At 37.3% G+C, this 125,630-nt stretch overlaps 7 protein-coding genes across 8 annotated transcripts; 3 read left to right on the top strand and 4 right to left on the bottom strand.

Annotated features, from left to right (window-relative positions):
* Positions 1-2,474: 2,474 nt before the first annotated feature.
* LOC121740573 lies at positions 2,475-3,832 on the top strand. Its single transcript, XM_042133309.1, has 2 exons — positions 2,475-2,611; positions 3,095-3,832. The coding sequence occupies exons 1-2, from the start codon at positions 2,585-2,587 to the stop codon at positions 3,830-3,832; spliced, it is 765 nt and encodes a 254-aa protein (XP_041989243.1). The 5' UTR covers positions 2,475-2,584.
* Positions 3,833-11,185: 7,353 nt separating this feature from the next.
* Positions 11,186-12,648, top strand: LOC121740260. The gene is made up of 2 exons (XM_042132913.1): positions 11,186-12,584; positions 12,622-12,648. Exon 1 carries the CDS (start codon positions 11,244-11,246, stop codon positions 12,567-12,569), a length of 1,326 nt encoding a protein of 441 aa, XP_041988847.1. The 5' UTR covers positions 11,186-11,243; the 3' UTR covers positions 12,570-12,584; positions 12,622-12,648.
* Positions 12,649-21,101: 8,453 nt separating this feature from the next.
* LOC121740268 (phenoloxidase-activating factor 2-like) lies at positions 21,102-25,645 on the bottom strand. Its single transcript, XM_042132921.1, has 6 exons — positions 25,506-25,645; positions 24,047-24,161; positions 23,682-23,787; positions 22,635-22,810; positions 22,130-22,294; positions 21,102-21,363 (listed from the first exon to the last, which is right to left on the bottom strand). The coding sequence occupies exons 1-6, from the start codon at positions 25,634-25,636 to the stop codon at positions 21,196-21,198; spliced, it is 861 nt and encodes a 286-aa protein (XP_041988855.1). The 5' UTR covers positions 25,637-25,645; the 3' UTR covers positions 21,102-21,195.
* An 11,008-nt stretch (positions 25,646-36,653) lies between these two features.
* LOC121740265 (phenoloxidase-activating factor 2-like) lies at positions 36,654-72,149 on the bottom strand. 2 transcript variants are annotated; one of them, XM_042132918.1, is made up of 6 exons: positions 72,010-72,149; positions 70,551-70,665; positions 70,186-70,291; positions 39,523-39,698; positions 37,175-37,339; positions 36,654-36,862 (listed from the first exon to the last, which is right to left on the bottom strand). In XM_042132918.1, the coding sequence occupies exons 1-6, from the start codon at positions 72,138-72,140 to the stop codon at positions 36,692-36,694; spliced, it is 864 nt and encodes a 287-aa protein (XP_041988852.1). In that variant the 5' UTR covers positions 72,141-72,149; the 3' UTR covers positions 36,654-36,691. The 2 variants fall into 2 exon arrangements, with proteins under 2 accessions (XP_041988852.1, XP_041988853.1); XM_042132919.1 differs by lacking the exons at positions 36,654-36,862; positions 37,175-37,339; positions 39,523-39,698 and adding exons at positions 67,606-67,867; positions 68,634-68,798; positions 69,139-69,314.
* Positions 72,150-83,011: 10,862 nt separating this feature from the next.
* On the bottom strand, positions 83,012-92,359 carry LOC121740572 (phenoloxidase-activating factor 2-like). The gene is made up of 9 exons (XM_042133308.1): positions 92,339-92,359; positions 90,254-90,375; positions 88,458-88,560; positions 87,824-88,012; positions 87,074-87,185; positions 86,379-86,484; positions 85,881-86,056; positions 83,533-83,697; positions 83,012-83,220 (listed from the first exon to the last, which is right to left on the bottom strand). The coding sequence occupies exons 1-9, from the start codon at positions 92,350-92,352 to the stop codon at positions 83,050-83,052; spliced, it is 1,158 nt and encodes a 385-aa protein (XP_041989242.1). The 5' UTR covers positions 92,353-92,359; the 3' UTR covers positions 83,012-83,049.
* A 6,315-nt stretch (positions 92,360-98,674) lies between these two features.
* Positions 98,675-100,137, top strand: LOC121740262. The gene is made up of 2 exons (XM_042132915.1): positions 98,675-100,073; positions 100,111-100,137. Exon 1 carries the CDS (start codon positions 98,733-98,735, stop codon positions 100,056-100,058), a length of 1,326 nt encoding a protein of 441 aa, XP_041988849.1. The 5' UTR covers positions 98,675-98,732; the 3' UTR covers positions 100,059-100,073; positions 100,111-100,137.
* An 11,527-nt stretch (positions 100,138-111,664) lies between these two features.
* Positions 111,665-116,098, bottom strand: LOC121740571 (phenoloxidase-activating factor 2-like). The gene is made up of 6 exons (XM_042133307.1): positions 115,944-116,098; positions 114,468-114,582; positions 114,162-114,267; positions 113,120-113,295; positions 112,614-112,778; positions 111,665-111,832 (listed from the first exon to the last, which is right to left on the bottom strand). Exons 1-6 carry the CDS (start codon positions 116,072-116,074, stop codon positions 111,665-111,667), a joined length of 861 nt encoding a protein of 286 aa, XP_041989241.1. The 5' UTR covers positions 116,075-116,098.
* Between the last annotated feature and the right edge of the window lie 9,532 nt (positions 116,099-125,630).

Here is a 125,630-nt window from a genome sequence, read left to right as displayed (position 1 = left end):
ATATTTCATGCAAAATAATTATTATGCTAGTAAAACAATACTTATAATTACTTAAAATTAGAAAAAAAAAACTAGAAATATCGATTCCCCATATGACCCTCAATTCTTTCGACCTGAAGAATCTACATAACCTGGAAGAACAATTAATTCTACAGAACCCTGTCCAACTAAATCAAATATCTTCTTCACTGTACCATACAACGTTGCCCCTATACACGTTAGTATTTGGTATAGTTACAATTTCCCTTATTCTTATCATCCGACGTCGCCGCTTGCGTCGACAAAAGGACAGTGGTCTAAACGAGGGTGTCACTCCAACCAGCCAAGCTGATCAACCAGTCTACGCAGTTCCTGTAAAGAATCAAGAATCTCTGCCAGCAACTTTCTCGCTCAAAGTCCTCAAATAGTTGCTTCTCTGGGGGTGGAGGAATAACGCACGGACCCCTAAAGGAGAATGCTGATGCAGCCGCACGTGCCCGGTCAACGCCATCGCCTTCGAGGTAACACATCAGCAGTTTCAGCATAACCGCGTTTTCGTAATTATTCATGTTCTATCAAAAATTGTCATTCCATTCCGGTCTAGGATCGATCGCGGAACAATTATTGTAAATGAAATATAAGTTAGTTTAATAAATTTCTTAGATAATTTCTGGTTTTTTTTGGAAGCCCGGGCTGCCGAATTCGTAATTAATTTGAATTGTGTATTTTCTAACAATCGCTTACCTAATGATAATGAATCGAACAACATTCAAAATAAAGAGCTTAAGTAATTGCATAAGGGCTTATACCCTCATTAGCCAATCATTAATAGTTATAATTATCTTTGTTAGGTGTGGAAAATTATAAAAGGATCGTAATTGATATTTCAAAATTAGTTATTGTTTAAACGTGCTACTACATACATCGTATTTTCACAGTGTTTAATTTTCTTTATTTTGGTATAATGGACGGTCTTGTGAATAGTATAGATTTATTTATGGTATTAAGAGACCAATTGAAAAGTTTGTCAGATAGTAAAAAACTATTTGATTTTCTACAATCGAAAATAAATGTGACTGAAGAGAATAGTGCCGTGCTTAGAAAGTTCTGTACGCGTTTTTGTTCTAATATATGTGCCAGATGGGAAAAATGCAACCGAACATTAGCTAAATTTATTAAAAAAAATGGCGATTGGTTAGAATCGTCAATAAATTGGCCCCAAGAAATCAATTTTGATGTTATCAATACTGAACCAATAGAACTCGAGGTTTATGATAATACTGAGAATCTACCACCAGCACTTTCTACTTCAGACGCTTCCACATCTACGTTTACTCCGAGGAAACCTTTTGAAGATTTATGTGATCGACAAAAACGGAGACGTTTAGATGAAATAAATAATATTCTTTCATTTTCTCCGGAAGAAATGTCTGCCATATCAACAAGGAGTTTAAAAAATAGTGGAAACGAAGATATTTCAAAAATAATGAACCATTTACTCAATCATCCAGAAGATTTAAATAAAGTCAAGGCATGCTTAAACAACGATAAGGTTAAGAGTGATACGTATTCACCTGATAAGGCACTAGCTTTATTAGTTTCGCTAAAGTTATCAAAGTGGCAATATATAAACTTAAGAGAGTCTGCGAGTGAAAATGGTTCAGAGTTATATCCATCGTACTACAAATTGCAACAAGCTAAATTGAATTGTTATCCAGATAAAAAAGATTTATGTATTACTGAGGACGGGGCTTCAATTAAACTGCAAGCTTTACTCAACTTGACTGTATCAAGACTTTTGGATGCAATATCCATGGATTTGGACGCAACAATAAATTTAGAGCTTGTAAGTAAATGGGGTTTTGACGGAGCTTCTGGTCAAAGTGTGTACAAGCAAAAAGTAAACAAAGAATTTGAAGACTCCAAAGACTCCAGTATTTTTATGGCCAGTCTAGTACCAGTTAGGCTACAACAATCCGATGGAACTATTGTTTGGGAAAACGAAAGACCATCGTCCACGTTTTACTGTCGTCCATTAATGTTTCAATTTACGAAAGAAACCCAGTCCACTGTTATGTCAATTAAAAACAGAATAACAGAAGAAATAAAAGCGCTTCAGCCATCAAAACTGAATCAAATTGAAGTGTCTCACCAGTTACTTTTGACGATGATTGACGGAAAGATAACGTTATATTTATCAGAGACGTCGACAGCCGTTTGCGATATTTGCAAAGCAAAGCCATCGGAAATGAACAATATTGAACTGCTTGACCAAAAACACAAGAATGAAGAAATTCACCAGTACGGACTATCATCTTTACACTGCTGGATAAGGTGTAGAGTGCCTTCTTCACATAGGTAACAATAATTATTCTTATTTATCATACCTTAGCTATTAATTACTTTACAGCCGCAAGTCATTGTTCTTTTACGAAATATTCATTTTCAATATTAATAATGTCCCATTTTCAGTTACCTCGCGACCACCGCGCTCGGTCCACGCGTTATCGCACACCGACGTACGCAAGGCTCGCCTACTAGTTATCGTAACTACCTAACTAACATTATCGCGGGTGCTCCTGCCTGCAGGAGCACCTTATTTGTGATGGAGAAGATGTCGAGTACCCCCACTGTAAGTTATGCCAACGTTACCTCCAGAATAATGTACCCCAAGAAAGACCAAGCCATCGTAATAGATTCGATTGACGGATTGATGCTAAGAGATTATTTAATGGCACTCTCAACTGTAACAAAGTCGACGAATATTCGATTTATTTCCCGGATTGCTAACTCAAGAATTTGTGTTTACATGGATTCCAAAGAAACTGTAAATGAGCTAGTTGATGTAATTAAGACAATAAAAGTTAAAGATTATTTATTAGAGATTCGCCCATTGATTTCAAGAAACAAAAGGATTGTTTTATCGAATGTTTGCCCGATCATTCCCAACGAGGTTTTGATAGAAAAATTTAACGATATTAACATTAAAATCTTAAGCCCGATTACTTTTATGAAAGTAGGTATACCGGACCCTGGCTTCTCGCATATAATGAGTTTTAGGCGACAATTGTACGTTTCCCCCGAGGACGAAAAAAGACTGCCGGAATCATTACAGATCCAGTACGAAGACACCAATTACTGGATATATGTATCAAACGAGTCGATGAAATGTTTCGTTTGTAATACTATGGGACACTTGGCTAAAAACTGTCCTCAAGGTAACCACATATTATCTACTCCTAAAAACACTAGTGATGTCACACTAGGACCTACCGAAAACCCCAACTATATTTTAGAAGAGTCTTCAAATTCAAAAGTTCTGTCGCAGGCAGACAATACTAATTTACCGTCTAAAGATTTTGAAACCAGCAAGGGTATTAAAAGAATCCGTTCTTCTACGACATCAGAACCTTCTCATTCTGATTTAAATCAAACCACTGACCTTGTTATGGAAGAAATCGTACCATCGAGTGATTATACTAATGACACCGATAGTAATTTTTCATTAGAAGAAGAAATACCTAGTAAGAAAAACCTAAAGAAGAAGAAGAAAACACTAGATAACAGATCGGAAGAACAGGTTTGGACGGATATTAAAATTGAAATCAAGGAATTAGAAAATGAAGATGCCTTACCACACTTCCCCTTAACATTAGACCGATTTAGAAAACTCCTTGACGAAACGCGCAACAAACAGAATATACAAGAAATTTTACAAGATTATACTGAAAACACCGCTGAGTTAGTTACAATGTGCCTATTCATTCATCCGAAACTTAGTAGGAATTTAAAAAACCGATGTTCGAGACTAACGAGAAAACTACAAGAGCTTAGTTTAATGAAAGATAAGTGATTTCCTTTTGGTATATATTATTTATATAAGTTGTAATATTAAAATACATAATTCCATATACATATATTGGTAAGCTTATAAACATAATGCGAATTTTGCAGTGGAATGTAAATGGTTTTCATGTAAGATTTGAAAGCATAAAACTACTTTTGAATGATGTCGATCCTTTATGCTTTTGCATACAAGAAACTAATTTTAAAAATAATTATTTTGCTAAATTAAAAAATTATGAATGTTTCTATAAAAACCGAAATAACAGCAGTATTGCTAGTGGTGGTGTAGCCACATATGTTAAGCCCCATTTGTTACCTGAAGTTATTTGTATTAATAGCTGCCTCGAAGTTGTAGTGATAAGAATAAAATTCCCTTTAGAGATTACTATTTGTAACGTGTACATACCTAATAGCTGTTCTATTAACCATCTAGTATTGGACAATTTACTTAATCAGCTTCCAACACCTTTTCTTCTATTAGGTGACTTCAATGGACACCATTTTTATTGGGGCTCTAATCGTTGCGATCAAAGAGGAAAAATAATAGCAGAATGGTTAGATTTAAGTGATACTTTGATCCTTTTAAATAAAAACCAACCCACACATTTTAATTCTAGTAATGGCCACACAAGTAATATTGATTTATCTTTTGCTTCTCAAAATATATCAACTTATTTTGATTGGAATGCATTGGACTACCTTTATGACAGTGACCATTATCCTATTGTTATATCTGCAGAAGTTGAATTAAATCCTGATCGTGCATTAGGTTCTAAGCATTGGAAATATTCAAACGCTAATTGGTTAAAATTCCATGATGACATCGAAAACCATATAAAACAATTAGAAAAATTAAATATTACGTCATGTGTTTGCATCAATAAAACTTTAAAGGAATTCAACGACATCATTTTTAACTCCGCTGAATTAAACATACCTAGGACAAGTGGTAAGCTAAGAAATAATCAGGTACCATGGTGGAACGATGAGTGTTCTAAGTTACTGAAAGATACAAAAAGAGCTTACAGAAAATATATAAAAATAAAAAAAGTTAATTTAAATAAACAAATTTTGGAAGAATATAATGAAGAGGATAAACGTAGGGAAGAAATATTGAAGATAGAATATCGTAAAGTAAGATCTAAGACTAGAAGAATTTTCAAAGAAAGTATAAAAGTTAATTGGCAAAAATTTTTTTCATCAATAAATAGTCAAACACAGATAGGAACTGTGTGGCAGAGAATTAATTCTATAAATGGTAAAAAGAAGAATAAAACAGAAATAATTTTAAAAAATAACGAAGGAAAGCTTTGTGGTAATCCTAAACTTAATTCAGAGTTATTGGTTAGAGCTTTTGCTGCAAATTCAAGCTCAAACAATTATAGACAAGAGTTTTTATGTTATAAAAAAGAAAAAGAAGATAGCTGTTCAGGTTTTGATAAGCTAAATAATGAAAATACTATTAACAATAAAATTACCTTAGAGGAACTTAAGCTCGTTATTCAAAAATTAGGAAATTCCAGCCCTGGTCCTGATAAAATATCAAATGTTATGATTAAAAAACTTCCATTATTGGCTCTTGAAAGACTTTTAGACATTTACAATTACATTTGGGTTAACCAGGTTTTTCCTGATTTATGGAGAGAAGCTATTGTAATACCCATCTTAAAACCCGGTAAATTAGCTACTACTACATCGAGTTACAGACCGATTTCACTCACATGTAACCTTTGTAAAATTTTGGAAAAAATTGTTAGTAATAGGATCAGATGGTACTTAGAACGTAATCAATTTTTGTCATCTTTTCAGTTTGGTTTCAGACAACTTAAATCAACCCTAGATCATCTGAGCCTTTTAGAAGAAGATATCCTTAGGTCGTTTGCAAATAAGAATAAAGTAGTACTAATTGCCCTAGATTTGGAGAAGGCTTACGAAATGGTTTGGAAACACAGAGTAATATTGCTTTTACAACAGTTAAATTTAAAAGGTAACGTTTTAGCTTTTGTTATAAATTTTTTGTCAGATAGGTTTATAAGGGTTAAAATAAATGATGTCCTTTCTGAGCCCCTCTGCACTGAAAATGGACTTCCACAGGGTTCTGTTTTGAGTGTAATTTTATTTTTGTTGTCAATTAATAATGTCTTGGAAGTTATAAAACGACCCGTTAAAGGATATTTATTTGCAGACGACTTAACAATTTTATGTACTGGAAAAAACCTAAAACTCGTTGAAAAAATACTACAAGAGACTTTAAATAATTTGAGTAAATGGAGTCTAGAAACGGGCTTTAAGTTTTCTGAAACCAAAACAGAACTAATGGTAATGTCAAAAAATAAAAATAAGGAAAATGTTAACCTATTCATTAACAACTGTAAAATTAATGAAGTAAATGAAATAAAAATTTTAGGTCTTACCTTCGATTCTCGATTAAATTGGGTATCACACATAAAAAAACTTAAGTCCGAATGTTTTAACAGAATGAATATTATAAAAATTTTATCATCAAATAATTGGGGATCTGACAGTAAGTGTATAAAAAATACGTACAAAGCTTTAATTATGCAAAAGATTGATTACGGTTCAGTTTTATATGACTCAGCATCAAATAATATTTTAAAAATTTTAGATAGTATTCATAATACGTGTTTGAGATTAAGTTTAGGAGCCTTTCGTACTAGTCCTGTTAATAGTATTCTCGTTGAGTGTAACGAAATGCCTTTATCTTATAGAAGGAAGGAACTGTGCCTAACATATGCAGCCAAGCATGTTGTCAATAATATAGATTCTCTCTTTTTAAAATCTGCTTTATTATCAGACATAGAATTTAGTTTACGGCCTTCTCTTGCTGTTCCCCTAAGACTAAGGGTCAAAAACTATTTACACGAAATTAAATTAGACTTACCTCCATTATTTACACGTCATTTTCCTTTTAAGGTACCACCTTGGGACAAAAATGTACTTAAAATAAATGTAGATCTAGCTGAAATATACCCTCGTGAATCTACTCCAGATTATATTTATAGGAACTATTATTATGAACTGACGGAGAAATATTCAGATTATACAATGTTTTATACTGATGGATCTATTTTTAATAACAGAACAGGCTGTGCAGTCGTTTCAGAAAATTGTAATTATAAATATAGACTACCTGATTATACTTCTATATTAACTTGTGAGGCCATAGCTATCCTAAAATGTTTGGAGATTATTAGAATTACTCCTACTGTTTCAAGAAATTATGTAATATTTTCTGATTCACTATCGTGTTTAACTGCATTATTAAATAATAAAAATATTGATCCCTTAATTAATACTATAAAAGAAAACCTAATAAATCTAATAAGTAATAACTTTTCTATAGAAATTATTTGGATTCCTAGTCACCAGGGCATTCCGGGGAACGAAAAAGCAGACGCTCAAGCTAAGGAGGCTACGAAATTAAATCAGTGTAGTTTGTTAACTTCTAATGTTTCTGATCTTAAAAAATTTTTTCGGTTAAATATTAAAAAACTATGGAACAGCTATTGGGTTACAAATAATAAGAGTTATTTATATGAAATAAGAAAATCAATCTTCGAAAAATGTACCTATAAATTTAACAAAAGAAGAGATGAAATGGTAATAAATAGACTAAGAATAGGACATTGTAATGCTACACACATTCACCTAATTACTAAAACCCCTAAGAGCAAATGCACAAGATGTGATTGTGAATTGACCGTAAAACATTTTCTTATTGATTGTCCTATGTTCAATCCAGAAAGAAGTAGTGTAAAACTTCAAAGTACATTAAAAGATTGTTTGTTAGATTGGGAAAACACTTTAAAATTTCTAAGGTTAACCGAATATTATTCTGTAATTTAATGTATTATTGTTATTACTTGTAGTCGCTAATGACCTTCGATGTTTAAAGCGACTTTAAATAAATAAATTAAAAAAAAAAAAAAAAAAAAAAATGTCCCATTTTTCTTATGCAGCCTATCGTATGGATTTTAAAAAATGGAGTGGCAGGGGCGAAGATCAACAAAAAATTAAGCTTAGAAAGTTCGAAATTCAGCGAGCATTTAGAGAAGATTGCGGATTACTAATAGACCAGGTGAAACAAGGAGAGGGAACAACTAATGATGGCAATACTGCCCGAAGATTTTTCAGGGACGCAGACACTGCAGCCCGTATTACTGGTATAAGCAAGGAATTAATAGAAAGGTTACATGTAATACTCCAGACTGTAGCATCTGGAGAGTGCGTCAACCTTTCTAAATTCTCCTTATTCTGTAGAGAGACTGCAGAACTCTACATAAATTTATATCCCTGGTATTATATGCCTTCTAGTTTACATAAGCTGCTTATACATGGCGCTGATATTATCCAGCATTTTGCTACCATACCTATCGGCAATCTGTCAGAAGAAGCAGCAGAAGCTCGTAACAAAGATTTCCGGAAATTCAGAGAGAGTTATTCCAGAAAATTAAGTAGAAAAGCCACAAATGAGGATATTTTACATAATCTTTTAATATCATCAGATCCAAATATCACAAGTTTTAGACCAAGACTATCAAAGCATAACAAAATAGCTCTCTCTTCACGGGCTAAAGAGCTTCTGTTAAATTTGCCGACAGAATCTGAGATAGAGTTCATTGACGTTAATGAATTACAGGATAATCATTCTGATAGTGAGCAAGCTTTTTGAGTTTTGTAAATTAAATGCAATATTTATTTAGAAATAATTTTATTACTTTTATTATAGTATGTATGGTATCGTAATTTTTATGTATACTCACTATTTTTTATTTTTCAATTTTATTATTAATAGGGAATATGTATGTACCGCTTAAATGGAGAAAATATTATTATTTGTAATCTTTATTGTTAAAAAACCATATTAATGCTATTTTTTTATGTTTTTTTCGATACTTAATAATAAAATTTAAGTATCAAAAATTGGATTTTTTTTTAATTCCTTCGCAAATTTTTAAAACACTACGCTATTAGCAAAACAAAACGAGATAGTATTATATTCCATGCCACACTAATAATAGCTAATGAGGGTATAATTAAAAGCCCTTATGCAAGGCTACTTAAGCTATTTATTTTGAATGTTGTTCTGTTCATTGTCATTAAGCGATTGTTAGAAAATACACAATACAAAAGATTATTTACTATTGTCAAACGGATTAGTTACTTGAAGTTAATGACCGATCACAATATTTACATGGAATCGATTTTTCTTTTTTTTTCTAATTTTAAGTAATTATAAGTATTGTTTTACTAGCATAATAATTATTTTGCATGAAATATGCCTAGAATAGTTTAAGGAATTTTAAGAAGTCATTAGTTACTAATTAAATCTTTTGTAATTTTCTTCGGCTATTTCTGGCAGAGTGGCAACTTTAGGCACACATTTATGGTACATAATACTAGCAATGTAGCCAAAATATATAAAAAAAAAGGTTTGAGCGCGGGATCTATCAGGACTTGACAAAAATTTGGGATTATATATTTTTTTCCATACAAGAAATTTAAAAATATGTTTTTTTCTACTTAAATAATAACCCTAAGAAAAAATTTCAAAGAACAACATTTGTTAAGATTAATTAGCTCTATCCATTGGCACAAAAAAAAATTTGAAAAACAAAAATTGGTCCCTATGTCCCCGAAATTGTCGATTCGATCCACTGTGCGTTTGTCCCGCTGTCCCCCACAAGACGCAAAATGCCCCACTTTTCGCTATCAAGCAAGAATAATCATGTAATATATTTATAGAGTCGCTTAGGCCGTTTTTGACCGACTTCCAAAAAGGAGGAGGTAATACGTTCGGCTGTATGTATCTTTTTTTTCTATGTTCAACGATTACTCAGCCGTTTATGGTCCGATTTTCAAAATTATTTTTGTGTTGTCTAGGGTTTAGCTCTTATGTGGTTTAGCTCGAATTTGGTACCATGTTCACAAAAGTGGTGATCTGATTATGAGATACGTATGAAGCCTTGTCTTGTAGATAACTAAAAATAGTAAAATTATTACTTTTTTAGAAAAAATTTAAACCGACTTCCAAGGTAAAAACAATATTCTTAAAAATATGATCTAAAAAGTATGAAATAATTCTTATTCTTCAGTAGCGCAACAGAATTAGTTGAGGTTTAGTCGAATTTCGAAAAAGGCGCTATGAAGAATAAGAATTATTTCATACTTTTTAGATCATATTTTTAAGAATATTGTTTTTACCTTGGAAGTCAGTTTAATTGTTTTGTTAAAAAGTAATAATCGATAGGTCGAGGCCGTTCAGCGAAATCTTTTGCCAGGAACACTTTTCTTTACTCGTTCCCGTGTCGGCCGTCGGGTGTCCTACGAAGTCGATGTTGTCTTAATGGCAAACTTCTAATAGATTTGCAATCTTCTAATAGATTGTAACTAAACCGTCTTTTTAGGTAGAATTCTACGTCCTTAGAGATGACATTTTGGGTTTTTTTAGTGCGACTACCTAGATTTCCCGCTTTGATAAGAATATAATAATATGGTCACTGTTTGTCGATAAGCAACATCAAAACATATTATGTCCAATGTTTTGATGTTGCTTATCGACAAACCTTGTTTTGTTTATGTATTGATAACCTTACTTATACTCGAATCCATAATAATATTATAATTTATAATTGCGAAAGTGTCTGTCTGTCTGTCTGTCCGGTACCTCATCACGCCCAAACTGCTGATACTTTGAGTCCTGGGATAGGACGTAGGATACTTTTATCAAAAATGTATGATTCAGCTGTACGATAAACGAAACTTATATAGTTTGCGGTTGCGGTTTTGCTATGACTATATTATAGGGCTTACAAAGCCGTAATTCGGCATGGATTAATGATGCCGACAAAATGGTAAGTATAAGTATATAAAACTTTTTTTATGGTAGGTACACACAAAGCGGGGATGATTTTTTTATTTCGTGTCCACCCCACCGTGTGGGGTGTCGTTGGATAGGTTTTTTTTAAATATTACGAGTATTTAAAAATCATTTCGCGATTTAGGCATCCATTTTTGAAATATGAAGCTTTAAAGTGGAAAATCCCCCCCCCCCCTCCCTCCGCGAACTCGGTACGGTTAACATCGTCTGACGTGCGCTCCGGGAATTAAAATCGTTTTCGGTGGTTAAAATCGTTAACTGCGTGCTGAGTGTGTGTAAAAAGCTAGGTAACGGTGTAATCTACGTTTACTGTAAGTTTTTGAACACATTTGCCCGTATTTTATTGGATTTAAACTCGGTAAGTAATTTCCTTTGTTCATTTTTAACAGTAAGGAATTGTAGGTAGGTAAAAATATTGTATCGTCGGTACCGCGCGCGCTGCGCCGGGCGCCCGGCCTTGCGATCAGCTAGTCATAAATAGTGTTATTGTTGTTGTTAACTTTGAAAACAAGACATAATGTCTAGCCATAATAACATGCCGCCAGATAAAAATACCAACCCATTTGAAAGAAGGGACGGCATACCTCGTTCCCCGCCAACTTCAACCGGCAAACGTTTGCTGTCCCAACTATCGCCTTCATCCGTGTCACCAGTCGAAAAACGTCACCAACCCATAAGGGACGAACCGCAGTCCCCGGTAATTTCATTATTAGACACTAGCAGCGCAGTCGATGATTCGTTTAATTACTGCGAGTTAGTCCGTGAAGCGTCCTCCTACTTGGGAAAAATTAACGAATTCGCTAACGACACTGTCTCGAGGCGCAATAACTTTGCCAATAAATCCGATATAATGAACTTAACACAAAAACTGACAACCATAGTTTCTCTTCTTGCCATTAAAAACTCGTCACTTGAAACCAAAGTCGCGAATTTGGAGCGAGATTTACTATCCGTTAAACTTAATCAGGTCGTGAAACCGGCCCCCGCGGCGACTCCGGTCTCTTATTCCGAGGCCCTCAAACTGAAACTCGCGAAATCGGTTCCCCCCGTCGAGACACGTAAACCACTCCCATGTGTTATAGCCTACCCCACGCAAGAAAAATCGGCGGAATTAAAATCGGCAACTGAGACCAAGCAGGCTTTGATGAAGGTCATAAACCCGGCCGACGGTTTTCAATTTCACGGCGTTAAGAAAACAGCTAATTCGGGCGTGCTTCTGCGCCTCACGAGCGAGTCGCAAGTTAAAAAATTAAAGTCAGTCGAAGCGCTAAAATCTGCCGGCCTCCGTCTCGAGACACCCAAGGGGCGTAGCCCGCGCATCCTCATCAAAGATGTTCCACAACACATTACAGACGATAATTTTCTATTATCCCTGTACAACCAAAACGTAAACGGCGAAATTAATGTGACACAAGATCAATTCATGAGTTCGACAAAAATAGTAAGACGTCGTATTTTAAACAAAGAATACAATAACCGCAAATGGATAGGTATCGAACTAGACCCTAAAGTGCGTCAACACCTCATCGAAACAAAAGAAAAACTTTTTATCGACTGGGCGATGTGTCGCTTTGTAGATGACGTCGAACTCGTGCGCTGCGCTAACTGTCAACAGTATGGGCACACCGCTAAATTCTGTCGTGACACAAAGCCATGCTGTAAACATTGCGCTGAAGGTCATAGCTCGGATAGCTGCCCAAAAAAAGATAAAGACGACTTTAAGCCGGTTTGCGGTAGTTGTTTGCGATATAAAAAACCGACCGACCACCCCACAGGCTCCCCAGATTGTCCTACGTATAAGTCTAAAATGGAGCAACTTATTTTAACGACTCGGTATGGATAGTTTAAATATAGGACAGTTAAACCTCCACAATAATAAGCACGCAACGATAGAATTAGAAAAGTTGGTTTCCGATTACAATTTAGACTTGGTGCTCGTACAGGAGCAATATCAACTCGCGTCGCTACGGTCGAAGATAGTACAAATTAATAACCTAGCTCGCGCGGGTATTTACACACCTCAGTCTAGATTTTCAGTCACGGCCTTAACTAACCTTTCGACGTCGCACTGTGCGGTAGCCGAGGTCTCGTCTTCTCAGTTTAGATTTTACGTTGTAAGCTGCTATTTTCAGTACTCGGACTCCGTAAGTCCACATTTACATCAACTTCGCCGCGTATTACAATCTCTCGCGGGTAATAAAATTATTATTGGCGCCGACGTCAATGCATCCTCGCCCTTATGGCACGGCCAGCTTAGGTACACTGACCGCGACCGACGTACCGCTGTAGAAGACTTTATTGCGGAGTTTAACCTCCATATTCACAACACCCCCGATGCACCACCTACCTATAGTAGCCCAACGGGCGAATCGTCGATTGACGTCACGCTATCTAGCGCGTACGTCCAGAACAGATTAGGAATTGGCGTGTCCTTCCCGATGCGTCATGTAGTGATCACCGCTTACTGGTGTACGAGTTTTCTCGTGCGGTCCCGAGTGATACCGTAGTCAATTCTAATGACTATAAATACAATGTTAAGAACGGCGATTGGAAATTATTCCGCTCCCTCATTACCGCTCATGCCGGAGACTTCACTCGGCCGGATTTAAACGTCAATGAGTGCGCGGAAATTATGTCAAACACATTTGTTTACTGTGCCGATGTAGCCTTGGGTCGTAGACCTCTTAAAAAAGATCACAACTGTAAATGGTGGAACAGTAATCTTCTTAATCTTCGTCGGGAATTTAGAAGGGCCAGGCGCAAAATTAATAATCTTCGTAAATCTGGCCACGACCGTTCGGATGATAATTACATAATTAGTTTAAATAACCTACGCATTTCAAGGTCACGTTATCGCGCTGCCGTTACATTAGCGAAAAATAATATGCTGAAGAATGCCGCGAATAGACTGGATAAAGAGGGTCCCTGGTCCTCTTTATATCACGAGCTTAAACCCAGTAGTAGTAATGAGCCAAACTTTTTCTCAAATATTAAAATTAACAACTCTTACACTTGTAGTTTAGAGGAAACGGCGAAGGCATATCTAAACGTTCTCATTCCAGACGACGAGCCCTCCTTGGATGATGAACACCATCGCGACATTAGGAGTAGAATGTTAGACCCCATTCATACACCGGTCTCAGATGTACCAACCCCGGAGGAGTTTATTAAAATAGTAAACCTTTTGCCTATAAAAAAATCTGCGGGCGAGGATAAAATATCGAATATTATGATAAAGCAAGCGTGTTTAGCGGCCAATTCATCGATTCTATATTTTTACAACAGATGTATCGCAGAAGGTATATTTCCAAAAATTTGGCGTTCCGGTTGCATAAAATTAATACCTAAAGCGGGAAACAAACCTCCTGACGACCCAAAATCTTACCGTCCGATAACGTTACTGCCTTGCTTAGGTAAATTACTAGAACGTCTCATCGTACCTCGCCTGCTACCCGGTGGCCCTAAATTCCATAGCCACCAGTTCGGTTTCACCGCCGGGAAATCGACTGTGGACGCGGCGTTAGAAGTAAGAAAAATAGTTAATTTGTCGGAAACTAAATACGTGGTCGCTATTTCATTAGATATTTCCGGGGCCTTCGACCATGCCTGGTGGCCGATGGTGCTATTAAAACTAAAAAATCGAGGGTGTTACTGCAATATTTATTCTATAATACATTCTTACTTTTCTAACGGTCAAACTAAGCTTCGTCTAGGACATTGTACACATGTCAAAGATTTAACGTGCGGCTGCCCTCAAGGATCGGTAATTTCGCCTAAATTATGGAACATCGGATTCGACGATTTGTTAAGTCTTCCACTTCCACCGCTTTGTATACTAGTTGGTTACGCCGATGACGGGTTTCTTATCGTTCAAGCAAACTCGCGTTCCGAAATTGAGTCTAAAGCCAACAGTAGTCTTAATTTAATATCTGACTGGGGTAAGCGTAATCGTCTGAAATTCGCCGCGCAAAAAACTTACCAAATTCTTTTAAAAGGTTCCCTTATATCTTCCCCTAGCATTAAACTTGACAATATTAACGTTAAACGCAAACAGTCGCTCTGTTATCTTGGTTTTTACTTAGAAAATAAATTTACATTTTTAGAACATATAATTCAAACCGGTGAGAAAGCGAAACGCAACTTTTACTCCTTTACCAAAATATCTACTTCGACATGGGGCCTTTCATTCAAAACCCTAAAATTAATTTACACTGCTACTTACCTTGGTAGCATTTGCTACGGGGCCCCCGTGTGGGCCGACAGAGCAACTATCGGCGCGGCTCGTCGCAAGTTGCTACAAAGCCAACGTCTTGCTCTTATATTCTTGTGCAAAGCTTACAGAACCACAAGCACCGAAGCCTTGCCCGTGTTAGCCGGAGTTTTACCCGTTGACCTTGAGATTCAGCGTCGTGCGACAATGTACTATCATAACAAAAACATTGACAACCCGTTCTTTTTAAGCGCTCGCGATAAAAATAAAATAGCAAGATTGTTTGAACCTTTAGAAAACTCTTTGCAAAGCCTAATCTCCGAATGGCAGACGCGTTGGGACTGTTCCACCAAAGGGCGACATCTTTATAATTTTTTCCCTAATATTCGTGAACGACTATCCAAACATTGGATGGATATTGATCACTGCGTTTCTCAATTCCTGACCGGTCATGGAAATTTTAAGGCCAAACTCTACGGATTTAATCTGGTAGCATCACCCATGTGCGAGTGCTCGACCGAAGGCAACATGTTTGAACAAACAGCTCATCATGTTCTCTGGGAGTGCAGTCTCTGGCAGGACGAAAGAACTACAATGCTAAACAACCTACTCTGCACATTTGGTGTCGCATACTACGGTGATCTCGTGGACAGCGCTAGGAACTTCCGTGCCTTCAAGCGTTTTTGTCACAATTACTATTGGCAACAGTCTAACACAATAAATTAATTTAGCTGTAGCATAGTAGTCACTATTATTATTAACGTTAAATTCCCGTGGTGCTTCTCCCCTTCAGTTCTTTGACTTTCGGTCACTGCAACTTTGTGCTGTCTCCCGCTTTATATTGGGGAGGGAATCTGGAATTCTTCCTACTCCTCCTATTTTCTTCTGATTAATTTCGTTGCGGGTCCCAAGACAGCTTTAGCATGTCCCTCGGGCTCCCTGAGATCATATCAAAGGGTTTTCGTGGTTGGATGCCGCTGTCGATCCTGGCGACACAGGAGATACAGTGGTGGGAATGTGTGGTGGGCCAAAGCCCGTTAAAAAAAAAAAAAAAAAAAAAATTAAAGTGGAAAAAATCGTTAAAGTCCAGTGTCCCCCCCTTCTACCAGCTAAACGGCTTCTTCAGGAAATGTGAAAAAATTCACGGTAGTAGGAAATATCCTGAATTTAAAAGGAAAGCTATCACGGCAGAAGACTTCATATAAGTTATTGAGTAATTATAATAATAATAATATCTATGGACGCTTCACACCACATCAGCTTGGCCCTGTCACCTGTGGTAAGTACCTGAAGGACTTGTGTTATAGGTACAATTATAGTCAATCAACTAAAAAAAGTGTATTCTGAGAAATGTAAAGGCACTTTTCGTTCAAATTCCTTTGAACGTGACTGAGATGATGTTGTTAGTAGTCAGTAGTAGAATACGTTATAAATGGGGATTGTCCATTTTTTTTTAATTTTGTTAATTACAAAAACATTTCGAGGAATAAGGTCAGTGATCGTTTTTCTGTATATAAACGAAAAAAATACCCATTAGTTACTTATATTTTTAAACAAATATGTTTAACCTTTGTTTGACCTTCAATGGCGTTAAATTAGCAATAAATTCGACCAACATTACGTTTCGAACTTTTGGTAAGCTTCTCGTATCAGCTTTCACATAATGAGAACTTGTATTTGACGAACCAGCCATTATAAATAAGATTGAAAGGAAATTTAAAACATACTACAGAGGTCAATTGCGGCCGATGATGACGTCAGAGCGAAACTTTAAAAATTTATTGAGAAAAAACTAGCCAACGAATTTCAAAATTATTTAATTTATATTCTTAAAATACCCTATTTTAATGAAAAAAAAAAATAAAAAGTACATGTGATTTTTTTTTGGACAATGCCCATTACCAATTAAGAATCCTTACCAGACGCCTAACTATGGGCACTGCAAGCTCAACAAACACCTGAACAAAATGGGTATTTGTAGCATAACGACTTGCAGATTCTGTGAGGAGGAGGATGAAACACCTATTCACCTTCTCCTCGACTGTCCTACTCTACTACAGAACAGGAACAGGCACCTTGGTCGCCACCAATACTCATCCACAGAGGAAATTCGTGGCACCAACATCAAACATATCGTTCAATTTATGAGCAGTATTGGGTTGGGGATGATACTCTAGTGCGAAGGAGTCACAATAGATCCTCATGGATCGCAGTGACGTCAGGGCTACAGCGACTTGCCTTCTTTAATAAAAAAAACACGTTATAAATCTTCGATCACTAATATACAAGATACACAGTCCGCGGCAAAAAACGACCTCACTAAAAGAGCACCAAACGCAACATTCTGGTGGACTTTCGATTTAGTAGTGCTCGAACGCTCCGCTGGGAAGCATGTCCCAGTGCTCGTTCAACAATTGTAAAAATCAAATGTTTAAAACACAAAAACAGGATAGAATTTCATATTTCCGGTAAGTATTAATTTTATCCTAATGTATTTCATACAAATTGTATCGTAAATATTGGTATTTTGTTAAGAAATCAACAAAAAACAGTTTTAAAATTAAGTCGTAAATAAATCAACATGAGTTATAAACCATCTCAATTGCGAATACTCATATAGGTACTAAAGGTATTTATCGTAGTTTATCATGCCCACTTGAAATGTTCGGGTAACACACTGTGTTTCTGTTCCATTTGGTGGTGTCGCTATTAATTATTATTATTTTTTTTTTTATTTTTTTTATGAAATAAGGGGGCAAACGAGCAAACGGGTCACCTGATGGAAAGCAACTTCCGTCGCCCATGGACACTCGCAGCATCAGAAGAGCTGCAGGTGCGTTGCCGGCCTTTTAAGAGGGAATAGGGTAATAGGGGAGGGTAGGGATGGGAAGGGAATTGGGGAGGGTAGGGAAGGGAATAGGGTAGGGGATTGGGCCTCCGGTAAACTCACTCACTCGGCGAAACACAGCGCTAGCGCTGTTTCACGCCGGTTTTCTGTGAGAACGTGGTATTTCTCCGGTCGAGCCGACCCATTCGTGCCGAAGCATGGCTCTCCCACGTTTAAAATTTATTTTATTGAGGAATATTTTTTTTCTAGGTTTCCTCGAGATCCAGTTAGATGTGGAGATTGGATATCAGTTATAGCACGGCAAATATGCGAAGAATTTTTCAAGCCGACTTTAGCGAGCGTTGTATGTTCTAAGCATTTATATTCAATGTATACACGTATATTTTAGTTAATTATAACATTAAACATATTAGAACAACATAATATTACAAGTAAAAAATAATTACTCCACACTTTATACATTAAACTTCGGAAAAAAAATGGACTATTAAAATTATTACAATCAACAAAAAAATGTTGAGCAGTTCGACTCCACTCATACTTTACTTCACCCTGTTCCAGCGGCGAAGTGTGGCCGTAAAATTGAAGTTCTTTTTGGGCACTGTAATAATTTAAACTTTAAATATATACGCGGATGGTTTTATATAGGAATTTAGTTTGAAGCGTGCGTCGTTCGTAAAAATTTATTGCTTTGTAAACACGCATACGTACATTGTTTTATAAAAAGATCTTTAATAACTATGATTAAGGTTGATTTTAGATAAATGTATACTTTTTTAAACTCTATTACTCGGCGACAGATTTTCGAGAGGTTTTCTATGGGACTGTGTATCTTGTATATTAGTGATCGAAGTTATAAATACACGTACATTCATTGACCACACAAAAATTATCAAAAACTAGCGGTACTACGGAACCCTATATTGCGCGTGGCCCGATACGAACTTGGCCGATTTGTTTTAAGTATAAAGTAATATAAACTATCATTTTTCATTATATTTCCTGCAGGCCTAGACAAGTGGCAAGCGATAATCGTAAACGCTAACAAAATGTATGCGATTTGACATCTAATCCATACTTCCATACTAATATTATAAATGTGTCTGTCTGTCTGTTACCTCTTCACGCTCGAACCGCTGAACCGATTTTGCTGAAATTTGGCATGGAGATACTTTGAGTCCCGAGAAAGGACATAGGATACTTTTTATCCCGGAAAAATGTACGGTTCTCCCGCGATAATCGAATTTTGGCGCAACGGAGTTGCGGGCGACATCTAGTTAAGACATGACAGTGGTCGACTTCTTCGTGGCGATATGATCCGTGGTAGGATTAACAATTCTTTAATCATCATCATCATCATAATATTAATACGCGAACGAAAAACTTTGTAACCCTTTTTACGAAAAATGGGGAAACGTAGGTGCATGAAATTTTGCACAGTTATAGTTTATATGGTGAAGGAGTGCATCGAACTAATATTATTTTGAAATTATGCTTTTATCATACATTTTTTTACCAAATAAAACATTACACACACTACAACACACACGCATGAGAAATGACAGATTTTTGAGTGACAAGCCTATACATACGAATTATACTCTTTTATTTATGGTTGAAGTCTGTTGACAACAAGTTGACAAATTGAAAATAGATTATATTTTTTTATTGAATCTAAGATACTATTAGACAATGCTTACACGGCCAGTCTGAGATCAGCTGAGTCCCAAAGACAAGTCAACAAGTCAAAGTCAATATTTTTTACAAAATTTAGGTAGTAGTCCTAATGTCGTTGAAACTAAGGTCGAATCTCGACCATTGGGCGATATCTAGTATTTATTAACCGACATCTAAAAAGGAGGAGGTTTCTCAAATCGACCATATATTATGTTTCACAAAATAACAACATTTTACATTGATGTATAGAAACTATGTATCACCAGCTACTTCGGGTGCACCACAAACCGCAGTTTATCAGGCCATTGAAGTTTGCACAAACATGTACGATTTCCTTATTTTCTAAGGAAAATACATCAAAATCATTTAACACAAGCTGTTGTGCCCTGAACTTTGCTAAGCGGGGAGTGGAGCACCACGGTCCATGGGGTGTTAGCAGAAAAAAGGTGGTCAATGGTGCACAGAGTGCGAGTGAGCTGGAACAGGGTTCTGACTTCTGAAGCTGATAGGGTAGAGATTTGAGATGAGCTGCTATTATACGGGTGTAACAAAACTAAGCGATAATACTTCAGGGTGTGTAACTGTGTACTGTGTATATTATGTGTGATGTGTCCCTACACCCTTGTGTGGAGTTCACTGTAAAAGTAGCAGCGCTGAAAGAGAAAATTATTTTTGTGATTTGTGGGCAAATTCCTGAGGCTGGGGCGTATACGAAAGTTAAAAAAAAGTTACTCTTTCAGAGCTGCTACTTTCACAATAAACTTTATACACGAGGCACGTACACTCCCTAAACTCTAAAGTATTATCACTTATTTTCGTTACACCCTGTATTCTTCACGGTAAGTGGCGGAATCTCGTCTTGCAGTACCGGACATTTTTGACAATTGCCAGATACCCTTTAACTTTCTTAGGACCTGTTTCACCACTTCCTGATAAAGTGCCGGATAGGCTATCCACAACTTTTATGACAGATTCTCCATACTCTATCTGTCAAGTTAAGTGGTGGATAGCCTATCCGGCACTTATCAGGAAGTGGTGAAACAGGCCCTTAAAGACTTTAAACTCTGAGGGTGTCTAGCAGTGGAAAGCAACTGACAAAAATGTCCAGCACTGGAAGACGAGATTCCTCCACATACTGCGAACAATATAAGCTATGAAATTGAGCTTCCTGGAAGGTCAAGTAGACCTTCAGAACTGGAATCTGGGTACCTCATAAAGTAACCCGACCGAAATTCCATAGTTGCTGGTCGTTCTTACTCTCTGAGGTCACATACAGGTAAACTTTTAGTTTTCCGAAACTGAGGAATGTGTGGCTCTTGGTCCATACGAAAAAACAGAAAAATTCTTAAAGCGGCCGGTACGCTTGGAAGCAGTCTCTTCCAGGCAACCAATAGTTTCATAAGCTTATACAACCATCTAGAACTGTATTTGGTATAACTGATTACAATTACATATTTGAATATGTTTTATTTCAATAATATACAGTTTATTACAATCAAATAAAAACAAATTACTCACAAAGGAGCCTCTTCACAATGGTCTATGCTGGCCCACTACAAGCCATCGCCATTGGGTAGACGGGGTAGTAGTGTATGATGGCGGACGATGGCCAGTGTATTGCCAGGCAGTAAAGAGCCATTGTGTTTTACACCAAGTGATCATAGTCTACAGTTCACGATGGCCTGCAGTAGGCCATTGTGGGCCATTGTGTACTGGAGGCTTAATTTATTAAACTTAAACATCGAAGCTATAATCCTTGTTGCCCTCGGCGTCCATCTGCTCCTTGACCCAGGGGTGCATGCGGGGGATGTTCACGTACACCCCGGGGATGTCCTGCTCCCCGCACCCCATGCCGTAAGCCACTAGGCCGTATATGGCGTACCTGTGGCCCTCGCCGCATCCCTGAAAACAATCAAATTCTTTATTCAAACACAATTTAAACAAGCGAACAGAAACAAAAAGAAAATAAACGTGTGATACACTTTATAATAATTATGTCTTCTGATGCCGTGCTAAGTATGTGTAACGTCACAAATACGTTAATAGCAGTCAGACAAAGGGTGAAAATTAAACAAAAAACAATTTCAAATTCAAAAGTGAAGTCAGAAATCAAAATGGGCTATGGTATGAAGCTTCGCAATTGAAGTCGACGCCGCCGGTCACCGTCCACCGACCCATTGTCAAGTCCTTTATGATTTTGCTGACATAGGATTATTATCAAATACAAATTGCCTAAATACGCAATGGATACCCCAGATTGCCAGTGACATTTTAAAGCAACTCCTTGACTCTTGATTTAGCCTAAAGGGGGGGACAGACGTGCGAGTAAGTACGCGGACTTATGGCTCGACGATCTTAATCGCCTGTGTGTCAGCAAAGATCCGCAAGCCGCGAGCCGCGAGCCGCGAGCCGCGAGCCGCGAGCCTGGGGGTATGATAATCCAGTATGAGCGATTCTCGTGTGTCACCGACGCGAGCCGAGTAAGTTCGCGAATTTAAAACCCGCGTACTTTAAGTTCGTACGTCTGTCAGGCACTTAACAAAAACGGTCCAGTAGCTTTAAAGAAATAAACTTGGACGTACATGCTTGAACTAGATTTAAAATGATTGGTCTCACCAATCATTCATGTAAGGGTAAGTATATGTTAAAAATTGATTTTTTTGCCTACCTTTACGGGACAAACTAGAGGCGATCCGCCGTCACCGACGCACGTGTCCAAGTCCCCCTTGCTGGCGGCGCACGTCAGGGAGTCATGGAGGGTGAAGTCCTCGTTCTCCAGTTCCCTCTGGTATGTCTTCTCGCACTCGCCATCCTCGACCAACTTCAGAGTAACCTGGAAGTGTTGGAAGTTAAAGTAAAGTATGAAATTTCAGCTACGGAGTCTACCAAGTCTGGTAATGTAATATGGTATGAAATAAATGAATTATGAATTAAAAAAAAACAATATCTTTAGGGAATTCTGCAAAGAGCGAGCTACATTTAAGGGTTATACTTGGAGCAAAGTCTTAAGACAGACTATCGTAATATTATTTGTTTGTGTGTGCATCCTCATGGGTTTCGTAATTAAATAAATATCGTAGTCTCGAGAGAGACTGTCACAAATGAGTTTAGGTCGAACTCTTTTGCGATAGTCTCAAGACAGACAACTTAAATGTAACAATAGATGCTCTAACCTTCTTCAGAATAGTGAAGTATTCTTGGTCTCGTTGGGTGTCGCCGCCCCAGCCCATGCTGTAGCACTCCGTGCCCGGGGCCGGCATGTCGGTGCCGAGGCACGCGACGCCCACGTGGGGCGCCAGGGTGAAGGGCTCGCTGAGGAACAACAGCGCTACGTCGTTGTATGAATCCGCTAAAACAGGAATGAAAGCTTCCGTTATACGTAGCTATCAGCCGAATTCAGAGACTGAGGGCCTGTTTCACCGCTTCCTAATAAAGTGTCGGACAGTTTCTCCATAATTTATCTGTCAAGTTAAGTGGTATATAGCCTATCCGGCACTTATCAGGAACTGATGAAACAGGCCCTTACACTACAGAGTTATTTAATAAATCACTTCCACACTGTTTCGGTGATGGTGGCCGGTATCTTTGAAAACAGGCCAGTTACACAGGACTCCAGAAGTAATTTTATAGTACCTAAATGTGTGCGCAGTACACACTACACAAGAGCACTCTCTATTCGTTTACTCTCATAACTCAGTGGGATTGAAGCCCGACACGACTGGCGAGAGATCATTTGCAGGATCGACATTTTACATGCTCGTCCGACGCATGGATCATCTTGCCAGACAATCAGGTGATCAGCCTGCATTGTCCTAACCAAACTTGGAAATAACTTGTTTCCAACGCGGGAATCGAACCCATGACCTCCGAGTCAAGAGCCGCTTTATAACCACTACTTAGACGTTATAGGTACAGTAGAAATGCAGGATCAACGAAATAGGAAAGCAAGGATAAGCAATAAGCATGATACATAGGGAATAGAATACAGATGCAGGATAATATGACGCTATCATGTGTTCTTTGCTTGGGCTTAGCTTTCTCCTTCTCTTCTGCCCTTGCCCACATTTTGCTAGTTAGTACCAATTTGTGAGTAATAAATAGTTATATATCTATCTATCTGATTGATGTATAAATTGCCGGTCCCAACTTCCAAGACAGTTTTAGCATGTCTCTCGGGCAATTCATCGCGATCATGCAATGAAAAATGTATCAAGACTTACATGTATTGTAATCTTTGTGGATAACAATTTTCTTCACAAATCTGTCTTGGTGTGGGAGGTTTTCTTTTTTGTTATCAGTGTCCCATTCGCCGGCTCTGCATTTAATCTGGAATATACAACATGTTGCTTATATTAAGGCCTGATTAACATCGGTAATCGTACGCGCCGCATTTTAGAATTCGTCGTATGTATAATGAATGATGTGAAACTTCGTCCGCACCGTACGCGCCGCATTTCGTGTACTATGCGGTGTGAATTTCAGACATCTAACTTAGCCATCGAAACAAGCGAATGCTAACAAGTAACAAGCACTGTTAGAATATAATTTCGCTTGGTTGTCTTTTCAGTACCTATTTACTATTTACCTCTTCTGGTTTCCTGTTTTCGACTTTGTGTGCAGCTGTTATGACTACGGATGGGTGGATGATGCTTCCACCCCCTATGTAATCCGTGTTCACCCATTCGGTCTCGTCAGTCCTGCTAAAAGTTGAATATAATTTCTAATTATACTTTTATGTAAGTACCCTTATAATCTTATGCAAACTTAAGAATCCTATTTTACATCTTTGAAAACACAGAAGTATCAAAAGATTTTCGAGGTAATAAAATTTAATTACGATTTGTGAGTCAAATTACATTAAATAAATAATAAATAAATAAATAATTTTTTTATTCATCAATTTCGTTACATTTTTTTACAATGAGAGGGACACAATATGTATTTATGCAAAGTATACTGATAGGGAAAACATTGGCAGCCGTACTAGTATGAACTGTGTCACAGCTGCCTTTGTTTACAGCACAAGGTATCTCAGTTTGTAGTAACCACACAAAGAGTTTTACCACATTACAACATCGCAAAGCGTCGCGTTTTTAAATGACCCCTTTCCAAAGATATAGGAAGCCAACAGCTGGCAGGCAGGAAAAATTTAAACGCCCTGCAAGGTTGCAATGTTAACTCACCCTCAGGGACCTATCAGACTGAGAGCGGTCACGCGGTCAAGCGTTCAAGCGGTCTGCAGCTTTGCGTACTCTTGTGTTGTGTTTTGTTATATTATTTAGGGTTCCGTACACAAAGGGTAAAAACGGGACCCTATTACTGAGACTTCAATATCTGTCCGTCTGTCTGTCCGTCTGTCCGTCTGTCTCCAGGGTGTAACTCAAGAACCGCTATAGCTAGACTTCTGAAATTTTCACAGATTGTGTATTTCAGATTTCTGTAACCGCTAAGTATAACAACAAATACTAAAAAGAAAATAAAGTTAATATTTAAGGGGGGCTCCCATACAATAAACGTTATTTTATTGGTCTTTTTTACTCGTAATCCGTAATGGCAACATAATATAAACACTTGAAATTTTCACAAAATCCTCAATTATAATTACTTTGATATTAAATAATAAAATTAATATAAAATAAATAATTAAGGGGGCTCCCATACAAAAAACACATTTTTTTCCCTATTTGCGCTCTAACGGTACGGAACCCTTCGTGCGCGAGTCCGACTCGCACTTGGCCGATTATAGTATAGAGATACTTAAACACGGGGCGTTCTGACCGAGTCAAAATTCCTCCTGTGTGACTGACCAGTGACCGCTCAAACGCAGAACGCTTGAAGTGCTTGAACGCGCGACCGCTGTCTGATGAAGGAGTGAGCACACTGAGACGGGGCGCAGCGGATTTCCGCTTCCATACAAATTGTATGGAGGCGGATTTTTACGATGAGCCCCGTCTCAGTGTGCTCACTCCTTAAGTGATAGGTCCCTCAGCATCTCTAGAAGTTGTTTTTCAGCAGTCACGTTCTTGCCAGCTTTATACACTTACTTGAGTAGAGCCACCATCCAGGGGAAGTCTCCGAAGCCGGCGAAGATGTCCTTATCCTTGCCGTTGTACTTCATGGCACAGTCGCCAGGGTCGCTGATGCCGCAAAACTTCGGCGGCTCATACTTTTCCATTACGTCCCTTCCACAGTGACCTTCGTTGCCTGAAACCAAGAAACAATAAGACCTTTGTATCCATTGTAGATATTTACGCACGCGGCGTTTTATGACTCTGGGCGACCGCCCAGGGCACCGGGAAAAAGGGGCGCTGAAGGCAAACAATGGCCATTTTTTTAAGCACTACCAGCACCCTGGGCGCACAAAAAATCTCGCCCAGGGCGCTGGTAGTGTTAAAACCGGCACTGTATTTACATACTTAGTATTCCCCGCTAGCACCTGTGATCTTCTGTACCCTCTCGAGTGCGAAGCATAGTTACCAATTACCATATTTACCAATAAGGTAAAGGTAATCCTGTCTGCAGTCAGGATGACTAGAGTCAATCTAATTTTGTTTACGGTGTAAGGTATTTTTATGTGAAATTAGAAGAGAATTATAGCCAGAGTATTTCTTTAGGGTGGGTTGCACCAACTAACTTTAGCTATACCTGTAACTTTAACTATAACTACAATGCAAAATGTTAAATCTTTGGTTAAAGTCAAAAATGGATGCCATATTTAACCATAACCTTGAGCTCAACAAGGCTTTAAATGAACGTGGCTGTTTAAAATACTAAAAGGTATTTCTTAAAACTTAAAGGCTGTAAAGCGTTACAAATATAATTTATTCATTTTCACAAGTTGCTGTTACAAGCCATTTTCCTAGACAACAAACACATTTCTATTGACAACAGTATTATTTTTAAATCTAAAGAGGTACGAGGGCTGCTATTTATGTATCCGGAATTAAAAAAAGAAACAAACATATATCATTTAATATTTTCCGATTCCGAGATTCCAATTATATATATATATACAGGGTGTAACAAAAATAAGTGATAATACTTTAGGGTGTGTACGTGTTCCTTGTAGAGAGTTCACTGTGAAAGTAGCAGCGCTGAAAGACCAAAATTTTTTTTCACTTTTGTATGGGGAAACTCGTGACGCTCGAACCCTTGCCCATACAAAAGTGAAAAAATTTTTTTGTCTTTCAGAGCTGCTATTTTCACAGTGAACTCTCTACAAGGAACACGTACACATCCTAAAGTATTATCACTTATTTTTGTTACACCCTGTATATGTATATATATAAATATATATATATATATATATATATATATATATATATATATATATATATATATATATATATATATATATATATATATATATATATATATATATATATATATATATATATATATATATATATATATATATATATATATATATATATATATATATATATATATATATTTATATATATAGCGTCCTATGGCGTCCTAGGGGGGCGGCAGCGTCCTAGGATGGTGACAGAGTTAAAGTGGCCTATACTCATAAAAAATAATAAATCTGGCCCTACTAGAGAGTAGAGATGCCTAGCTAGAGTCGAACTCTACGGTACATTGTCTACAACGTGCACTTTATGATGTTAATTATTATTGTTGTCTAATGGAAGAACACTGTACAGTGTACACATCTATTGTGTCCAATTATAATTATTAGAATCAATTGTTTTTCCGATGTTGATGTTATGATTATAATACGATTTGATTATTTACTCGTATTATTACTAGCGACGAGTTAATAATCAAAACAATATAATTATTTTACAAGGACAATTCGTTAGTACTTAGTAGTTAGGTAGTAGATACTTTATAAAGTACTTCACATAGGTACTTAGGACTCGATTATAGGTCATCGATCTCACAGGACCAGTGACGGATTAAGATTACTTGATGCCCTAAAAACTTAGTAATTATTTTCTAGAAACTTTTTTAGCTGAGGTTTTTGGTGAAGACTAAGTGGTGAGACGTGATGCCCTAAGGACAGATGTTTTTTGTCCTTCTTCTGGTGACGTGATGCCCTAGGCAATTGCTTAATTTGATTAAGGGTTAATCCGTCACTGCACAGGACACTTCAGAAAAGTTTCTTTATTACCTAGATTTCTGAATTCTGATATTCTTAAATCTTATGTTAACAAGAACCGAGTCCTGTTTAAATTATAATATTATTGTAATGGTTAGCACGCACTTAATGTTTTGTATTTCTCGACATTTACATGTGACTTAGAATAGTACTTAATCCTATCCTACTAATATTATAAAGGCGAAAGTTTGTTTGGATGTATAGATGTATGGATGTGTGGATGTATGGATGTTTGTTATTCTTTCACGCAAAAACTACTGAACGGATTTTAATGAAACTTTACAATAATATAGCTTATACATCAGAATAACACATAGGCTACAATTTTAACCGACCGTTTTCTTATGTTCAACGATTACTCCGCCGTTTGTTAACCGATTTTCAAAATTTTTCTTTTGGTATATAGGGTATCATCCCAATTTGGTATTATATTCACAAAAGTGGTGATCTGATGAGGGATCCATAAGTAATCGAGGGACCTCCTCAAAATTTATAGGGAAACATGTGGTGACTTCGGTTTCGTGAGAAGTATTCTAAGTATATGCTACCAACAAGTAAGATTTTGCACCGAGGTATACCTGGTATACCGTGGTTCGGAAGGTGCTGAGAGAACTCCTGATTCTTTATAGATACAAGTTTGGGAGTTTCGGCAATGTTTTAAGAACGGAAAGCTTAAGCTACTATGCAAATTACATTTATCATCATCATCACTACCATATTATACCATGCATCGTCCCATGATTATGAGCCTGTTATTGGTACTTTTCATAGTCTTTTAGATCGAGATTCGAGACTCGAGTTTGTCAAGCGATAATTAAAAAAATCTATACTTATAATATTATAAACCTGAAGAGTATGTTTGCTTGAACGCGCATATCTCAGGAGCTACAGATCCGATTTAAAATCTTATTTCTAATTTCAGTGTTACATAGCTCATTTATCGAGTAAGGCTATATTATTATCACGCTACGACTAATACGACCGAAGAAACTCAGGAAAATGTGGGAAAAACGGGGGAAATATTAGAAAGGGTTTACCTCACGAACTACTGGAGCAATTTTTATGGCAATATTTGGCACTTATATAGAGTAGACCACGTGAAGAGAGTATAGCTATTTTTCATGGGAAAATGTACGGTTTCTGTAAAATTCCCAATTTACGCGGGCGAAGCCGCGCGGGACATCTAGTACTTTAATATAGGCAGAGTAGACAGAATAATTATAGGTAAGTGCTTTATCAATTGTTATTTTACATATTGATTATTAAAACTTCATAAACTCATGTATACTTTAATAATCAACGAATATAGCATGTCGAAATTCTCAGCGTAGGTACTTATTTGTTTTCGTAACTTAAGGCTAGGTTATTCCAAATTCACGTTTCTAGAATGAGTAATTTTTAAAGAAAGCGTCATTAAAAAAACTGAAAAATATATACATGTATAGATACATCTTTTAACTAGTGACTTTTACGGTTAGAAACACAATACAGATAATTTTACTCGATAAAAAAAAAATCCGAAACAACCTCGATTTTAAAAACATTTTCAGTTTTATAGGACTTACAGGGACTCAATCAAAAAATAATTTGGATAGTTCGATTACTATTAAAATTTTACAGGGAAATGTACGGATACATGTTTAGTTATACTATTTTTTATCTAAGTAAAAAGGTTTTTTCTCCTATTTCGCCCTATCATGGACGCGGCGATCGTCGTAACCGCCACTGTACAAGGCGCGCTGATATGAATGTTATTTTAATGTCTTTTACGTCGATATTCGCACTGACAGACATCGGCCTGCTAATTTAGGAATAACCTCCCCTTAATACGATAACTTAACAAACAAGAATTCAAAGTGCATTGTAATGATACTAATTTAAAGTGACCGTGCGCGTGAGTGTTAACTATGTTAACAAGTTTGTTTATATTTTAGTCGGACTGCTCCCAGCCAGTGTATGTCATTGGTGTTTGCATGTTTTATTTTACTGTGGGTTGATGCCCGCTACAAGTCGTACGTGCAATTTTTTTGTCTGTGGTTGTTGTGGTTATTTTTACCAGTGAAGTAAACAGGTATAATTTTTATAATTATTCTAGATTCATCCATGCAATATGTATGTAGGTTTTTCTGTGCTTACTTGATATCTTGAATGTAGGTATAACTTTAGGGTTATGACTTAATATGTGTTTTATTTACTAACTTATTTACTTTCTATGGCGTTAGTGTTATTTTCAAACACAGTTAATAAATATTAAACTTAAATGAATTATTATTTATGACAACAACTTTAACTTGTTAAGTATTTCTGATGATTAAAATTTAGTCTGTTTACAATTCTCTCGATGTAGCGGTAAAATCGATAAAAAGTGAAAGTGAATCAAAAATTATGTAGTTGGTTAGTTATCCTATTGAGAATTTGCTCGATAAACATTGCGAACGTGATTTGTTTAGAAAACACTTCCATTTTAAGTGCTAAGCCAGGGCTTATTATCATAATATTACTTATATTAAACCCTGTTAATTTAGCAATCATTAAGTATAATATCGAAGATTAAAGACTGGAGTAAAAAGCAGTCACTAAGTAGGCACCAATATTTTAATTTTTAGCTTGTACAGTTACCAATTTCTCATTTATTATGTGCTTGACTATATTGACACGTAAGTGCAATGCACAAGCGTTACCGTAAAAAAACTTATTTACAACCAGACCCATTATTACTTAAGGAAAAATGATATTATTAACATATTATTTTGTGCCAACTTCTCAGTAGTAAATACGCAGTAAGAATGTCTCTACAGACTACACTAATCACTTCCAAACCTTTAAGATAAAACCCGAACAAATGTTTTTAGGGTTCCGTTCCCAAAGGGTAATAACGTAATAGACATTGTGTCATTGTGTATGTTGTCCTTGTTGAGTCTGTCCTTATAGTCTGTCTTCAGGTTCTGTCTCAAGAACCGCTATAGCTAGACTGCTGAATTTTTCACAGATTATGTATAGCAGCTGTTGCTGGCTGCTATAACAACAAAATAAATGAAATATTTAAGGGGGGCTCCATACAAGAAACTTGATTTTTTTGCTATTTTATGCTCTGTAATTAAACGTTTGATGAAATGTTTTCAAAATACTCAGTTATATATTTACATTACATTATTAATAATAATATTATAATTTTAAAAAATTAAGGGGGCTTCCATACATACAATACAATTTTTGGCCTACTTTTGCTTTAATATTTAACTGTACGGCAGTACGGACTACGGAACCATTCGTGTGCGAGTCCGACTCGCATTTGGCCAATTTTTACTATATGGACATTGGACATATCGAGTATACCAAAAAGGCCTATTCCAAGTAGAATTCTTGCTGACTACGAACGTAAAATTTATTATGCGATGGTTTAAGAGGAGTCCACACCGCCCTTTTTTCCATACAAACGTTGTCCCCTGTTTCCTCCCTGGATAATGCTAGTAGAGTTATAATTTTTTGCCTGAATATCTACGGCCACTAATACAATGTCCCTATGTTTTCTTTTTTTCATAATTTAATTATTAAATAAGATATGAACGTTCAAAAACCCAAAAGAAGGCCAGATTTTCCGCTGTGTTCAAACATCCAGAAAACAGATTTGGCTAGATTTTCCAAAAAAAAGTAAAACATAGGAACACAGTTCAAGCCTTTCTTTAATCTTTAATGAAAAAAGTATTTAAATCGGTTAAGGAATGGAGAAGGAATCAGGGGACAACGAATCATTGATTTTCTGCAGTTGTCTCTATCGCGTTCTGCGGTATAGGCTTGAGGTAAGGGAGACAGCTATATAGATAGTACACGTACTTTTTTTTTCATTTTTCTAGCCCCTGGTGTATCCTCTTAACTACTAAGTATATGCAATAATTTTTGTAACTTTAATTTTCTTTACTAAAATTAAGATGTACTTACCTTAAAATACCTTAAATGGTGCGAAAAACCCACAGACGACCTTTATTGTATTTATAAATATTTAAATCATCTGAAGACTGAAGCTAGCTTAAGACTTTATTATTTGGACCGAAACCCGACTGTACATTATAAGAAGCGGTTGCTTAGCCTGTGAAGTTACATACCTTCACTACCTTAAACATACATATACTCGAATAATTACTTCCTGTTGACTGTAGGTTCTTAACTGCATAAATATTTCCGGTACGGTTAAAGGAAATAAAATGCTGCTTTGCTCCTGTGCTCAATACTAAAATACGAGAAATGCTAAGAGAATATTATAATGCTTATCTTATATCTTTAAACGAGCAATTCTTGTATATATGTATATACTATATTATATATAATTGGAGTCTCGGAATCGGCTCCAACGATTTTCATGAAATTTAGTATATGTATAGGGGGTTTCGGGGGCGATAAATCGATCTAGCTAGGAATCGTTTTTTTAGAAAATGTAATTTTATTCGTGTCTTATCGAATACCGAGCAAAGCTCTGTCAAATAGCTAGTATTTATTTATACACTTACATTCTAATATATTAGCTATATAAATGCGAAAGTGTGTCTGTCTGTCTCTAAACCGATTTTGGTGAAATTTAGTATGGTGATACTTTGAGTCTTGCGAAAGGAAATAGGATACTTTTATCCGGGAAATTTGTACGTTTTCCGTGCGACAAACGAATTTTAACGCAACGTAGCGGCTGTCATCTAGCTATTGATAAAACTGTGACCTTTGAAAAACAATGAGTGGACTCATTACTTGCATTGTGGCCTTGTACGAATTAGGCACTGGCGCCAGCGTTTTTGTTGAGTACTTGTAGAGTTCCAATGGAACTATTTTAACAGTCTACAACTTCTACTAATATAATATGTGGCTTAAATGCTCAACGTTTAATGCTTTAACTACAGCAACGTTTAGCACAACGAAGCACTATCAAACAAACCTTTTCATTATTAATGGGTGTAGAGCAGTTGTAGTGTGTTGTAGAGTGTTGACTGTAGAGAGTTTCTACACTCATAAACTGTACTTACCTACTAGCACTAACTGCGTGGTAAGACAAACATACAAATAAATAAGTTTGATTTGATTAAATATCGACACTAATATTATAAATGCGAAAGTGTTTCACGATACAGTTAATCAATAGTACACTTCTGCTTTGTACGCCCCTGAGCGCACTATCTTTGTAAGTCTTGACTGATTAGGGACTGAAAGTCATCCTCTTTGGGACTGAATCACTGACCTCCATTATACAAGTACGCTGGACTGATGATACCCTTTGAAATGACAGCTATTTTTTGTGCCTATTTGAAGCGGAATCAGCGACAGCAACAGATTTAGTTCTCTTCCCCCGCATTGGGGGCGCTGATTCCGCTTCAAATAGGCACAAAGAGCAGGTGAGTATCATAAGTCCAACGTACTTGTATAATGGAAGTCAGTGTCTTTGGGACTGAATACTAGTCTGACAACCAAAAGTGTTGATAAAAAAAATTACCTGTCAGTTTTGAAATAGCTTCGAAACAAACTGGTACGGAATTCATAGAAAAATATTTAAAAAAACTCATAAAACAATATTACTTTTTGATCTCATTTAAAATTATTGTTAAACGTTTCAAAACCTACCTGACGCCTTTTACATGCTGTCTATTCACATTCCACCCGACTTCAAAAGCTTAACATTAAGAACCCTGCTTTTTTCAGAGCCGTAAGAAGTTTCTTCGGATCCCTCAAGATAATATTATGAGTATACTGAGGCGAAGTGTGTGCCTCTCGCAATACGTGGTGTCGACCAGGATCAAGAGTATCGGATCGCACGTAGGATGCCCGTCCTCTAGCCACCAGTACCTGCCCTCGGCGTACCCAGCTTTATCCTCCAAAACCGAGCAAGTCGAAAAAGTAGAAAAAGGTATGTATTTTTAAGAACCAGCAGGACGATTGCCGTTCGTTCGAATTCGGAAACTTTACCGTGCGGTCATTGGTCAATGCCTAGCACCGCGAGCGTTTATTGGATATCGTGTGATGAAGTTTCCGAATTCGAGATTGCGCATTGTGATTCGGCGGTATCCAATCACGAAAATCTTTTGATCTCTAAGCCCGAAGAATATGCTGAAGCTGATGGGAGAAATTAAAGGTAGTAGGAGGAGTAGAAAGTTCATTGACAGTGATAAACTGACCATTAAGCATTAACTATCCTAGTATTTGGCGAGTGTTTTTTTTATAATATAGGGGGGCAAACGAGCAAAAGGTTAACATCATGGAAAGCAACTACCGTCGCCCATGGACACTCGCAACATCAGAAGAGCTGCAGGTGCGTTGCCGGCCTTGTATTCACCAGCTTAATTTTTTTCCCAGAACCAGAATCCCGGGTGCGTTTCCCGGAGGTATGGCGCGACCGGTTCAGCGCCGCCATCCAGCTCACCTCCACGCCTGAAGCCCGCAGCCTCACCTGCCTCTAACATGTACATAATATACATACACGGTGCTCACAGCTCTGTTTTATTCGACACCAAAATCCCCGCTGTTCCTGAATTGCAGCACACGTCATAATACCTATACGTGTAAGGGCCGAAACACATAACCGCGTTGCGGCACCACAACGCCAAATTTGGCGGAATTCAGTTTTTTTACGAGTTTTGAATTTTTTTGCCGCCGATTTTTGCGGTGCGGTGCCGCAACGCGGTATTGTGTTTTGGCCTAAAGGCCAAAGGGTTGTATAGTGTTTTGGCCTAAGAGCCAAAGGGTTGTCTCTTTTACGCGCGATCCTTAGATCGATAGACAACGAAAGTGAAGTGTTCCGCGCGGAAACCGTACATATTTTCGCAACAAAAACTATACCATGTCCTTCCCCGGCTTTCAAAGTATTTCTAAACCAAATTTTATCAAATTCGAATGCAGAAGTAACTGATACAACGCTTACGGACACTTGCAAAAGGGAGGTCACAACCTTGTTCTCTAGCTTTAAATCCCCTAACCTTCTATATTCAGAGCCTCCGGCATGATTCTAGTTTCTTACGCTGGCTCCTCTCGCCGGGTTAGTTCCCGAACCGGTGGTGGGCACCAGTAGTAAGAATACATATTTTGTAAAAATTTATTCTGAATAAAGTTTAAGGGCCTGTTTCACCACTTCCTGATTAGTGCTGGATAAGCTTTCCACAACTTTTTTTTACAGATAGAATAGAATAGAATAGAATAGTATATTTATTTCCAAGAAATTTGTAACAATGGTTCTTATAATTAGTTATAGTATCAAAATTTCTGCCTCACTGGCGTGGAAATATTGTCTTATTTTAAACATTTGATTTAAATCTTATATTATTCTAATGAGCATGCAACCGTCGCTATTTAACTATTTGAAAAGATTAAATCATTAACATATTTTATCATTTTATAACATATTACTAGATTGAACTCATTTCATTATCATTGTCTTCATTAAAAACCTAATTACATTATATGTCAAAAAGAATTAGATATTACATATGTATAATAATTATTAAATTAATCAGGTCCACAAGAATCACATACATGTCGGAATCATTTCATACGACACCGATAAATTAATTCTATATAATGTCATACTACAAGTTAAATAAAAAATAAATAATATAAATGTCATAATTTCTTAAAATGTAATCTGGATCGAATAAATTATTGTCTTATATTGTCACATGCCTATTCTATATATTAAAAGTAAATTTAAATTTATTTGTTAATACTGCTATATCGTCAAAGTATTCTTGTACTGAATAAAAGCATTTTTGTAATAGCCATTCAAATAGCGCCTTCTTAAACTTAGCATAAGTATTATTGTCATTTTTTATATTGTCTGGCAGGTTATTGTATATTTTAATCGTCATACAGTAAGCGTTTTTGCTATTTAATGCTGATTTTTGTGTTGGTATATTTATTTTGTTTTTATTTCTTTTGTTTCTGGTTTCTTTATTGCCTTTATTTTCAAATAAAAAACTATGCTTCTTTACAAAAAGACAAGATTCTTGTATATACAAACACGCTAGTGGCAGAATTTTAAAATTTTGAAATAGCGGTTTGCAATGAGTGAAATTGTCTACTCCTGCCATAGCTCGTATACATTTTTTTTGTACTATAAATACCCTGTTCACATCCACTGAATTGCCCCATAGTATCAGACCGTACCTTAGAGATGAGGAGACATAACCATGGTAAGTTACCAAGGTGGCTTCCTTAGATACAATATTTTTTATTCTTTTAAGCGCAAATATGAATCTATTAAGTTTATTGCAGGTATTATCTATATGTATTTTCCAATTCAGGTTTTTATCTATATGTATCCCTAAAAAAGTGGCTGATGATACACATTTAATTGGCATTATTTTCTTTTCTAAACTTTTATTTTCGTCTATAGTTTCTTTATAAAACTTAATAATTTTTGTTTTTTCTAGATTTACCTTAAGATTGTTAGTTTGAAGCCAATTTGTAACATTTTTTATTTCATTTTGCAATTCGTCATTTAATATATTTCTTGGGCATTTTATCAACAGAGTGGTATCGTCAGCGAACATACTGCAGTCATATTTTATTATTTCTGGCAGATCATTTATATATATTAAAAACAGATTAAAGCTGAGCTGAGCAGATTGAAGCTTAGAGTATGGAGTATCTGTAAGATAAGTTGTCGATAGCCTATCCGGCACTTTATCAAGAAGTGGTGAAACAAGCCCTAAGGCTGCGTTTCCATTGAAGCGGAGCGGAGCGGTGCGGAGCTTAGCGGTGCCGAATTGACCAATCACCATGCTCGAAATCTTCGCAATCATTCCGCTGGAATAGCACGATTGGTCAATTCGGGCACCGCTAAGCTCCGCTCCGCTTCAGTGGAAACGCAGCCTTAGTTTTAAATATGATATAATATTTACGCTAGTCAGCTTAGGCTCATATTTTATTGGAGCATGGCTCTCCCATGCTGCCAGAACTCTGTTAACAAGACAATCCCAAAATTAGCTAAGAGTGTAGGTACTCAGTAGCAGGTTACCGTTGCCAATCCGAAAAAATGGCATTAACTGTATGACGGACCTTACAAATTGGCATTGAGAAATTCAGAAACAACAAAAAATATAACTAAATTCTGAGTATTTATTCATTCTGCTGACTTCAATAATCGAACTGGGTATTCGGTAGCCCTTCGGCGACCATCTGATCCTTCACCCACTGGTACACTTGGGGGATGTCCACGTACACTCCAGGCACGTCCTTCTCGCCGCAGCTCACGCCGTAAGCCACCATGCCGTACACCGCATACCTGGTTGACTTCCGAGACGGATCCTGGAAAAAACGAAAAGGTAGTCAAAATTAATAATATTTAAATAAACCGTTATGCTAAGTACTCACATACGGTTTTGCTCGATAGTTTTACTCCAAATCGAAGGAAATGACATATTTGACATATTTAATTCCATCGAGCCGGCTCGAAGCGAGCGTTCGAGCTGTCAGTTTCGGTGGTCCACACGGTGGTTATTGCTCGATTTGGAGTTAAACTATCGAGCCAAACCGTATGTCAGTACCAAGCATTACCGTTACCACGAAAGCTCATGTTATTTGCATACAAACTACTACGCAAGAAGTAGTGAAACCTACCGGCAGAGGGCAGACAAGCGGTGACCCTCCGTCACCGACACACGTGTCCACGCCCTCCTCGCCGCCGGCGCAGGTCAGCGAGTTGTGCAGGGTGTACGTGGAGCCGAGCTTCGTGTTTTTCAGGTTGATCTCGCACTGCTTGTCACGGACTAGCTTTAGGAGAATCTGAAAACAACATACGTATTGTATTGTTAATGAATTCTGATCGAAAAAGAACACATTCTTGTGTTTGTGACTTTATAATATCATGTTAAGATACAACTAGGACCACTTGCGCCAGACTGAGCCATTGCTATTCATAATTATTCAAGACGTGAGTCATGAGTGGATGAATAGGGTAAGTAACATGAAAAAACTTCCCTGTTATGAAGTAGATAAATCACAAGTTTTATTAAAATAATTAGGGCAAAATGAGTTATTGTCCGTATGTTGCGAAATGTTACTTGTTCGATTGTTCCACTCACGTCTTCAATTATTTAGTCAGAGCGCCAGGCAGGGGCGGATCTTGAATTTGTGGGGCCCTGGGCTAATACTGCTTAGGGGCCCTACCTAATTACTCAACTAATTGCTATTTTGACAAGAAACTGTTTTCTGTAGTGATGTAGGTATATTCTATGCTAATAATATTATAAAGCGGAAGAGTTTGTTATTTAGTTTGTTTGTTTGAACGCGCTAATCTCTGGAACTAATGGTCCGATTTAAAAAAATCTTTCAGTGTTAGATAGCCCATTTATCGAGGAAGGCTATAGGCTATACTTTATCACGCTATCGCTAAGACTAATAGGAGCGAAGAAATAGAGGAAAATGTGGAAAAAAAAACGGGAGGAAATATATTTGAAAGGGCTTATTTGAACGCGCTAATCTCAGGAACTACTGGTTTGATTTGAAAAATTATTTCAGTGTTAGATAGTCCATTTATCGAAAAAGGCTATGGGCTATATTTTATCACGCTACGACTAATAGGAGCGAAGAAATAGAGGAAAATGTTGAAAAAAACGGGAGGAAATTAACTAATTTTATAATAAGCCCTTTCAAATAATTTCCTCCCGTTTTTTCAACATTTTCCTTTTGAAAAGGCTTATTTGAACGCGCTAATCTCAGGAACTACTGGTCAGATTTGAAAAATTCTCAAAAAAAAAATTTCACGAACTACTGGAGGAATTTTTCTGTTATTTGGCACAGATAAGAACGGACCAGTAGTTCTTGAGATTAGCGCGTTCAAATAAGCCCTGTCAAATAATTTCTCCCCGTTTTTTCCACATTTTCCTCTATTTCTTCGCTCCTATTAGTCTTAGCGTGATAAAATATAGCCTTTACCCTTTCTCGATAAACGGCCTATCTAACACTGAAAGAATTTTTCAAATCGGACCAGTAGTTTCTGAGATTAGCGCGTTCAACTAACAAACTGTAAATTCTTTTATTTGGTCATCGCACTGTAGGTCTTTTGTTAAATCGAAATTTATCGAAAGAACTGATAATTAATGATGACATTGTGGTCCTGTATTTATTTTCTATATAGTATATATACGACAACGGAGAAAGAACGCTCTGCTCCCCGTGTATTATATTTCTCTATGGCTCTGATTCACAGCTAGTGGTCGGCATCGTTGAAAAATATTTAAGATGGTATAGCAGTTTGGGAAAACATCAACAAGTTTCTTTTCATAAATTATCCAAAAAATTTCACTGCAAGAGGTGTAAGACTCAGTCTTATACTGCAGTAAGTAGTATTTTAACTGAATGCACTCATTCCTTATATGTTCGTCTACGGCATTTGGACAATGCGCCAACCTTATGATCGGATTTTTTTTAATTCTGGATAATTTTTATTATTGACAATATCGTCTATTGGTTTCAGTTCGGTTGGGGGCCCTCTGTATTCGCGGGGCCCTGGGCTGCAGCCCAAAAAGCCTTATAGTAGATCCGCCCCTGGCGCCAGGGATTGGTCTATTCCTACAGTAGAGCTACCGAAGCGATGCCACGATGCTTCTAAATCTATCGTATCGTACCAGATATTCACAATACTGCGAAATTATGAATATTCTCAAAGCAACTGATTGCGTTGCTGACATACTCGTTAAGTTAATGTAAGTCTTAAGATAACTTAAAATTTAATCAACGATAACTTTAAGCCGGTCTGGGGAAAATCTTATGATTCTAGGAATCTCTAAGACTTTCAGCTCAGACCACCCGTAACCACGGCTGAAAATCAGGCGAAAAGTTGAGAACGAGAAAAGTGCTTCGCGATAAAATCCCTAACTCATTAAAAGCAAACTGCAGTTAACAGTTTTGACTTCTCCTAGAGATATCTCTAGGAAAAGTAAAAAAAAGTTGAAAAAGAAAAGCACCTTCTTAAGAATTCCAGAGTAGCTGGTGTTTTTTTTTATGTCGGCGCCCCAGCCCATGCTGTAGCACTCGGTGCCCGCGGGCGGCATGATGCGGCCCAGGCAGGCGACGCCCACGTGCGGGGCCAGGGTGAAGGGCTCGCTGAGGATCAGCAGCGCCACGTCGTTGTGTGCATGGACTGCAAAATCATGATGGTTATTAGAATGTTCAACAAAAATCTACTTTAAACAGTATCTCCTTATCGTAGGACCACCTTTGGAAAATCTTTCCAAGAGAAGAGTCTTCAAAATCTTTTAGTCAATGATTAAGTTTCTTTTAGTAAATGATGAAGTTATCCGCATTTAAATATAAAATCGTCGAAATGAGAAACCTCCTCATTTTTTGAGTCCATCGATACCGATTTTGATATGGGTCGAGGGTGAAACAAAATTTAATGTATGAGCTACAATGTGATATTATATTATAAAAAAGGAGCTAAGCTAAATACTTGCAAGACATACGTTTCAAGAATTCGGGATGAAGGACAATTTTCTTCACAAGTCTGTCTTGGTGAGGGAGAACCTCCTTCGTGACTTGCGTGTCCCACTCTCCAGCTCTGCATTTTATCTGAAATAACAAGATAGGATTTACATCAGTAAATTAGATGAAAGAGATGTAAATGTGAGAAAAAATTAACATAGGACGCACAATCTTGTATCGATATACTTATGACTTATCGAAGGTTCCAAAACAAGTGCGTCATAATGTTAAAAATAAAAAAGTAAAAAAATCTCAAATAAAAACAAAAAAACAAGACATGGCTGTTTGTTTTCACCGACTGCCTCCTAACGCTTAGGCATCAAGCGGCGAGGGTACATAAATGCATCAAGATTTCATAAAATATGTTTGCGTATCACCTACGTCCAGGGCGTAAGAACTTTTGTAAAACATTTTTTTTCAAAAACATGTTTGCTTTGAGAGATAGATGATCCTAAGCCGGCCCTTAGACGATCAATTATTGTAATGTGCAATATAACGCTTCAACTTTATTGAATAGTTTATTTGATAATTAGATTGAAGGCGCACGATGTTCAATACTCCTAGACGTTCAATAATATTACGCAATAAAATTGCTCGTCTAGGGCCCGCTAAAAGACTGCTAGGGATCACTCAGCGTTAGGAGACGGTTGGTGAAAACTGGCATTAGTAATGTTACCTGTCCGGGGTTGTAGTCGTCGATTTTGTGGGCTGCGGTGATGACCACAGAGGGACTGATGATGCTGCCGCCGCCGATGTAGTCCTCGTTGTCCCAATCGGTCTTACCCGTTCTGGAAATGAGGAACACACGTGACACGATCACATTTCTGATAAGCTATTAGCCATTCTCTCTGAGTTATGACGATGACATTTTAGTACTCATGTATGTCGCGCCGACTTTAGAAAATTAAATTGGGCGATTTAAGATTGGACATCGTTTGGTCCGCTACAATCTACTTCACCTACCCAGGTGAAGTATGCCTGCGTCGTCAGTGCTAGTAGAAAAACAATGAATGGATTTAGTATGCTGCCCGATATGAGGATTTTATACGTGGGAGAGCCATGCTTCGGCACGAATGGGCCGGCTCGACCGGAGAAATACCAAGTTCTCACAGAAAGCCGGCGTGAAACAGCGCTTGCACTGTGCTTCGCCGAGTGAGTGAGTTTACCGGAGGCCCAGTCCCCTACCCTATTCCTTTCCCTACCCTCCCCTATACCCTTCCCTTCTCTATCCTCCCCTATTACCCTATTCCCTCTTAAAAGGCCGGCAACGCACTTGCAGCACTTCTGATGCTGCGAGTGTCTATGGGCGACGGAAGTTGCTTTGACCCGTTTGCTCGTTTGCCCCCTTATTTCATTTAAAAAAATCGATAGAGGCAGCCCGTTGCAAACTGCCGAAATTTATGAAAGTATTTTTGACAAAACTCACTTGAGTATGGCGACCATCCAGGGGAAGTCGGCGAAATCAGAGAAGTTCTGGTCGGTTGTCTCTCTGAAGGACAGGGCTCCAGGGTTGCTAATGCCGCAGAGCGCTGGCGGCTTGTAGGGCCCTGGGGGAGTCTTCGTGATCACCTTGCTCTTCTCGCAGCATTCCTCCAGGAAGTGGCATTCTTTACCCCTGTAGATTTCATTACGAACATGTTACAAACTAAGTAAGTACCAATGAATGTAACTTACGTAGTACTAACTATTCAGTTACTGGGACATACGAATGGCGACTGCTTAAATCTCATTTATAAAGGGTTTCCAACAGTTGGGAGATAACCCTGGCTATACGTATGCACGAGGTGAAGGTGTCACGTCTATCAAAGAAACAAAACCTAAGGGAAAAAAATTGGGATCATCATATTCTATACTACCATTTTTGTTTTGGAAAAATCCCACTCTTTTTTGGGCATCAAGCCTAAATCGTTTTTTATTACTAATAATGATTATGTTTCTGATATCTATATCAGAAACATCATCAACATCATCTAGGTTACAAAATTCTAATTGCCTATGATCCCTGATAATTGGGCTACTGAATTACAATCAATCAATAATCCGCCATAAGCTGAACATACCTGTAAGTGAAGACCGTAGTTGGGTCTATGACGTTCTGTGTGGGAGTGTCGCACTGCGCCTTCTTCACGCAGAACCCGTTCTTGCCTTCAGAGGTCGTGCAATCTGTCAATTAGAAAAAAACAGAAAATCAGTATATAAACGGCGGAGTAATCGTTGGACATATACCCCCTTACTAATAAACGCTGTTTAAGCTTTGAATAGTTATACAGTGTTTTGTTTTCTTCAATCCAACTAAAAATGTCACTTGTGTGACAGGAACAAAACACTGTATAACTATTCAAAGCTTATACAACGTTTAGTTCCGGTATCTAGATCACCTGCTGACTGACCGGCTGGAGGATGATGCTGACATTGAGCGAGAGCGCAGGGCTCTTACCGTCAGAGCTAACATGATCGCTCGACGTTTTGCCAACTGCAGCAGGGACGTTAAAACCACACTTTTTAAGGCGTATTGCCTTAGCATGTACACCTGCCAGCTGTGGATAACGTTTAAACAAAAGACGATGAGCCGTATAAGAGTTCAGTATAATGATGCATACCGAACTCTTATGCGGCTCCCGCGAAGCTGCAGTGCTTCGGGTATGTGTGCGGAGGCGGGAGTCCCTGACTTTTTTGCTATCATTAGATCTCGGGTGGCTGCATTTCGGCAGAGACTGCGCAGCTCTGGCAATAGGATACTCGCGGCTATCTCTGACGACTACTACAATAATCTAATGTACGTGCGGTGGATCTCTGTTCACATGAACCAGAACAAGAAGTGATTTTATGACTGGACACCCCTTTACAGTGTCAACATTATTTTATTTTTACATAATATTTTATATATTATGTAAAAATAAAATAATGTTGACACTGTAAAGGGGTGTCCAGTCATAAAATCACTTCTTGTTCTGGTATCTGTATGGGTACATTAATTATGCCTGAAATAAAGACATTTTATTTATTTATTTATTTTTTATTAGTAAGGGGGATAATCTACAAACATGGAACCTCCTCCTTTTTAGGGTTCCGAAGTCAACAAGGAACCCTTATAGTTTCGGTCTGTCCGTCTGTCCGTAGCTTTCCTTTTAAATTCAGCATAGTTCCTACTCCCGTGAATTTTTTCACATTTCCAGAAGCAACCGTTTAGCTGGTAGAATGGGGGGGGGGGGGGACACTGGACTCTTAACGATTTTTTTCCAGTTTAAAACTTAATCGTTCACAAATGGATCCCTAAATCGGAAAAATTATCTAAGTATAAATACTTATAATATTTTAAAAAAACCTATCCAACAACACCCCATGATGATGCGAGAAAAAAAATCATCCCCCGCCTCATGTGTAGGTAGGGGAAGTACCATAAAAATATTTTTTTAAGATTTTATGTACCATTTTGTCGGCATCATTAATATACTTACATGTATTCATGCCAAATTACAGCTTTGCTATTTATAGTCTCTAAGCAAAATCGCGGACAGACAGACGGACAGATGGACAGATGGACAGACGGACAGACAGACGGACAGACGTACAGACGGACGGACAGACCGAAATTTTAAGGGTTCCTTGTAGACTACGGAACCCTAAAGCAGCCCGTTATAACGTTAGCGCTATTAATACGTCGAAAATCTGACAGTGTTTACCACAACTCATGATTTATGTATAGGCATATTAGTCATGTCCTATAGGCGGTAGCTTCCTATGGCGTCCTAGGGGGGGCGGCAGCGTCCTGGGATGGCGGCAGAGTTCGTACATAGGGGCAGCAAAATTAAAGTGGCCTATACTCATAAAAAATATAAATCCGGCCCTGATTTACCATATTTCTGGTCATCGTTGAACTTGTTCTTGGTCTCGCTCGCGACCTGCTGCATCACCCACCTGAGGGATTTAGGCTCCTGGCAGCTCACGGCAGCACACAGGAGGCCCACGAGGGCTAATCTGAAATTCATATTTGATCAAATCTTTAAAACTTTACGTAGAGTCGACGCAAATTACCTAATAATCATTTTTATGATAATTAACATTATTCATAAACATTTCCCTACACCATGTCAATATTGTAACAAATACCTTAAGGTTCTTGTATGTTATATATAATATCGACCTTTTGTATTTAAACTATTTTATTTCTTTTCCGTAACTCGATTTATGGGGGTAGGGGTTCGCGGAAGACCAGGGACAGCGGCGACTGTCGCTGTCAAAACCTGAGCGGTCCCCTTTTCCTTATTTTTTGGCATTGCACTGCCATAAATATTATGTTGTTTAAATATGCAATTTTTGTTACTTTTATTTTAGGATAGTGCTTTCTTTTTTTTTCTCATTCTCTTATGTACACTTTTTTTTTCTTTTGTATTTTTTGTTTATTGTGGTTGTGTAATGTTAAAAATTGGAATAAAGATTTTTTTTATTTTTTTATTTTTATTTAATAATAATTGAAGACCATCAATCCCCATTATTAATTCCGGCCGCTTTCGCACAACTTCTTGCTTTAATCTAATCAGTTGTTCGCAGTACAGTTCAAAATCGATGGTCCTGCTTTTTTGTGTACCCAGCTTTTTTTAAAAGCTGTATACACAAAAAAGCTCGATACTTGGATGCCTCAATAGCTCACTGAAAGAAACCTAATGAACCGTGTACTCATTGGTGATTCTTTATTACGACGTAATGAAACCGAACCATTTTTGAAGAAGCTGATAACTGGTGATGAAAAGTGGATCACGTACGACAAGAACGTATGAAAAAGAACGTGGTCAAAGGCCGGTCAGGCTTCACAGACTGTGGCGAAACCCGGGTTAACTCGTAACAAGGTGATGATGTGTGTGTGGTGGGATTGGAAGGGCATTATTCATTATGAGCTGTTACCGCCAGGCAGGACCATCGATTCTGAACTGTACTGCGAACAACTGATGAGATTAAAGCAAGAAGTTAAGAGAAAGCGGCCGGAATTAATCAACAGAAGGGGGTGTGGTTTTTCACCATGATAACGCTAGACCTCACACATATTTAGCCACTCAGTAAAAATTACGGGAGTTTGGCTGGGATGTGTTAATGCATCCGCCGTCCTGACCTTGCATCTTCAGATTTCCACCTGTTTCGGTCGCTACAGAATTCCTTAGGCAGTGTCAGGTTGACATCACAAGAGGACTGCCAAAACCACTTGTTGCAGTTTTTTCATCAGAAGCCCCAAAATTTTTATAGCAATGGGATCATGTCCCTACTCCCTACCAACAAGACGGCAAAAGTTATCGAACAAAATGGCACCTAAGTATAATAATACTTTAGTCAATTGTAAATAAACTTTAAGAATAAAAAAAACCATTTGATTTTTATATAAAATGCGAAGAAACTTTTTCCCCAACCTAATATATTTTTGACTTGTTACTCTTCGATAGTTCTCATTATTCATATTTTTTTGTATATTATTACTCCTCTACTATTTGCCCTGGCTGTGTTTGGCAAGAAACCAAGAAACACAGCGACACGAGTATTTTACACATTTAGTATAGTATTTTCAGAACAACGGAATCCTTAACCTTACAAAAAAACATGTTTTAATTATTATAATTGCAGTATCTAAAAATAACTAATTTAAACAAAAAAAAGCGCCAACAGTAGGTATCTAAATGAATCAAAAATTATTAAAAAATCTTTCGAGACAAATGTGCAATAAACATTAATAATAATCTGTAAAACAGACCTCGAATAACGTTTAAATCATAAAAATTTATTGACTCCGGTTTTATCTTTTTATAAATACGAGAAACAAATAAATAATATCAACGCTTTAGAATTTAACCTTATGCCACTGCGATGATCCATAGAATTAGCTGATAAAATTGTAATTTATAATGTTATTGATGATTATTTATGATAATATTAATATTATAGCAAAGTAGCTTACTGTAGAACGGCCATTGGGGCAGCGTGTGGTACCGGTTCCGAACCGAGACTGCGGTCAGCACCACAAGATGTCATGAGGAAAACATAACTAGTTATAAATAATGTGACCATCCGTCCCGATTTCGGTGGGACAGTCCCGCTTTCAGGCCGTTTCACAGTGGATCGAATCGACAATTTCGGGGACATAGGGACCAATTTTTGTTTTTAAATTTTTTTTTGTGCCAATGGATAGAGCTAATTAATCTTAACAAATGTTATTCTTTGCAATTTTTTCTTAGGGTTATTATTTAAGTAGAAAAAAACATATTTTTAAATTTCTTGTATGGAAAAAAATATATAATCCCAAATTTTTGTCAAGTCCTGATAGATCCCGCGCTCAAACCTTTTTTTTTATATATTTTGGCTACATTGCTAGTATTATGTACCATAAATGTGTGCCTAAAGTTGCCACTCTGCCAGAAATAGCCGAAGAAAATTACAAAAGATTTAATTAGTAACTAATGACTTCTTAAAATTCCTTAAACTATTCTAGGCATATTTCATGCAAAATAATTATTATGCTAGTAAAACAATACTTATAATTACTTAAAATTAGAAAAAAAAAACTAGAAATATCGATTCCCCATATGACCCTCAATTCTTTCGACCTGAAGAATCTACATAACCTGGAAGAACAATTAATTCTACAGAACCCTGTCCAACTAAATCAAATATCTTCTTCACTGTACCATACAACGTTGCCCCTATACACGTTAGTATTTGGTATAGTTACAATTTCCCTTATTCTTATCATCCGACGTCGCCGCTTGCGTCGACAAAAGGACAGTGGTCTAAACGAGGGTGTCACTCCAACCAGCCAAGCTGATCAACCAGTCTACGCAGTTCCTGTAAAGAATCAAGAATCTCTGCCAGCAACTTTCTCGCTCAAAGTCCTCAAATAGTTGCTTCTCTGGGGGTGGAGGAATAACGCACGGACCCCTAAAGGAGAATGCTGATGCAGCCGCACGTGCCCGGTCAACGCCATCGCCTTCGAGGTAACACATCAGCAGTTTCAGCATAACCGCGTTTTCGTAATTATTCATGTTCTATCAAAAATTGTCATTCCATTCCGGTCTAGGATCGATCGCGGAACAATTATTGTAAATGAAATATAAGTTAGTTTAATAAATTTCTTAGATAATTTCTGGTTTTTTTTGGAAGCCCGGGCTGCCGAATTCGTAATTAATTTGAATTGTGTATTTTCTAACAATCGCTTACCTAATGATAATGAATCGAACAACATTCAAAATAAAGAGCTTAAGTAATTGCATAAGGGCTTATACCCTCATTAGCCAATCATTAATAGTTATAATTATCTTTGTTAGGTGTGGAAAATTATAAAAGGATCGTAATTGATATTTCAAAATTAGTTATTGTTTAAACGTGCTACTACATACATCGTATTTTCACAGTGTTTAATTTTCTTTATTTTGGTATAATGGACGGTCTTGTGAATAGTATAGATTTATTTATGGTATTAAGAGACCAATTGAAAAGTTTGTCAGATAGTAAAAAACTATTTGATTTTCTACAATCGAAAATAAATGTGACTGAAGAGAATAGTGCCGTGCTTAGAAAGTTCTGTACGCGTTTTTGTTCTAATATATGTGCCAGATGGGAAAAATGCAACCGAACATTAGCTAAATTTATTAAAAAAAATGGCGATTGGTTAGAATCGTCAATAAATTGGCCCCAAGAAATCAATTTTGATGTTATCAATACTGAACCAATAGAACTCGAGGTTTATGATAATACTGAGAATCTACCACCAGCACTTTCTACTTCAGACGCTTCCACATCTACGTTTACTCCGAGGAAACCTTTTGAAGATTTATGTGATCGACAAAAACGGAGACGTTTAGATGAAATAAATAAAAATCTTTCATTTTCTCCGGAAGAAATGTCTGCCATATCAACAAGGAGTTTAAAAAATAGTGGAAACGAAGATATTTCAAAAATAATGAACCATTTACTCAATCATCCAGAAGATTTAAATAAAGTCAAGGCATGCTTAAACAACGATAAGGTTAAGAGTGATACGTATTCACCTGATAAGGCACTAGCTTTATTAGTTTCGCTAAAGTTATCAAAGTGGCAATATATAAACTTAAGAGAGTCTGCGAGTGAAAATGGTTCAGAGTTATATCCATCGTACTACAAATTGCAACAAGCTAAATTGAATTGTTATCCAGATAAAAAAGATTTATGTATTACTGAGGACGGGGCTTCAATTAAACTGCAAGCTTTACTCAACTTGACTGTATCAAGACTTTTGGATGCAATATCCATGGATTTGGACGCAACAATAAATTTAGAGCTTGTAAGTAAATGGGGTTTTGACGGAGCTTCTGGTCAAAGTGTGTACAAGCAAAAAGTAAACAAAGAATTTGAAGACTCCAGTATTTTTATGGCCAGTCTAGTACCAGTTAGGCTACAACAATCCGATGGAACTATTGTTTGGGAAAACGAAAGACCATCGTCCACGTTTTACTGTCGTCCATTAATGTTTCAATTTACGAAAGAAACCCAGTCCACTGTTATGTCAATTAAAAACAGAATAACAGAAGAAATAAAAGCGCTTCAGCCATCAAAACTGAATCAAATTGAAGTGTCTCACCAGTTACTTTTGACGATGATTGACGGAAAGATAACGTTATATTTATCAGAGACGTCGACAGCCGTTTGCGATATTTGCAAAGCAAAGCCATCGGAAATGAACAATATTGAACTGCTTGACCAAAAACACAAGAATGAAGAAATTCACCAGTACGGACTATCATCTTTACACTGCTGGATAAGGTGTAGAGTGCCTTCTTCACATAGGTAACAATAATTATTCTTATTTATCATACCTTAGCTATTAATTACTTTACAGCCGCAAGTCATTGTTCTTTTACGAAATATTCATTTTCAATATTAATAATGTCCCATTTTCAGTTACCTCGCGACCACCGCGCTCGGTCCACGCGTTATCGCACACCGACGTACGCAAGGCTCGCCTACTAGTTATCGTAACTACCTAACTAACATTATCGCGGGTGCTCCTGCCTGCAGGAGCACCTTATTTGTGATGGAGAAGATGTCGAGTACCCCCACTGTAAGTTATGCCAACGTTACCTCCAGAATAATGTACCCCAAGAAAGACCAAGCCATCGTAATAGATTCGATTGACGGATTGATGCTAAGAGATTATTTAATGGCACTCTCAACTGTAACAAAGTCGACGAATATTCGATTTATTTCCCGGATTGCTAACTCAAGAATTTGTGTTTACATGGATTCCAAAGAAACTGTAAATGAGCTAGTTGATGTAATTAAGACAATAAAAGTTAAAGATTATTTATTAGAGATTCGCCCATTGATTTCAAGAAACAAAAGGATTGTTTTATCGAATGTTTGCCCGATCATTCCCAACGAGGTTTTGATAGAAAAATTTAACGATATTAACATTAAAATCTTAAGCCCGATTACTTTTATGAAAGTAGGTATACCGGACCCTGGCTTCTCGCATATAATGAGTTTTAGGCGACAATTGTACGTTTCCCCCGAGGACGAAAAAAGACTGCCGGAATCATTACAGATCCAGTACGAAGACACCAATTACTGGATATATGTATCAAACGAGTCGATGAAATGTTTCGTTTGTAATACTATGGGACACTTGGCTAAAAACTGTCCTCAAGGTAACCACATATTATCTACTCCTAAAAACACTAGTGATGTCACACTAGGACCTACCGAAAACCCCAACTATATTTTAGAAGAGTCTTCAAATTCAAAAGTTCTGTCGCAGGCAGACAATACTAATTTACCGTCTAAAGATTTTGAAACCAGCAAGGGTATTAAAAGAATCCGTTCTTCTACGACATCAGAACCTTCTCATTCTGATTTAAATCAAACCACTGACCTTGTTATGGAAGAAATCGTACCATCGAGTGATTATACTAATGACACCGATAGTAATTTTTCATTAGAAGAAGAAATACCTAGTAAGAAAAACCTAAAGAAGAAGAAGAAAACACTAGATAACAGATCGGAAGAACAGGTTTGGACGGATATTAAAATTGAAATCAAGGAATTAGAAAATGAAGATGCCTTACCACACTTCCCCTTAACATTAGACCGATTTAGAAAACTCCTTGACGAAACGCGCAACAAACAGAATATACAAGAAATTTTACAAGATTATACTGAAAACACCGCTGAGTTAGTTACAATGTGCCTATTCATTCATCCGAAACTTAGTAGGAATTTAAAAAACCGATGTTCGAGACTAACGAGAAAACTACAAGAGCTTAGTTTAATGAAAGATAAGTGATTTCCTTTTGGTATATATTATTTATATAAGTTGTAATATTAAAATACATAATTCCATATACATATATTGGTAAGCTTATAAACATAATGCGAATTTTGCAGTGGAATGTAAATGGTTTTCATGTAAGATTTGAAAGCATAAAACTACTTTTGAATGATGTCGATCCTTTATGCTTTTGCATACAAGAAACTAATTTTAAAAATAATTATTTTGCTAAATTAAAAAATTATGAATGTTTCTATAAAAACCGAAATAACAGCAGTATTGCTAGTGGTGGTGTAGCCACATATGTTAAGCCCCATTTGTTACCTGAAGTTATTTGTATTAATAGCTGCCTCGAAGTTGTAGTGATAAGAATAAAATTCCCTTTAGAGATTACTATTTGTAACGTGTACATACCTAATAGCTGTTCTATTAACCATCTAGTATTGGACAATTTACTTAATCAGCTTCCAACACCTTTTCTTCTATTAGGTGACTTCAATGGACACCATTTTTATTGGGGCTCTAATCGTTGCGATCAAAGAGGAAAAATAATAGCAGAATGGTTAGATTTAAGTGATACTTTGATCCTTTTAAATAAAAACCAACCCACACATTTTAATTCTAGTAATGGCCACACAAGTAATATTGATTTATCTTTTGCTTCTCAAAATATATCAACTTATTTTGATTGGAATGCATTGGACTACCTTTATGACAGTGACCATTATCCTATTGTTATATCTGCAGAAGTTGAATTAAATCCTGATCGTGCATTAGGTTCTAAGCATTGGAAATATTCAAACGCTAATTGGTTAAAATTCCATGATGACATCGAAAACCATATAAAACAATTAGAAAAATTAAATATTACGTCATGTGTTTGCATCAATAAAACTTTAAAGGAATTCAACGACATCATTTTTAACTCCGCTGAATTAAACATACCTAGGACAAGTGGTAAGCTAAGAAATAATCAGGTACCATGGTGGAACGATGAGTGTTCTAAGTTACTGAAAGATACAAAAAGAGCTTACAGAAAATATGTAAAAATAAAAAAAGTTAATTTAAATAAACAAATTTTGGAAGAATATAATGAAGAGGATAAACGTAGGGAAGAAATATTGAAGATAGAATATCGTAAAGTAAGATCTAAGACTAGAAGAATTTTCAAAGAAAGTATAAAAGTTAATTGGCAAAAATTTTTTTCATCAATAAATAGTCAAACACAGATAGGAACTGTGTGGCAGAGAATTAATTCTATAAATGGTAAAAAGAAGAATAAAACAGAAATAATTTTAAAAAATAACGAAGGAAAGCTTTGTGGTAATCCTAAACTTAATTCAGAGTTATTGGTTAGAGCTTTTGCTGCAAATTCAAGCTCAAACAATTATAGACAAGAGTTTTTATGTTATAAAAAAGAAAAAGAAGATAGCTGTTCAGGTTTTGATAAGCTAAATAATGAAAATACTATTAACAATAAAATTACCTTAGAGGAACTTAAGCTCGTTATTCAAAAATTAGGAAATTCCAGCCCTGGTCCTGATAAAATATCAAATGTTATGATTAAAAAACTTCCATTATTGGCTCTTGAAAGACTTTTAGACATTTACAATTACATTTGGGTTAACCAGGTTTTTCCTGATTTATGGAGAGAAGCTATTGTAATACCCATCTTAAAACCCGGTAAATTAGCTACTACTACATCGAGTTACAGACCGATTTCACTCACATGTAACCTTTGTAAAATTTTGGAAAAAATTGTTAGTAATAGGATCAGATGGTACTTAGAACGTAATCAATTTTTGTCATCTTTTCAGTTTGGTTTCAGACAACTTAAATCAACCCTAGATCATCTGAGCCTTTTAGAAGAAGATATCCTTAGGTCGTTTGCAAATAAGAATAAAGTAGTACTAATTGCCCTAGATTTGGAGAAGGCTTACGAAATGGTTTGGAAACACAGAGTAATATTGCTTTTACAACAGTTAAATTTAAAAGGTAACGTTTTAGCTTTTGTTATAAATTTTTTGTCAGATAGGTTTATAAGGGTTAAAATAAATGATGTCCTTTCTGAGCCCCTCTGCACTGAAAATGGACTTCCACAGGGTTCTGTTTTGAGTGTAATTTTATTTTTGTTGTCAATTAATAATGTCTTGGAAGTTATAAAACGACCCGTTAAAGGATATTTATTTGCAGACGACTTAACAATTTTATGTACTGGAAAAAACCTAAAACTCGTTGAAAAAATACTACAAGAGACTTTAAATAATTTGAGTAAATGGAGTCTAGAAACGGGCTTTAAGTTTTCTGAAACCAAAACAGAACTAATGGTAATGTCAAAAAATAAAAATAAGGAAAATGTTAACCTATTCATTAACAACTGTAAAATTAATGAAGTAAATGAAATAAAAATTTTAGGTCTTACCTTCGATTCTCGATTAAATTGGGTATCACACATAAAAAAACTTAAGTCCGAATGTTTTAACAGAATGAATATTATAAAAATTTTATCATCAAATAATTGGGGATCTGACAGTAAGTGTATAAAAAATACGTACAAAGCTTTAATTATGCAAAAGATTGATTACGGTTCAGTTTTATATGACTCAGCATCAAATAATATTTTAAAAATTTTAGATAGTATTCATAATACGTGTTTGAGATTAAGTTTAGGAGCCTTTCGTACTAGTCCTGTTAATAGTATTCTCGTTGAGTGTAACGAAATGCCTTTATCTTATAGAAGGAAGGAACTGTGCCTAACATATGCAGCCAAGCATGTTGTCAATAATATAGATTCTCTCTTTTTAAAATCTGCTTTATTATCAGACATAGAATTTAGTTTACGGCCTTCTCTTGCTGTTCCCCTAAGACTAAGGGTCAAAAACTATTTACACGAAATTAAATTAGACTTACCTCCATTATTTACACGTCATTTTCCTTTTAAGGTACCACCTTGGGACAAAAATGTACTTAAAATAAATGTAGATCTAGCTGAAATATACCCTCGTGAATCTACTCCAGATTATATTTATAGGAACTATTATTATGAACTGACGGAGAAATATTCAGATTATACAATGTTTTATACTGATGGATCTATTTTTAATAACAGAACAGGCTGTGCAGTCGTTTCAGAAAATTGTAATTATAAATATAGACTACCTGATTATACTTCTATATTAACTTGTGAGGCCATAGCTATCCTAAAATGTTTGGAGATTATTAGAATTACTCCTACTGTTTCAAGAAATTATGTAATATTTTCTGATTCACTATCGTGTTTAACTGCATTATTAAATAATAAAAATATTGATCCCTTAATTAATACTATAAAAGAAAACCTAATAAATCTAATAAGTAATAACTTTTCTATAGAAATTATTTGGATTCCTAGTCACCAGGGCATTCCGGGGAACGAAAAAGCAGACGCTCAAGCTAAGGAGGCTACGAAATTAAATCAGTGTAGTTTGTTAACTTCTAATGTTTCTGATCTTAAAAAATTTTTTCGGTTAAATATTAAAAAACTATGGAACAGCTATTGGGTTACAAATAATAAGAGTTATTTATATGAAATAAGAAAATCAATCTTCGAAAAATGTACCTATAAATTTAACAAAAGAAGAGATGAAATGGTAATAAATAGACTAAGAATAGGACATTGTAATGCTACACACATTCACCTAATTACTAAAACCCCTAAGAGCAAATGCACAAGATGTGATTGTGAATTGACCGTAAAACATTTTCTTATTGATTGTCCTATGTTCAATCCAGAAAGAAGTAGTGTAAAACTTCAAAGTACATTAAAAGATTGTTTGTTAGATTGGGAAAACACTTTAAAATTTCTAAGGTTAACCGAATATTATTCTGTAATTTAATGTATTATTGTTATTACTTGTAGTCGCTAATGACCTTCGATGTTTAAAGCGACTTTAAATAAATAAATTAAAAAAAAAAAAAAAAAAAAAAATGTCCCATTTTTCTTATGCAGCCTATCGTATGGATTTTAAAAAATGGAGTGGCAGGGGCGAAGATCAACAAAAAATTAAGCTTAGAAAGTTCGAAATTCAGCGAGCATTTAGAGAAGATTGCGGATTACTAATAGACCAGGTGAAACAAGGAGAGGGAACAACTAATGATGGCAATACTGCCCGAAGATTTTTCAGGGACGCAGACACTGCAGCCCGTATTACTGGTATAAGCAAGGAATTAATAGAAAGGTTACATGTAATACTCCAGACTGTAGCATCTGGAGAGTGCGTCAACCTTTCTAAATTCTCCTTATTCTGTAGAGAGACTGCAGAACTCTACATAAATTTATATCCCTGGTATTATATGCCTTCTAGTTTACATAAGCTGCTTATACATGGCGCTGATATTATCCAGCATTTTGCTACCATACCTATCGGCAATCTGTCAGAAGAAGCAGCAGAAGCTCGTAACAAAGATTTCCGGAAATTCAGAGAGAGTTATTCCAGAAAATTAAGTAGAAAAGCCACAAATGAGGATATTTTACATAATCTTTTAATATCATCAGATCCAAATATCACAAGTTTTAGACCAAGACTATCAAAGCATAACAAAATAGCTCTCTCTTCACGGGCTAAAGAGCTTCTGTTAAATTTGCCGACAGAATCTGAGATAGAGTTCATTGACGTTAATGAATTACAGGATAATCATTCTGATAGTGAGCAAGCTTTTTGAGTTTTGTAAATTAAATGCAATATTTATTTAGAAATAATTTTATTACTTTTATTATAGTATGTATGGTATCGTAATTTTTATGTATACTCACTATTTTTTATTTTTCAATTTTATTATTAATAGGGAATATGTATGTACCGCTTAAATGGAGAAAATATTATTATTTGTAATCTTTATTGTTAAAAAACCATATTAATGCTATTTTTTTATGTTTTTTTCGATACTTAATAATAAAATTTAAGTATCAAAAATTGGATTTTTTTTTAATTCCTTCGCAAATTTTTAAAACACTACGCTATTAGCAAAACAAAACGAGATAGTATTATATTCCATGCCACACTAATAATAGCTAATGAGGGTATAATTAAAAGCCCTTATGCAAGGCTACTTAAGCTATTTATTTTGAATGTTGTTCTGTTCATTGTCATTAAGCGATTGTTAGAAAATACACAATACAAAAGATTATTTACTATTGTCAAACGGATTAGTTACTTGAAGTTAATGACCGATCACAATATTTACATGGAATCGATTTTTCTTTTTTTTTCTAATTTTAAGTAATTATAAGTATTGTTTTACTAGCATAATAATTATTTTGCATGAAATATGCCTAGAATAGTTTAAGGAATTTTAAGAAGTCATTAGTTACTAATTAAATCTTTTGTAATTTTCTTCGGCTATTTCTGGCAGAGTGGCAACTTTAGGCACACATTTATGGTACATAATACTAGCAATGTAGCCAAAATATATAAAAAAAAAGGTTTGAGCGCGGGATCTATCAGGACTTGACAAAAATTTGGGATTATATATTTTTTTCCATACAAGAAATTTAAAAATATGTTTTTTTCTACTTAAATAATAACCCTAAGAAAAAATTTCAAAGAACAACATTTGTTAAGATTAATTAGCTCTATCCATTGGCACAAAAAAAAATTTGAAAAACAAAAATTGGTCCCTATGTCCCCGAAATTGTCGATTCGATCCACTGTGCGTTTGTCCCGCTGTCCCCCACAAGACGCAAAATGCCCCACTTTTCGCTATCAAGCAAGAATAATCATGTAATATATTTATAGAGTCGCTTAGGCCGTTTTTGACCGACTTCCAAAAAGGAGGAGGTAATACGTTCGGCTGTATGTATCTTTTTTTTCTATGTTCAACGATTACTCAGCCGTTTATGGTCCGATTTTCAAAATTATTTTTGTGTTGTCTAGGGTTTAGCTCTTATGTGGTTTAGCTCGAATTTGGTACCATGTTCACAAAAGTGGTGATCTGATTATGAGATACGTATGAAGCCTTGTCTTGTAGATAACTAAAAATAGTAAAATTATTACTTTTTTAGAAAAAATTTAAACCGACTTCCAAGGTAAAAACAATATTCTTAAAAATATGATCTAAAAAGTATGAAATAATTCTTATTCTTCAGTAGCGCAACAGAATTAGTTGAGGTTTAGTCGAATTTCGAAAAAGGCGCTATGAAGAATAAGAATTATTTCATACTTTTTAGATCATATTTTTAAGAATATTGTTTTTACCTTGGAAGTCAGTTTAATTGTTTTGTTAAAAAGTAATAATCGATAGGTCGAGGCCGTTCAGCGAAATCTTTTGCCAGGAACACTTTTCTTTACTCGTTCCCGTGTCGGCCGTCGGGTGTCCTACGAAGTCGATGTTGTCTTAATGGCAAACTTCTAATAGATTTGCAATCTTCTAATAGATTGTAACTAAACCGTCTTTTTAGGTAGAATTCTACGTCCTTAGAGATGACATTTTGGGTTTTTTTAGTGCGACTACCTAGATTTCCCGCTTTGATAAGAATATAATAATATGGTCACTGTTTGTCGATAAGCAACATCAAAACATATTATGTCCAATGTTTTGATGTTGCTTATCGACAAACCTTGTTTTGTTTATGTATTGATAACCTTACTTATACTCGAATCCATAATAATATTATAATTTATAATTGCGAAAGTGTCTGTCTGTCTGTCTGTCCGGTACCTCATCACGCCCAAACTGCTGATACTTTGAGTCCTGGGATAGGACGTAGGATACTTTTATCAAAAATGTATGATTCAGCTGTACGATAAACGAAACTTATATAGTTTGCGGTTGCGGTTTTGCTATGACTATATTATAGGGCTTACAAAGCCGTAATTCGGCATGGATTAATGATGCCGACAAAATGGTAAGTATAAGTATATAAAACTTTTTTTATGGTAGGTACACACAAAGCGGGGATGATTTTTTTATTTCGTGTCCACCCCACCGTGTGGGGTGTCGTTGGATAGGTTTTTTTTAAATATTACGAGTATTTAAAAATCATTTCGCGATTTAGGCATCCATTTTTGAAATATGAAGCTTTAAAGTGGAAAATCCCCCCCCCCCCTCCCTCCGCGAACTCGGTACGGTTAACATCGTCTGACGTGCGCTCCGGGAATTAAAATCGTTTTCGGTGGTTAAAATCGTTAACTGCGTGCTGAGTGTGTGTAAAAAGCTAGGTAACGGTGTAATCTACGTTTACTGTAAGTTTTTGAACACATTTGCCCGTATTTTATTGGATTTAAACTCGGTAAGTAATTTCCTTTGTTCATTTTTAACAGTAAGGAATTGTAGGTAGGTAAAAATATTGTATCGTCGGTACCGCGCGCGCTGCGCCGGGCGCCCGGCCTTGCGATCAGCTAGTCATAAATAGTGTTATTGTTGTTGTTAACTTTGAAAACAAGACATAATGTCTAGCCATAATAACATGCCGCCAGATAAAAATACCAACCCATTTGAAAGAAGGGACGGCATACCTCGTTCCCCGCCAACTTCAACCGGCAAACGTTTGCTGTCCCAACTATCGCCTTCATCCGTGTCACCAGTCGAAAAACGTCACCAACCCATAAGGGACGAACCGCAGTCCCCGGTAATTTCATTATTAGACACTAGCAGCGCAGTCGATGATTCGTTTAATTACTGCGAGTTAGTCCGTGAAGCGTCCTCCTACTTGGGAAAAATTAACGAATTCGCTAACGACACTGTCTCGAGGCGCAATAACTTTGCCAATAAATCCGATATAATGAACTTAACACAAAAACTGACAACCATAGTTTCTCTTCTTGCCATTAAAAACTCGTCACTTGAAACCAAAGTCGCGAATTTGGAGCGAGATTTACTATCCGTTAAACTTAATCAGGTCGTGAAACCGGCCCCCGCGGCGACTCCGGTCTCTTATTCCGAGGCCCTCAAACTGAAACTCGCGAAATCGGTTCCCCCCGTCGAGACACGTAAACCACTCCCATGTGTTATAGCCTACCCCACGCAAGAAAAATCGGCGGAATTAAAATCGGCAACTGAGACCAAGCAGGCTTTGATGAAGGTCATAAACCCGGCCGACGGTTTTCAATTTCACGGCGTTAAGAAAACAGCTAATTCGGGCGTGCTTCTGCGCCTCACGAGCGAGTCGCAAGTTAAAAAATTAAAGTCAGTCGAAGCGCTAAAATCTGCCGGCCTCCGTCTCGAGACACCCAAGGGGCGTAGCCCGCGCATCCTCATCAAAGATGTTCCACAACACATTACAGACGATAATTTTCTATTATCCCTGTACAACCAAAACGTAAACGGCGAAATTAATGTGACACAAGATCAATTCATGAGTTCGACAAAAATAGTAAGACGTCGTATTTTAAACAAAGAATACAATAACCGCAAATGGATAGGTATCGAACTAGACCCTAAAGTGCGTCAACACCTCATCGAAACAAAAGAAAAACTTTTTATCGACTGGGCGATGTGTCGCTTTGTAGATGACGTCGAACTCGTGCGCTGCGCTAACTGTCAACAGTATGGGGACACCGCTAAATTCTGTCGTGACACAAAGCCATGCTGTAAACATTGCGCTGAAGGTCATAGCTCGGATAGCTGCCCAAAAAAAGATAAAGACGACTTTAAGCCGGTTTGCGGTAGTTGTTTGCGATATAAAAAACCGACCGACCACCCCACAGGCTCCCCAGATTGTCCTACGTATAAGTCTAAAATGGAGCAACTTATTTTAACGACTCGGTATGGATAGTTTAAATATAGGACAGTTAAACCTCCACAATAATAAGCACGCAACGATAGAATTAGAAAAGTTGGTTTCCGATTACAATTTAGACTTGGTGCTCGTACAGGAGCAATATCAACTCGCGTCGCTACGGTCGAAGATAGTACAAATTAATAACCTAGCTCGCGCGGGTATTTACACACCTCAGTCTAGATTTTCAGTCACGGCCTTAACTAACCTTTCGACGTCGCACTGTGCGGTAGCCGAGGTCTCGTCTTCTCAGTTTAGATTTTACGTTGTAAGCTGCTATTTTCAGTACTCGGACTCCGTAAGTCCACATTTACATCAACTTCGCCGCGTATTACAATCTCTCGCGGGTAATAAAATTATTATTGGCGCCGACGTCAATGCATCCTCGCCCTTATGGCACGGCCAGCTTAGGTACACTGACCGCGACCGACGTACCGCTGTAGAAGACTTTATTGCGGAGTTTAACCTCCATATTCACAACACCCCCGATGCACCACCTACCTATAGTAGCCCAACGGGCGAATCGTCGATTGACGTCACGCTATCTAGCGCGTACGTCCAGAACAGATTAGGAATTGGCGTGTCCTTCCCGATGCGTCATGTAGTGATCACCGCTTACTGGTGTACGAGTTTTCTCGTGCGGTCCCGAGTGATACCGTAGTCAATTCTAATGACTATAAATACAATGTTAAGAACGGCGATTGGAAATTATTCCGCTCCCTCATTACCGCTCATGCCGGAGACTTCACTCGGCCGGATTTAAACGTCAATGAGTGCGCGGAAATTATGTCAAACACATTTGTTTACTGTGCCGATGTAGCCTTGGGTCGTAGACCTCTTAAAAAAGATCACAACTGTAAATGGTGGAACAGTAATCTTCTTAATCTTCGTCGGGAATTTAGAAGGGCCAGGCGCAAAATTAATAATCTTCGTAAATCTGGCCACGACCGTTCGGATGATAATTACATAATTAGTTTAAATAACCTACGCATTTCAAGGTCACGTTATCGCGCTGCCGTTACATTAGCGAAAAATAATATGCTGAAGAATGCCGCGAATAGACTGGATAAAGAGGGTCCCTGGTCCTCTTTATATCACGAGCTTAAACCCAGTAGTAGTAATGAGCCAAACTTTTTCTCAAATATTAAAATTAACAACTCTTACACTTGTAGTTTAGAGGAAACGGCGAAGGCATATCTAAACGTTCTCATTCCAGACGACGAGCCCTCCTTGGATGATGAACACCATCGCGACATTAGGAGTAGAATGTTAGACCCCATTCATACACCGGTCTCAGATGTACCAACCCCGGAGGAGTTTATTAAAATAGTAAACCTTTTGCCTATAAAAAAATCTGCGGGCGAGGATAAAATATCGAATATTATGATAAAGCAAGCGTGTTTAGCGGCCAATTCATCGATTCTATATTTTTACAACAGATGTATCGCAGAAGGTATATTTCCAAAAATTTGGCGTTCCGGTTGCATAAAATTAATACCTAAAGCGGGAAACAAACCTCCTGACGACCCAAAATCTTACCGTCCGATAACGTTACTGCCTTGCTTAGGTAAATTACTAGAACGTCTCATCGTACCTCGCCTGCTACCCGGTGGCCCTAAATTCCATAGCCACCAGTTCGGTTTCACCGCCGGGAAATCGACTGTGGACGCGGCGTTAGAAGTAAGAAAAATAGTTAATTTGTCGGAAACTAAATACGTGGTCGCTATTTCATTAGATATTTCCGGGGCCTTCGACCATGCCTGGTGGCCGATGGTGCTATTAAAACTAAAAAATCGAGGGTGTTACTGCAATATTTATTCTATAATACATTCTTACTTTTCTAACGGTCAAACTAAGCTTCGTCTAGGACATTGTACACATGTCAAAGATTTAACGTGCGGCTGCCCTCAAGGATCGGTAATTTCGCCTAAATTATGGAACATCGGATTCGACGATTTGTTAAGTCTTCCACTTCCACCGCTTTGTATACTAGTTGGTTACGCCGATGACGGGTTTCTTATCGTTCAAGCAAACTCGCGTTCCGAAATTGAGTCTAAAGCCAACAGTAGTCTTAATTTAATATCTGACTGGGGTAAGCGTAATCGTCTGAAATTCGCCGCGCAAAAAACTTACCAAATTCTTTTAAAAGGTTCCCTTATATCTTCCCCTAGCATTAAACTTGACAATATTAACGTTAAACGCAAACAGTCGCTCTGTTATCTTGGTTTTTACTTAGAAAATAAATTTACATTTTTAGAACATATAATTCAAACCGGTGAGAAAGCGAAACGCAACTTTTACTCCTTTACCAAAATATCTACTTCGACATGGGGCCTTTCATTCAAAACCCTAAAATTAATTTACACTGCTACTTACCTTGGTAGCATTTGCTACGGGGCCCCCGTGTGGGCCGACAGAGCAACTATCGGCGCGGCTCGTCGCAAGTTGCTACAAAGCCAACGTCTTGCTCTTATATTCTTGTGCAAAGCTTACAGAACCACAAGCACCGAAGCCTTGCCCGTGTTAGCCGGAGTTTTACCCGTTGACCTTGAGATTCAGCGTCGTGCGACAATGTACTATCATAACAAAAACATTGACAACCCGTTCTTTTTAAGCGCTCGCGATAAAAATAAAATAGCAAGATTGTTTGAACCTTTAGAAAACTCTTTGCAAAGCCTAATCTCCGAATGGCAGACGCGTTGGGACTGTTCCACCAAAGGGCGACATCTTTATAATTTTTTCCCTAATATTCGTGAACGACTATCCAAACATTGGATGGATATTGATCACTGCGTTTCTCAATTCCTGACCGGTCATGGAAATTTTAAGGCCAAACTCTACGGATTTAATCTGGTAGCATCACCCATGTGCGAGTGCTCGACCGAAGGCAACATGTTTGAACAAACAGCTCATCATGTTCTCTGGGAGTGCAGTCTCTGGCAGGACGAAAGAACTACAATGCTAAACAACCTACTCTGCACATTTGGTGTCGCATACTACGGTGATCTCGTGGACAGCGCTAGGAACTTCCGTGCCTTCAAGCGTTTTTGTCACAATTACTATTGGCAACAGTCTAACACAATAAATTAATTTAGCTGTAGCATAGTAGTCACTATTATTATTAACGTTAAATTCCCGTGGTGCTTCTCCCCTTCAGTTCTTTGACTTTCGGTCACTGCAACTTTGTGCTGTCTCCCGCTTTATATTGGGGAGGGAATCTGGAATTCTTCCTACTCCTCCTATTTTCTTCTGATTAATTTCGTTGCGGGTCCCAAGACAGCTTTAGCATGTCCCTCGGGCTCCCTGAGATCATATCAAAGGGTTTTCGTGGTTGGATGCCGCTGTCGATCCTGGCGACACAGGAGATACAGTGGTGGGAATGTGTGGTGGGCCAAAGCCCGTAAAAAAAAAAAAAAAAAAAAAAATTAAAGTGGAAAAAATCGTTAAAGTCCAGTGTCCCCCCCTTCTACCAGCTAAACGGCTTCTTCAGGAAATGTGAAAAAATTCACGGTAGTAGGAAATATCCTGAATTTAAAAGGAAAGCTATCACGGCAGAAGACTTCATATAAGTTATTGAGTAATTATAATAATAATAATATCTATGGACGCTTCACACCACATCAGCTTGGCCCTGTCACCTGTGGTAAGTACCTGAAGGACTTGTGTTATAGGTACAATTATAGTCAATCAACTAAAAAAAGTGTATTCTGAGAAATGTAAAGGCACTTTTCGTTCAAATTCCTTTGAACGTGACTGAGATGATGTTGTTAGTAGTCAGTAGTAGAATACGTTATAAATGGGGATTGTCCATTTTTTTTTAATTTTGTTCATTACAAAAACATTTCGAGGAATAAGGTCAGTGATCGTTTTTCTGTATATAAACGAAAAAAATACCCATTAGTTACTTATATTTTTAAACAAATATGTTTAACCTTTGTTTGACCTTCAATGGCGTTAAATTAGCAATAAATTCGACCAACATTACGTTTCGAACTTTTGGTAAGCTTCTCGTATCAGCTTTCACATAATGAGAACTTGTATTTGACGAACCAGCCATTATAAATAAGATTGAAAGGAAATTTAAAACATACTACAGAGGTCAATTGCGGCCGATGATGACGTCAGAGCGAAACTTTAAAAATTTATTGAGAAAAAACTAGCCAACGAATTTCAAAATTATTTAATTTATATTCTTAAAATACCCTATTTTAATGAAAAAAAAAAATAAAAAGTACATGTGATTTTTTTTTGGACAATGCCCATTACCAATTAAGAATCCTTACCAGACGCCTAACTATGGGCACTGCAAGCTCAACAAACACCTGAACAAAATGGGTATTTGTAGCATAACGACTTGCAGATTCTGTGAGGAGGAGGATGAAACACCTATTCACCTTCTCCTCGACTGTCCTACTCTACTACAGAACAGGAACAGGCACCTTGGTCGCCACCAATACTCATCCACAGAGGAAATTCGTGGCACCAACATCAAACATATCGTTCAATTTATGAGCAGTATTGGGTTGGGGATGATACTCTAGTGCGAAGGAGTCACAATAGATCCTCATGGATCGCAGTGACGTCAGGGCTACAGCGACTTGCCTTCTTTAATAAAAAAAACACGTTATAAATCTTCGATCACTAATATACAAGATACACAGTCCGCGGCAAAAAACGACCTCACTAAAAGAGCACCAAACGCAACATTCTGGTGGACTTTCGATTTAGTAGTGCTCGAACGCTCCGCTGGGAAGCATGTCCCAGTGCTCGTTCAACAATTGTAAAAATCAAATGTTTAAAACACAAAAACAGGATAGAATTTCATATTTCCGGTAAGTATTAATTTTATCCTAATGTATTTCATACAAATTGTATCGTAAATATTGGTATTTTGTTAAGAAATCAACAAAAAACAGTTTTAAAATTAAGTCGTAAATAAATCAACATGAGTTATAAACCATCTCAATTGCGAATACTCATATAGGTACTAAAGGTATTTATCGTAGTTTATCATGCCCACTTGAAATGTTCGGGTAACACACTGTGTTTCTGTTCCATTTGGTGGTGTCGCTATTAATTATTATTATTTTTTTTTTTATTTTTTTTATGAAATAAGGGGGCAAACGAGCAAACGGGTCACCTGATGGAAAGCAACTTCCGTCGCCCATGGACACTCGCAGCATCAGAAGAGCTGCAGGTGCGTTGCCGGCCTTTTAAGAGGGAATAGGGTAATAGGGGAGGGTAGGGATGGGAAGGGAATTGGGGAGGGTAGGGAAGGGAATAGGGTAGGGGATTGGGCCTCCGGTAAACTCACTCACTCGGCGAAACACAGCGCTAGCGCTGTTTCACGCCGGTTTTCTGTGAGAACGTGGTATTTCTCCGGTCGAGCCGACCCATTCGTGCCGAAGCATGGCTCTCCCACGTTTAAAATTTATTTTATTGAGGAATATTTTTTTTCTAGGTTTCCTCGAGATCCAGTTAGATGTGGAGATTGGATATCAGTTATAGCACGGCAAATATGCGAAGAATTTTTCAAGCCGACTTTAGCGAGCGTTGTATGTTCTAAGCATTTATATTCAATGTATACACGTATATTTTAGTTAATTATAACATTAAACATATTAGAACAACATAATATTACAAGTAAAAAATAATTACTCCACACTTTATACATTAAACTTCGGAAAAAAAATGGACTATTAAAATTATTACAATCAACAAAAAAATGTTGAGCAGTTCGACTCCACTCATACTTTACTTCACCCTGTTCCAGCGGCGAAGTGTGGCCGTAAAATTGAAGTTCTTTTTGGGCACTGTAATAATTTAAACTTTAAATATATACGCGGATGGTTTTATATAGGAATTTAGTTTGAAGCGTGCGTCGTTCGTAAAAATTTATTGCTTTGTAAACACGCATACGTACATTGTTTTATAAAAAGATCTTTAATAACTATGATTAAGGTTGATTTTAGATAAATGTATACTTTTTTAAACTCTATTACTCGGCGACAGATTTTCGAGAGGTTTTCTATGGGACTGTGTATCTTGTATATTAGTGATCGAAGTTATAAATACACGTACATTCATTGACCACACAAAAATTATCAAAAACTAGCGGTACTACGGAACCCTATATTGCGCGTGGCCCGATACGAACTTGGCCGATTTGTTTTAAGTATAAAGTAATATAAACTATCATTTTTCATTATATTTCCTGCAGGCCTAGACAAGTGGCAAGCGATAATCGTAAACGCTAACAAAATGTATGCGATTTGACATCTAATCCATACTTCCATACTAATATTATAAATGTGTCTGTCTGTCTGTTACCTCTTCACGCTCGAACCGCTGAACCGATTTTGCTGAAATTTGGCATGGAGATACTTTGAGTCCCGAGAAAGGACATAGGATACTTTTTATCCCGGAAAAATGTACGGTTCTCCCGCGATAATCGAATTTTGGCGCAACGGAGTTGCGGGCGACATCTAGTTAAGACATGACAGTGGTCGACTTCTTCGTGGCGATATGATCCGTGGTAGGATTAACAATTCTTTAATCATCATCATCATCATAATATTAATACGCGAACGAAAAACTTTGTAACCCTTTTTACGAAAAATGGGGAAACGTAGGTGCATGAAATTTTGCACAGTTATAGTTTATATGGTGAAGGAGTGCATCGAACTAATATTATTTTGAAATTATGCTTTTATCATACATTTTTTTACCAAATAAAACATTACACACACTACAACACACACGCATGAGAAATGACAGATTTTTGAGTGACAAGCCTATACATACGAATTATACTCTTTTATTTATGGTTGAAGTCTGTTGACAACAAGTTGACAAATTGAAAATAGATTATATTTTTTTATTGAATCTAAGATACTATTAGACAATGCTTACACGGCCAGTCTGAGATCAGCTGAGTCCCAAAGACAAGTCAACAAGTCAAAGTCAATATTTTTTACAAAATTTAGGTAGTAGTCCTAATGTCGTTGAAACTAAGGTCGAATCTCGACCATTGGGCGATATCTAGTATTTATTAACCGACATCTAAAAAGGAGGAGGTTTCTCAAATCGACCATATATTATGTTTCACAAAATAACAACATTTTACATTGATGTATAGAAACTATGTATCACCAGCTACTTCGGGTGCACCACAAACCGCAGTTTATCAGGCCATTGAAGTTTGCACAAACATGTACGATTTCCTTATTTTCTAAGGAAAATACATCAAAATCATTTAACACAAGCTGTTGTGCCCTGAACTTTGCTAAGCGGGGAGTGGAGCACCACGGTCCATGGGGTGTTAGCAGAAAAAAGGTGGTCAATGGTGCACAGAGTGCGAGTGAGCTGGAACAGGGTTCTGACTTCTGAAGCTGATAGGGTAGAGATTTGAGATGAGCTGCTATTATACGGGTGTAACAAAACTAAGCGATAATACTTCAGGGTGTGTAACTGTGTACTGTGTATATTATGTGTGATGTGTCCCTACACCCTTGTGTGGAGTTCACTGTAAAAGTAGCAGCGCTGAAAGAGAAAATTATTTTTGTGATTTGTGGGCAAATTCCTGAGGCTGGGGCGTATACGAAAGTTAAAAAAAAGTTACTCTTTCAGAGCTGCTACTTTCACAATAAACTTTATACACGAGGCACGTACACTCCCTAAACTCTAAAGTATTATCACTTATTTTCGTTACACCCTGTATTCTTCACGGTAAGTGGCGGAATCTCGTCTTGCAGTACCGGACATTTTTGACAATTGCCAGATACCCTTTAACTTTCTTAGGACCTGTTTCACCACTTCCTGATAAAGTGCCGGATAGGCTATCCACAACTTTTATGACAGATTCTCCATACTCTATCTGTCAAGTTAAGTGGTGGATAGCCTATCCGGCACTTATCAGGAAGTGGTGAAACAGGCCCTTAAAGACTTTAAACTCTGAGGGTGTCTAGCAGTGGAAAGCAACTGACAAAAATGTCCAGCACTGGAAGACGAGATTCCTCCACATACTGCGAACAATATAAGCTATGAAATTGAGCTTCCTGGAAGGTCAAGTAGACCTTCAGAACTGGAATCTGGGTACCTCATAAAGTAACCCGACCGAAATTCCATAGTTGCTGGTCGTTCTTACTCTCTGAGGTCACATACAGGTAAACTTTTAGTTTTCCGAAACTGAGGAATGTGTGGCTCTTGGTCCATACGAAAAAACAGAAAAATTCTTAAAGCGGCCGGTACGCTTGGAAGCAGTCTCTTCCAGGCAACCAATAGTTTCATAAGCTTATACAACCATCTAGAACTGTATTTGGTATAACTGATTACAATTACATATTTGAATATGTTTTATTTCAATAATATACAGTTTATTACAATCAAATAAAAACAAATTACTCACAAAGGAGCCTCTTCACAATGGTCTATGCTGGCCCACTACAAGCCATCGCCATTGGGTAGACGGGGTAGTAGTGTATGATGGCGGACGATGGCCAGTGTATTGCCAGGCAGTAAAGAGCCATTGTGTTTTACACCAAGTGATCATAGTCTACAGTTCACGATGGCCTGCAGTAGGCCATTGTGGGCCATTGTGTACTGGAGGCTTAATTTATTAAACTTAAACATCGAAGCTATAATCCTTGTTGCCCTCGGCGTCCATCTGCTCCTTGACCCAGGGGTGCATGCGGGGGATGTTCACGTACACCCCGGGGATGTCCTGCTCCCCGCACCCCATGCCGTAAGCCACTAGGCCGTATATGGCGTACCTGTGGCCCTCGCCGCATCCCTGAAAACAATCAAATTCTTTATTCAAACACAATTTAAACAAGCGAACAGAAACAAAAAGAAAATAAACGTGTGATACACTTTATAATAATTATGTCTTCTGATGCCGTGCTAAGTATGTGTAACGTCACAAATACGTTAATAGCAGTCAGACAAAGGGTGAAAATTAAACAAAAAACAATTTCAAATTCAAAAGTGAAGTCAGAAATCAAAATGGGCTATGGTATGAAGCTTCGCAATTGAAGTCGACGCCGCCGGTCACCGTCCACCGACCCATTGTCAAGTCCTTTATGATTTTGCTGACATAGGATTATTATCAAATACAAATTGCCTAAATACGCAATGGATACCCCAGATTGCCAGTGACATTTTAAAGCAACTCCTTGACTCTTGATTTAGCCTAAAGGGGGGGACAGACGTGCGAGTAAGTACGCGGACTTATGGCTCGACGATCTTAATCGCCTGTGTGTCAGCAAAGATCCGCAAGCCGCGAGCCGCGAGCCGCGAGCCGCGAGCCGCGAGCCTGGGGGTATGATAATCCAGTATGAGCGATTCTCGTGTGTCACCGACGCGAGCCGAGTAAGTTCGCGAATTTAAAACCCGCGTACTTTAAGTTCGTACGTCTGTCAGGCACTTAACAAAAACGGTCCAGTAGCTTTAAAGAAATAAACTTGGACGTACATGCTTGAACTAGATTTAAAATGATTGGTCTCACCAATCATTCATGTAAGGGTAAGTATATGTTAAAAATTGATTTTTTTGCCTACCTTTACGGGACAAACTAGAGGCGATCCGCCGTCACCGACGCACGTGTCCAAGTCCCCCTTGCTGGCGGCGCACGTCAGGGAGTCATGGAGGGTGAAGTCCTCGTTCTCCAGTTCCCTCTGGTATGTCTTCTCGCACTCGCCATCCTCGACCAACTTCAGAGTAACCTGGAAGTGTTGGAAGTTAAAGTAAAGTATGAAATTTCAGCTACGGAGTCTACCAAGTCTGGTAATGTAATATGGTATGAAATAAATGAATTATGAATTAAAAAAAAACAATATCTTTAGGGAATTCTGCAAAGAGCGAGCTACATTTAAGGGTTATACTTGGAGCAAAGTCTTAAGACAGACTATCGTAATATTATTTGTTTGTGTGTGCATCCTCATGGGTTTCGTAATTAAATAAATATCGTAGTCTCGAGAGAGACTGTCACAAATGAGTTTAGGTCGAACTCTTTTGCGATAGTCTCAAGACAGACAACTTAAATGTAACAATAGATGCTCTAACCTTCTTCAGAATAGTGAAGTATTCTTGGTCTCGTTGGGTGTCGCCGCCCCAGCCCATGCTGTAGCACTCCGTGCCCGGGGCCGGCATGTCGGTGCCGAGGCACGCGACGCCCACGTGGGGCGCCAGGGTGAAGGGCTCGCTGAGGAACAACAGCGCTACGTCGTTGTATGAATCCGCTAAAACAGGAATGAAAGCTTCCGTTATACGTAGCTATCAGCCGAATTCAGAGACTGAGGGCCTGTTTCACCGCTTCCTAATAAAGTGTCGGACAGTTTCTCCATAATTTATCTGTCAAGTTAAGTGGTATATAGCCTATCCGGCACTTATCAGGAACTGATGAAACAGGCCCTTACACTACAGAGTTATTTAATAAATCACTTCCACACTGTTTCGGTGATGGTGGCCGGTATCTTTGAAAACAGGCCAGTTACACAGGACTCCAGAAGTAATTTTATAGTACCTAAATGTGTGCGCAGTACACACTACACAAGAGCACTCTCTATTCGTTTACTCTCATAACTCAGTGGGATTGAAGCCCGACACGACTGGCGAGAGATCATTTGCAGGATCGACATTTTACATGCTCGTCCGACGCATGGATCATCTTGCCAGACAATCAGGTGATCAGCCTGCATTGTCCTAACCAAACTTGGAAATAACTTGTTTCCAACGCGGGAATCGAACCCATGACCTCCGAGTCAAGAGCCGCTTTATAACCACTACTTAGACGTTATAGGTACAGTAGAAATGCAGGATCAACGAAATAGGAAAGCAAGGATAAGCAATAAGCATGATACATAGGGAATAGAATACAGATGCAGGATAATATGACGCTATCATGTGTTCTTTGCTTGGGCTTAGCTTTCTCCTTCTCTTCTGCCCTTGCCCACATTTTGCTAGTTAGTACCAATTTGTGAGTAATAAATAGTTATATATCTATCTATCTGATTGATGTATAAATTGCCGGTCCCAACTTCCAAGACAGTTTTAGCATGTCTCTCGGGCAATTCATCGCGATCATGCAATGAAAAATGTATCAAGACTTACATGTATTGTAATCTTTGTGGATAACAATTTTCTTCACAAATCTGTCTTGGTGTGGGAGGTTTTCTTTTTTGTTATCAGTGTCCCATTCGCCGGCTCTGCATTTAATCTGGAATATACAACATGTTGCTTATATTAAGGCCTGATTAACATCGGTAATCGTACGCGCCGCATTTTAGAATTCGTCGTATGTATAATGAATGATGTGAAACTTCGTCCGCACCGTACGCGCCGCATTTCGTGTACTATGCGGTGTGAATTTCAGACATCTAACTTAGCCATCGAAACAAGCGAATGCTAACAAGTAACAAGCACTGTTAGAATATAATTTCGCTTGGTTGTCTTTTCAGTACCTATTTACTATTTACCTCTTCTGGTTTCCTGTTTTCGACTTTGTGTGCAGCTGTTATGACTACGGATGGGTGGATGATGCTTCCACCCCCTATGTAATCCGTGTTCACCCATTCGGTCTCGTCAGTCCTGCTAAAAGTTGAATATAATTTCTAATTATACTTTTATGTAAGTACCCTTATAATCTTATGCAAACTTAAGAATCCTATTTTACATCTTTGAAAACACAGAAGTATCAAAAGATTTTCGAGGTAATAAAATTTAATTACGATTTGTGAGTCAAATTACATTAAATAAATAATAAATAAATAAATAATTTTTTTATTCATCAATTTCGTTACATTTTTTTACAATGAGAGGGACACAATATGTATTTATGCAAAGTATACTGATAGGGAAAACATTGGCAGCCGTACTAGTATGAACTGTGTCACAGCTGCCTTTGTTTACAGCACAAGGTATCTCAGTTTGTAGTAACCACACAAAGAGTTTTACCACATTACAACATCGCAAAGCGTCGCGTTTTTAAATGACCCCTTTCCAAAGATATAGGAAGCCAACAGCTGGCAGGCAGGAAAAATTTAAACGCCCTGCAAGGTTGCAATGTTAACTCACCCTCAGGGACCTATCAGACTGAGAGCGGTCACGCGGTCAAGCGTTCAAGCGGTCTGCAGCTTTGCGTACTCTTGTGTTGTGTTTTGTTATATTATTTAGGGTTCCGTACACAAAGGGTAAAAACGGGACCCTATTACTGAGACTTCAATATCTGTCCGTCTGTCTGTCCGTCTGTCCGTCTGTCTCCAGGGTGTAACTCAAGAACCGCTATAGCTAGACTTCTGAAATTTTCACAGATTGTGTATTTCAGATTTCTGTAACCGCTAAGTATAACAACAAATACTAAAAAGAAAATAAAGTTAATATTTAAGGGGGGCTCCCATACAATAAACGTTATTTTATTGGTCTTTTTTACTCGTAATCCGTAATGGCAACATAATATAAACACTTGAAATTTTCACAAAATCCTCAATTATAATTACTTTGATATTAAATAATAAAATTAATATAAAATAAATAATTAAGGGGGCTCCCATACAAAAAACACATTTTTTTCCCTATTTGCGCTCTAACGGTACGGAACCCTTCGTGCGCGAGTCCGACTCGCACTTGGCCGATTATAGTATAGAGATACTTAAACACGGGGCGTTCTGACCGAGTCAAAATTCCTCCTGTGTGACTGACCAGTGACCGCTCAAACGCAGAACGCTTGAAGTGCTTGAACGCGCGACCGCTGTCTGATGAAGGAGTGAGCACACTGAGACGGGGCGCAGCGGATTTCCGCTTCCATACAAATTGTATGGAGGCGGATTTTTACGATGAGCCCCGTCTCAGTGTGCTCACTCCTTAAGTGATAGGTCCCTCAGCATCTCTAGAAGTTGTTTTTCAGCAGTCACGTTCTTGCCAGCTTTATACACTTACTTGAGTAGAGCCACCATCCAGGGGAAGTCTCCGAAGCCGGCGAAGATGTCCTTATCCTTGCCGTTGTACTTCATGGCACAGTCGCCAGGGTCGCTGATGCCGCAAAACTTCGGCGGCTCATACTTTTCCATTACGTCCCTTCCACAGTGACCTTCGTTGCCTGAAACCAAGAAACAATAAGACCTTTGTATCCATTGTAGATATTTACGCACGCGGCGTTTTATGACTCTGGGCGACCGCCCAGGGCACCGGGAAAAAGGGGCGCTGAAGGCAAACAATGGCCATTTTTTTAAGCACTACCAGCACCCTGGGCGCACAAAAAATCTCGCCCAGGGCGCTGGTAGTGTTAAAACCGGCACTGTATTTACATACTTAGTATTCCCCGCTAGCACCTGTGATCTTCTGTACCCTCTCGAGTGCGAAGCATAGTTACCAATTACCATATTTACCAATAAGGTAAAGGTAATCCTGTCTGCAGTCAGGATGACTAGAGTCAATCTAATTTTGTTTACGGTGTAAGGTATTTTTATGTGAAATTAGAAGAGAATTATAGCCAGAGTATTTCTTTAGGGTGGGTTGCACCAACTAACTTTAGCTATACCTGTAACTTTAACTATAACTACAATGCAAAATGTTAAATCTTTGGTTAAAGTCAAAAATGGATGCCATATTTAACCATAACCTTGAGCTCAACAAGGCTTTAAATGAACGTGGCTGTTTAAAATACTAAAAGGTATTTCTTAAAACTTAAAGGCTGTAAAGCGTTACAAATATAATTTATTCATTTTCACAAGTTGCTGTTACAAGCCATTTTCCTAGACAACAAACACATTTCTATTGACAACAGTATTATTTTTAAATCTAAAGAGGTACGAGGGCTGCTATTTATGTATCCGGAATTAAAAAAAGAAACAAACATATATCATTTAATATTTTCCGATTCCGAGATTCCAATTATATATATATATACAGGGTGTAACAAAAATAAGTGATAATACTTTAGGGTGTGTACGTGTTCCTTGTAGAGAGTTCACTGTGAAAGTAGCAGCGCTGAAAGACCAAAATTTTTTTTCACTTTTGTATGGGGAAACTCGTGACGCTCGAACCCTTGCCCATACAAAAGTGAAAAAATTTTTTTGTCTTTCAGAGCTGCTATTTTCACAGTGAACTCTCTACAAGGAACACGTACACATCCTAAAGTATTATCACTTATTTTTGTTACACCCTGTATATGTATATATATAAATATATATATATATATATTTATATATATAGCGTCCTATGGCGTCCTAGGGGGGCGGCAGCGTCCTAGGATGGTGACAGAGTTAAAGTGGCCTATACTCATAAAAAATAATAAATCTGGCCCTACTAGAGAGTAGAGATGCCTAGCTAGAGTCGAACTCTACGGTACATTGTCTACAACGTGCACTTTATGATGTTAATTATTATTGTTGTCTAATGGAAGAACACTGTACAGTGTACACATCTATTGTGTCCAATTATAATTATTAGAATCAATTGTTTTTCCGATGTTGATGTTATGATTATAATACGATTTGATTATTTACTCGTATTATTACTAGCGACGAGTTAATAATCAAAACAATATAATTATTTTACAAGGACAATTCGTTAGTACTTAGTAGTTAGGTAGTAGATACTTTATAAAGTACTTCACATAGGTACTTAGGACTCGATTATAGGTCATCGATCTCACAGGACCAGTGACGGATTAAGATTACTTGATGCCCTAAAAACTTAGTAATTATTTTCTAGAAACTTTTTTAGCTGAGGTTTTTGGTGAAGACTAAGTGGTGAGACGTGATGCCCTAAGGACAGATGTTTTTTGTCCTTCTTCTGGTGACGTGATGCCCTAGGCAATTGCTTAATTTGATTAAGGGTTAATCCGTCACTGCACAGGACACTTCAGAAAAGTTTCTTTATTACCTAGATTTCTGAATTCTGATATTCTTAAATCTTATGTTAACAAGAACCGAGTCCTGTTTAAATTATAATATTATTGTAATGGTTAGCACGCACTTAATGTTTTGTATTTCTCGACATTTACATGTGACTTAGAATAGTACTTAATCCTATCCTACTAATATTATAAAGGCGAAAGTTTGTTTGGATGTATAGATGTATGGATGTGTGGATGTATGGATGTTTGTTATTCTTTCACGCAAAAACTACTGAACGGATTTTAATGAAACTTTACAATAATATAGCTTATACATCAGAATAACACATAGGCTACAATTTTAACCGACCGTTTTCTTATGTTCAACGATTACTCCGCCGTTTGTTAACCGATTTTCAAAATTTTTCTTTTGGTATATAGGGTATCATCCCAATTTGGTATTATATTCACAAAAGTGGTGATCTGATGAGGGATCCATAAGTAATCGAGGGACCTCCTCAAAATTTATAGGGAAACATGTGGTGACTTCGGTTTCGTGAGAAGTATTCTAAGTATATGCTACCAACAAGTAAGATTTTGCACCGAGGTATACCTGGTATACCGTGGTTCGGAAGGTGCTGAGAGAACTCCTGATTCTTTATAGATACAAGTTTGGGAGTTTCGGCAATGTTTTAAGAACGGAAAGCTTAAGCTACTATGCAAATTACATTTATCATCATCATCACTACCATATTATACCATGCATCGTCCCATGATTATGAGCCTGTTATTGGTACTTTTCATAGTCTTTTAGATCGAGATTCGAGACTCGAGTTTGTCAAGCGATAATTAAAAAAATCTATACTTATAATATTATAAACCTGAAGAGTATGTTTGCTTGAACGCGCATATCTCAGGAGCTACAGATCCGATTTAAAAACTTATTTCTAATTTCAGTGTTACATAGCTCATTTATCGAGTAAGGCTATATTATTATCACGCTACGACTAATACGACCGAAGAAACTCAGGAAAATGTGGGAAAAACGGGGGAAATATTAGAAAGGGTTTACCTCACGAACTACTGGAGCAATTTTTATGGCAATATTTGGCACTTATATAGAGTAGACCACGTGAAGAGAGTATAGCTATTTTTCATGGGAAAATGTACGGTTTCTGTAAAATTCCCAATTTACGCGGGCGAAGCCGCGCGGGACATCTAGTACTTTAATATAGGCAGAGTAGACAGAATAATTATAGGTAAGTGCTTTATCAATTGTTATTTTACATATTGATTATTAAAACTTCATAAACTCATGTATACTTTAATAATCAACGAATATAGCATGTCGAAATTCTCAGCGTAGGTACTTATTTGTTTTCGTAACTTAAGGCTAGGTTATTCCAAATTCACGTTTCTAGAATGAGTAATTTTTAAAGAAAGCGTCATTAAAAAAACTGAAAAATATATACATGTATAGATACATCTTTTAACTAGTGACTTTTACGGTTAGAAACACAATACAGATAATTTTACTCGATAAAAAAAAAATCCGAAACAACCTCGATTTTAAAAACATTTTCAGTTTTATAGGACTTACAGGGACTCAATCAAAAAATAATTTGGATAGTTCGATTACTATTAAAATTTTACAGGGAAATGTACGGATACATGTTTAGTTATACTATTTTTTATCTAAGTAAAAAGGTTTTTTCTCCTATTTCGCCCTATCATGGACGCGGCGATCGTCGTAACCGCCACTGTACAAGGCGCGCTGATATGAATGTTATTTTAATGTCTTTTACGTCGATATTCGCACTGACAGACATCGGCCTGCTAATTTAGGAATAACCTCCCCTTAATACGATAACTTAACAAACAAGAATTCAAAGTGCATTGTAATGATACTAATTTAAAGTGACCGTGCGCGTGAGTGTTAACTATGTTAACAAGTTTGTTTATATTTTAGTCGGACTGCTCCCAGCCAGTGTATGTCATTGGTGTTTGCATGTTTTATTTTACTGTGGGTTGATGCCCGCTACAAGTCGTACGTGCAATTTTTTTGTCTGTGGTTGTTGTGGTTATTTTTACCAGTGAAGTAAACAGGTATAATTTTTATAATTATTCTAGATTCATCCATGCAATATGTATGTAGGTTTTTCTGTGCTTACTTGATATCTTGAATGTAGGTATAACTTTAGGGTTATGACTTAATATGTGTTTTATTTACTAACTTATTTACTTTCTATGGCGTTAGTGTTATTTTCAAACACAGTTAATAAATATTAAACTTAAATGAATTATTATTTATGACAACAACTTTAACTTGTTAAGTATTTCTGATGATTAAAATTTAGTCTGTTTACAATTCTCTCGATGTAGCGGTAAAATCGATAAAAAGTGAAAGTGAATCAAAAATTATGTAGTTGGTTAGTTATCCTATTGAGAATTTGCTCGATAAACATTGCGAACGTGATTTGTTTAGAAAACACTTCCATTTTAAGTGCTAAGCCAGGGCTTATTATCATAATATTACTTATATTAAACCCTGTTAATTTAGCAATCATTAAGTATAATATCGAAGATTAAAGACTGGAGTAAAAAGCAGTCACTAAGTAGGCACCAATATTTTAATTTTTAGCTTGTACAGTTACCAATTTCTCATTTATTATGTGCTTGACTATATTGACACGTAAGTGCAATGCACAAGCGTTACCGTAAAAAAACTTATTTACAACCAGACCCATTATTACTTAAGGAAAAATGATATTATTAACATATTATTTTGTGCCAACTTCTCAGTAGTAAATACGCAGTAAGAATGTCTCTACAGACTACACTAATCACTTCCAAACCTTTAAGATAAAACCCGAACAAATGTTTTTAGGGTTCCGTTCCCAAAGGGTAATAACGTAATAGACATTGTGTCATTGTGTATGTTGTCCTTGTTGAGTCTGTCCTTATAGTCTGTCTTCAGGTTCTGTCTCAAGAACCGCTATAGCTAGACTGCTGAATTTTTCACAGATTATGTATAGCAGCTGTTGCTGGCTGCTATAACAACAAAATAAATGAAATATTTAAGGGGGGCTCCATACAAGAAACTTGATTTTTTTGCTATTTTATGCTCTGTAATTAAACGTTTGATGAAATGTTTTCAAAATACTCAGTTATATATTTACATTACATTATTAATAATAATATTATAATTTTAAAAAATTAAGGGGGCTTCCATACATACAATACAATTTTTGGCCTACTTTTGCTTTAATATTTAACTGTACGGCAGTACGGACTACGGAACCATTCGTGTGCGAGTCCGACTCGCATTTGGCCAATTTTTACTATATGGACATTGGACATATCGAGTATACCAAAAAGGCCTATTCCAAGTAGAATTCTTGCTGACTACGAACGTAAAATTTATTATGCGATGGTTTAAGAGGAGTCCACACCGCCCTTTTTTCCATACAAACGTTGTCCCCTGTTTCCTCCCTGGATAATGCTAGTAGAGTTATAATTTTTTGCCTGAATATCTACGGCCACTAATACAATGTCCCTATGTTTTCTTTTTTTCATAATTTAATTATTAAATAAGATATGAACGTTCAAAAACCCAAAAGAAGGCCAGATTTTCCGCTGTGTTCAAACATCCAGAAAACAGATTTGGCTAGATTTTCCAAAAAAAAGTAAAACATAGGAACACAGTTCAAGCCTTTCTTTAATCTTTAATGAAAAAAGTATTTAAATCGGTTAAGGAATGGAGAAGGAATCAGGGGACAACGAATCATTGATTTTCTGCAGTTGTCTCTATCGCGTTCTGCGGTATAGGCTTGAGGTAAGGGAGACAGCTATATAGATAGTACACGTACTTTTTTTTTCATTTTTCTAGCCCCTGGTGTATCCTCTTAACTACTAAGTATATGCAATAATTTTTGTAACTTTAATTTTCTTTACTAAAATTAAGATGTACTTACCTTAAAATACCTTAAATGGTGCGAAAAACCCACAGACGACCTTTATTGTATTTATAAATATTTAAATCATCTGAAGACTGAAGCTAGCTTAAGACTTTATTATTTGGACCGAAACCCGACTGTACATTATAAGAAGCGGTTGCTTAGCCTGTGAAGTTACATACCTTCACTACCTTAAACATACATATACTCGAATAATTACTTCCTGTTGACTGTAGGTTCTTAACTGCATAAATATTTCCGGTACGGTTAAAGGAAATAAAATGCTGCTTTGCTCCTGTGCTCAATACTAAAATACGAGAAATGCTAAGAGAATATTATAATGCTTATCTTATATCTTTAAACGAGCAATTCTTGTATATATGTATATACTATATTATATATAATTGGAGTCTCGGAATCGGCTCCAACGATTTTCATGAAATTTAGTATATGTATAGGGGGTTTCGGGGGCGATAAATCGATCTAGCTAGGAATCGTTTTTTTAGAAAATGTAATTTTATTCGTGTCTTATCGAATACCGAGCAAAGCTCTGTCAAATAGCTAGTATTTATTTATACACTTACATTCTAATATATTAGCTATATAAATGCGAAAGTGTGTCTGTCTGTCTCTAAACCGATTTTGGTGAAATTTAGTATGGTGATACTTTGAGTCTTGCGAAAGGAAATAGGATACTTTTATCCGGGAAATTTGTACGTTTTCCGTGCGACAAACGAATTTTAACGCAACGTAGCGGCTGTCATCTAGCTATTGATACAACTGTGACCTTTGAAAAACAATGAGTGGGCTCATTACTTGCATTGTGGCCTTGTACGAATTAGGCACTGGCGCCAGCGTTTTTGTTGAGTACTTGTAGAGTTCCAATGGAACTATTTTAACAGTCTACAACTTCTACTAATATAATATGTGGCTTAAATGCTCAACGTTTAATGCTTTAACTACAGCAACGTTTAGCACAACGAAGCACTATCAAACAAACCTTTTCATTATTAATGGGTGTAGAGCAGTTGTAGTGTGTTGTAGAGTGTTGACTGTAGAGAGTTTCTACACTCATAAACTGTACTTACCTACTAGCACTAACTGCGTGGTAAGACAAACATACAAATAAATAAGTTTGATTTGATTAAATATCGACACTAATATTATAAATGCGAAAGTGTTTCACGATACAGTTAATCAATAGTACACTTCTGCTTTGTACGCCCCTGAGCGCACTATCTTTGTAAGTCTTGACTGATTAGGGACTGAAAGTCATCCTCTTTGGGACTGAATCACTGACCTCCATTATACAAGTACGCTGGACTGATGATACCCTTTGAAATGACAGCTATTTTTTGTGCCTATTTGAAGCGGAATCAGCGACAGCAACAGATTTAGTTCTCTTCCCCCGCATTGGGGGCGCTGATTCCGCTTCAAATAGGCACAAAGAGCAGGTGAGTATCATAAGTCCAACGTACTTGTATAATGGAAGTCAGTGTCTTTGGGACTGAATACTAGTCTGACAACCAAAAGTGTTGATAAAAAAAATTACCTGTCAGTTTTGAAATAGCTTCGAAACAAACTGGTACGGAATTCATAGAAAAATATTTAAAAAAACTCATAAAACAATATTACTTTTTGATCTCATTTAAAATTATTGTTAAACGTTTCAAAACCTACCTGACGCCTTTTACATGCTGTCTATTCACATTCCACCCGACTTCAAAAGCTTAACATTAAGAACCCTGCTTTTTTCAGAGCCGTAAGAAGTTTCTTCGGATCCCTCAAGATAATATTATGAGTATACTGAGGCGAAGTGTGTGCCTCTCGCAATACGTGGTGTCGACCAGGATCAAGAGTATCGGATCGCACGTAGGATGCCCGTCCTCTAGCCACCAGTACCTGCCCTCGGCGTACCCAGCTTTATCCTCCAAAACCGAGCAAGTCGAAAAAGTAGAAAAAGGTATGTATTTTTAAGAACCAGCAGGACGATTGCCGTTCGTTCGAATTCGGAAACTTTACCGTGCGGTCATTGGTCAATGCCTAGCACCGCGAGCGTTTATTGGATATCGTGTGATGAAGTTTCCGAATTCGAGATTGCGCATTGTGATTCGGCGGTATCCAATCACGAAAATCTTTTGATCTCTAAGCCCGAAGAATATGCTGAAGCTGATGGGAGAAATTAAAGGTAGTAGGAGGAGTAGAAAGTTCATTGACAGTGATAAACTGACCATTAAGCATTAACTATCCTAGTATTTGGCGAGTGTTTTTTTTATAATATAGGGGGGCAAACGAGCAAAAGGTTAACATCATGGAAAGCAACTACCGTCGCCCATGGACACTCGCAACATCAGAAGAGCTGCAGGTGCGTTGCCGGCCTTGTATTCACCAGCTTAATTTTTTTCCCAGAACCAGAATCCCGGGTGCGTTTCCCGGAGGTATGGCGCGACCGGTTCAGCGCCGCCATCCAGCTCACCTCCACGCCTGAAGCCCGCAGCCTCACCTGCCTCTAACATGTACATAATATACATACACGGTGCTCACAGCTCTGTTTTATTCGACACCAAAATCCCCGCTGTTCCTGAATTGCAGCACACGTCATAATACCTATACGTGTAAGGGCCGAAACACATAACCGCGTTGCGGCACCACAACGCCAAATTTGGCGGAATTCAGTTTTTTTACGAGTTTTGAATTTTTTTGCCGCCGATTTTTGCGGTGCGGTGCCGCAACGCGGTATTGTGTTTTGGCCTAAAGGCCAAAGGGTTGTATAGTGTTTTGGCCTAAGAGCCAAAGGGTTGTCTCTTTTACGCGCGATCCTTAGATCGATAGACAACGAAAGTGAAGTGTTCCGCGCGGAAACCGTACATATTTTCGCAACAAAAACTATACCATGTCCTTCCCCGGCTTTCAAAGTATTTCTAAACCAAATTTTATCAAATTCGAATGCAGAAGTAACTGATACAACGCTTACGGACACTTGCAAAAGGGAGGTCACAACCTTGTTCTCTAGCTTTAAATCCCCTAACCTTCTATATTCAGAGCCTCCGGCATGATTCTAGTTTCTTACGCTGGCTCCTCTCGCCGGGTTAGTTCCCGAACCGGTGGTGGGCACCAGTAGTAAGAATACATATTTTGTAAAAATTTATTCTGAATAAAGTTTAAGGGCCTGTTTCACCACTTCCTGATTAGTGCTGGATAAGCTTTCCACAACTTTTTTTTACAGATAGAATAGAATAGAATAGAATAGTATATTTATTTCCAAGAAATTTGTAACAATGGTTCTTATAATTAGTTATAGTATCAAAATTTCTGCCTCACTGGCGTGGAAATATTGTCTTATTTTAAACATTTGATTTAAATCTTATATTATTCTAATGAGCATGCAACCGTCGCTATTTAACTATTTGAAAAGATTAAATCATTAACATATTTTATCATTTTATAACATATTACTAGATTGAACTCATTTCATTATCATTGTCTTCATTAAAAACCTAATTACATTATATGTCAAAAAGAATTAGATATTACATATGTATAATAATTATTAAATTAATCAGGTCCACAAGAATCACATACATGTCGGAATCATTTCATACGACACCGATAAATTAATTCTATATAATGTCATACTACAAGTTAAATAAAAAATAAATAATATAAATGTCATAATTTCTTAAAATGTAATCTGGATCGAATAAATTATTGTCTTATATTGTCACATGCCTATTCTATATATTAAAAGTAAATTTAAATTTATTTGTTAATACTGCTATATCGTCAAAGTATTCTTGTACTGAATAAAAGCATTTTTGTAATAGCCATTCAAATAGCGCCTTCTTAAACTTAGCATAAGTATTATTGTCATTTTTTATATTGTCTGGCAGGTTATTGTATATTTTAATCGTCATACAGTAAGCGTTTTTGCTATTTAATGCTGATTTTTGTGTTGGTATATTTATTTTGTTTTTATTTCTTTTGTTTCTGGTTTCTTTATTGCCTTTATTTTCAAATAAAAAACTATGCTTCTTTACAAAAAGACAAGATTCTTGTATATACAAACACGCTAGTGGCAGAATTTTAAAATTTTGAAATAGCGGTTTGCAATGAGTGAAATTGTCTACTCCTGCCATAGCTCGTATACATTTTTTTTGTACTATAAATACCCTGTTCACATCCACTGAATTGCCCCATAGTATCAGACCGTACCTTAGAGATGAGGAGACATAACCATGGTAAGTTACCAAGGTGGCTTCCTTAGATACAATATTTTTTATTCTTTTAAGCGCAAATATGAATCTATTAAGTTTATTGCAGGTTTTATCTATATGTATTTTCCAATTCAGGTTTTTATCTATATGTATCCCTAAAAAAGTGGCTGATGATACACATTTAATTGGCATTATTTTCTTTTCTAAACTTTTATTTTCGTCTATAGTTTCTTTATAAAACTTAATAATTTTTGTTTTTTCTAGATTTACCTTAAGATTGTTAGTTTGAAGCCAATTTGTAACATTTTTTATTTCATTTTGCAATTCGTCATTTAATATATTTCTTGGGCATTTTATCAACAGAGTGGTATCGTCAGCGAACATACTGCAGTCATATTTTATTATTTCTGGCAGATCATTTATATATATTAAAAACAGATTAAAGCTGAGCTGAGCAGATTGAAGCTTAGAGTATGGAGTATCTGTAAGATAAGTTGTCGATAGCCTATCCGGCACTTTATCAAGAAGTGGTGAAACAAGCCCTAAGGCTGCGTTTCCATTGAAGCGGAGCGGAGCGGTGCGGAGCTTAGCGGTGCCGAATTGACCAATCACCATGCTCGAAATCTTCGCAATCATTCCGCTGGAATAGCACGATTGGTCAATTCGGGCACCGCTAAGCTCCGCTCCGCTTCAGTGGAAACGCAGCCTTAGTTTTAAATATGATATAATATTTACGCTAGTCAGCTTAGGCTCATATTTTATTGGAGCATGGCTCTCCCATGCTGCCAGAACTCTGTTAACAAGACAATCCCAAAATTAGCTAAGAGTGTAGGTACTCAGTAGCAGGTTACCGTTGCCAATCCGAAAAAATGGCATTAACTGTATGACGGACCTTACAAATTGGCATTGAGAAATTCAGAAACAACAAAAAATATAACTAAATTCTGAGTATTTATTCATTCTGCTGACTTCAATAATCGAACTGGGTATTCGGTAGCCCTTCGGCGACCATCTGATCCTTCACCCACTGGTACACTTGGGGGATGTCCACGTACACTCCAGGCACGTCCTTCTCGCCGCAGCTCACGCCGTAAGCCACCATGCCGTACACCGCATACCTGGTTGACTTCCGAGACGGATCCTGGAAAAAACGAAAAGGTAGTCAAAATTAATAATATTTAAATAAACCGTTATGCTAAGTACTCACATACGGTTTTGCTCGATAGTTTTACTCCAAATCGAAGGAAATGACATATTTGACATATTTAATTCCATCGAGCCGGCTCGAAGCGAGCGTTCGAGCTGTCAGTTTCGGTGGTCCACACGGTGGTTATTGCTCGATTTGGAGTTAAACTATCGAGCCAAACCGTATGTCAGTACCAAGCATTACCGTTACCACGAAAGCTCATGTTATTTGCATACAAACTACTACGCAAGAAGTAGTGAAACCTACCGGCAGAGGGCAGACAAGCGGTGACCCTCCGTCACCGACACACGTGTCCACGCCCTCCTCGCCGCCGGCGCAGGTCAGCGAGTTGTGCAGGGTGTACGTGGAGCCGAGCTTCGTGTTTTTCAGGTTGATCTCGCACTGCTTGTCACGGACTAGCTTTAGGAGAATCTGAAAACAACATACGTATTGTATTGTTAATGAATTCTGATCGAAAAAGAACACATTCTTGTGTTTGTGACTTTATAATATCATGTTAAGATACAACTAGGACCACTTGCGCCAGACTGAGCCATTGCTATTCATAATTATTCAAGACGTGAGTCATGAGTGGATGAATAGGGTAAGTAACATGAAAAAACTTCCCTGTTATGAAGTAGATAAATCACAAGTTTTATTAAAATAATTAGGGCAAAATGAGTTATTGTCCGTATGTTGCGAAATGTTACTTGTTCGATTGTTCCACTCACGTCTTCAATTATTTAGTCAGAGCGCCAGGCAGGGGCGGATCTTGAATTTGTGGGGCCCTGGGCTAATACTGCTTAGGGGCCCTACCTAATTACTCAACTAATTGCTATTTTGACAAGAAACTGTTTTCTGTAGTGATGTAGGTATATTCTATGCTAATAATATTATAAAGCGGAAGAGTTTGTTATTTAGTTTGTTTGTTTGAACGCGCTAATCTCTGGAACTAATGGTCCGATTTAAAAAAATCTTTCAGTGTTAGATAGCCCATTTATCGAGGAAGGCTATAGGCTATACTTTATCACGCTATCGCTAAGACTAATAGGAGCGAAGAAATAGAGGAAAATGTGGAAAAAAAAACGGGAGGAAATATATTTGAAAGGGCTTATTTGAACGCGCTAATCTCAGGAACTACTGGTTTGATTTGAAAAATTATTTCAGTGTTAGATAGTCCATTTATCGAAAAAGGCTATGGGCTATATTTTATCACGCTACGACTAATAGGAGCGAAGAAATAGAGGAAAATGTTGAAAAAAACGGGAGGAAATTAACTAATTTTATAATAAGCCCTTTCAAATAATTTCCTCCCGTTTTTTCAACATTTTCCTTTTGAAAAGGCTTATTTGAACGCGCTAATCTCAGGAACTACTGGTCAGATTTGAAAAATTCTCAAAAAAAAAATTTCACGAACTACTGGAGGAATTTTTCTGTTATTTGGCACAGATAAGAACGGACCAGTAGTTCTTGAGATTAGCGCGTTCAAATAAGCCCTGTCAAATAATTTCTCCCCGTTTTTTCCACATTTTCCTCTATTTCTTCGCTCCTATTAGTCTTAGCGTGATAAAATATAGCCTTTACCCTTTCTCGATAAACGGCCTATCTAACACTGAAAGAATTTTTCAAATCGGACCAGTAGTTTCTGAGATTAGCGCGTTCAACTAACAAACTGTAAATTCTTTTATTTGGTCATCGCACTGTAGGTCTTTTGTTAAATCGAAATTTATCGAAAGAACTGATAATTAATGATGACATTGTGGTCCTGTATTTATTTTCTATATAGTATATATACGACAACGGAGAAAGAACGCTCTGCTCCCCGTGTATTATATTTCTCTATGGCTCTGATTCACAGCTAGTGGTCGGCATCGTTGAAAAATATTTAAGATGGTATAGCAGTTTGGGAAAACATCAACAAGTTTCTTTTCATAAATTATCCAAAAAATTTCACTGCAAGAGGTGTAAGACTCAGTCTTATACTGCAGTAAGTAGTATTTTAACTGAATGCACTCATTCCTTATATGTTCGTCTACGGCATTTGGACAATGCGCCAACCTTATGATCGGATTTTTTTTAATTCTGGATAATTTTTATTATTGACAATATCGTCTATTGGTTTCAGTTCGGTTGGGGGCCCTCTGTATTCGCGGGGCCCTGGGCTGCAGCCCAAAAAGCCTTATAGTAGATCCGCCCCTGGCGCCAGGGATTGGTCTATTCCTACAGTAGAGCTACCGAAGCGATGCCACGATGCTTCTAAATCTATCGTATCGTACCAGATATTCACAATACTGCGAAATTATGAATATTCTCAAAGCAACTGATTGCGTTGCTGACATACTCGTTAAGTTAATGTAAGTCTTAAGATAACTTAAAATTTAATCAACGATAACTTTAAGCCGGTCTGGGGAAAATCTTATGATTCTAGGAATCTCTAAGACTTTCAGCTCAGACCACCCGTAACCACGGCTGAAAATCAGGCGAAAAGTTGAGAACGAGAAAAGTGCTTCGCGATAAAATCCCTAACTCATTAAAAGCAAACTGCAGTTAACAGTTTTGACTTCTCCTAGAGATATCTCTAGGAAAAGTAAAAAAAAGTTGAAAAAGAAAAGCACCTTCTTAAGAATTCCAGAGTAGCTGGTGTTTTTTTTTATGTCGGCGCCCCAGCCCATGCTGTAGCACTCGGTGCCCGCGGGCGGCATGATGCGGCCCAGGCAGGCGACGCCCACGTGCGGGGCCAGGGTGAAGGGCTCGCTGAGGATCAGCAGCGCCACGTCGTTGTGTGCATGGACTGCAAAATCATGATGGTTATTAGAATGTTCAACAAAAATCTACTTTAAACAGTATCTCCTTATCGTAGGACCACCTTTGGAAAATCTTTCCAAGAGAAGAGTCTTCAAAATCTTTTAGTCAATGATTAAGTTTCTTTTAGTAAATGATGAAGTTATCCGCATTTAAATATAAAATCGTCGAAATGAGAAACCTCCTCATTTTTTGAGTCCATCGATACCGATTTTGATATGGGTCGAGGGTGAAACAAAATTTAATGTATGAGCTACAATGTGATATTATATTATAAAAAAGGAGCTAAGCTAAATACTTGCAAGACATACGTTTCAAGAATTCGGGATGAAGGACAATTTTCTTCACAAGTCTGTCTTGGTGAGGGAGAACCTCCTTCGTGACTTGCGTGTCCCACTCTCCAGCTCTGCATTTTATCTGAAATAACAAGATAGGATTTACATCAGTAAATTAGATGAAAGAGATGTAAATGTGAGAAAAAATTAACATAGGACGCACAATCTTGTATCGATATACTTATGACTTATCGAAGGTTCCAAAACAAGTGCGTCATAATGTTAAAAATAAAAAAGTAAAAAAATCTCAAATAAAAACAAAAAAACAAGACATGGCTGTTTGTTTTCACCGACTGCCTCCTAACGCTTAGGCATCAAGCGGCGAGGGTACATAAATGCATCAAGATTTCATAAAATATGTTTGCGTATCACCTACGTCCAGGGCGTAAGAACTTTTGTAAAACATTTTTTTTCAAAAACATGTTTGCTTTGAGAGATAGATGATCCTAAGCCGGCCCTTAGACGATCAATTATTGTAATGTGCAATATAACGCTTCAACTTTATTGAATAGTTTATTTGATAATTAGATTGAAGGCGCACGATGTTCAATACTCCTAGACGTTCAATAATATTACGCAATAAAATTGCTCGTCTAGGGCCCGCTAAAAGACTGCTAGGGATCACTCAGCGTTAGGAGACGGTTGGTGAAAACTGGCATTAGTAATGTTACCTGTCCGGGGTTGTAGTCGTCGATTTTGTGGGCTGCGGTGATGACCACAGAGGGACTGATGATGCTGCCGCCGCCGATGTAGTCCTCGTTGTCCCAATCGGTCTTACCCGTTCTGGAAATGAGGAACACACGTGACACGATCACATTTCTGATAAGCTATTAGCCATTCTCTCTGAGTTATGACGATGACATTTTAGTACTCATGTATGTCGCGCCGACTTTAGAAAATTAAATTGGGCGATTTAAGATTGGACATCGTTTGGTCCGCTACAATCTACTTCACCTACCCAGGTGAAGTATGCCTGCGTCGTCAGTGCTAGTAGAAAAACAATGAATGGATTTAGTATGCTGCCCGATATGAGGATTTTATACGTGGGAGAGCCATGCTTCGGCACGAATGGGCCGGCTCGACCGGAGAAATACCAAGTTCTCACAGAAAGCCGGCGTGAAACAGCGCTTGCACTGTGCTTCGCCGAGTGAGTGAGTTTACCGGAGGCCCAGTCCCCTACCCTATTCCTTTCCCTACCCTCCCCTATACCCTTCCCTTCTCTATCCTCCCCTATTACCCTATTCCCTCTTAAAAGGCCGGCAACGCACTTGCAGCACTTCTGATGCTGCGAGTGTCTATGGGCGACGGAAGTTGCTTTGACCCGTTTGCTCGTTTGCCCCCTTATTTCATTTAAAAAAATCGATAGAGGCAGCCCGTTGCAAACTGCCGAAATTTATGAAAGTATTTTTGACAAAACTCACTTGAGTATGGCGACCATCCAGGGGAAGTCGGCGAAATCAGAGAAGTTCTGGTCGGTTGTCTCTCTGAAGGACAGGGCTCCAGGGTTGCTAATGCCGCAGAGCGCTGGCGGCTTGTAGGGCCCTGGGGGAGTCTTCGTGATCACCTTGCTCTTCTCGCAGCATTCCTCCAGGAAGTGGCATTCTTTACCCCTGTAGATTTCATTACGAACATGTTACAAACTAAGTAAGTACCAATGAATGTAACTTACGTAGTACTAACTATTCAGTTACTGGGACATACGAATGGCGACTGCTTAAATCTCATTTATAAAGGGTTTCCAACAGTTGGGAGATAACCCTGGCTATACGTATGCACGAGGTGAAGGTGTCACGTCTATCAAAGAAACAAAACCTAAGGGAAAAAAATTGGGATCATCATATTCTATACTACCATTTTTGTTTTGGAAAAATCCCACTCTTTTTTGGGCATCAAGCCTAAATCGTTTTTTATTACTAATAATGATTATGTTTCTGATATCTATATCAGAAACATCATCAACATCATCTAGGTTACAAAATTCTAATTGCCTATGATCCCTGATAATTGGGCTACTGAATTACAATCAATCAATAATCCGCCATAAGCTGAACATACCTGTAAGTGAAGACCGTAGTTGGGTCTATGACGTTCTGTGTGGGAGTGTCGCACTGCGCCTTCTTCACGCAGAACCCGTTCTTGCCTTCAGAGGTCGTGCAATCTGTCAATTAGAAAAAAACAGAAAATCAGTATATAAACGGCGGAGTAATCGTTGGACATATACCCCCTTACTAATAAACGCTGTTTAAGCTTTGAATAGTTATACAGTGTTTTGTTTTCTTCAATCCAACTAAAAATGTCACTTGTGTGACAGGAACAAAACACTGTATAACTATTCAAAGCTTATACAACGTTTAGTTCCGGTATCTAGATCACCTGCTGACTGACCGGCTGGAGGATGATGCTGACATTGAGCGAGAGCGCAGGGCTCTTACCGTCAGAGCTAACATGATCGCTCGACGTTTTGCCAACTGCAGCAGGGACGTTAAAACCACACTTTTTAAGGCGTATTGCCTTAGCATGTACACCTGCCAGCTGTGGATAACGTTTAAACAAAAGACGATGAGCCGTATAAGAGTTCAGTATAATGATGCATACCGAACTCTTATGCGGCTCCCGCGAAGCTGCAGTGCTTCGGGTATGTGTGCGGAGGCGGGAGTCCCTGACTTTTTTGCTATCATTAGATCTCGGGTGGCTGCATTTCGGCAGAGACTGCGCAGCTCTGGCAATAGGATACTCGCGGCTATCTCTGACGACTACTACAATAATCTAATGTACGTGCGGTGGATCTCTGTTCACATGAACCAGAACAAGAAGTGATTTTATGACTGGACACCCCTTTACAGTGTCAACATTATTTTATTTTTACATAATATTTTATATATTATGTAAAAATAAAATAATGTTGACACTGTAAAGGGGTGTCCAGTCATAAAATCACTTCTTGTTCTGGTATCTGTATGGGTACATTAATTATGCCTGAAATAAAGACATTTTATTTATTTATTTATTTTTTATTAGTAAGGGGGATAATCTACAAACATGGAACCTCCTCCTTTTTAGGGTTCCGAAGTCAACAAGGAACCCTTATAGTTTCGGTCTGTCCGTCTGTCCGTAGCTTTCCTTTTAAATTCAGCATAGTTCCTACTCCCGTGAATTTTTTCACATTTCCAGAAGCAACCGTTTAGCTGGTAGAATGGGGGGGGGGGGGGACACTGGACTCTTAACGATTTTTTTCCAGTTTAAAACTTAATCGTTCACAAATGGATCCCTAAATCGGAAAAATTATCTAAGTATAAATACTTATAATATTTTAAAAAAACCTATCCAACAACACCCCATGATGATGCGAGAAAAAAAATCATCCCCCGCCTCATGTGTAGGTAGGGGAAGTACCATAAAAATATTTTTTTAAGATTTTATGTACCATTTTGTCGGCATCATTAATATACTTACATGTATTCATGCCAAATTACAGCTTTGCTATTTATAGTCTCTAAGCAAAATCGCGGACAGACAGACGGACAGATGGACAGATGGACAGACGGACAGACAGACGGACAGACGTACAGACGGACGGACAGACCGAAATTTTAAGGGTTCCTTGTAGACTACGGAACCCTAAAGCAGCCCGTTATAACGTTAGCGCTATTAATACGTCGAAAATCTGACAGTGTTTACCACAACTCATGATTTATGTATAGGCATATTAGTCATGTCCTATAGGCGGTAGCTTCCTATGGCGTCCTAGGGGGGGCGGCAGCGTCCTGGGATGGCGGCAGAGTTCGTACATAGGGGCAGCAAAATTAAAGTGGCCTATACTCATAAAAAATATAAATCCGGCCCTGATTTACCATATTTCTGGTCATCGTTGAACTTGTTCTTGGTCTCGCTCGCGACCTGCTGCATCACCCACCTGAGGGATTTAGGCTCCTGGCAGCTCACGGCAGCACACAGGAGGCCCACGAGGGCTAATCTGAAATTCATATTTGATCAAATCTTTAAAACTTTACGTAGAGTCGACGCAAATTACCTAATAATCATTTTTATGATAATTAACATTATTCATAAACATTTCCCTACACCATGTCAATATTGTAACAAATACCTTAAGGTTCTTGTATGTTATATATAATATCGACCTTTTGTATTTAAACTATTTTATTTCTTTTCCGTAACTCGATTTATGGGGGTAGGGGTTCGCGGAAGACCAGGGACAGCGGCGACTGTCGCTGTCAAAACCTGAGCGGTCCCCTTTTCCTTATTTTTTGGCATTGCACTGCCATAAATATTATGTTGTTTAAATATGCAATTTTTGTTACTTTTATTTTAGGATAGTGCTTTCTTTTTTTTTCTCATTCTCTTATGTACACTTTTTTTTTCTTTTGTATTTTTTGTTTATTGTGGTTGTGTAATGTTAAAAATTGGAATAAAGATTTTTTTTATTTTTTTATTTTTATTTAATAATAATTGAAGACCATCAATCCCCATTATTAATTCCGGCCGCTTTCGCACAACTTCTTGCTTTAATCTAATCAGTTGTTCGCAGTACAGTTCAAAATCGATGGTCCTGCTTTTTTGTGTACCCAGCTTTTTTTAAAAGCTGTATACACAAAAAAGCTCGATACTTGGATGCCTCAATAGCTCACTGAAAGAAACCTAATGAACCGTGTACTCATTGGTGATTCTTTATTACGACGTAATGAAACCGAACCATTTTTGAAGAAGCTGATAACTGGTGATGAAAAGTGGATCACGTACGACAAGAACGTATGAAAAAGAACGTGGTCAAAGGCCGGTCAGGCTTCACAGACTGTGGCGAAACCCGGGTTAACTCGTAACAAGGTGATGATGTGTGTGTGGTGGGATTGGAAGGGCATTATTCATTATGAGCTGTTACCGCCAGGCAGGACCATCGATTCTGAACTGTACTGCGAACAACTGATGAGATTAAAGCAAGAAGTTAAGAGAAAGCGGCCGGAATTAATCAACAGAAGGGGGTGTGGTTTTTCACCATGATAACGCTAGACCTCACACATATTTAGCCACTCAGTAAAAATTACGGGAGTTTGGCTGGGATGTGTTAATGCATCCGCCGTCCTGACCTTGCATCTTCAGATTTCCACCTGTTTCGGTCGCTACAGAATTCCTTAGGCAGTGTCAGGTTGACATCACAAGAGGACTGCCAAAACCACTTGTTGCAGTTTTTTCATCAGAAGCCCCAAAATTTTTATAGCAATGGGATCATGTCCCTACTCCCTACCAACAAGACGGCAAAAGTTATCGAACAAAATGGCACCTAAGTATAATAATACTTTAGTCAATTGTAAATAAACTTTAAGAATAAAAAAAACCATTTGATTTTTATATAAAATGCGAAGAAACTTTTTCCCCAACCTAATATATTTTTGACTTGTTACTCTTCGATAGTTCTCATTATTCATATTTTTTTGTATATTATTACTCCTCTACTATTTGCCCTGGCTGTGTTTGGCAAGAAACCAAGAAACACAGCGACACGAGTATTTTACACATTTAGTATAGTATTTTCAGAACAACGGAATCCTTAACCTTACAAAAAAACATGTTTTAATTATTATAATTGCAGTATCTAAAAATAACTAATTTAAACAAAAAAAAGCGCCAACAGTAGGTATCTAAATGAATCAAAAATTATTAAAAAATCTTTCGAGACAAATGTGCAATAAACATTAATAATAATCTGTAAAACAGACCTCGAATAACGTTTAAATCATAAAAATTTATTGACTCCGGTTTTATCTTTTTATAAATACGAGAAACAAATAAATAATATCAACGCTTTAGAATTTAACCTTATGCCACTGCGATGATCCATAGAATTAGCTGATAAAATTGTAATTTATAATGTTATTGATGATTATTTATGATAATATTAATATTATAGCAAAGTAGCTTACTGTAGAACGGCCATTGGGGCAGCGTGTGGTACCGGTTCCGAACCGAGACTGCGGTCAGCACCACAAGATGTCATGAGGAAAACATAACTAGTTATAAATAATGTGACCATCCGTCCCGATTTCGGTGGGACAGTCCCGCTTTCAGGCCGTTTCACAGTGGATCGAATCGACAATTTCGGGGACATAGGGACCAATTTTTGTTTTTAAATTTTTTTTTGTGCCAATGGATAGAGCTAATTAATCTTAACAAATGTTATTCTTTGCAATTTTTTCTTAGGGTTATTATTTAAGTAGAAAAAAACATATTTTTAAATTTCTTGTATGGAAAAAAATATATAATCCCAAATTTTTGTCAAGTCCTGATAGATCCCGCGCTCAAACCTTTTTTTTTATATATTTTGGCTACATTGCTAGTATTATGTACCATAAATGTGTGCCTAAAGTTGCCACTCTGCCAGAAATAGCCGAAGAAAATTACAAAAGATTTAATTAGTAACTAATGACTTCTTAAAATTCCTTAAACTATTCTAGGCATATTTCATGCAAAATAATTATTATGCTAGTAAAACAATACTTATAATTACTTAAAATTAGAAAAAAAAAACTAGAAATATCGATTCCCCATATGACCCTCAATTCTTTCGACCTGAAGAATCTACATAACCTGGAAGAACAATTAATTCTACAGAACCCTGTCCAACTAAATCAAATATCTTCTTCACTGTACCATACAACGTTGCCCCTATACACGTTAGTATTTGGTATAGTTACAATTTCCCTTATTCTTATCATCCGACGTCGCCGCTTGCGTCGACAAAAGGACAGTGGTCTAAACGAGGGTGTCACTCCAACCAGCCAAGCTGATCAACCAGTCTACGCAGTTCCTGTAAAGAATCAAGAATCTCTGCCAGCAACTTTCTCGCTCAAAGTCCTCAAATAGTTGCTTCTCTGGGGGTGGAGGAATAACGCACGGACCCCTAAAGGAGAATGCTGATGCAGCCGCACGTGCCCGGTCAACGCCATCGCCTTCGAGGTAACACATCAGCAGTTTCAGCATAACCGCGTTTTCGTAATTATTCATGTTCTATCAAAAATTGTCATTCCATTCCGGTCTAGGATCGATCGCGGAACAATTATTGTAAATGAAATATAAGTTAGTTTAATAAATTTCTTAGATAATTTCTGGTTTTTTTTGGAAGCCCGGGCTGCCGAATTCGTAATTAATTTGAATTGTGTATTTTCTAACAATCGCTTACCTAATGATAATGAATCGAACAACATTCAAAATAAAGAGCTTAAGTAATTGCATAAGGGCTTATACCCTCATTAGCCAATCATTAATAGTTATAATTATCTTTGTTAGGTGTGGAAAATTATAAAAGGATCGTAATTGATATTTCAAAATTAGTTATTGTTTAAACGTGCTACTACATACATCGTATTTTCACAGTGTTTAATTTTCTTTATTTTGGTATAATGGACGGTCTTGTGAATAGTATAGATTTATTTATGGTATTAAGAGACCAATTGAAAAGTTTGTCAGATAGTAAAAAACTATTTGATTTTCTACAATCGAAAATAAATGTGACTGAAGAGAATAGTGCCGTGCTTAGAAAGTTCTGTACGCGTTTTTGTTCTAATATATGTGCCAGATGGGAAAAATGCAACCGAACATTAGCTAAATTTATTAAAAAAAATGGCGATTGGTTAGAATCGTCAATAAATTGGCCCCAAGAAATCAATTTTGATGTTATCAATACTGAACCAATAGAACTCGAGGTTTATGATAATACTTCAGACGCTTCCACATCTACGTTTACTCCGAGGAAACCTTTTGAAGATTTATGTGATCGACAAAAACGGAGACGTTTAGATGAAATAAATAAAAATCTTTCATTTTCTCCGGAAGAAATGTCTGCCATATCAACAAGGAGTTTATAAAATAGTGGAAACGAAGATATTTCAAAAATAATGAACCATTTACTCAATCATCCAGAAGATTTAAATAAAGTCAAGGCATGCTTAAACAACGATAAGGTTAAGAGTGATACGTATTCACCTGATAAGGCACTAGCTTTATTAGTTTCGCTAAAGTTATCAAAGTGGCAATATATAAACTTAAGAGAGTCTGCGAGTGAAAATGGTTCAGAGTTATATCCATCGTACTACAAATTGCAACAAGCTAAATTGAATTGTTATCCAGATAAAAAAGATTTATGTATTACTGAGGACGGGGCTTCAATTAAACTGCAAGCTTTACTCAACTTGACTGTATCAAGACTTTTGGATGCAATATCCATGGATTTGGACGCAACAATAAATTTAGAGCTTGTAAGTAAATGGGGTTTTGACGGAGCTTCTGGTCAAAGTGTGTACAAGCAAAAAGTAAACAAAGAATTTGAAGACTCCAGTATTTTTATGGCCAGTCTAGTACCAGTTAGGCTACAACAATCCGATGGAACTATTGTTTGGGAAAACGAAAGACCATCGTCCACGTTTTACTGTCGTCCATTAATGTTTCAATTTACGAAAGAAACCCAGTCCACTGTTATGTCAATTAAAAACAGAATAACAGAAGAAATAAAAGCGCTTCAGCCATCAAAACTGAATCAAATTGAAGTGTCTCACCAGTTACTTTTGACGATGATTGACGGAAAGATAACGTTATATTTATCAGAGACGTCGACAGCCGTTTGCGATATTTGCAAAGCAAAGCCATCGGAAATGAACAATATTGAACTGCTTGACCAAAAACACAAGAATGAAGAAATTCACCAGTACGGACTATCATCTTTACACTGCTGGATAAGGTGTAGAGTGCCTTCTTCACATAGGTAACAATAATTATTCTTATTTATCATACCTTAGCTATTAATTACTTTACAGCCGCAAGTCATTGTTCTTTTACGAAATATTCATTTTCAATATTAATAATGTCCCATTTTTCTTATGCAGCCTATCGTATGGATTTTAAAAAATGGAGTGGCAGGGGCGAAGATCAACAAAAAATTAAGCTTAGAAAGTTCGAAATTCAGCGAGCATTTAGAGAAGATTGCGGATTACTAATAGACCAGGTGAAACAAGGAGAGGGAACAACTAATGATGGCAATACTGCCCGAAGATTTTTCAGGGACGCAGAAACTGCAGCCCGTATTACTGGTATAAGCAAGGAATTAATAGAAAGGTTACATGTAATACTCCAGACTGTAGCATCTGGAGAGTGCGTCAACCTTTCTAAATTCTCCTTATTCTGTAGAGAGACTGCAGAACTCTACATAAATTTATATCCCTGGTATTATATGCCTTCTAGTTTACATAAGCTGCTTATACATGGCGCTGATATTATCCAGCATTTTGCTACCATACCTATCGGCAATCTGTCAGAAGAAGCAGCAGAAGCTCGTAACAAAGATTTCCGGAAATTCAGAGAGAGTTATTCCAGAAAATTAAGTAGAAAAGCCACAAATGAGGATATTTTACATAATCTTTTAATATCATCAGATCCAAATATCACAAGTTTTAGACCAAGACTATCAAAGCATAACAAAATAGCTCTCTCTTCACGGGCTAAAGAGCTTCTGTTAAATTTGCCGACAGAATCTGAGATAGAGTTCATTGACGTTAATGAATTACAGGATAATCATTCTGATAGTGAGCAAGCTTTTTGAGTTTTGTAAATTAAATGCAATATTTATTTAGAAATAATTTTATTACTTTTATTATAGTATGTATGGTATCGTAATTTTTATGTATACTCACTATTTTTTATTTTTCAATTTTATTATTAATAGGGAATATGTATGTACCGCTTAAATGGAGAAAATATTATTATTTGTAATCTTTATTGTTAAAAAACCATATTAATGCTATTTTTTTATGTTTTTTTCGATACTTAATAATAAAATTTAAGTATCAAAAATTGGATTTTTTTTTAATTCCTTCGCAAATTTTTAAAACACTACGCTATTAGCAAAACAAAACGAGATAGTATTATATTCCATGCCACACTAATAATAGCTAATGAGGGTATAATTAAAAGCCCTTATGCAAGGCTACTTAAGCTATTTATTTTGAATGTTGTTCTGTTCATTGTCATTAAGCGATTGTTAGAAAATACACAATACAAAAGATTATTTACTATTGTCAAACGGATTAGTTACTTGAAGTTAATGACCGATCACAATATTTACATGGAATCGATTTTTCTTTTTTTTTTCTAATTTTAAGTAATTATAAGTATTGTTTTACTAGCATAATAATTATTTTGCATGAAATATGCCTAGAATAGTTTAAGGAATTTTAAGAAGTCATTAGTTACTAATTAAATCTTTTGTAATTTTCTTCGGCTATTTCTGGCAGAGTGGCAACTTTAGGCACACATTTATGGTACATAATACTAGCAATGTAGCCAAAATATATAAAAAAAAAAGGTTTGAGCGCGGGATCTATCAGGACTTGACAAAAATTTGGGATTATATATTTTTTTCCATACAAGAAATTTAAAAATATGTTTTTTTCTACTTAAATAATAACCCTAAGAAAAAATTTCAAAGAACAACATTTGTTAAGATTAATTAGCTCTATCCATTGGCACAAAAAAAAAATTTGAAAAACAAAAATTGGTCCCTATGTCCCCGAAATTGTCGATTCGATCCACTGTGCGTTTGTCCCGCTGTCCCCCACAAGACGCAAAATGCCCCACTTTTCGCTATCAAGCAAGAATAATCATGTAATATATTTATAGAGTCGCTTAGGCCGTTTTTGACCGACTTCCAAAAAGGAGGAGGTAATACGTTCGGCTGTATGTATCTTTTTTTTCTATGTTCAACGATTACTCAGCCGTTTATGGTCCGATTTTCAAAATTATTTTTGTGTTGTCTAGGGTTTAGCTCTTATGTGGTTTAGCTCGAATTTGGTACCATGTTCACAAAAGTGGTGATCTGATTATGAGATACGTATGAAGCCTTGTCTTGTAGATAACTAAAAATAGTAAAATTATTACTTTTTTAGAAAAAATTTAAACCGACTTCCAAGGTAAAAACAATATTCTTAAAAATATGATCTAAAAAGTATGAAATAATTCTTATTCTTCAGTAGCGCAACAGAATTAGTTGAGGTTTAGTCGAATTTCGAAAAAGGCGCTATGAAGAATAAGAATTATTTCATACTTTTTAGATCATATTTTTAAGAATATTGTTTTTACCTTGGAAGTCAGTTTAATTGTTTTGTTAAAAAGTAATAATCGATAGGTCGAGGCCGTTCAGCGAAATCTTTTGCCAGGAACACTTTTGTTTACTCGTTCCCGTGTCGGCCGTCGGGTGTCCTACGAAGTCGATGTTGTCTTAATGGCAAACTTCTAATAGATTTGCAATCTTCTAATAGATTGTAACTAAACCGTCTTTTTAGGTAGAATTCTACGTCCTTAGAGATGACATTTTGGGTTTTTTTAGTGCGACTACCTAGATTTCCCGCTTTGATAAGAATATAATAATATGGTCACTGTTTGTCGATAAGCAACATCAAAACATATTATGTCCAATGTTTTGATGTTGCTTATCGACAAACCTTGTTTTGTTTATGTGTTGATAACCTTACTTATACTCGAATCCATAATAATATTATAATTTATAATTGCGAAAGTGTCTGTCTGTCTGTCTGTCCGGTACCTCATCACGCCCAAACTGCTGATACTTTGAGTCCTGGGATAGGACGTAGGATACTTTTATCAAAAATGTATGATTCAGCTGTACGATAAACGAAACTTATATAGTTTGCGGTTGCGGTTTTGCTATGACTATATTATAGGGCTTACAAAGCCGTAATTCGGCATGGATTAATGATGCCGACAAAATGGTAAGTATAAGTATATAAAACTTTTTTTATGGTAGGTACACACAAAGCGGGGATGATTTTTTTATTTCGTGTCCACCCCACCGTGTGGGGTGTCGTTGGATAGGTTTTTTTTAAATATTACGAGTATTTAAAAATCATTTCGCGATTTAGGCATCCATTTTTGAAATATGAAGCTTTAAAGTGGAAAATCCCCCCCCCCTCCCTCCGCGAACTCGGTACGGTTAACATCGTCTGACGTGCGCTCCGGGAATTAAAATCGTTTTCGGTGGTTAAAATCGTTAACTGCGTGCTGAGTGTGTGTAAAAAGCTAGGTAACGGTGTAATCTACGTTTACTGTAAGTTTTTGAACACATTTGCCCGTATTTTATTGGATTTAAACTCGGTAAGTAATTTCCTTTGTTCATTTTTAACAGTAAGGAATTGTAGGTAGGTAAAAATATTGTATCGTCGGTACCGCGCGCGCTGCGCCGGGCGCCCGGCCTTGCGATCAGCTAGTCATAAATAGTGTTATTGTTGTTGTTAACTTTGAAAACAAGACATAATGTCTAGCCATAATAACATGCCGCCAGATAAAAATACCAACCCATTTGAAAGAAGGGACGGCATACCTCGTTCCCCGCCAACTTCAACCGGCAAACGTTTGCTGTCCCAACTATCGCCTTCATCCGTGTCACCAGTCGAAAAACGTCACCAACCCATTAGGGACGAACCGCAGTCCCCGGTAATTTCATTATTAGACACTAGCAGCGCAGTCGATGATTCGTTTAATTACTGCGAGTTAGTCCGTGAAGCGTCCTCCTACTTGGGAAAAATTAACGAATTCGCTAACGACACTGTCTCGAGGCGCAATAACTTTGCCAATAAATCCGATATAATGAACTTAACACAAAAACTGACAACCATAGTTTCTCTTCTTGCCATTAAAAACTCGTCACTTGAAACCAAAGTCGCGAATTTGGAGCGAGATTTACTATCCGTTAAACTTAATCAGGTCGTGAAACCGGCCCCCGCGGCGACTCCGGTCTCTTATTCCGAGGCCCTCAAACTGAAACTCGCGAAATCGGTTCCCCCCGTCGAGACACGTAAACCACTCCCATGTGTTATAGCCTACCCCACGCAAGAAAAATCGGCGGAATTAAAATCGGCAGCTGAGACCAAGCAGGCTTTGATGAAGGTCATAAACCCGGCCGACGGTTTTCAATTTCACGGCGTTAAGAAAACAGCTAATTCGGGCGTGCTTCTGCGCCTCACGAGCGAGTCGCAAGTTAAAAAATTAAAGTCAGTCGAAGCGCTAAAATCTGCCGGCCTCCGTCTCGAGACACCCAAGGGGCGTAGCCCGCGCATCCTCATCAAAGATGTTCCACAACACATTACAGACGATAATTTTCTATTATCCCTGTACAACCAAAACGTAAACGGCGAAATTAATGTGACACAAGATCAATTCATGAGTTCGACAAAAATAGTAAGACGTCGTATTTTAAACAAAGAATACAATAACCGCAAATGGATAGGTATCGAACTAGACCCTAAAGTGCGTCAACACCTCATCGAAACAAAAGAAAAACTTTTTATCGACTGGGCGATGTGTCGCTTTGTAGATGACGTCGAACTCGTGCGCTGCGCTAACTGTCAACAGTATGGGCACACCGCTAAATTCTGTCGTGACACAAAGCCATGCTGTAAACATTGCGCTGAAGGTCATAGCTCGGATAGCTGCCCAAAAAAAGATAAAGACGACTTTAAGCCGGTTTGCGGTAGTTGTTTGCGATATAAAAAACCGACCGACCACCCCACAGGCTCCCCAGATTGTCCTACGTATAAGTCTAAAATGGAGCAACTTATTTTAACGACTCGGTATGGATAGTTTAAATATAGGACAGTTAAACCTCCACAATAATAAGCACGCAACGATAGAATTAGAAAAGTTGGTTTCCGATTACAATTTAGACTTGGTGCTCGTACAGGAGCAATATCAACTCGCGTCGCTACGGTCGAAGATAGTACAAATTAATAACCTAGCTCGCGCGGGTATTTACACACCTCAGTCTAGATTTTCAGTCACGGCCTTAACTAACCTTTCGACGTCGCACTGTGCGGTAGCCGAGGTCTCGTCTTCTCAGTTTAGATTTTACGTTGTAAGCTGCTATTTTCAGTACTCGGACTCCGTAAGTCCACATTTACATCAACTTCGCCGCGTATTACAATCTCTCGCGGGTAATAAAATTATTATTGGCGCCGACGTCAATGCATCCTCGCCCTTATGGCACGGCCAGCTTAGGTACACTGACCGCGACCGACGTACCGCTGTAGAAGACTTTATTGCGGAGTTTAACCTCCATATTCACAACACCCCCGATGCACCACCTACCTATAGTAGCCCAACGGGCGAATCGTCGATTGACGTCACGCTATCTAGCGCGTACGTCCAGAACAGATTAGGAATTGGCGTGTCCTTCCCGATGCGTCATGTAGTGATCACCGCTTACTGGTGTACGAGTTTTCTCGTGCGGTCCCGAGTGATACCGTAGTCAATTCTAATGACTATAAATACAATGTTAAGAACGGCGATTGGAAATTATTCCGCTCCCTCATTACCGCTCATGCCGGAGACTTCACTCGGCCGGATTTAAACGTCAATGAGTGCGCGGAAATTATGTCAAACACATTTGTTTACTGTGCCGATGTAGCCTTGGGTCGTAGACCTCTTAAAAAAGATCACAACTGTAAATGGTGGAACAGTAATCTTCTTAATCTTCGTCGGGAATTTAGAAGGGCCAGGCGCAAAATTAATAATCTTCGTAAATCTGGCCACGACCGTTCGGATGATAATTACATAATTAGTTTAAATAACCTACGCATTTCAAGGTCACGTTATCGCGCTGCCGTTACATTAGCGAAAAATAATATGCTGAAGAATGCCGCGAATAGACTGGATAAAGAGGGTCCCTGGTCCTCTTTATATCACGAGCTTAAACCCAGTAGTAGTAATGAGCCAAACTTTTTCTCAAATATTAAAATTAACAACTCTTACACTTGTAGTTTAGAGGAAACGGCGAAGGCATATCTAAACGTTCTCATTCCAGACGACGAGCCCTCCTTGGATGATGAACACCATCGCGACATTAGGAGTAGAATGTTAGACCCCATTCATACACCGGTCTCAGATGTACCAACCCCGGAGGAGTTTATTAAAATAGTAAACCTTTTGCCTATAAAAAAATCTGCGGGCGAGGATAAAATATCGAATATTATGATAAAGCAAGCGTGTTTAGCGGCCAATTCATCGATTCTATATGTTTACAACAGATGTATCGCAGAAGGTATATTTCCAAAAATTTGGCGTTCCGGTTGCATAAAATTAATACCTAAAGCGGGAAACAAACCTCCTGACGACCCAAAATCTTACCGTCCGATAACGTTACTGCCTTGCTTAGGTAAATTACTAGAACGTCTCATCGTACCTCGCCTGCTACCCGGTGGCCCTAAATTCCATAGCCACCAGTTCGGTTTCACCGCCGGGAAATCGACTGTGGACGCGGCGTTAGAAGTAAGAAAAATAGTTAATTTGTCGGAAACTAAATACGTGGTCGCTATTTCATTAGATATTTCCGGGGCCTTCGACCATGCCTGGTGGCCGATGGTGCTATTAAAACTAAAAAATCGAGGGTGTTACTGCAATATTTATTCTATAATACATTCTTACTTTTCTAACGGTCAAACTAAGCTTCGTCTAGGACATTGTACACATGTCAAAGATTTAACGTGCGGCTGCCCTCAAGGATCGGTAATTTCGCCTAAATTATGGAACATCGGATTCGACGATTTGTTAAGTCTTCCACTTCCACCGCTTTGTATACTAGTTGGTTACGCCGATGACGGGTTTCTTATCGTTCAAGCAAACTCGCGTTCCGAAATTGAGTCTAAAGCCAACAGTAGTCTTAATTTAATATCTGACTGGGGTAAGCGTAATCGTCTGAAATTCGCCGCGCAAAAAACTTACCAAATTCTTTTAAAAGGTTCCCTTATATCTTCCCCTAGCATTAAACTTGACAATATTAACGTTAAACGCAAACAGTCGCTCTGTTATCTTGGTTTTTACTTAGAAAATAAATTTACATTTTTAGAACATATAATTCAAACCGGTGAGAAAGCGAAACGCAACTTTTACTCCTTTACCAAAATATCTACTTCGACATGGGGCCTTTCATTCAAAACCCTAAAATTAATTTACACTGCTACTTACCTTGGTAGCATTTGCTACGGGGCCCCCGTGTGGGCCGACAGAGCAACTATCGGCGCGGCTCGTCGCAAGTTGCTACAAAGCCAACGTCTTGCTCTTATATTCTTGTGCAAAGCTTACAGAACCACAAGCACCGAAGCCTTGCCCGTGTTAGCCGGAGTTTTACCCGTTGACCTTGAGATTCAGCGTCGTGCGACAATGTACTATCATAACAAAAACATTGACAACCCGTTCTTTTTAAGCGCTCGCGATAAAAATAAAATAGCAAGATTGTTTGAACCTTTAGAAAACTCTTTGCAAAGCCTAATCTCCGAATGGCAGACGCGTTGGGACTGTTCCACCAAAGGGCGACATCTTTATAATTTTTTCCCTAATATTCGTGAACGACTATCCAAACATTGGATGGATATTGATCACTGCGTTTCTCAATTCCTGACCGGTCATGGAAATTTTAAGGCCAAACTCTACGGATTTAATCTGGTAGCATCACCCATGTGCGAGTGCTCGACCGAAGGCAACATGTTTGAACAAACAGCTCATCATGTTCTCTGGGAGTGCAGTCTCTGGCAGGACGAAAGAACTACAATGCTAAACAACCTACTCTGCACATTTGGTGTCGCATACTACGGTGATCTCGTGGACAGCGCTAGGAACTTCCGTGCCTTCAAGCGTTTTTGTCACAATTACTATTGGCAACAGTCTAACACAATAAATTAATTTAGCTGTAGCATAGTAGTCACTATTATTATTAACGTTAAATTCCCGTGGTGCTTCTCCCCTTCAGTTCTTTGACTTTCGGTCACTGCAACTTTGTGCTGTCTCCCGCTTTATATTGGGGAGGGAATCTGGAATTCTTCCTACTCCTCCTATTTTCTTCTGATTAATTTCGTTGCGGGTCCCAAGACAGCTTTAGCATGTCCCTCGGGCTCCCTGAGATCATATCAAAGGGTTTTCGTGGTTGGATGCCGCTGTCGATCCTGGCGACACAGGAGATACAGTGGTGGGAATGTGTGGTGGGCCAAAGCCCGTTAAAAAAAAAAAAAAAAAATTTAAAGTGGAAAAAATCGTTAAAGTCCAGTGTCCCCCCTTCTACCAGCTAAACGGCTTCTTCAGGAAATGTGAAAAAATTCACGGTAGTAGGAAATATCCTGAATTTAAAAGGAAAGCTATCACGGCAGAAGACTTAATATAAGTTATTGAGTAATTATAATAATAATAATATCTATGGACGCTTCACACCACATCAGCTTGGCCCTGTGGTAAGTACCTGAAGGACTTGTGTTATAGGTACAATTATAGTCAATCAACTAAAAAAAGTGTATTCTGAGAAATGTAAAGGCACTTTTCGTTCAAATTCCTTTGAACGTGACTGAGATGATGTTGTTAGTAGTCAGTAGTAGAATACGTTATAAATGGGGATTGTCCATTTTTTTTTAATTTTGTTAATTACAAAAACATTTCGAGGAATAAGGTCAGTGATCGTTTTTCTGTATATAAACGAAAAAAATACCCATTAGTTACTTATATTTTTGAACAAATATGTTTAACCTTTGTTTGACCTTCAATGGCGTTAAATTAGCAATAAATTCGACCAACATTACGTTTCGAACTTTTGGTAAGCTTCTCGTATCAGCTTTCACATAATGAGAACTTGTATTTGACGAACCAGCCATTATAAATAAGATTGAAAGGAAATTTAAAACATACTACAGAGGTCAATTGCGGCCGATGATGACGTCAGAGCGAAACTTTAAACATTTATTGCGAAAAAACTAGCCAACGAATTTCAAAAATTATTTAATTTATATTCTTTAAATACCCTATTTTAATGAAAAAAAAAAAAAAAGTACATGTGATTTTTTTTGGGCAATGCCCATTACCTATTAAGAATCCTTACCAGACGCCTAACTATGGGCACTGCAAGCTCAACAAACACCTGAACAAAATGGGTATTTGTAGCATAACGACTTGCAGATTCTGTGAGGAGGAGGATGAAACACCTATTCACCTTCTCCTCGACTGTCCTACTCTACTACAGAACAGGAACAGGCACCTTGGTCGCCACCAATACTCATCCACAGAGGAAATTCGTGGCACCAACATCAAACATATCGTTCAATTTATGAGCAGTATTGGGTTGGGGATGATACTCTAGTGCGAAGGAGTCACAATAGATCCTCATGGATCGCAGTGACGTCAGGGCTACAGCGACTTGCCTTCTTTAATAAAAAAAACACGTTATAAATCTTCGATCACTAATATACAAGATACACAGTCCGCGGCAAAAAACGACCTCACTAAAAGAGCACCAAACGCAACATTCTGGTGGACTTTCGATTTAGTAGTGCTCGAACGCTCCGCTGGGAAACATGTCCCAGTGCTCGTTCAACAATTGTAAAAATCAAATGTTTAAAACACAAAAACAGGATAGAATTTCATATTTCCGGTAAGTATTAATTTTATCCTAATGTATTTCATACAAATTGTATCGTAAATATTGGTATTTTGTTAAGAAATCAACAAAAAACAGTTTTAAAATTAAGTCGTAAATAAATCAACACGAGGTATAAACCATCTCAATTGCGAATACTCATACTAAAGGTACTTATCGTAGTTTATCATGCCCACTTGAAATGTTCGGGTAACACACTGTGTTTCTGTTCCATTTGGTGGTGTCGCTATTAATTATTATTTATTTTATTGAGGAATATTTTTTTTCTAGGTTTCCTCGAGATCCAGTTAGATGTGGAGATTGGATATCAGTTATAGCACGGCAAATATGCGAAGAATTTTTCAAGCCGACTTTAGCGAGCGTTGTATGTTCTAAGCATTTATATTCAATGTATACACGTATATTTTGGTTAATTATAACATTAAACATATTAGAACAACATATATCAATATTACAAGTAAAAAATAATTACTCCACACTTTATACATTAAACTTCGGTAAAAAATGGACTATTAAAATTATTACAATCAACAAAAAAATGTTGAGCAGTTCGACTCCACTCATACTTCACTTCACCCTGTTCCAGCGGCGAAGTGTGGCCGTAAAATTGAAGTTCTTTTTGGGCACTGTAATAATTTAAACTTTAAATATATACGCGGATGGTTTTATATAGGAATTTAGTTTGAAGCGTGCGTCGTTCGTAAAAATTTATTGCTTTGTAAACACGCATACGTACATTGTTTTATAAAAAGATCTTTAATAACTATGATTAAGGTTGATTTTAGATAAATGTATACTTTTTTAAACTCTATTACTCGGTGACAGATTTTCGAGAGGTTTTCTATGGGACTGTGTATCTTGTATATTAGTAATCGAAGTTATAAATACACGTAATGCACCACACAAAAATTATCAAAAACTAGCGGTACGAGGGCTGCTATTTATGTATCCGGAATTAAAAAAAGAAACAAACATATATCATTTAATATGGTTTTATTGCTTTTCAAAATATTCGCCGCGATGATCGACACACTTTTGCATACGCTGGAACCAATTTTCATAGCACTTTTTCCATTCTGATTGAGGTATCTCCAAAACGTGCATTTTGAACGCATCAACAGCCTCTTCGCGGCTCGAAAAACGTTGACCACGTAATTTGTTCTTCGCGTATGGAAATAAAAAGAAATCGTTAGGTGCCAAATCAGGGCTGTACGGCGGATGACCAGTCAATTCGATCTTTTGACCCTCCAAAAACTGAGTTGTTTCAGCTGAGGTGTGACAGCTAGCATTGTCGTGATGTAATATGATTCTGCGTTGTCGGTTGTCCTTTCTTATTTCTTCAAAGACTTCTGGTAAACAAATGGTCGTATACCATTCAGAATTAACCGTTTTACGATTCTCTAATGGCACTGTAGCCACATGTCCATTAATTCCAAAAAAACAGGCGACCATTTGCTTCAAAGTACTTTTTGCACGAGTAACTTTTGTTGGTTTCGGCTCATCTTGGAACACCCACACCGTTGACTGTTGTTTAGTTTCGGGGTCATATGCATAGATCCAAGATTCATCACCTGTGTAGATATTATAAACGGCTTTTGACGTACCACGGTTGTATTTTTTTATCATTTTTTTGCACCAATCGACACGAGCCCGTTTTTGATCGATTGTCAAGTTGTGCGGAATCCAACGCGAACATATTTTTTTTACAGCCAAATGTTCGTGTAATATCTTATGTATGCTCGTCATACTTATGCCTAAGGACGCCTCTATCTCGCGATATGTAACATGACGATCACGCATTATTAGTTCCCGCACAGCATCTATATTTTGTGGGACAACAGCTGTTTTTGGGCGACCTTCTTTATTTTCATCCGTGAGCATAGACCGCCCACGATTAAACTCACTGTACCAGTGATAAACAGTGGTTTTTGATGGTGCTTCATCTCCAAAAGTTGCGGTGAGTTGAATAAAGCACTGTTGTTGATTTAGCCCACGCCGAAAATCGTAGTAAATCATTGCACGAAAATGTTCACGCGTTAAATCCATGGCAAATGAAGACACGCAATTTTCAAAATGACGCCACAATGGAAAAATAATTGACAGTCACATGAAACAAAATGTATTCTTCAACCAAAGAGTTCTATTTTCAAATGTTGTAATTACTTTTTAAATATTGTTCTTGTAAGTGGCCAGTTCCGGATACATAAATAGCAGCCCTCGTACTACGGAACCCTATATTGCGCGTGGCCCGATACGAACTTGGCCGATTTGTTTTAAGTATAAAGTAATATAAACTATCATTTTTCATTATATTTCCTGCAGGCCTAGACAAGTGGCAAGCGATAATCGTAAACGCTAACAAAATGTATGCGATTTGACATCTAATCCATACTTCCATACTAATATATATTATAAATGTGTCTGTCTGTCTGTTACCTCTTCACGCTCGAACCGCTGAACCGATTTTGCTGAAATTTGGCATGGAGATACTTTGAGTCCCGAGAAAGGACATAGGATACTTTTTATCCCGGAAAAATGTACGGTTCTCCCGCGATAATCGAATTTTGGCGCAACGGAGTTGCGGGCGACATCTAGTTAAGACATGACAGTGGTCGACTTCTTCGTGGCGATATGATCCGTGGTAGGATTAACAATTCTTTAACACGTTCAGACCGGGGTGTACCACCGATGGAGCACGGAGTACTCGCTGACAGGGCGGGGTGTACCACCGGTGGCCACTTCAGACCTGACTTTTAATGTTCTAATAAATTCGTGCCGCCTTGAAAGAGAGTATTGTAATTACCGTTCCCGCCCTGTAAAATCGACAAAGTTTCATAGTGTAGCTCAGGAGATGGATATTATTTCGGAAAGTTAAAAAAAAACAGGATTGAAAAATTGTACCTACTTATTAGAAACAAAATATGACAAAATGACGATAAATGGTGCGAAATGCAAATTATTTCTGCTGGATCACAATATTAAGAAAATGTTTACTAACAGGAAAACTGAATCAAACAAGAAAAAAATTATAAAGACATTGATGGTACAAGACGAAAATTATTTTTGATGAGTCACATGCAGAGCAAAAAGTATTCACGCGTTTTGATTTTTTTCTAGCCATAACCGCAGATTCTGTTGTTGTAATACGGTCGTAACAAGGCCTGCATCTCTTTCGGGTATTTCTAAGCATTCCTTCGGTTTTCTCTAACTTATGTTTTGGCTTCCGTTGAACAATCGGCTCACCTTCTGCAGCGTCATTGGGTTGATTATCAGTGCTAGACTTGCTAATCATCTCTTTTATAATTTGTTCCCAGAATTCTGAAATACTTAGTTTCTTTCCTTCTCCAAATTTCTGGTGAATAACCCAAGCATTTACTAAAATTGTGCCACAAACAATCTCGGTGATAAGTTTGCGGTACCACTTTAGGGTTTTTCTAAGGCTGGTATAGTACGAAGCCATCTGATCTGATACATCCACGCGTGATGAGTGATGAGACAAAATAATTGACCTATTATAGGATTGTTAGATCGTTAGAAAGAGAGAAAACGGATAATTCGTGCATAATCGTTGGCCGTGTCCACCGGTGGCGCACCCCGCCCGGCAGCTTTTTCGGTTTATGGCCATATGAAGATTTGCCCCGTTTGGATAGTATATACCAGTTCATGAGGTCCCGGTCTGAACGTGTTAATCATCATCATCATAATAGAATAGAATAGAATAGAAATCATTTATTTGCTGAAATAAGGTACAATATGATGTTAAAGTAATATGATTAAGCTCTCTTATTTTGCCTTTGGGTGGCGTGCAAATTTTATACATTCTAATTTATAATTTATTTACTTATACTAATACTACTTATAATTATTTGTCCTTTTATCTTATTATATTTTCAAGTATACTATTTCTAATACTTAAATAATTATTATAAAGAACTTAATACAATAATATTATGTCAATTTGTGCTTTTTTTACATAAACAATTTAAATTTTAGATAATGAACAATATTTATGTCATGAATTATCATCTTATTTTATTTCGATATGATTATTATTATTATATTCTAATATAGATATTAATATGTCAATAAATTAATTAGCATTTATGGTTTCAAAGTCAATGTCAATAGTTATTAATAATAATAGTAATCATAATAGTCATCATTACATAAATTTCATTTATTTATTTAATTTATTTATTAATAAGTCATTACAAAATACATATTTTATAACTTTATAATAATTCCATTAGATACTACGATTCATTTCTTTATCATTAAAGTATTCATTGATTGTGTAATAGCATTTTTTTATAAGTAATTTAAATGTCAATTTATTAAATAGTATACAATTTTTATCTTTAAATTCATCAGGTAATTTATTATATAATTTTATTGCCATACAGTATGCACTATTAGAGAATATATTCTTTTTCTGAGTAGGGACCAGTAGTTTCTCCTTCCTTATTTGTCTTTGGCTCGATAAATTGTTCTCAAATAGATGGTAATGTTTCTTTACAAATTTTAACATTTCGAATATATAAAGGCATGGTAGCGGTAGGATACCATACTTTTGAAAAAGTGGCTTGCAGCTGTCTAATCTCCAAGCACCACTCATTGCTCGTATACAAGCTTTTTGTTTAATAAAGATTTGGTTGGCAGTTACAGAATTGCCCCACATAATTATGCCGTATCTCAATATAGATTCGACGCATCCGTAATATTAATACGCGAACGAAAAACTTTGTAACCCTTTTTACGAAAAATGGGGAAACGTACGTGCATGAAACTTTGCACAGTTATAGTTTATATGGTGAAGGAGTGCATCGAACTAATATTATTTTGAAATTATGCTTTTATCATACATTTTTTTACCAAATAAAACGTTACACACACTACAACACACACACACACGAGAAATGACAGATTTTTGAGTGACAAGCCTATACATACGAATTATACTCTTTTATTTATGGTTGAAGTCTGTTGACAACAAGGTGACAAATTGAAAATAGATTATATTTTTTTATTGAATCTAAGATACTATTAGACAATGCTTACACGGCCAGTCTGAGATCAGCTGCGTCCCAAAGACAAGTCAACAAGTCAAAGTCAATATTTTTTACAAAATTTAGGTAGTAGTCCTAATGTCGTTGAAACTAAGGTCGAATCTCGACCATTGGGCGATATCTAGTATTTATTAACCGACATCTAAAAAGGAGGAGATTTCTCAATTCGACCATATATTATGTTTCACAAAATAACAACATTTTACATTGATGTATAGAAACTATGTATCACCAGCTACTTCGGGTGCACCACAAACCGCAGTTTATCAGGCCATTGAAGTTTGCACAAACATGTACGATTTCCTTATTTTCTAAGGAAAATACATCAAAATCATTTAACACAAGCTGTTGTGCCCTGAACTTTGCTAAGCGGGGAGTGGAGCACCACGGTCCATGGGGTGTTAGCAGAAAAAAGGTGGTCAATGGTGCACAGAGTGCGAGTGAGCTGGAACAGGGTTCTGACTTCTGAAGCTGATAGGGTAGAGATTTGAGATGAGCTGCTATTATACGGGTGTAACAAAACTAAGCGATAATACTTCAGGGTGTGTAACTGTGTACTGTGTATATTATGTGTGATGTGTCCCTACACCCTTGTGTGGAGTTCACTGTAAAAGTAGCAGCGCTGAAAGAGAAAATTATTTTGGTGATTTGTGGGCAAATTCCTGAGGCTGGGGCGTATACGAAAGTTAAAAAAAGTTACTCTTTCAGAGCTGCTACTTTCACAATAAACTTTATACACGAGGCACGTACACTCCCTAAACTCTAAAGTATTATCACTATTTTCGTTACACCCTGTATTCTTCACGGTAAGTGGAGGAATCTCGTCTTGCAGTACCGGGCATTTTTGACAATTGCCAGATACCCTTTAACTTTCTTAGGACCTGTTTCACCACTTCCTGATAAAGTGCCGAATAGGCTGTCCACAACTTTTATGACAGAATCTCCATACTCTATCTGTCAAGTTAAGTGGTGGATAGCCTATCCGGCACTTATCAGGAAGTGGTGAAACAGGCCCTTAAAGACTTTAAACTCAGAGGGTGTCTAGCAGTGGAAAGCAACTGACAAAAATGTCCAGCACTGGAAGACGAGATTCCTCCACATACTGCGAACAATATAAGCTATGAAATTGAGCTTCCTGGAAGGTCAAGTAGACCTTCAGAACTGGAATCTGGGTACCTCATAAAGTAACCCGACCAAAATTCCATAGTTGCTGGTCGTTCTTACTCTCTGAGGTCACATACAGGTAAACTTTTAGTTTTCCGAAACTGAGGAATGTGTGGCTCTTGGTCCATACGAAAAAACAGAAAAATTCTTAAAGCGGCCGGTACGCTTGGAAGCAGTCTCTTCAAGGCAACCAATAGTTTCATAAGCTTGTACAACCATATAGACCTGTATTTGGTATAACTGATTACAATTACATAATATTTGAATATGTTTTATTTCAATAATATACAGTTTATTACAATCAAATAAAAACAAATTACTCACAAAGGAGCCTCTTCACAATGGTCTATGCTGGCCCACTACAAGCCATCGCCATTGGGTAGACGGGGTAGTAGTGTATGATGGCGGACGATGGCCAGTGTATTGCCAATTTGCCAGACAGTAAAGAGACATTGTGTTTTACACCAAGTGATCGTGGTCTACAGTTAAAATTCGCCTGCAGTAGGCCATTGTGGGCCATTGTGTACTGGAGGCTTAATTTATTAAACTTAAACATCGAAGCTATAATCCTTGATGCCCTCGGCTTCCATCTGCTCCTTGACCCAGGGGTGCATGCGGGGGATGTTCACGTACACCCCGGGGATGTCCTGCTCCCCGCACCCCATGCCGTAAGCCACCAGGCCGTATATGGCGTACCTGTGGCCCTCGCCGCATCCCTGAAAACAATCAAATTCTTTATTCAAACACAATTTAAACAAGCGAACAGAAACAAGAAGGAAATAAACGTGTGATACACTTTATAATAATTATGTCTTCTGATGCCGTGCTAAGTATGTGTAACGTCACAAATACGTTAATAGCAGTCAGACAAAGGGTGAAAATTAAACAAAAAACAATTTCAAATTCAAAAGTGAAGTCAGAAATCAAAATGGGCTATGGTATGAAGCTTCGCAATTGAAGTCGACGCCGCCGGTCACCGTCCACCGACCCATTGTCAAGTCCTTTATGATTTCGCTGACATAGGATTATTATCAAATACAAATTGCCTAAATATGCAATGGATACCCCAGATTGCCAGTGACATTTTAAAGCAACTCCTTGACTCTTGATTTAGCCTAAAGGGGGGGACAGACGTGCGAGTAAGTACGCGGACTTATGGCTCGACGATCTTAATCGCCTGTGTGTCAGCAAAGAACCGCAAGCCGCAAGCCGCAAGCCGCGAGCCGCGAGCCGCGAGCCGCGAGCCTGGGGGTATGATAATCCAGTATGAGCGATTCTCGTGTGTCACCGACGCGAGCCGAGTAAGTTCGCGAATTTAAAACCCGCGTACTTTAAGTTCGTACGTCTGTCACGCACTTAACAAAAACGGTCCAGTAGCTTTAAAGAAATAAACTTGGACGTATATGCTTGAACTAGATAAATGATTGGTCTCGCACGCGCGAGACCAATCATTCATCTAAGGGTAAGTATATGTTAAAAATTGATTTTTTTGCCTACCTTTACGGGACAAACTAGAGGCGATCCGCCGTCACCGACGCACGTGTCCAAGTCCCCCTTGCTGGCGGCGCACGTCAGGGAGTCATGGAGGGTGAAGTCCTCGTTCTCCAGTTCCCTCTGGTATGTCTTCTCGCACTCGCCATCCTCGACCAACTTCAGAGTAACCTGGAAATGTTGGAAGTTAAAGTAAAGTATGAAATTTCAGCTACGGAGTCTACCAAGTCTGGTAATGTAATATGGTATGAAATAAATGAATTATGAATTTTAAAAAAAACAATATCTTTAGGGAATTCTGCAAAGAGCGAGCTACATTTAAGGGTTATACTTGGAGCAAAGTCTTAAGACAGACTATCGTAATATTATTTGTTTGTGTGTGCATCCTCATGGGTTTCGTAATTAAATAAATATCGTAGTCTCGAGAGAGACTGTCACAAATGAGTTTAGGTCGAACTCTTTTGCGATAGTCTCAAGACAGACAACTTAAATGTAACAATAGATGCTCTAACCTTCTTCAGAATAGTGAAGTATTCTTGGTCTCGTTGGGTGTCCCCGCCCCAGCCCATGCTGTAGCACTCAGTGCCCGGGGCCGGCATGTCGGTGCCGAGGCACGCGACGCCTACGTGGGGCGCCAGGGTGAAGGGCTCGCTGAGGAACAACAGCGCTACGTCGTTGTATGAATCCGCTAAAACAGGAATGAAAGCTTCCGTTATACGTAGCTATCAGCCGAATTCAGAGACTGAGGGCCTGTTTCACCGCTTCCTAATAAAGTGTCGGACAGTTTCTCCATACTTTATCTGTCAAGTTAAGTGGTATATAGCCTATCCGGCACTTATCAGGAACTGATGAAACAGGCCCTTACACTACAGAGTTATTTTAATAAATCACTTCCACACTGGTTTCGGTGACGGTGGCCGGTATCTTTGAAAACAGGCCAGTTACACAGGACTCCAGGAGTAATTTTATAGTACCTAAATGTGTGCGCAGTACACAAGAGCACTCTCTATTCGTTTACTCTCATAACTCAGTGGGACGGAAGCCCGACACGACTGGCGAGAGATCATGTGCAGGATCGACATTTTACATGCTCGTCCGACGCTTGGATCATCTTGCCAGACAATCAGGTGATCAGCCTGCATTGTCCTAACCAAACTTGAAAATAACTTGTTTCCAACGCGGGAATCGAACCCATGACCTCCGAGTCAAGAGCCGCTTTATAACCACTACTTAGACGTTATAGGTACAGTAGAAATGCAGTATCAACGAAATTGGAAAGCAAGGATAAGCAATAAGCGTGATACTTAGGGTATACAATACAGATGCTGGATAATATGACGCTATCATGTGTTCTTTGCTTGGGCTTAGCTTTCTCCTTCTCTTCTGCCCTTGCCCACATTTTTCTAGTTAGTACCAATTTGTGAGTAATAAATAGTTATATATCTATCTATCTGATTGATGTATAAATTGCCGGTCCCAACTTCCAAGACAGTTTTAGCATGTCTCTCGGGCAATTCATCGCGATCATGCAATGAAAAATGTATCAAGACTTACATGTATTGTAATCTTTGTGGATAACAATTTTCTTCACAAATCTGTCTTGGTGTGGGAGGTTTTCTTTTTTGTTATCAGTGTCCCATTCGCCGGCTCTGCATTTAATCTGGAATATACAACTTGTTGCTTATATTAGGGCCTGATTAACATCGGTACGGCACCGTACGCGCCGCATTTCGTGTACTATGCGGTGTGAATTTCAGACATCTAACTTAGCCATCGAAACAAGCGAATGCTAACAAGTAACAAGCACTGTTAGAATATAATTTCGCTTGGTTGTCTTTTCAGCACCTATTTACTATTTACCTCTTCTGGTTTCCTGTTTTCGACTTTGTGTGCAGCTGTTATGACTACGGATGAGTGGATGATGCTTCCACCCCCTATGTAATCCGTGTTCACCCATTCGGTCTCGTCAGTCCTGCTAAAAGTTGAATATAATTTCTAATTATACTTTTATGTAAGTACCCTTATAATCTTATGCAAACTTAAGAATCCTATTTTACATCTTTGAAAACACAGAAGTATTAAAAGATTTTCGAGGTAATAAAATTTAATTACGATTTGTGAGTCAAATTACATTAAATAAATAATAAATAAATAAATAATTTTTTTATTAATCAATTTCGTTACATTTTTTTACAATGAGAGGGACACAATATGTATTTATGCAAGGTATACTGATAGGGAAAACATTGGCAGCCGTACTAGTATGAACTGTGTCACAGCTGCCTTTGTTTACAGCACAAGGTATCTCAGTTTGTAGTAACCACACAAAGAGTTTTACCACATTACAACGTCGCAAAGCGTCGCGTTTTTAAATGACCCCTTTCCAAAGATATAGGAAGCCAACAGCTGACAGGCAGGAAAAATTGAAACGCCCTGCAAGGTTGCAATGTTAACTCACCCTCAGGGACCTATCAGACAGAGAGCGGTCACGCGGTCAAGCGTTCAAGCGGTCTGCAGCTTTGCGTACTCTTGTGTTGTGTTTTGTTATATTATTTAGGGTTCCGTACACAAAGGGTAAAAACGGGACCCTATTACTGAGACTTCAATATCTGTCCGTCTGTCTGTCCGTCTGTCTCCAGGGTGTAACTCAAGAACCGCTATAGCTAGACTTCTGAAATTTTCACAGATTGTGTATTTCAGATTTCTGTAACCGCTAAGTATAACAACAAATACTAAAAAGAAAATAAAGTTAATATTTAAGGGGGGCTCCCATACAATAAACGTTATTTTTTTGGTCTTTTTTACTCGTAACCCGTAATGGCAACATAATATAAACACTTGAAATTTTCACAAAATCCTCAATTATAATTACTTTGATATTAAATAATAAAATTAATATAAAATAAATAATTAAGGGGGCTCCCATACAAAAAACACATTTTTTTCCCTATTTGCGCTCTAACGGTACGGAACCCTTCGTGCGCGAGTCCGACTCGCATTTGGCCGATTATAGTATAGATATACTTAAACACGGGGCGTTCTGACCGAGTCAAAATTCCTCCTGTGTGACTGACCAGTGACCGCTCAAACGCAGAACGCTTGAAGTGCTTGAACGCGCGACCGCTGTCTGATGAAGGAGTGAGCACACTGAGACGGGGCGCAGCGGATTTCCGCTTCCATACAAATTGTATGGAGGCGGATTTTTACGATGAGCCCCGGCACGCTGAGCCCCGGCACGGCCCGTCTCAGTGTGCTCACTCCTTAAGTGATAGGTCCCTCAGCATCTCTAGAAGTTGTTTTTCAGCAGTCACGTTCTTGCCAGCTTTATACACTTACTTGAGTAGAGCCACCATCCAGGGGAAGTCTCCGAAGCCGGCGAAGATGTCCTTATCCTTGCCGTTGTACTTCATGGCACAGTCGCCAGGGTCGCTGATGCCGCAAAACTTCGGCGGCTCATACTTTTCCATTACGTCCCTTCCACAGTGACCTTCGGTGCCTGAAACCAAGAAACAATAAGACCTTTGTATCCATTGTAGATATTTACGCACGCGGCGTTTTACGACTCTGGGCGACCGCCCAGGGCACCGGGAAAAAGGGGCGCTGAAGGCAAACAAAAGGGGTGCCATTTTTTTAAGCACTACCAGCACCCTGGGCGCACAAAAAATCTCGCCCAGGGCGCTGGTAGTGTTAAAACCGGCACTGTATTTACATACTTAGTATTCCCCGCTAGCACCTGTGATCTTCTGTACCCTCTCGAGTGCGAAGCATAGTTACCAATTACCATATTTACCAATAAGGTAAAGGTAATCCTGTCTGCAGTCAGGATGACTAGAGTCAATCTAATTTTGTTTACGGTGTAAGGTATTTTTATGTGAAATTAGAAGAGAATTATAGCCAGAGTATTTCTTTAGGGTGGGTTGCACCAACTAACTTTAGCTATACCTGTAACTTTAACTATAACTACAATGCAAAATGTTAAATCTTTGGTTAAAGTCAAAAATGGATGCCATATTTAACCATAACCTTGAGCTCAACAAGGCTTTAAATGAACGTGGCTGTTTAAAATACTAAAAGGTATTTCTTAAAACTTAAAGGCTGTAAAGCGTTACAAAATATATAATTTATTCATTTTCACAAGTTGCTGTTACAAGCCATTTTCCTAGACAACAAACACATTTCTATTGACAACAGTATTATTTTTAAATCTAAAGAGGTACGAGGGCTGCTATTTATGTATCCGGAATTAAAAAAAGAAACAAACATATATCATTTAATATTTTCCGATTCCGAGATTCCAATTATATATATATATATACAGGGTGTAACAAAAATAAGTGATAATACTTTAGGGTGTGTACGTGTTCCTTGTAGAGAGTTCACTGTGAAAGTAGCAGCGCTGAAAGACCAAAATTTTTTTTCACTTTTGTATGGGGAAACTCGTGACGCTCGAACCCTTGCCCATACAAAAGTGAAAAAATTTTTTTGTCTTTCAGAGCTGCTATTTTCACAGTGAACTCTCTACAAGGAACACGTACACATCCTAAAGTATTATCACTTATTTTTGTTACACCCTGTATATGTATATATATAAATATATATATATATATATTTATATATATAGCGTCCTATGGCGTCCTAGGGGGGCGGCAGCGTCCTAGGATGGTGACAGAGTTAAAGTGGCCTATACTCATAAAAAATAATAAATCTGGCCCTACTAGAGAGTAGAGATGCCTAGCTAGAGTCGAACTCTACGGTACATTGTCTACAACGTGCACTTTATGATGTTAATTATTATTGTTGTCTAATGGAAGAACACTGTACAGTGTACACATCTATTGTGTCCAATTATAATTATTAGAATCAATTGTTTTTCCGATGTTGATGTTATGATTATAATACGATTTGATTATTTACTCGTATTATTACTAGCGACGAGTTAATAATCAAAACAATATAATTATTTTACAAGGACAATTCGTTAGTACTTAGTAGTTAGGTAGTAGATACTTTATAAAGTACTTCACATAGGTACTTAGGACTCGATTATAGGTCATCGATCTCACAGGACCAGTGACGGATTAAGATTACTTGATGCCCTAAAAACTTAGTAATTATTTTCTAGAAACTTTTTTAGCTGAGGTTTTTGGTGAAGACTAAGTGGTGAGACGTGATGCCCTAAGGACAGATGTTTTTTGTCCTTCTTCTGGTGACGTGATGCCCTAGGCAATTGCTTAATTTGATTAAGGGTTAATCCGTCACTGCACAGGACACTTCAGAAAAGTTTCTTTATTACCTAGATTTCTGAATTCTGATATTCTTAAATCTTATGTTAACAAGAACCGAGTCCTGTTTAAATTATAATATTATTGTAATGGTTAGCACGCACTTAATGTTTTGTATTTCTCGACATTTACATGTGACTTAGAATAGTACTTAATCCTATCCTACTAATATTATAAAGGCGAAAGTTTGTTTGGATGTATAGATGTATGGATGTGTGGATGTATGGATGTTTGTTATTCTTTCACGCAAAAACTACTGAACGGATTTTAATGAAACTTTACAATAATATAGCTTATACATCAGAATAACACATAGGCTACAATTTTAACCGACCGTTTTCTTAGGTTCAACGATTACTCCGCCGTTTGTTAACCGATTTTCAAAATTTTTCTTTTGGTATATAGGGTATCATCCCAATTTGGTATTATATTCACAAAAGTGGTGATCTGATGAGGGATCCATAAGTAATCGAGGGACCTCCTCAAAATTTATAGGGAAACATGTGGTGACTTCGGTTTCGTGAGAAGTATTCTAAGTATATGCTACCAACAAGTAAGATTTTGCACCGAGGTATACCTGGTATACCGTGGTTCGGAAGGTGCTGAGAGAACTCCTGATTCTTTATAGATACAAGTTTGGGAGTTTCGGCAATGTTTTAAGAACGGAAAGCTTAAGCTACTATGCAAATTACATTTATCATCATCATCACTACCATATTATACCATGCATCGTCCCATGATTATGAGCCTGTTATTGGTACTTTTCATAGTCTTTTAGATCGAGATTCGAGACTCGAGTTTGTCAAGCGATAATTAAAAAAATCTATACTTATAATATTATAAACCTGAAGAGTATGTTTGCTTGAACGCGCATATCTCAGGAGCTACAGATCCGATTTAAAAACTTATTTCTAATTTCAGTGTTACATAGCTCATTTATCGAGTAAGGCTATATTATTATCACGCTACGACTAATACGACCGAAGAAACTCAGGAAAATGTGGGAAAAACGGGGGAAATATTAGAAAGGGTTTACCTCACGAACTACTGGAGCAATTTTTATGGCAATATTTGGCACTTATATAGAGTAGACCACGTGAAGAGAGTATAGCTATTTTTCATGGGAAAATGTACGGTTTCTGTAAAATTCCCAATTTACGCGGGCGAAGCCGCGCGGGACATCTAGTACTTTAATATAGGCAGAGTAGACAGAATAATTATAGGTAAGTGCTTTATCAATTGTTATTTTACATATTGATTATTAAAACTTCATAAACTCATGTATACTTTAATAATCAACGAATATAGCATGTCGAAATTCTCAGCGTAGGTACTTATTTGTTTTCGTAACTTAAGGCTAGGTTATTCCAAATTCACGTTTCTAGAATGAGTAATTTTTAAAGAAAGCGTCATTAAAAAAACTGAAAAATATATACATGTATAGATACATCTTTTAACTAGTGACTTTTACGGTTAGAAACACAATACAGATAATTTTACTCGATAAAAAAAAAATCCGAAACAACCTCGATTTTAAAAACATTTTCAGTTTTATAGGACTTACAGGGACTCAATCAAAAAATAATTTGGATAGTTCGATTACTATTAAAATTTTACAGGGAAATGTACGGATACATGTTTAGTTATACTATTTTTTATCTAAGTAAAAAGGTTTTTTCTCCTATTTCGCCCTATCATGGACGCGGCGATCGTCGTAACCGCCACTGTACAAGGCGCGCTGATATGAATGTTATTTTAATGTCTTTTACGTCGATATTCGCACTGACAGACATCGGCCTGCTAATTTAGGAATAACCTCCCCTTAATACGATAACTTAACAAACAAGAATTCAAAGTGCATTGTAATGATACTAATTTAAAGTGACCGTGCGCGTGAGTGTTAACTATGTTAACAAGTTTGTTTATATTTTAGTCGGACTGCTCCCAGCCAGTGTATGTCATTGGTGTTTGCATGTTTTATTTTACTGTGGGTTGATGCCCGCTACAAGTCGTACGTGCAATTTTTTTGTCTGTGGTTGTTGTGGTTATTTTTACCAGTGAAGTAAACAGGTATAATTTTTATAATTATTCTAGATTCATCCATGCAATATGTATGTAGGTTTTTCTGTGCTTACTTGATATCTTGAATGTAGGTATAACTTTAGGGTTACGACTTAATATGTGTTTTATTTACTAACTTATTTACTTTCTATGGCGTTAGTGTTATTTTCAAACACAGTTAATAACTATTAAACTTAAATGAATTATTATTTATGACAACAACTTTAACTTGTTAAGTATTTCTGATGATTAAAATTTAATCTGTTTACAATTCTCTCGATGTAGCGGTAAAATCGATAAAAAGTGAAAGTGAAATATATTTTCATAAATTATGTAGTTGGTTAGTTATCCTATTGAGAATTTGCTCGATAAACATTGCGAACGTGATTTGTTTAGAAAACACTTCCATTTTAAGTGCTAAGCCAGGGCTTATTATCATAATATTACTTATATTAAACCCTGTTAATTTAGCAATCATTAAGTATAATATCGACGATTAAAGACTGGAGTAAAAAGCAGTAACTAAGTAGGTACCAATATTTTAATTTTTAGCTTGTACAGTTACCAATTTCTCATTTATTATGTGCTTGACTATATTGACACGTAAGTGCAATGCACAAGCGTTACCGTAAAAAAACTTATTTACAACCAGACCCATTATTACTTAAGGAAAAATGATATTATTAACATATTATTTTGTGCCAACTTCTCATTAGTAAATACGCAGTAAAGATGTCTCTACAGACTACACTAATCACTTCTAAACCTTTAAGATAAAACCCGAACAAATGTTTTTAGGGTTCCGTTCATAAAGGGTAATAAGTTAATAACGTAATAGACATTGTGTCATTGGATATGTTATCCTTGTTGAGTCTGTCCTTATAGTCTGTCTTCAGGTTCTGTCTCAAGAACCGCTATAGCTAGACTGCTGAATTTTTAACAGATTATGTATAGCAGCTGTTGCTGGCTGCTATAACAACAAAATATACTAAAAACAAAATAAATGAAATATTTAAGGGGGGCTCCATACAAGAAACTTGATTTTTTTGCTATTATATGCTCTGTAATGAAACGTTTGATGAAATGTTTTCAAAATACTCAGTTATATATTTACATTTTAATAATTATTAATAATAATATTATAATTTTAAAAAATTAAGGGGGCTTCCATACATACAATACAATTTTTGGCCTACTTTTGCTTTAATATTTAACTGTACGGCAGTACGGACTACGGAACCATTCGTGTGCGAGTCCGACTCGCATTTGGCCAATTTTTACTATATGGACATTGGACATATCGAGTATAGTATATCGAGGTATGAAAATATCGATGAAAATGAATTCGCATTGCGCGTGGCCAGCGCTCATCCCGGGGGTCCTGGGTTCGAGTCCCGCAGGCGGAACAAAAAGTTTCCAATGTTCGTGGGTCTTGGATGTGTATTAAAATAAAATTTCAAAAATCTTAAACATATTTTATGTATAATATTATAAAAAATCCAGAAATATATCGATGCAATGAACATTTTAGTTCTAATACGATTCAACAGATGGCGTTTTATTTTTTACTTCATTGTAACATAGAACTAATCATACTTATTAGTTAGTATGTTTTTGTTTATAGTTTTTAATACGTTAAATAATAAATAAATAAATAAATCTTTATTTCTCAATAAAATCACATACAATATTATTATGAGGCATCCCCATTAAGTAAATAATTACTTGTGTTGGGGATGTCTCGCTCATTCCCTCAGTTACTTAACAAAATTGAGAAACAATAACATAAGAACTTACATAATATATACTATGTACTAATTTTAATAACAAAAATATAATGACCAGATTCATCATGCATAAAATCCGTTTTGTAAAATATACATTACATATTATGTTTTTGTTTATATTAATTTATACTAAGCTCTCTTCCTGTATGTGTGTACAGTGTATGTGCGTGTTTATGTGTATGTGTACGTGTGTGTGTATGTATGAATGTTTGTTCCTTTATAGTCAAACTACTCTTTTAAGCAAATTCTCTAGGTCATCATATGTGATAGTTTTTATCCACTCATTTAACGACACTTTACACTCATGCAGAGTATGCGGAAAGATATTTAGCTTACGATTTATTAAATTATAAAGGTAAGATGATTGAGCAAGATATTGACGTCTAGCGAATTCGGTACGTACTGGACAAACAGGAATAACATTAGCACTCCGTCTTCTATTACTAGTGGTAGTCGTGGGTCGGTCTTTATGCAGGCTTAGAATTACATTAAATACGTATAATTTTCTAACCGTGAGGAGGTCGCTAAGAGAGTAGAGGGTGTGAGTACTAAATCTATAGAGCTTGAAATACATGACCTTAATTAGTGATCTTTGAGCTTTTTCAAGGTCAAGGAATCTAGTCTTTGTCGCACCACCCCATATTGGTATGCAGTATGTAATAACCGATTGCACCAGAGAAACATAAATTTTATTTAGAAGTTTACTAGACATAACAGTTCTTAGATTTCTAAATATCCAAATAAACTTTCTAATTCTTGAAATTGTAGTGTCTATATGCTCGTGCCATGACAGTCTTTGATCTATAATAACACCGAGATATCTGGTAGATGTTACTTTTTTGATCTGATTACAATTACAGTTTATATTATCATAGATACCACAAGAATGGATTCGAAGTCTGAAGTCAGAAGTGGGTTGGGATCTAGAGCTCGGGGTGAAGCAAATAAAATTACTTTTGTCAGTATTTAGCGTAAGTAAGCTCTCCTTCAACCATTTAGCAATTCGGGCGAGTCCCTCCTCAGCTATCTTTTTTACTGATTCCCATGAAGTTCCAAAGAAAACTATAGCCGTGTCGTCTGCGTAACAAAAGATTTTTCCGTTTCGGATGTAAATCCTACACATACTGTCAATATAAATCAAAAACAGAGTCGGCCCGATAACGCTTCCTTGAGGAACGCCAAACGTTACATCCTCTTCAGAACCGACAATGTTATCAATCTTGACAGCCTGTTTTCGTTCGCTGAGGTAGCTTATTAAAAGAGATAGTGGTAAACCTCGTAGACCAATAAATTCAAGTCTTTTTATAAGAGTTGGGATGGACACTGTATCAAAGGCTTTTTTTAAGTCCAAAAATACAGTCAAACATTTATATCCCTTATCCACTTTCTCAATAATAAGAGATGACAGTGCTTTGATCGCATCTTGAGTTGAAAGTCCTTTCCTAAAGCCGAATTGGAAATCGGAGAGAATGTTATTTCTATCTAGAAAGCTTATTAGTCGGTTATTCAAAAGTTTCTCTAGGATTTTGGAGAAAGCTGGTAACACTGAAATAGGCCTATAGTTTGCAACATCGTGTGTGTCACCATTTTTGTAAACATATATTTTGTAAACATAACGTTAGAATATTATGTTTAATAATATTATCACTTGGTATAATAATAATCAATCTATCTTATCTTATAGAACTCCTACTGCATTTCTAATCCATACTATCCATATTATAAATGCGAAAGTATCTCTGTCTGTCTGTCTGTCTGTCTGTCTGTCTGTCTGTCTGTCTTGCTTTCACGCCAAAACTACTGAACCGATTGCAATGAAATTTTGTACACAGTTATTCTAGAGTCTGAGAAAGGACATAGGCTACATTTTGATGTGGGAAAATATCTTATTTCCATGAAAATATCGATGAAAATGAATTCGCATTGCGCGTGGCCAGCGCTCATCCCGGGGGTCCTGGGTTCGAGTCCCGCAGGCGGAACAAAAAGTTTTCAATGTTCCTGGGTCTTGGATGTGTATTAAAATAAAATTTCAAAAATCTTAAACATATTTTATGTATAATATTATAAAAAATCCAGAAATATATCGATGCAATGAACATTTTAGTTCTAATACGATTCATTAGATGGCGTTTTATTTTTTACTTTATTGTAACACTAGCTGTTGCCCGCGACTTCGTCCGCGTGGACTTCAGTTTATAGCGCGCGATGTCAACAAAATTGGTGTCAAATGCTTTTATAAACAAACCCTGGTACCCCTTAAATCAATACAGCTGTCCAGTGTGCACAATATAAGTATTTCATTTTTTTATATTAAACTTTATATTTTATGCCAAATTTTAAAGCTTATTTAGCCCCCCAATTACACAACTTTACCCATAAACTATTTATCATTGATAGGTTTAAGGTTACGTCACTGCACAGATAAAGTACTGAGTTATTTAATACCTACCGTAGAATAGATCAACAATCGAAAAAAATCGAAACTTAGATGGAAGATGATACCACCTCTTATAGAAAGACTTTTGAGCAAGCGTCAGCGCGATGTAGAAGACGCACGGCGCCATCTATTATGAATTTTTGGAACTAACTTAATTTGAACAAATTTACGCATTTTCATCCCCTTACAAACCTTTTTTTCAGTAAAAAAAGTAGCCTATGTCCTTTCTCAGGCTTTAGACTATCTGTATACAAAATTTCATTACAATCGGTTCGGTAGTTTTGGCGTTTGGCGTGAAAGCGGGACTGACAGACAGACAGACAGACAGAGATACTTTCGCATTTATAATATTAGTATAGATTATGTGCACACTGCACAGCTGTTTTTGGGTATTTTGATTAATTAAGGGCCGCGCTACACAGGAATGCCAGCGGCGAGGCGAGCACTTTCATCGCTGCCATTCCGGTGTAGCGCGGCCCTAAGAGGGGTACCAGTTACCAGGGTTTTAAAAAGTTTTTAAATTTAACACAAATTTTGTTGACACCGCGCGCTATAAACTAAAGTCCACGCGGACGAAGTCGCGGGCAACAGCTAGTTATTAAATAAGATATGAACGTTCAAAAACCCAAAAAAGGCCAGATTTTCCGCTGTGTTCAAACATCCAGAAAACAGATTTGGCTAGATTTTCCAAAAAAAAGTAAAACATAGGAACACAGTTCAAGCCTTTCTTTAATCTTTAATGAAAAAAGTATTTAAATCGGTTAAGGAATGGAGAAGGAATCAGGGGACAACGAATCATTGATTTTCTGCAGTTGTCTATCGCGTTCTGCGGTATAGGCTTGAGGTAAGGGAGACAGCTATATAGATATTACACGTACTTTTTTTTTCATTTTTCTAGCCCCTGGTGTATCCTCTTAACTACTAAGTATATGCAATAATTTTTGTAACTTTTCTTTACTAAAATTAAGATGTACTTACCTTAAAATACCTTAAATGGTGCGAAAAACCCACAGACGACCTTTATTGTATTTATAAATATTTTAATCATCTGAAGACTGAAGCTAACTTAAGACTTTATTATTTGGACCGAAACCCGACTCTACATTATAAGAAGCGGTTGCTTAGCCTGTGAAGTTACATACCTTCACTACCTTAAACATACATATACTCGAATAATTACTTCCTGTTGACTGTAGGTTCTTAACTGCATAAATATTTCCGGTACGGTTAAAGGAAATAAAATGCTGCTTTGCTCCTGTGCTCAATACTAAAATACGAGAAATGCTAAGAGAATAATATTATAATGCTTATCTTATATCTTTAAACGAGCAATTCTTGTATATATGTATATACTATATTATAATTAATTGGAGTCTCGGAATCGGCTCCAACGATTTTCATGAAATTTAGTATATAGGGTTGCGGGGGCGATAAATCGATCTAGCTAGGAATCGTT

This window comes from Aricia agestis, chromosome 3 (genome assembly GCF_905147365.1).
Source record: "Aricia agestis chromosome 3, ilAriAges1.1, whole genome shotgun sequence".
NCBI classification, from domain to species: domain Eukaryota; kingdom Metazoa; phylum Arthropoda; class Insecta; order Lepidoptera; family Lycaenidae; genus Aricia; species Aricia agestis.
This window is presented reverse-complemented; position numbering and strand designations above follow the sequence as displayed.

Bases quoted from the DNA above. Each gene is read 5' to 3' on its own strand.
- LOC121740573 (XM_042133309.1), top strand. From the start codon at position 2,585: ATGGAGAAGATGTCGAGTACCCCCACT. The intron at 2,612-3,094 runs GTAAGTTATGCC...GAATCATTACAG, and splicing joins AGATGTCGAGTACCCCCACT to ATCCAGTACGAAGACACCAA.
- LOC121740260 (XM_042132913.1), top strand. From the start codon at position 11,244: ATGTCTAGCCATAATAACATGCCGCCAGATAAAAATACCAACCCATTT.
- LOC121740268 (XM_042132921.1), bottom strand. From the start codon at position 25,636: ATGGAAAAGTATGAGCCGCCGAAGTTTTGCGGCATCAGCGACCCTGGC. The intron at 22,811-23,681 runs GTAAGTCTTGAT...TTCCTGTTTTAG, and splicing joins CCACAAAGATTACAATACAT to CGGATTCATACAACGACGTA. The intron at 22,295-22,634 runs GTTAGAGCATCT...CAACACTTCCAG, and splicing joins ACTTCACTATTCTGAAGAAG to GTTACTCTGAAGTTGGTCGA.
- LOC121740265 (XM_042132918.1), bottom strand. From the start codon at position 72,140: ATGGAAAAGTATGAGCCGCCGAAGTTTTGCGGCATCAGCGACCCTGGC. The intron at 37,340-39,522 runs GTGCTTTTCTTT...TGTTGTTTTCAG, and splicing joins ACTCTGGAATTCTTAAGAAG to ATTCTCCTAAAGCTAGTCCG. The intron at 36,863-37,174 runs GTAGGTTTCACT...CGTTTTTTCCAG, and splicing joins CGCTTGTCTGCCCTCTGCCG to GATCCGTCTCGGAAGTCAAC.
- LOC121740572 (XM_042133308.1), bottom strand. The intron at 88,561-90,253 runs GTAAATCAGGGC...TCTAATTGACAG, and splicing joins CAACGATGACCAGAAATATG to ATTGCACGACCTCTGAAGGC. The intron at 86,485-87,073 runs GTAACATTACTA...TTGTTATTTCAG, and splicing joins ACGACTACAACCCCGGACAG to ATAAAATGCAGAGCTGGAGA.
- LOC121740262 (XM_042132915.1), top strand. From the start codon at position 98,733: ATGTCTAGCCATAATAACATGCCGCCAGATAAAAATACCAACCCATTT.
- LOC121740571 (XM_042133307.1), bottom strand. From the start codon at position 116,074: ATGGAAAAGTATGAGCCGCCGAAGTTTTGCGGCATCAGCGACCCTGGC. The intron at 114,268-114,467 runs GTAAATAGTAAA...TGTATATTCCAG, and splicing joins AAAACAGGAAACCAGAAGAG to ATTAAATGCAGAGCCGGCGA. The intron at 111,833-112,613 runs GTAGGCAAAAAA...GATTGTTTTCAG, and splicing joins CTCTAGTTTGTCCCGTAAAG to GGATGCGGCGAGGGCCACAG.